The sequence below is a fragment of the Apteryx mantelli genome, chromosome 18 (assembly GCF_036417845.1).
Source record: "Apteryx mantelli isolate bAptMan1 chromosome 18, bAptMan1.hap1, whole genome shotgun sequence".
In the NCBI taxonomy this organism is placed as follows: domain Eukaryota; kingdom Metazoa; phylum Chordata; class Aves; order Apterygiformes; family Apterygidae; genus Apteryx; species Apteryx mantelli.
In genome coordinates, this window is record NC_089995.1 from 4,750,319 (window position 1) to 4,889,338 (window position 139,020).

General features: G+C 56.2%; 3 protein-coding genes across 10 annotated transcripts; 1 reads left to right on the forward strand and 2 right to left on the reverse strand.

Moving 5' to 3' along the window:
* Positions 1 to 14,101: 14,101 nt before the first annotated feature.
* Positions 14,102 to 30,019, forward strand: GSS (glutathione synthetase). Of its 2 annotated transcripts, XM_067307718.1 has the most exons (13): positions 14,102 to 14,144; positions 16,421 to 16,557; positions 17,987 to 18,132; positions 19,928 to 20,003; positions 20,605 to 20,744; positions 20,891 to 21,007; positions 21,529 to 21,609; positions 22,912 to 22,989; positions 24,795 to 24,861; positions 25,525 to 25,719; positions 25,977 to 26,058; positions 26,694 to 26,883; positions 27,650 to 30,019. In XM_067307718.1, the coding sequence occupies exons 2-13, from the start codon at positions 16,429 to 16,431 to the stop codon at positions 27,771 to 27,773; spliced, it is 1,425 nt and encodes a 474-aa protein (XP_067163819.1). In that variant the 5' UTR covers positions 14,102 to 14,144; positions 16,421 to 16,428; the 3' UTR covers positions 27,774 to 30,019. The 2 variants fall into 2 exon arrangements, with proteins under 2 accessions (XP_067163819.1, XP_067163818.1); XM_067307717.1 differs by lacking the exon at positions 14,102 to 14,144 and having other exon boundaries at positions 16,384 to 16,557; positions 25,525 to 25,767.
* A 2,641-nt stretch (positions 30,020 to 32,660) lies between these two features.
* Positions 32,661 to 71,519, reverse strand: ACSS2 (acyl-CoA synthetase short chain family member 2). 4 transcript variants are annotated; one of them, XM_067307453.1, is made up of 19 exons: positions 71,369 to 71,519; positions 70,859 to 71,054; positions 51,632 to 51,723; positions 50,704 to 50,807; positions 50,280 to 50,352; positions 49,393 to 49,468; positions 46,522 to 46,636; positions 44,841 to 44,879; positions 41,900 to 42,037; positions 41,467 to 41,637; positions 40,407 to 40,540; positions 39,719 to 39,851; positions 39,186 to 39,242; positions 38,786 to 38,866; positions 37,980 to 38,088; positions 37,768 to 37,836; positions 35,848 to 36,024; positions 34,692 to 34,766; positions 32,661 to 34,506 (listed from the first exon to the last, which is right to left on the reverse strand). In XM_067307453.1, the coding sequence occupies exons 1-19, from the start codon at positions 71,490 to 71,492 to the stop codon at positions 34,379 to 34,381; spliced, it is 2,091 nt and encodes a 696-aa protein (XP_067163554.1). In that variant the 5' UTR covers positions 71,493 to 71,519; the 3' UTR covers positions 32,661 to 34,378. The 4 variants fall into 4 exon arrangements, with proteins under 4 accessions (XP_067163554.1, XP_067163555.1, XP_067163557.1 ...); XM_067307454.1 differs by lacking the exon at positions 44,841 to 44,879; XM_067307456.1 differs by lacking the exon at positions 38,786 to 38,866.
* An 18,456-nt stretch (positions 71,520 to 89,975) lies between these two features.
* On the reverse strand, positions 89,976 to 131,022 carry MTCL2 (microtubule crosslinking factor 2). Of its 4 annotated transcripts, none has more exons than XM_067307433.1 (15): positions 130,306 to 131,022; positions 115,991 to 116,215; positions 112,217 to 112,375; positions 107,703 to 107,765; positions 101,445 to 102,680; positions 100,096 to 100,221; positions 98,427 to 98,552; positions 97,710 to 97,940; positions 96,862 to 96,969; positions 96,309 to 96,476; positions 93,823 to 94,074; positions 93,570 to 93,641; positions 92,972 to 93,042; positions 91,104 to 92,547; positions 89,976 to 90,747 (listed from the first exon to the last, which is right to left on the reverse strand). In XM_067307433.1, the coding sequence occupies exons 1-15, from the start codon at positions 131,020 to 131,022 to the stop codon at positions 90,598 to 90,600; spliced, it is 5,148 nt and encodes a 1,715-aa protein (XP_067163534.1). In that variant the 3' UTR covers positions 89,976 to 90,597. The 4 variants fall into 4 exon arrangements, with proteins under 4 accessions (XP_067163534.1, XP_067163535.1, XP_067163536.1 ...); XM_067307434.1 differs by having other exon boundaries at positions 93,570 to 93,635; positions 130,306 to 130,512; XM_067307435.1 differs by lacking the exon at positions 96,309 to 96,476 and having other exon boundaries at positions 130,306 to 130,512.
* Between the last annotated feature and the right edge of the window lie 7,998 nt (positions 131,023 to 139,020).

Below are 139,020 nucleotides of genomic sequence, written 5' to 3' on the forward strand. Positions count from 1 at the left end.
GAAGGATAACTTCTTCAGCAGCTGGGCCTCTGCAGGACACTGCTTCCCCGCAGGGCCCGCAACTGGGCAAAGCACCAGCACGGTGGGCCAGGAGAGCCGTGGTCATATTCCCAAAGCATGCGGAGACGGAAGCTGCCAAGGGCACAGACAACCATGTGCAGGATGCCTCAGCCCAGAGACTCTGCTAGGTCTTTGCAATTAGCACTTTTCAGGGGCAATAGGGGGTAACAACCATTGGAAATCAAGACCCAGAGCTGCCTTGGAGGCTGTGAGGGAGGCATAGAGCTCAGATCAGAACCGGCGCCAGGCCTTGGCTCTGCCAGTCTGTATTCTGGATCTGCCATTCTTGGAGAGGCCTAATGCTTTCTGGTTTTGCAACTGTTCCCATGTGCTTTGAGATCTGGGAACAAGAAGGAAGGTGGTGTTCTCCCTCCTGCCTGGGCTTCACCTCTCTGGCTCCATAAAGCCATTTAGGGAGTGTTTCCTTCCCGTTTTGACCCAGCTTCTCTGCCCTGGAGCCTTGCAGATACATTATCACCATGAACCCGCACAACCCAGCTGCTCACAGAGCAATGGTCCACCAAACAATCCCATCACAGCCCTCTGTTCTCTCCATTCCTCACACGCCTTCTCCTTGCTCCATGGAAACCTAGATTAGGGACGTGTTGAGAAGATAAGCTGATGAGGAGTGGCCACACTGGGCTGGGACCTGCTGCTTGGTTGAGCATTTGTTTCCTTGGCAAAGGCCATGGCTCTGCTCTCTTAGCCCATCTACTCAGCTTTCTGCTCGTTGTTGGCTTGGACACAGCCCAGCTTGCCCTCCCCATGATGCTTGGTCACCTAGGATGCACACTTGATCAAGCTCAGTTTATCAAGTGACAAGTGACAATTGTTCAAGATGGAGTGGCAGCAAACACAAGGAGCTTCTCATGGGACCCGATAGGCTTGGACCCTGCTCGAGACTGGCTGCACCTGTGAGGAAGCAATATTCCTGCATATCCCCAGATTATGACAGGAGACCTTCCCACTTCACTACAGTCCATCACATAGTCAAAGGAAAGAGGTAGCTCACTCCCGGCTGCCCAGCAGGCCCTGCCCTGGTGAGGATGGGAGGAGATGGTGACGACCACCCAGGACTTCTCCATTCTTGGCCATGGCAGCAGAATCTTAACATCTTCTGGTGGAGGGCACCTGGTCTTGGACCCGCACAGAAAGGCCATGGCAGGTTCCAGCCCAGGCCTGGTTTGGGGACAAGAACTCACAGCACCTTGGCTAAGAGATAGAAAAATCCAGTTGCTATTCTGTTATGCCCAGAGAGGACCTTCCAGCCTTGACTCAGTATCCAACAGCACTTTGAGAGGCTGGTGCTACCTTGTCTTTGGGGAAGACTGCTCCACCCTGGGAGCTACGGGCTTTGTTTTCTCCATACTGCATTGAATATCTGATCCCAGGTTTCCACTCTCTAGTCTGGATACACACTGGTGGGATGATGTCTTGCAGATAACATGTTTCTCTTACAAGATGCCCCCTGTCCCTCGACAAGCCCCTGGACAACGGCTTTTGGACTCAAGGGTTGCCTTGGGCATCCCAGTGCAACTGCTGAGCTGGACACAAGCATGAAGCCAATGCTGCTGTCTGTTTGATGGCCAGCTCCCTAAAAGCTCCCCTCAGGAAGCAAGTCCTGGTGTTGGAGGAACTCTGGCCCTGTGGTACCCAACTGCTGGGTCCATGAAAGGCCCATGAGGCACAGGGAAGAGCCATGCCCCAGCTGGGGGGTTGTGCCTGCAGGAAGCTGATCCCCCCCCACAGTCTGAGCCAGGGGAATCAGCACCCAGGGCTCAGCATCCATGGCCACGGACAGGGGAGAAAGCCTGGGAGACAGGTGTCCCTATCCCTGTCCCTGCCTCTGCCCTTCGCCAGGGAGCCTTGGGGCCTGCTCTGTGCACAGCTCCGGGAAGCGAAGGCGCAGCCAAACTAAGGTTTAGTACGATAGCTTTGTTTTCCATCAGCCCTGTTCCCTTTGTCTCTCTCTCGCAGCCGGGCTTCGTTCTATTTATACTTCACTACATGGCCACTTAATGTCGCAGAAAGGCCTGGTGGAAAAGCTAAGGAAGTGAAATTACTTTGGGGAAGAAATGACACTACCCGTTTATAAATAACCCGGGTTTCATTGATCTTTTAGATGCTCTCTTGGCAGAGAGTCCAATGTCATTGCTCCAGTAATGCAGACAATACTTGGGCATTGTTTTATTCTCAGTTACAGGGAAAAGGACAGCACCAGCTGCCTTTCTATCTTTAGCCCATTAGAGCACTCTTCAATTGTTCTGCACTTCAAACAATAGGCACACATGTGGGGGGGTTAAGATTGCTGGCTTTACCGGAGCATTTCACATTGAAATGCAGCCTTTGAGACAATAGATTTCTTTCACGCCCTTACTGAAGCTGGTATTTATACAACAGAGAAGCCGGAGTGCGAGAGCTCTGTCTTGTTTTTCTTTTGCAGGTTGGGCCAGTGAAAGGTTCAGCTCCCTAGGAAGTCCTCTGAACTCTCTCCCATGAAAACAGCCCTATTGTTCGGTCTTTATTTGGCTGGTGTCAAACATCACATCATCCATCCCCTCTGCTGGCATGGTCAAGTTAGTGGATTTGGTACTACTCTAGTTCAAAACGATTTTCTGTATTAACGCACAAAATATCCAGCATTGGCCAAAACCTCAGACTTTGCTAAGCTTTTTCTCTGCAGCTGGAAGAGCAAAGCAGCATTTGGAGATTTTTTTGGTCTGCATTATCGGGTACCGGGGAAATGGAGTGCACTCGTGTGGGGCTGATGAGTGATTCACTGAAGGAGCAGACGGGCAGCCAGGCACCCAGCTCTGCAACAGGCCCCGTCAGCTGCAGTGTATCAAATGCCTGCGCATAACTCGGCAACGTCGCAGGCAAACGATCTGCTCGCTTTCTGGTGCACTCTGTCAGTGCGCTCGGTGCCGGGGTGCTTGTGCTCTGCACGTACGGAGAGGGCACTGGCAGGACCCCCGGGGCCTAGGCTGTGCCACAGATTTCCCGGGTGTGGGAATGTAGCTGTGCGGGGGGACATATCTGCGACAACCTTCACGTTCACACACCAGGCTCTGACGTAAAACAAAAGCAGGGTCGTGGCAGAACTATTTATTCCTCCCTGCTATTGCTGATGTTGTATTGAGTTTCAATTGTCTGAGCGCTGGGCAGCCTTTGAAAGGGGATGCGACACCCTAAAGCCACGAAGCCCATCTTTGAAGGCTCTTTAACAGTCAGAGGTTTACAAGTATAATGTGCTTTTCTTGAAACTTTGCAGGACTCTATTTTTAGCAAATAAAGATAATGTCCCAGTTGCTGTTGTTCATCTTTTGTTGCACGTAACATGCCAAATACTTACCATGTCTGCCATATTTTTTTATCATTTAACCTTCTCTGAGCTGCATTGCAGCTCTCTTAGGCCGTGGAAGAGATTATGGGCTATATTCATGTACAAATCCTTCCTAGGCTACTGGATTACCGTGAAAAGATCTCGTTCTCCAGGCTGAATTTGGAAAAAGAGAAAGAAAAGGCAAGCTAGAGCTCTCTATAAAAAGAGCTTTCCTAGTCCGAGCAGCATGCATGAATTCTGGGAGTTCTTGAGGAGACAGCAGCACCTTTTTCAACTTTCTTGCAATAAAACTGGAGCATTTTTTGCAAAGTTTTGCATAGAAACTCAAGCTTTTTATGCCATTTCTAAGACTCTCAGAACAAATAGAGAGTAGAGAGGACTCAGGACACGGCCAGGACCTAGGATTGAGAGGGGAATGCTTCTCTTTGAGTCGAACTCTATCATTCCACATTGCCACTAAAACTCTTTGACTTTGTTCCTTAATTCTACCACTTGACCAACACCTGGGAGAACAGACTTTGCCCAGTGTTGAGGGACTGAGCAACCTCCTGGCACAGAGCGGTATTCCAGCAAGACAGGATTGGATCACCAGTCTGCTTCTAAATTCACCGTCTGGGTTATTATTCATCAAAGGTTTAGATCCACGATTACTCATTAAAGGGATGGCAGAGTATCCACAGAGGAAAAAGAAATAGAATAGGACTCCCCAGGCCATAAAAGACACAAGACGGGTGTGTTGGAGGTCTATAATCACAGAGCACTGTTTCAGAGCTAGGCAGCATGAGATAACGCAGAAGCAGGTAATGATAGTACTAGGATCTTTTTAGCAAGACAGAGCAAGGGGTGGGCTGGCAGAAGCGATCCTACCGCTCAGCGCAGCACCTCGCCTTGCTGGAGATCTGGCTGGCCAGGGCTGAGACACCTCCATACACCGGGGAAATTGTCACAGGCACTGCCAGTGTCATCAGGAAACAATGCTCTGCCCTGGCGATGGTGCAAATCACTCGTTCCTGGCAGATGACAGCAGTGATGTGAGGCACGTTTGGCTCCCATGTGTCACTTCCAGAGCTGCTCAGAGGGGTATGACAGCCAAAGTACATGGGACAAGGGGTTGTCACCCCTGCCTTCACCCAGGGTATCATGCTTAAATTCTGCACTGGCATGTCTGTGTCCCATGGCATCTCGCACTGACCCATAGCCAGGGGTGAGGCTGCTCTTCATTTTTCCCATTTTTTCCACTGCTCCAACCACCACTCTGAGCAGGACTCTGACAGAAACCACACAGGGACATTTGTGGTGAGGTGGACAGTCAGAGAGACAAAGCACTGCCTGTCATGGGCACGTGTGGCTCCCAAGAGAAGTGTGCAGGGCATGCTGTACCCCTGAGAAATGCAGCTGAGAAGGGGAGAAAGGTTTCTTTCAAACTCCCTCCCAAAGGAGCCCCCACATCAGGTCCTTTGGATAAACACTCACTAGTGGGAGAGTAAAAGCAGAAATGAGAAACTTGCAATGATCTGGACAACTCCTGAAGCTGGTAGTAGGATAAAAAGCCTTTCATCTCACGGCCTGGCCTGGTCACTGGTGATGATCTGTCTGTGGAGGGCGACCAAGTGTAACAATAAGCATCGCCCAGTGCTTACTGAAGAAATACCCTCATCACGGGCTAGCACATCCCAGCATCCTCCAGTTAGTGCATCCCAAGGCTGGCTGCCCCTCTCTGGGGGTTTCACCTGTAGGTATATGGGTGCACACCATAGTGTGCAGACTTGCGTGAGTGCATGAGCAGCACATTCACCAGTGCAGCGTGCGTGTGGCTGGTACCCTCACCGGCAGTCATGCTCTAGACATATATATATACACATACAGAGTCTCAATCCACCCACTGCCTCTCTGCAAGATAGATGGGTCAGGGACTGTCTTTGCAGCGGTGGAGCACACCCAGGCAAGCTCCTTTGAGCCAACAGGTGAGGCTGGCATGCAGCAATGCTCAGGGAGAAGAGGACATCCTGGACTCCACTTGTGCAGACGAACTCCAGAGGTGAGGGCTTCCTTTGGGGCTTAGCATGTAGCACGTCCCATCCCAGACTTGTTGCTGACTGCTTTTGCTGCTAGATAACAACAGTTAGCTTCTGTCATCAGAGAGAAGGTAGAGAAGAGGGCAGATGGAGAAACCAAGGCAAAGGATGAAGTCTCTTGCCCAAAGTCATCAGCAGGTCAGTGGCCAAGTGAGGAAAGTATCCCCTCTTCCATCCCAGGCAGAAGCATAGTCAAGCCCAGCACAGCAGCTGGTGGGCTTTCAGCGTGCATCAGGGTTGAGGCATTCATGACAAGTCAAGCTAGCATTAGAGCTGCACATGTAGAGGAAGCCTGTGTACGAGAGGCCTGGGCCCATCACACCAAAGACACCTGATGTCCACTTAGGACACAGCCTGGGTGCTCTCCATGCCTGCCATCTGCAGTGTCCTTCCCCTCCCCATGCAGCAGTGAGCCCACTGAGCATCCCAGCGCAGCCGCTTGTTGGGGAGCACCACTCCTCCCATTTTACCACAGGGAAAAATAGGACAGAGAGGTAAGCGCTCACTCGAGGCCAGTGAGGGAGGCCGGGTCAGACCTGGGTTGGCCTCGCCCACGTAGACAGGTATTAGGGCTTGCAAAACTTAGAGGTCTTTCTAAACCCTTGGTACATCGTGGGTCATCAGTGCAAGAGGGTGATGGGGGCCGGCCTGAGCCACAGAAACTATGAGCCTGGGGAGCTTTGTTTCTGCGGAGGATGGGAACACGGGAGCTGCTGGGGTGAGAGGGCAGAGCAGGGCAGCGGGTTCTGCCAGCCACAGTGCCTGGATGAGGCCCTGCTAGTGACACGGACATGAGCTCTGTCCTTACGCTGCAGCCGCTCGACTCCAGAGAAAAAGCTCATGTGGACCAGTACAGGCGAGGCTGTAAGAGCAGATGTGCGGCACTGAGATCAGGCTCCAGGTCACCAAACTATTCCTCCACGTGTCATACTATCCTCCTAAAATAGCCAGGTCAGGACACCATCGACAATAGCAGGATCTGGTCCATCACTCAGAGCCAACACTCTCGATGCCCTCAGTCTCTTCCCTCCCAGCAGGCTCCTGCACCACCATCTAGAAGGACAGAGAGTGGGACGGTGGCCACGTGCCCTGTGCCCATCACACAGTATGAGGTAGGCCCACAGGGTCAGCACCACACAACTCCTGGGCCGTGCTGCCCATGGGAGCGAGGAGCCAGGGGCAAGACTGGGCAGAGGGCCTCTCCCTTCGCTGCTGCACATGCTCAAGTCAGCAATTGCACCCTGAACCGGGAACGTATTTCTAATGCACATACAAACCAGTGTCACCTCTGGCCAGCAGCACTGCTGGGTGCTGCCCCGCCAGTGTGCTGGACCTGCTGCTCCCCCCAAGAGCAGAAATGTTGCACCGTCAGCTCCTTCCCTAGGACCGTGGGAAGGCAAAAGGAACCCGTGAGCCCTGCCCCAGGGCCAGGGATGCTCCACATGATGCAGGGATCAGCAGAAAGGGAGGGAGCAGAGCTGGTGCACTGCCCCAGAGCCAAGGTCACACACGGCTGCCAAGCATGCACTGGGCAGTGGAGCCCAACCTCTCCATATACACGCAAGGGCTGTTCTCAAACTAAATCCCTGCCCAAGGCTGCGAGACAACACCATACCACAGCACGCTGAGCGCAAGCCCGACACAACCCCTCTTGTCCGGATCTGCGGTTCAGCTAACAGCACTGTCCCTCATTCAGCCCCACCGTGGCGGCTCCGCGGCCCCGAACTTTGCTGCGCACCATACAGAGACATCTTTTATTCATCAGGCACGCAAACTTTGACATAGATTCTCACCAGGGATTCGAAGCCAGTGCATCTTGTCCTTAGTCGACAGCTTCCCCCAGTGCTGTCCTGAGCTCTGTCTTCACACAGATCCTGTGCTTTCATCTGTTTTTTTTTTCTAGCAGTAGTGATTTTGTGAAATATCCTAAGGAAAAGAAAGAAAACTTGGAAGATGTGAAACACTCCACTTGCCCCCCTCACACATCACCTATGCTCTGGCTTATCCCCAAGGGCAGGTAGTCCCTCAGGATTACAGCCAGCTCTAGATCTGAGAGCAATACCTGGGTCTCCGCTGCCCAGTCCCTCCCTCTCCTCTCAGACCGCTGGGCTTGTCTGGCTTGAGAGGAGAAGGCTAAGGGGCACCCAAATGGCAGCCTGTAACTATTTGAAGGGCAGTTACATACAGAGATGATGGAGCCAAACACTTCTGGGCAGTGCCAAACAATATAACAAGGGGCAACGTCCACTAACTGCAGTTTGGGATGTTCAGGTTGGACCTTAGGAAAAACTTCATCTCCAGGAGGGTGGTGCCATCCTGGGACAGGTCACCAGAGAGCTGGGGAGATCTCCACTCTCAGAGATTTTCAAGACTTGGCTAGACAAAAGCAAGGCCACCCTGATCTACTGCTGGGGACAGTCCCACTCTAAGTGGGAGGATGGGTCAGAGACCAACCTATTTCCCACCAGCTCCTCTCTGATTCCGTGACATGAGGAAACATCCAAGCTTGTCTCTGGTTGTAGAACATACAGAAAAAATGAGTATCTGTTGGCAGCATACTAGAGTTGATGAAATAATAATTTACAATTTCCTGATTTTGTGTCTGCAAGATCTGAGCATCATATATGGATTTACACATTCAATTCCAAAACCTACATTAGTGAAAAACTAAGTTCAAATAAAAATGCAAATTTGAGGCTGTGTTCAGCCTTTATTCTTCCAGCTACACACAAGTGTCACACAACTCTCTATTTGCCAGCAATCAGCGATTTGAAACATTATTTGTAGCACAGGTCGCAAACCGTGTTCATTCCCACTGCTTTTGTCAGAGCCTTGCATATCCACACAGCTTCACATAGTTGTATCATAAATGCTCTGTAAAAATGTCTAAATAATTATATTGCTCCAGTAAGTACACAGAGGAATGCCTTGCGATACAATAAATCTTTCTTCTAGTTACACTGTTGTGTCAATGTTATATTATTGGTAAACTTGTTAGAATAATTTGATTTCATTATGCTTACTGTAAGGGCTGAACAAGTTAGGACTGACAGCTCTTTTGTATATTTAAAGAAAAAAAGTAGGAAGGGCCTGGTTTGGTTTGGATTTATTTCCATATAAACAAATTTTAGCTCTTCCTAATACAGACATACTCCTGCAAAAATACGCCTCCAGATTTTTCACACTGCCATTTCAAGCAGAAATGATGCTGGGGATTTGCAGATGATACTCTGGGACTGATTTGCCTGATTTGTGACAAGCACAAATTTTGGAGCTGGTACAAACGTGGAGGATGTCTGGGATATTTCTTTTTGAAAGGGTTCCTCTCCTCCCCTTGTAACTAGCACCTTCTTCCAGACGGTGGAGCAGGATTTCTTGGGAGCACTTGCACCAGCTTCTACTCCCCAGGCAAGGATTGACCATAGATCCTCTGTCTGTGCTCCTGTAACTCTCTGGTGTTTCCAGTTTTGGCTTCAAACACTTGTAACAGTCACTTTCTGAGCCAGGAGTTTGTCTGGCAGCAGTCAGACAGGAGGAGGAGAGAAGGGGGTGACTGACAGCATTCTCTGACCGAGTCACCTCACCATTTGTGGGAAGGGGGCACACGTACACGCCAGGGACATAACTCAGCTGCATCGCATCAGCATCCATGTTGGTCCTGACATTTTTTCTTCCATCCATTCCCACTTGCACACCTTCCCACAGCAGCTCACCTTCTGTGTTGTTAGCTGGAACGCCCTTCTCAAAGTAAGACTGTGTGGTTGCAAGCTGCATCTTCTTGTCCTCCTGCTTGCGGACGCTTTCCGAAGATGAATGAACTGGGAGCATAGCTTGGTAACATTGCCAATATGTTTCATTTATGTCACCTGGTGCTTCTTCACAGGAGATCACACATGAGGATCCAGATGTACCAGGTTCACTTGCAGTGAAAGAGCTGCTTTTGCTTTTCCTGGTAACTGCCTGGGAAACACCTCCACTGAGGAAGAGTCTGTGAGGAGGGACATGGCCGCATCTGCACAACAGGAGCTGAATCGGGACTGAATCTTCAGGATGCACCTGGGCAGCATCAGGCCTCAGTTCCTCTGAAGAGGCATTATTATTGTCCTCAAACATGCTTCCCTTCTCCAGTGGCTGAGCTAGGTCATCACTGTCCCCAGTGCACAGTGAGCCCACGGCACTCTTGCTGCCTGAAGGCGGCAATGCTCCAGCCGCAGAGCTCTGACTCTGCCCCTTCCTGCAGGGAAAGGGGGTGGCTGGGCTCCCCCTCTCACCAGGGGGCAGGGGGTTGCTTGGGCTCTCTTCCTTTGGAGGAGAGGGGGCCTTGGAAGGCTCTCCCTCCTGGAGGACAGGCAGAGGATTTGCAAGATGTCCCTTTTGTGGGAAACAGAGAGGGGCGGTTGAGAGGCCTTCCTGTGCTCTCTCTGTGCTGTCTGCAGAGGAAGACCTCTCCCCGTTTATGAGTGACCTCTCAAACTTCTGTTTCCCTACAGACCACCCAAAGCAGAAGCTGAGGATGCGCTGCATCTTCCCATCCGTCCTCCTCCGGGCTGGTGAGAGGCAGCGGGTTTCCTCCAAATTGCAGTTATCACTGGGTCGGGACCGTCAAGAGAGGCTGCACGTTACCACACCATTTCTGGGCAGCTACCTCCTAGGATGTCAGGGCTTCACAGCATCACGTCTCCTCTTTAGATGCAGCCTGACATTCAGGTTACATAGTGGAATGCAATGGCATGTAAGAGCTTCTGTTTAGGGTATTTAATGTATCAGTTTCTGCTTCTTCCCTAGTTTTGTAGTTACAATCAAAGGCTGTAAAGGTATAATACCCAAGTCCCTTCTGAAGGAAAGCTTGAAGAATTGCAAGGTTTCTCTTTAAAATGTTGATCTTGCTGTGTTTCTTTGGGACCAAGATACACAACGGGGTGTTTGAGGGGTCCGACTCCGTCTTGTGTATCTTCAGGTGACACAAGGAGCTGGTTCTCACCCAGAGGTTCAGCTCTAACTGCCACCGGCTCTCTTGCTATGCGGCAGAATAAGCTGATGGCAGTTGCCCCTCCAGAGGCTGGGGCACTCCAGGGGCGCCCTTGGCAGGAATCCTGAGTGCCCAGAAAAAGCAAGAGTCAATGAGTTAACAAACAAACCACCATGCTCAGCTGACTGCAATCTGCTAGCTCTCTCAGATGCTGCTTTCAAAGGACATGAATTTACCTGTTCATCAGCTGAGGTCTTGTGACTGGAAATGCTTTCAGTTTTATGAACCACAGGAGCTTTCATCTAGTTCAGTTTTCTTATTACGACTTATTACGACAATGTTGCTTGACATTCACAGAGAATATTCTCACTGGGGTATGCCCCTCCACACGTAAAAGCAGCTTGCACAGCCTTATGGTTTGCAGCAGGAGGGTAAGCAATAGGCAAATGATTTCTCCATTCCCTGCTCACTAGGTGGGGTTTCTTGATTGTGACGAAGGACAGTGTCTGTGTGGGTTGCTCAGAACTAAAGAGTTGGGGGCTTCCACTTCCAGAAGAGGAAACCCTTCTGACTGGCCTGGAAACTCACAGACAACTGGAAAGTCTTCAGACGTTTGCTGAATCCAGGAGACAAAAATGGTTTTGGAGACTTCACTTTTGGGTGCCACCTGGTATTTTGTGGATGATCTGCTTGCAGCAGGAGATTGTCTTTAAAGCTTGTATTTTTGTCACTTAGACTGTTCCCTGAGAGCAATAAAACACTAGTTGAGTCATTTGGTCCTGGGCCTTTCTCCTCCTGTCCTCCCTGCAGATGACACTGATCCTCTGTATCAGTGCAGGAATAAAGATCACTCACTGTCACAGTCAGGGATCCCTAGAGAGGAAAATTCTGGTTACTTTCAATAAATGATATTTCTATCCAGCCCCAAAATTATAAGATCTATTCCAATAAATCAGTAAAATTATTGTCCCCAGTATTAAGACAAGACATGATACTGGCAAGTATTGGAGATAGGTCCATTACAGAAAACTTCTCTAACAAACCACTATTCATTCTTCAGATCAAAACACTCCCAGAGCTTAGGCAGGATTTGAAGTCCAGTGTCCATTTTACCTTTGCAACCACAGTGATTGTGCAAAGCACTTGCTTTCCAGCAGGAACAATTAACAACAGAGTCACTTCCAGTGTCACACCATGTTGTGCTCCCACTGGACACAGCACCTAAAATGTCTACATGGTCTAAGTTTTTTTTAAAAAAGGGTATCTTTGAAAAAGCTGCCTTCAGTCCTATAAGGGTGAAACTTCTACAGAAATCACATTCGCTATTCACAGCGCATTACATGGTTTCTAAAGCTAATGGGAAAGTTGGACACCTTGACTGTCTCTACCAAGACCTTTCCAGAGCCAACACATTGCTATTGGTATTGCATCTATTCTTCAGTAGTTCTTCATAGTTGAACCATGCTCTACCAATGCAACAAAAAATGTTTCTCCTAAAGGAATCACAATCTTTCACCAAGCCCAGGGTGAGTGTGTATGTAGGGGGTGTTCCCTGCCACTGGCCTCAGCTGGGACGAGAGGGTTGGAGTGATGGTCGCCACACTGCAGCCTCCTCTCCCTGATCTGCCACGCACCAAGACCAGCCCTGACAAAAGCAAAATCATACCCACAGCACTGGGCACAGCCACGTCGCAAGGGCAGAAACCGTCACAAGCTTCAACAGAGAGAACTGCAGTCCCTGCACGGACATCTCAAGACTGAGAGACCCATAATGTGACTATGTGGTGGGTTTCCATAAGGGTGGGAAATGGGAAAGAACTGGTAAACTTGTTCTCCCATCTGTTAATGCACCATTGTTTTATAGTCAAGACAAGGAAAAAATGGTGTTGAGGCAAGAACAGCAGACTTATCCACACATGCCAGCACTGAGTACTTCTGAGTACATCTAAGGGCCGGGCCGTTCCCTTTGCCCCAAACTCAGGCAATTAAAATATGTAATTTATGTCTTATGATTTCTGAAATGGGCTCCTAATTTTTCTCTTTAACCTTTAGAACTAAGCAGATTGGAATTCACTGGAATTTCACTCTTGGAAACAAAAAGGATGTTTTTCATTAGCTTTAGCTGAAAAATGGTTTCACAAAAGCTTCCCTAAACAAGGGAAAATTGCTAAGAGGGACTTGGCTGTTCTGCCAGCCCCCCTTTCCTCCCAGCTGGCTTTGTCGCCATCCACGGGCCACCTCAGTGGATGGCCACCTCAGTGGCACAGGTGAGACCCGGTCGCAATTGCGGATGTCTCTGCGAAGACGCGTTGAAGTTTTCTCACGTGGCTAATACAGGACGCAGTGGCAGTGTCTGCTTCGGCACAGCGAGGGCTGTCCCTCCAGGGTGTGCGTGCGCACACGGGTGTGCAACCACCTGACAGACCCCCCCACACCACCGTGTCCCCTCCTGCGGCAGAGGAGACGCTAACCCGGGCGGCCCCTGCTGCCAGCGCTGTGGGGACGCCCCCAATGCCAAACGCCACACTATCCTATGGTGAACAGCCCCCCATGTCACCTGCCCGCGGGGACACTGCAGTGCCAGCTCCTCCCGGGGAGGCCCCCAGATTAGCTTGTCCCATGGAGAGCCCCACATCACCTCACCCCACGGGGAAGGCTCCAGTGCAGGACACTCCATGGGGTGCCCAATGTCATCTCACTCCATGTGTTGCTCCCACATCACCTCGCCCCATGGAGTGCCCTGCATGCCACCGCACCACATGGGGTCCCCCCTCACATCACCTCGCCCCATGGGGTGCCCCCATGTCACCTCACCCCATGAGGTACCACCACATCACTCACCCCATCGGGTATCCCCACATCACCTCACCTCATGAGGTGCCCCCACATCACCTCACCCCATGGAGTGTCCCCCCACGTCACCCCACCTCATGGAGTGTCCCCCCACGTCACCTCACCTCATGGGGTGCCCCCATGTCACTTCACCCCATGAGGTACCACCACATCACCTCACCTCATGAGGTGCCCCCACATCACCTCACCTCCTGGGGTGTCCTCCCACATCACTCACCTCATGAGGTGCCCCCCCCACATCACTTGCCCCATGGGGTGTCCCCCCACATCACCTCACCTCATGGGGTGCCCCCATGTCACCTCACCCCATGAGGTACCACCACACCACTCACCCCATGGGGTGTCCCCACATCACCTCACCTCATGGTGTCCCCCCACACCACTCACCCCATGGGGTGCCCCCACGTCACCTCCCCCTGGGCCCAGACCCCTCCCCCCGCCGAGGCCCCTCTCACCAACCAGCTCCGCCCCTTCCGGCTCTCCCCGCCCCCACTCCCGCCACCGTCCGGGGTCCCCCACCTGACGTCACAGCATGACGTCATGCCGCTCTGTGACGCACTCCCGCCCCGGGATACCTGACCGTCCGTCCCCGCCCTCGGGCGCGCGGCCTGCTCCACCCCGCAGAGCGCCCCGCCCCCTGCTGCGGCCGCGCATGCGCAACCGGACACTGAGCCTCCGCTCTCCCCCTCAGCTACGGTGGCGCGGTGCGGTATCGCCCTGCCCCGCGCTGATAGGCCCGCGGAGCTGCCAGTCGGCCTTCGAGGCGGGGCGGAAGTAGCGGCCTGGCCAATCGCCTGGGTGGTGCGGCCGCGCCGAGCGGGCCGGGGTGCGGAGGCGGCGGCAGGTAGGGGCCGGGGTGTGGGGCGTGCGGGGCGCCGGGGGCAGGGAGCTGCGCAGCCGGGGCTGTGGGGTGCGGGCAGGGCTGTGGGGTGCTGGGGATCGTGAGGTGCAGGGCGCAGGGTGCTGTGGGGTGCAGGCAGGGCGGTGGGGTGCTGGACACAGGGTGCTGTGGGGTGCAGGGTGCAGGCAGGGCGGTGGGGTGCTGGGGATCGTGAGGTGCAGGGTGCTGTGGGGTGCAGGGTGCTGTGGGTCGCAGGCAGGGCGGTGGGGTGCAGGGCGCAGGCAGGACGGTGGGGTGCAGGGCACAGGCAGGGCGGTGGGGTGCTGGGCGCAGGGTGCTGTGGGGTGCAGGCAGGGCAGTGGGGTGCTGGACACAGGGTGCTGTGGGGTGCAGGCAGGGCAGTGGGGTGCTGGACGCAGGGCGCTGTGGGGTGCTGGACACAGGGTGCTGTGGGGCACAGGCAGGGCAGTGGGGTGCTGGACGCAGGGCGCTGTGGGGTGCTGGACACAGGGTGCTGTGGGGTGCAGGCAGGGCTGTGGGGTGCTGGACGCAGGGCGCTGTGGGGTGCGGGTGGTGTGTGCTGGGCAGTTCCCCTTAGGGTTGGGGCTGGCAGGGAAATGTGTGGCTCAGCCCCAGGCAGGAGCTGGCAGCTCCAGCCCCCGGGGCAGCACTGCTCCCCCTCCGCGGCCCCCCGGCGCTCGACTCCAGGGTCGAGGTCCAGACAGGGGCTGGGCCGCGCTGGGAGCCAGGCCAGCGTCCCGGCCAGGCGGACGCGCAGCGCTGGGGCGTGAGAAACCGAGCTCCTGGGCTCATGGGCAGCGACAGGTTGAGGCAGCTTCAGGCAGACACAGAACTGTGCTTGTTCTGGTCCTTCTCCCCGCTGCGTGGTGGAGAGGGTGCAGGGTCCGTGCAGGGTGTGTAGAGCTGCCCCGGCTGTAGACACTCATTTCTGCACTGCCAAAGGCAGACCGGACCGCCTGTTCCCCATCTGAGAAGAAGCAGTACTTGGATTAATAGGCCACAAACTTTCCTTACGTAGATAAAAGGGGTCGCTTTTCCCTAAGCCGTTTTGTAACAGCAATGATGCAGTGGTAGAGTTTAGCTGTGAGCAAAAGCGCTGGAGAGGGCGGCGGTGCTGGTTTCGCTGTAGAGACAGACATGCCAGCTCTGAGCCACTGCCGCCCCGTTTTGACCTAAGATCGTTTCTTCTGTGCCGTGCGCTCCTCCCTAGGTAGCGTGCTTCCTGCTGCTAGGTCCAGCGTGAGCCATGACTCCTCTCCGCGGCAGTTGCGTCCCGGATGAAGCTGTGTCAGCAGCTCTCCTGGTCGTGCAGTGCCGTAAAACTTTTGAGCAGAGTTTTCTAAGACTCGTCATAAACCACGTTCTCCAGCCTTTGGGACCTGCAGTACTAATTGCTGAGCTGTGCACCCATGTGCGTGGACTCGCTGCTGTGGGAGTCCTCAGCCCGGCCTGGAGGAATGAATCCCGGGCTGGGCTGCGTGCAGCACCGATGATAATCAGGTGCCTTCATCCAGCACTCACATGGGTCCAAGTATTGCTGTAGTATGTGCATAAAACAACCGTGTTGCCTTTCTAAGCTGAGCAGGCTTGGGGCCATGAACACCGCTGTTTGCTCTGGGAATGGCCCTCTGCTGACTGCTATGACAAATTGCTAATTATGCCTTAATTAGTGTCATGTACTACTACCCAGATCAGGAGCGAGATGGCCTTGTAGCCCTGTAGCCTGGAGGTGCTGGTGCGCTGTGGCCTGTGCCGGCGTTGGCGTGGGCTGCAGGAGCAGGGTGTGTTGGTGTGGAGCACGGCTCTGCAGCTGTGCAGTTAGTACAGAGCTCTCCAGGTGCCTCTGCACCATGTAGCTGCACTCCATGCATCAGTCTCTCTTTCTGGACATTATTTCCATGTTTGCTAGGGTAATTCTAGAGAAAACCCTCCTCCCTGATGTGGAGGGACCTGTGCTTGACCCAAATTTGACTGGCATTTTGCCTCAGCATGGAAAACCAGGGAGAGCCGTGTTTGGAAAAAGGTGGCGACAGTTCTCCAGCGACGACGTTGCCTGAGCTCTCTGCAGCCTCCTCGCATGCGTACCTGAGCTCCTGCAGACTGACACCTCCCTAAATTACCTACCTGAGTCTCCCCTGGCCCACGACCACCCCTCCTGCCTGCCGCTGTCTCCCGCGAAGTGGGAAAGGCTGGGCTGCGCGTCAGGAAAGGCTGCGAGACTTGGGGCCGGGCAGGTGATTTCTGTTCTGTCTCCTCAGTACTGGCAATGGCTGCCCTGTGGGAAGATGTCCTGTACAACGAGCCGGTCATCCGGGAGGCAGCATTGCTCGCCGTGGATGCCGCGCTCCTCGAAGGCGTGCTGATGCGGACTGAGGAAGAGCCCAATGCTTCCGACGTAAGTGCCAGAACAAAGTGCGTTTGATCCCGGTCAGAGAGTCAGAGTGAGTCAGCAAAGCGCGAGAGCAGCGCAGGAAGGAACTGGCTGTGATCGCTGGGGTTTGCTGGATCTGCATAAATCGGGCAGTGCTTTGCAGTGAGCACAGGGCGGCGCGGTCGGAGCACAGCTGGCCTGCGGGCTGTAGGTGTCCCCCACGCCCTGTAATGCTGATGAGTGTCTCTCCCCGAGAGACACCCTGTGATAGTTCTCTTTTTTCCAGTGGGAAGGATGGGTCTGGGGTGGCTGGGGAGGTTGCCAGGAGCTTTGCGTGTGTTTGGGGGAGTTTGTCTGTCCCCTCCTCGAAGCTATCTGACCATGACCCTCTCGCTGACCATGGGGTCCTTGAACCACGGGAGCATCCCTTAGAGAGACATCTTTTGTTTTTGACATGGCCCTGGCTACAAGTCAGCCTTTGCTCCATGAGTAGCAGGAGGACATGGGGATGGTGGTGGCAAGGACAGCCAGACGTGTAGGATTCCCTCTGGCGTATCTCCGGTAGTTTGCTGGGGGCGGTGGTGTTTGTGAGGGACTCGGCCTGTTGGAGGAAGATGCTGTGAGGTGTCACTGTGGAAGAAGTACCCCTGCACAAGGGGATGAAATGTTTTGGTGGTGGCTCCCAAAGGAGCCCAGGGGCAGGCAGCCAGCTGCCCTCAGAGCTGGCTGAGGTACGCAGAGGAAGGTCTCCACCACGGGATTATTTGTGACGACCCCAGGCTCTGCTCGGTTGCTGAAGGGACTCGAGAGAAACTCAAGAGATGTGAGGCAGAGGAGGGGGCCTGGGAGGAGAGGCCAGACACACTGCCAGTGTCTCTCGGCTCATGTAAAAATTGCGATGAAAGAGGAGAACTTCTGTCCAGTGTAATATTTTGGTTTTAACAGTGGCCTTGTGCCTGAGCTGTGGGGTGAGCCAGGAGCTGTAGGGCCAGGGGCCCAGAGTAAACGGGGCCTGTGACTAAATGAGCAGAGCTCAAAGGAAGATGCACTGATGGCCAAAACCCAGAACTGGCAAATTCACCTTTCCTCTGAAACAGAGGAGTTCGGGAGGTGGCATTCTCCCATCAAGGTGGAAGTAGAGTTTCCTTTAAATGGAAGGACTCAGCCCAGCTTTTCCTCTGGAGCAGCTGCTCCTGCCTCCACAATCCCCCATGAACAGCTTGTAAAGCAAAGCCGTCCAAAGTTAGCAGTCAGCAGGTTTCAGGATGTGTGTCCTGTCTGTGGTGCGTTGAAAGTGCTGGGGAGGTGGATAGCTTGAGCCTTCAAACAAGTAGAGGAAGCACCTAGTTTTAAATTCTGTCTCCTTTAGACTGCGTAGGCTGGAGCGGGTTTCCAGCATTGTAGCGTTTTGGGGAGAGACCTAACTTCTCTCTTGCTGAATCCTTACTTCCAGGTGGTGAATTATGCTCCCTTCACATTGCTCCCATCAGCGGTACCAAGTGCCCTGTTTGAACAAGCATATGCTGTTCAGCAAGATTTTAACCTGCTCGTGGATGCCATTAGCCAAAACAAAGAATTCCTGGAGCGTACTCTTGCCAGGTATGTGTGAGGTTTTTTTGTTTGTTTTTTCTTTTTTTGATGGTGCCTTTTAAAGAAATATTTTAAATGTAAAGCATTTATTGCTCTTCAGCTCATGCCTTCCCCTGCTATTTCTCATACTGTTTTCAGGCATTCCCTGTTTCCATCCGTACGTGTCCTTCACGCTGAGTGTGTTAGAGCGTAGGCATGCCTATCCTCTGCGAGAATCATCTCTCCTTTGCTGTATCACTTGTCCTAAGATCAATTTTCATCAACTCTTTGTGCTTTGGGGTCTCCTTGGGCCTCACAGAAGATGCAAGGTCTGGCCAAGAACTGACTCTCTGCAATGATCTTCAATTTAGCCAGTCTTCTAGGCCTGTGGCTTCTCCCTTGTGAGCTTGCTGGCCCGTAGGCCTTGAATTCAAGTTGCTGGAGGCTTCTTTGAGCCCTGGGTTTAGCAGTCTGTTTTGGTCTTGTTTTACATCTGCCGTGTGGCTGTGGCTGTCCGATAATCAGCAGTTCTGCTGCCTGCCACAGTTGCTAAGAGAAGGTGTTTGTTCCTTCCCCCACCCTTACCTCTGATCGAGTCGCCCCAATCCCCTGCCTTCGCAGCAGTGCTGGGGAGGTGAGCCGCGAGCTCTGGGTGCTGATGGGTCAGCCAGGCTCTGGCTCATGGGCTCTGCTGGATTTATCTGTGGCTATTGCCCTGTGCTGGAGTGACCATCCCTGGAGCAGGGGGGCAGACAGGAGTCTGAGCCCTTCAGGGGCTGAGGAGGGGCAGCCATGGGGCATGTGGCCATGGTGATGTGCTGAACTGCTGTGGCTGAACGCACAGAGACAGAGCCAAGACCTTGGATGGGACTGAGCTAATACAAGAGTTAAACACCTGCAGGAGCAGGCAGGATGATCCCCTTCAGGGCTTCTTCCCCTGGAGGGGATGGCCATGGTTGTGGTCCCTGTAATCTGTAGGGTTGATGCTTCCACAAAGCCCGTTTTTCTTCATGCTGCTTGTTCTCTGCTGCCTGGCTGCACAGATGCTGGCTCTCTGGCACCTTGCTGCAGGGACAGAGAAAATGAGACTGCTTACCAGCATATTCCATGTTTTGCTAAAACAAACATGCCCTTGGAGCCGCTTTAACCCTTGTGCCTGCTCCATGGCTTCCTGCAAACAGAGCTGTGGCTGGGGGCATGTTTATACCTGTGGTTAAGGAATGCAGAGCTTGAGGTTCTGCTCCCTGCCCAGTGCGCACTCCTACGCTACGCCCCAGGGTTGTGCTTTGGAGGTGCTGCTCATAATTAGCTCAGGAATTTGGCACTCTGGGGAAAAGCCAGACTCTTCTAGCAGGCCCACAGAGTGCTTGGCACCACAATGCGCAGGATTTGGAGCCCAATAGGACAGAGGAATTCGTTGAAACTCCTGAAGTTTCTTCTGTGAACTTTGTAGTGGCACAGAGAGATTCCTGATTTCTTTTCTCTGTCTTCAGAGTTTTTCTGTGTTTCTTTCCCTTTGCTTGCCTCATCTCTCTGACCTGCAAATTAGTCATCTCTGCACAGAGGTGCTTTTAGTAGCGTAGCTGTGCTGAGCAAACTGGGTTTGGATTATACACTGTGGCCCTTGAAGGAGAGGGCTTTCATGGTGTGATGCTTAATAGTGCTGCAGGACTTGATCTGGCCACAGACCTGCAATTTCTGCTGGAAAATATCCCTGGTAGGTTTTTGGGTTGTTTTTTTTCTTTTCCCCCCTGAGAGAAGAATCAATTCTCTTGTCTCTCTGTGACAGCATACGGTGGCCGATTTGATCTTTCTTTCTCTCTAGCACCATCAAGGTAGATGACTTCACAGCTCAACTCTTCAGAATCTACACGCAAGTTTTGGAGGAAGGATTGGCTCAGGTACCTTGGCAGAAGACCCCAGCCATCAGCAGCCTTGCCACTTTGCTTTGCAGTGCGATTGCCTGGTATCTGTGTCTGCAAGCTTTGTTGTTGCTCTTGGCTTTGAATTGTCCTATAGTCAGGCAGGTTGCTCCCTAGATTACGATGTCTCAGTCAGTTCCAACCTGTGAACTCAGTATCTTGTCCCATTTGGCAGTCATTCCTTTTGTATAGTGCTGCTGGAAACAGCCAGGCCTCGACCGGGAAGATTTAATACATGCTTGTCTTCTGGGAGTCTTGGGAGGATGCAGGGATGCCTTCTGCGTACTCTGTCAGGACACGCTCTGGGGAGCCTGTCCTTGCAGAAGCTTAAGTGTTGGTAGCTCCTCTGGAGTACTGAGGAGGGTTGAGGGGCCTGAACAAGGGCCAAAGGACTCACAGGCAGGTCTTGCATAGGTATTTATCAAAGTGGGAGTGACTGGATCTGCCCCCAGGAGGATTTTGAAGTGAGGTCATCAAACGGATTTGCAGTAAAAGGCAACAAGAGAACTTTTCTGTTATTCCAGGCATGCAGGGAAATGGAAACTTGCTCCCACTTCACCTCACTTCCCCTCTGTTTCAGTCTGTGTTTTTAGGCATAAACCGCTCTGATTACATGTTTGACCGTGGTGTGGATGGGACCCCAGCTCTGAAGCAGATTGAAATAAACACCATTGCTGCCAGCTTCGGAGGCCTCACTTCCCGAACTCTAGCCGTTCACCGGTAAGGAAGCCAGCTCCGCAACCAAGGCATTGCACCAGCTGTATGGCGAGACCTGTTACCATCTGTCCTTGCATGCTCTCCAGACTCCTGCTCTACAAGTCTGGGCAGTGGCTGTCATTAGACTTAGAGCTTCTTTTGTGCCCCAGGCAGGTGTTAAAGGCGCTGGGAAAATCTGAGGAGGCATCACGTCTGCTGCCCAACAGTCCATCGAAAGGGCTTGCCTTGGGTATTGCGAAAGCCTGGGAGCTGTATGGTTCACAGAGGTAAGGAGAAAGAAGCTGCCGGAGGCTGTGTTATCTCGTCTCCCTTGGGAATGCACACTTTTTTTTTCTTTTTTTTTTCTTAAACTGCACTTTCTGAAAGCTGCCTGTTTGATAGACAAGCTGCTCTTGAAAAGGTTGTGGCCATGCTGTGAAGAGCAATGCTGTCGCCTTAGCATGCAGGGCTGCTATTTTGGGCCTCTGTGTGCACAGGGTGTCCCATCACTCCTGGATGGGCCACAGAGTAGTGCAGAGTGTCTCTGAAGGAGTTGTGTGGTTCGGGAACGCTGTGCGGTGCTAAGTTTTCCTCTTGTCCTTTTCCCTTTGTGCTTATGCCCAGCACTGGCTTATTAATGATGCAGGATCAATGCTGCTCTCCATTTGCATGCTCACCCTTAGAAATGCTGGAGAAACCTAGCAGGAGCACTGCAGGAAGACTGAACCTCAAAGAGGTCAAAAGCTTGTGATTTTGGGTGCATGTGTGGTGTTTCTGGGTTTAATTATGTTCTTGGTATCTCTTCCAGTGCTGTGGTGATGTTCCTGGTGGAGGAAGTCCAAAGGAATATTTTTGATCAGCGATGTGTAGAAAATGAACTTTGGAACAGGTAATGGTTGAATTTCTTGGGATAAGAAAAGAAGGAGATGGTACAATTTTTTTTTTTTTGGGGGGGGGGAAGAGAAGCAGAGTGAACTGCTGGAGGGTCATGGTGTTTCCCTCAAAGCAGCTTCTCAGGCCCCCTCCTTCTCTAGGCTTTCCTTTCAAGCAGGCAAGGCTGTGAGAGTGTAAGAGCAAGTCATGGAAAGGTGAGGATGTGCAGAATCCATTTGCTTTTTATTTTGTCAGCTGCTGTGAAGAATAAAGTAAAAAAAAATAAACATATTTTTCTCTACTGGAAGAGGACTTGCCATGATATGTAATGGGACAACCTTTATCTTGGACTTATTGCTGAGATCTGTAACGCAGCTCTCTTCAGCGTTCCTTCAGTGGCCTTCTGCCTAGCCTCAGCACCCATCTTAATCTTCCCACACACCTCCCAGTGCTGCACACCAGCTCTTTGCTGGAAATACCAGCAGTGATCAAAGCCTCTGGTCTCCAGGGCCAATTTCTTCTGGACTTTGTGCCTGTGTATTCCTGGGAGCTGCACCAATGGTGGCTTTGCTGTGGGACACGTCTCTCCAACAGGACAGTCAGGAACAGAGCTGGTTTAATGAGGGTCCTGCTTGTTCTTCTGCTCAGGACTGGGCACAGGATGTTTCATAAAAGCTTAATTAAGGAAGCTTCAAGGACCTTTGTGAAAGATCTGTGCAAAGTAAGCAACGTGGCTGTGGATTAAAGGGCGTTGGAGAGGGGAGTGTTTTGATGTCATCTAGCTCTGAGCCCCTCCAGTCTGTGCTGGCGCAGTAGGAGACCTTAAAAGCTCACAGCTTTGTAGGAAACATACTGGCTGCTGATTGTCTCTCTACTTCAGCAAGACCACACTGCCTCTTTGTGGAGAAAAGACTGTAAAGCATGAAGTAGGGAAACGCATATAGGAAGTAAAACTTTTATCTGCAGCTTTTGGCTTTGAAGCCAACAGTGAATAAATCTGTCACATAGAGATAAAAGCAGCAGAATACTGAGTTCTCTTAAAAACACTTTAGAAGGTGAGAGGCAAGTATGGAAAAATCCAGTGTGTTTAAGCACATATTCTGCTTCCCACAGTGTTCGGGCTGGAGACAGAGGATGAGTGCTGAAAACAGGGACTAGTGTGACCTGAGGAATGCCTCCTGTTCCATAGTACAAAGCATGAAATTACTTGTGAAAGAGCCTACGCGTCCTCCTTGCTGGGTCCGGTGGTTCCACTTTTGACTTCTAGCTCAAGTAACTCTATGCACAGCCTGGTGACTCTCCTGCTCCTCTCTTACAGGAATATTCGGGTCATCAGGAAGCGGTTCAGAGACGTGTTTGAAAAGGGGTCTCTAGATGATGCCAGGAGGCTGTATATGTGAGTATGAGCCAAGGTGCGCATTCCTGGCTGTCTGTTGGGTACACAGAGTTGGCTACATGACAATTTTATGACCTCTAAATGGGAATTTTCAGTGGTATGTTTTTGAGTGTTAATAGTGGCTTTCTGAGAATGCAGTTCTCTTCTGTACTCCAGGGCTGCTGCTTCCTCTGGAGCAGAAATGATTTTGCTTTCCATGTTGGTGGGATTTTGCATATACATTTTAGTCCCTTACACATGGAGACATAATTTCCCTCCTTCAAGTCACAGCCTTCAGAGCTCTTCAGGATCTTTGCTGCCTTCACATACATCTGCTATGAAAAGTACTGGCTATTTCAGAGGTTTTCCCAGAGACGTTTCCTTTTTACTATTCACGTGATGCTCTGCTAGTGGGAGTTGGACTGAGTTATTAGTGCTAGAAGAGAAAGTATTACATGTCCTTACAGTATTTGTTAGTTTTGAATGCATTCAGCTTCTCATCTGTTCCCTGCAAAGACTGGGATGTGGGCTTATAGACTGCTTTCACAGCAAGGCAGTCAATTCCAAGTGTGATGTTTATCCTGTCTTCCAGGGTAATGTACTTGGAGCTACACAAGCCTAAAGGAAGAGGTGGTTTCATGCTAATGCTATTTCTGTTTCTGTTATTTCTGTTTAGGTTAATGTGGTTTTACGTTTGGTGCTTTTGCCACATTTAATTAATTAACACATTTGTCATTGCCAGACAGTTAAGGGGAGAGAGTCTCCACCATACTTCCTCCAGAGCTTGCTCTATCTTTACTGATGAATGCCTTTAAATTACAGTTCCTGCCTACTACCCAGCTTCTGTGTTGTTATTCCCTGACTACATGCACAGTTTGTATGGCCAAAGCTTGGGTGTGTGGTGCTGCAAGTGTGCTAACAGCAGTGCACAGGATGTTTTGGTGCCTGGGGCAGGATGTTGAGTTGGTGTCCTGCCCTTGAGCTGCCACTGGATGAGGACCTCTCCTAGGCCTGGCTCCCACTGGCAAAAGCTATTTAAAAAAATTAGATTCTCACCTCCCTCCTGGGCTGAGTGTGTGAATTATTGAGACAACAGTTAGTCACACGGAGGCCTGATGTCAGCTCCCTGTGTCTTGGGGTAGGGCAAGCCAGCTGGAACTCCATGCAGAGGAGCAAAGGGGTTTGCAGTCATCGGCTTTCTCTCGCAGAGAAGAAAGCTTGCTCTGGGAGGTCAGCCAGGCTGATCCCCCTCCTGAAGAGGAGCAGAACAGTATGCTCGGGAGGCCAAGGAGAAGGGGCAAATGTGAAGAACAAGGGGACGTGGAGAGAAAAACAAAGATGAGCTTAAAAGAGAGTTTTGGCTCCACTGAAACCCTGTCATGCTGGCTTTGCAGTGGGACAGTCTGGGGGCAGTGCATGAGTAGGAAAACACAGATGGGACCCACTGTAACTGAACTAGATGGTTGTTTGCTGATACTTTTTGATGTAAGCAGTAACTGTGGTTGCTGTGGGAGTTGCATACAAATGTTGGACCTCAAAATATTGGAGTGGGCCTTTCCTGGAGGAACATGTTGAGGTGTCTGTTTCAAGCACCTTGTTAGAAGTGTGGACACCCCGATACGGAGGCTTAGACCTGCTCTTTTGGTGTGGGAGAAGCTCTGGCTGCTGCAGCCCAGCCAGCTGCTTGGCCTGGTCCCATAACACTTTGTCTGTCTGACACCATCATGTCCCAGAGCTGTCTGCGTGGCTGCTGGGGTGTTGGAGGTCTTAGGTAGAGGTGTGGAGGGCTGGCCTGATTTGGTGATTGTTTTTGGCTTCTGTTCCAGAGATGGCCAGGAGGTAGCAGTGGTGTACTACAGAGAGGGCTACGTGCCAAAAAACTACGATCTGCAGGTTAGTACTGACCGCTGTGGTCTGAGGAGCTGCAGTGCCCAGCAGGTCTGAAACTTCCCATGATCCCGGGTGGGATCAGTCCTGTCCTGGGTAGGATTAGTCCTGTCCAGCATGACTGATCGCATTGGGAAACTGTGACTCTGCAGTACGTACGAGTGCCCCTGGCACTCTCGTAATGCTCCTGCACAGGCAATAAGAAAAATGAATGGCTTTCTTCTCCAAGAACCATTTATGTGGTCACCTCTTATCTGCAGCACTGGACTGCTTCTGTACAATATGGTCTAATGTAGATATTAGCACCTGCTTAAAGAGTTAAGACCTGAACTATGGATAATTTTCTGCCCTTGATTATGTGTTAGGACTACTAGGCTGGAGGCAATAATGATGCAGACCAAATCTTGCTGTTGTCTGGAAGTGCCAGCACTGGGCAAGCTGGAGAGGGGATACAACTGAAGGCATTGAACTAACCTGGCTGTGCTGTTTCCAGAGGCAGCAGGAGATCCACATGTGCATTTGTCTGCTTGTCTCCAGTGTGCCATGCTTCCAGCCCCCAGCTCTGCCAGGCAGGGAGGGAGGAGGTGAACTGCATGTCAGTAACTGAATAGAAGAGAGTGAAAAAAATCTTTTTTTGCTGATGAGATGATTGTTCTCTCTTTCTCTTAGAACTGGGAGGCACGATTGTTGCTGGAGAGGTCAAGGGCAGTGAAGTGCCCTGACATTGCTACCCAACTTGCTGGGACCAAGAAGGTCCAACAGGAGCTGAGCCGGCCAGGGACGCTGGAGAGATTACTGCCTGGCCATGTGGAGTCCATTGCTCGGATAAGGGCAACATTTGCTGGACTTTATTCCCTGGACTTGGTGAGTGCGAGCAGGGTGAGCATGTCTGGAGCAGGAATGAATGTGCAGGTACGTGCTTGGCCTGTGTAATGTTTCTCTTCAGTTAAGAAAACTGCAAAGTGGCAGTTAAAACTGATCTTGGAAGTGCATTATAAAATCTGACCTTCTTAGAGGGCTTCGTGGCCTTGGTAGGGACCCTGATGGTCCTGCTCAGAGAGGGCTGTGGAGGAGCCCCTGCTTTTCCTTGATGCTTTGCTGTTGCCATCCTCTCCTGCCAGGGAGAAGAGGGTGACAAGATGGCTGCTACAGCTATTGCTGACCCTGACTGGTTTGTGCTGAAGCCGCAGCGAGAGGGTGGAGGTATGAGCTGGAGTGGGTCCTGCGGGGTTTTCAGTGTCGTTCTCGCCATATCCAGGATAGGCGGTAGCTCTGTGATGGCTCATGGTCCTGTGCTGAGGGGTAAAAGGACAGCTTGTAGCTACCCCTTTCTTATGTTCTTGTAATAGGTGCAACACAGAACTTCACTGGCATGTTTAAAAGCTATTTTGGTCCTGCCTATACTTTAGAAACAGCTTTCTTCATCACCTCTTCCCATCACCTCATGCAGCCTTACTGGCTTTGGTAAGGTGTTGTGGGGGAGCTGAGGGTGAGCTACCCAGGATCTCACGTGGAGGACCGTGAGGCCCGTTATGGGCCTGACCAGCAAGAGCAAGGCATTCTGTGCTGGCCAGGAGCAGGCATCTTGTCTGCCCCTTCCCAAGGTCCTGTCCCAACTGCCCTGCTGACCGCAGATGCGGTGGGAGCTAGTCATGACAGTAATGTAGGGCAACTCCTGAAGAAACTTCCCAAGCCCCTAGAGCTGGGGACATGGGGAACCCAGACAGCACATGACAAAGGCTGCACCTGTATGGGCTGCCTGGGCCAACTGTATAGCTGGGGCAAATGGCTTCTGCCACTGTGCTGGGATATGCGTGACCTGCTGGTTTTGTTGTCAGGGAACAATCTCTATGGTGAAGAGCTCAGACAAGTTCTGGAGAAGATCAAAGACAGCCCTGAGAGAACCTCTTACATTCTGATGGATAAGATCAAACCACAGCCATCAAAGAATTACCTGCTGCGGGCTCACAGTCCTCTGACAGTCTCAGAGTGCATCTCTGAGCTTGGGATTTTTGGCGTCTATGTCAGGTAAGAAACACGTGAGGTGAATACCTGTTGTAGCCAGCACTTGCTTTGGGAACATTTTCCCCTCTGCACTGTGAGCACAGCAGCAGGGCAGATGTCTCTGTGTAGGTGAATGTAGAGGGGACAGATGTGGCCATTCAGTCACTGTCAGCTGCTTTCTGAGCACTAGGTTCAGATGCTGAACTGCTGCTCTGTACCTGCTGCCAAAGAAGTTGTTTAAAAACAGCAGAGCTAGTGCTGGCAGCCTGGTGTAATTTCAGACCACCTGAAATACGAGCATCTCACTGCTGATTTTTTGGGGTGGTACCTCTCAGGATCTGGATGTAGCAGCAACACTTTGCTGAAGCCCTGGAGGTCTCAGAAATATCTGAGGGCATAACATGGTTGTGCTCAACCCTAAATAACTGCTGTTTTTGTTTAAAACCATCTTAGATCCATGGAGATATTTCCATAATTTATAAATTGAAGTCCTTCTCCTACAATTTTAGAAACAAATGTACTCTGGCAGTATTCACAACCTGACACTGCTTGTATGCAGAGAAATCTGACAGAAGTGGCCCAGCTGAGCGTACAGCTGTGTCATTGCTATGCAGAAAACAAGCACAACTTCGTTATTAGCAGAGGCCTCTGCACTAGACCAGAGGGGCTTTACATGCCAGTTAACTGCCCTGGATTGTGGCTTTGGGGAATGTCAGTCTCATTCTCCAAGACAGTAGAAGTGCCAGAAGCTTTCTGCTCTGCAGGTGCTCAGTTGCCCTTTTCTTTGCAGACAGGGCAAGGAGATGGTGATGAACAAGTCTGCCGGCCATCTCCTGCGGACCAAGGCAGTCGAGCATGCAGATGGTGGTGTAGCAGCTGGTGTGGCGGTGCTGGACACTCCCTACTTGGTGTGAGGAGGTGATGCCCCATCCTGCCTGCCTTGCTCTACTGCCCAAAGAGCTCATCTGCCACAAGGATGTTTTCCTTAGGGTGCAATTACCAAGGCCTGCGGTGTTTGGGATCATGAGGAGGGACTGTATGAAAGTAATGGTTCCAAAAGTCCTGCGTGCTAGCCCCAGCTTCTCATTTGCAATTCCTCCTGCAGGAAGAAGGGATTCCCTTCCTCTGCCTGCTCAGTGGGTCCAGCCCTGCCCCAGGTGCATGTCCCAGTCCTGACCTCCCAGTATTGCATTAATTTGGATGTTTTCTTGGGGTCTAGCCTGCAGGCAGTAGTAGGTATTGCAAAACTGAAGGGTAAGGTGCCACACCAGGCCCTTGTGCTGTTCCCAATACTAAGCTCCTTGATGCTGCATTCGTTTTCAGAGACAAAGAGGAAACCCAAAGCCTGGGGAAAGGAAGGAGAAGGGGGATGTGAAAGTATCAGCCTTCATCTGCAGGCTTCGTGACACAGTGCCCCTTCTGCTTCCCCTCTGCCTCAGTGCTTTCCAAATTGTAGATGGGAGCCCAGCTCTGTGTGTCCATGGCCCTTCCAGCCCTTGCTTAGGGGCTGTTGCTCTGATTCCTACCTTTCCCTATGCTGGAGGATCCTCAGCTCCTGTGCAAGAGGCAGCTGCCATGGTGTAATTTGTCCAAGGGCACCTGGCCCACTCTTGCTTTGCCCAGTTCCTTTAGGAGGTTTTGTTGGACTGGATGTTCATCCCAAATAGTGCTTCTACACTACACAAGGAAGGCAGCAGTGCAGAATCCATCCTGAGCTTCATGCCCTCTCCATGGGAGGGCTAGATCTGCTCCAGTTGCCTCTTGCAGCCTGTCCTGCCTGTGCTGAACTGTCTCGCTGTTCAGGACCATATCCAACCGCTTACAATAAGAATGAGAGGTCTAGCTGCTGGTAACGTAACATGCTCTGAACAGAAGCTACATAGCTGCCCACTTCCTCTGTCCTGCCTCGTGGTGAAGGAGAGCAGAAGCATCCTCCTGTCCCAGAAGTGGCACCCTGTGAGGGTCCTTGGGTTGCAAAACTGAGCACTCCAGGGTAGTGCTGGCATTTCCTACCAGGTGCTGCCACCGCCAGAGGCAGGAGGGGCTGCAGTGACAAGGCTGGCTATTCCATGTTGGGTCTCATCTCCAAAGGCAGAAGGTCTCATCTCCTTGTGGTGGCTGCTGTGGTGTTCCTCATCCCTTGGGCTCAGCTGAGGCAGTGACTGACCCCCACCGTTTGGCACAAGATTCCTTCAACCATGGTGGCAGAGCCCAAAGCAAGGGTGAACAGGAGCCTTCTATCACAGCCAGTGTGTCGATTTTTCCTGAAGCCATGAGGGCTTATGCCAATGCATCCTGCTGAGTCGTGCACTGAACATCTGCCTGATCCACCACTACCGTATGAAGCAAGAGCCATGTCAGGAAGCAGGGTGGCAGCTGAGAGGCCTGACCTCTTTATTCATCCTCCCAGGACTTGTGGTGTGGTGAGATGGGTGGGAAGCAAGGGTGCGCAGAGGTGAGACTGAGGGGAGCAAACCCAGCCCAAACTGCCAAGCACTTGGCGTTGCTGCCTGCTGTGTTCTTCAGACACAGGATTTTGTATGTTAGTTCCTAGACGGAGCCGTGGCAGCCTATTACTGCCTCCGTGGCTGTGCCACTGCTGTCACACTGGGACCAGTGTAAGTAAGTGGATGGTGAGAGATGTCTCCCTCGGGGTTTCATGAATCGGTGGGAACAGTGCGGGGGGGAATTGGGCTCTGCTCCGTGACCTGGAGGAGACCGTGCTCCAGTTCCTGTGGGCTTTTGCCTGTTCCACTGGTGTGACCCTCCTCCACCCAGCCCTTTGCTCAGCCAAGCAATTCATAGTGAAGCATAAGAGATGAGCCTTTCTGGAAGAGGCCTGGTAAAGCACCCAGGTAGCCTTAGCTCTGCTTTTTAGTGACACCTGAGAGAAGAATCTTTAAGGCAATATTTCTTAAGAATGAATTTGCTGATTGAATCTATGCCTACACCCTGCCACGTGTGTTGCTGCTCTGGTGCTGTGCAGCAGCCCCCTAGGGCAACTTTCAGGCTGGGTGCTTTAATCACGAATCTTTAAACTTGGAAATCTTTCAGTTTTTTAAGTGCAACTGGTTCTACGATTGCTGGGTTGTTGTGTAGTTGGGGAGGGGGGCTAATTACCCCTATGCAGAGAGTGATTAAAACAGGTACTAAATCTGAATGCTGTTCTTGTGTCAGTTTTGTCTGGGAATATATGTGCAAGAAAGATTTGTTCATGTTTCCTTGCTCTGTGCCAAGAGCATCTCTTACAGTGATGGACCTTTGGAATCTTTCTTTGGCTTTACAGATATCGGTTGTCACCCTACCAGGTATTGCAACACTGTCAAAGTTTGTGGCTGTGGGACTGGTGGGGTTGGGAGGGACTGGTGGGGTTGGGAGGGACTGGTGGGGCTGGGTCAGAGCTGTCATCATTCCTTTTCCTGTTCATTTCTACTTCCTTGTTCATCTCCTTCGTAGCTGCACCAAAACGTGGGGCTGTTGTTTTTCTATATACGTAACTGGAAACAACCCTGCAGGCTTTGCAGGCCCAGGTTCAGGAGGCATGAGTGCTGACAGTCTCTCTCTCTCTCTCTCTCTCTCTCTCTCTCTCTCTCTCTCTCTCTCTGGACCCATGAACATATTGGTTTTCTTCATGTAGGACTTCAGGAAGGAAAGCCAAACCCAGCAATGCTTCACCAAGACAGCAGACCTGAGCTGTGCTCAGACCCCTGGTTACTGTGCTCTCCTGTGTTGAGACAGGCCTTCTCTTCTCTCCCTGGTAGATGGTCACCACTCCAAAGGAACGAGCTCAGCTCTCATGCTGGCGTGATGTGCCATATGCTGGCAGGTAGCGTGCTGCCCAGGAACATGGAATTGAATCTCTTCTGAATGGAGTTAACCACTGAATGTCCAGGTGGAAAGGATGAGATGCCATTTTCTGTGGCTTGTTTTGATATTTACCTGCTCTTGGAGACAGGTAAATGTCTCAGGACAGAACAGTCAGTGCTGTGGTCAGCCACAAAAGCAGTGCTGAGGTTGCCCTGGTGTGTGATGCCTTCCTGTGGCAGAGGGACACAGACCCCTGAGCCAGCCACTGCCAGGCTCTGTACACGGGGCCATGTGTTGCTGACTTGTGCCTAACCCTGCTGCAGGGGTGTGCTTCATGGCTGAAAGGCTTTTTCTGCCTGTGCTGATGCAGCCAGGCTCTGTCTTAATCAATTCAAGCTGTTGTTTGCCCTCATCTCTCCTGGGTTGTGTTCAGATAACATGCCTGTTCTTGGAGCAGTTGAGTTTTTTCAGGCATGAGGAGATGGTTGAAACCTCTCCTGTGGACAGACTTTGCGCGGAAAAGTGGTCAGTGCCTGGCATGATTTCTCCCACCCTGCCCTTTATAAACATGCTGTCTGATACCATGTCCCAGGCAGTTGGTTCTGCTCGACTTTTTGTCACTGAAAAGCCAGGTTTTTATCTGAAAAGGTCTCATGGAGACTAGGAGATCTCTAGACCTCTTCAGCATCTCATCTGTCCTCTCTTGTTCTCCTGCTGCAACCTCCTGGAACGGCCTGGCAGGATTTGCGGTAACCTTAGAAGCAGAGTGCTGTCCCAGCATGACCTTTGGGCAGTGTCGTAAGCCTGTGCATGGACCTTTCACTTACCTCTGCACAACTTGCCCATGGTGCACCAGGAGAAGATTAAAGACAAACTGGCAGTTTGTTTTGGATCATGTAAGTCTCTGCAGATCCGTGCTAGGGATGCATTTGTGCACTTGGAGTACATGGCTCAGCAGCTCTAGCACCACACACAGCTCATGCAGAGCTAGTGGTGTGAGGATTGCCAAGGAAGATGACCAGTAAGGGTTTTGGGTAAGATGGACTCTAGGAGAGAACATCCTAGACCTGTATCTGTGGCTGTGCATTTTGCTGGAGCACTAAGCAGTAAGACCACAAGGTTAGATCCACTTGTGGAGAGCATTATAGGAGGGGCCTGAGCTGCTGGAGAGAGCTGCCTGTGATGTCTGAGCTGAAGGTGACACTGAAGTCAAGACCCAAGGGTGGAGGAGCAGTGGATGCATGGAGACTGGTATCCAGGACTCCATCTGGGTGAGGACTAGGCCTGGCTCCAGCACCGTTGCTGGCTTTGGGACCAAGATGAGCATGGTGGAGAGGCAGGTATTAACAACCCAGAGCTTCCTCAGTTGCTCTGTGTGTGCTTGTTGTTCTCCCTGGCATTGCTCCCTCATCTGTCCTGCACAGGTAGGGGTTCACGGGACCAGGGTTATGTTTGTTGTGGCACAGGCTAGACCATCTCACTCTTTCCGTGAGTCTTTGTGGAATGATACTAGCTGGAAACTGGAGAGAAACTGAGGCACAGGCTCTGACACTGGAGCCTGGCTGTTCTGCCCTCTCCCCAGTGCAGGAAAGGCAGCACAGTTTGAGTCAGGTCCTTTAGGAAAGGGAAAAAAAAAATCACCTCCCACTTGTAAATCTATCATTCCCAGTCTGTGAAAAAGCATTGCACTTGCAGTAACCTACCTCTCTCCATTCCCAAAAGTAAGAAGGATCCTGCTGCTGCTGCTGCTTGACCACAAACCTGCTGGTTTGCACTGGACAAAGCAGCCTGGCACGGCAGAGCTGACTCTGCTGCACCCGCCGGAGCGCTGTCATCACGCAGTGACAGACCTCTGCCCCGAGGAGCTCATGGTTTCCACAACCAACCCAGGATAGGGCAAGGCAGGTCCCATGGCAACTGCTGAGCTCCCCAGTCTCCCTCTGGACTCGAACACCAGACAAGTACCTACAACTAATGCACACATGCCCCACCTGTTTCCATTTTGTTTCCTTGATTTTTATTCCCTTTTTGCATAGAATTCTAGCTGTCTCCAGCCAAAATTACATAGCAGACTGAGTAAAATAGGAGGAGAGCAGGTGCAGGATTTTTTCTAACAAGGTGGAGCGGTGGTACAGGGCTGCGGGTGGAGCGTATGACACAGGCACATACTGAGGTTATATATCACAGAAGAGTACCGTGCAAATGAGAGTAGCAGGTAAGAAATGAGACTTGGACAACAGCCCATCAGAGCATCTCTAACACTTGCCATGAGCAATCTGCCTTTGAGACAGCTGCTTCTTCCTTTCCAGACCATCTCAAAGTCAGCTTATTTTACAGGTAAAGCCTGGATGCTGGGGTTCATGAAACAGCTGTTGCAGCAAGTTTTAAAGCCCATTTCTCCTTTGGTTGAAGTATAAACTCAAGCAGCTCCTCTGTACTTCCAATACCTACATTACAAAGGAGGTATCTTTCCCAGCTCAACCCAGGGCTGGAGTTAAATTCAATCAATCTGTGTAAGAAGTGTTGGCTTTGGCAGTACCCTTTGGCTAGAGTTAAGATTTTCTTTTTTTCCCCATCATCAAAAAGCCCTGTCAGATTTAACCAAATTAAAATTTTAAGTATCTTTCACTGTTTTATTTCTGATGAGAAAACGTCTTGGAATAACAGCCCTGCTTGCCTTGGTTTCTTTGTTGTAGCAATGGTCTTGCTGCCCTCTACCAAACACTTGGTTTGCCTGTAAGGGGGAAGGTGCCCCTCCATAGTGGTATTTTTTTTTTCTTTTTTCCCCTCCCCCCTTTCCTTTGGTATCAGTTACACCCACTCCTACCCCCAGCCCTTGAAAGAGGCAGCCAGCTGCCCTGCCTCTGCTAAGCTTAACTAGTGGCATCAGAGAGCAGATGGAGACAGCGCTCTACAGGGCACACCAGACCAAGACCATTTCCTCTCAGACTCGGGTTCCCTGTTGCATCCACAGCCAGCAAAGGACCTGCGATAGCTGGCATCACACGGCTAGAAAATAACAAACCTCGGTACCAAAGAGTTGTATAAAACCTGGCTAAAGAACAGAGCTTCCCTGAGCCTTGCACCATTCCTTTTCAGGCTGGGGGCCTCTAACAAACAACTTTCAGACAGTGGATGCAAGACTAAAACTCACTTACACAGCTATGATGGGAGTGTTAAGTCTTCTCCCAGCTTACAGCACTGAGTAGAAGAGGAAGCTTAGCTGGCGTGTGGACAACAGCAGATGCACCTACCTTGCCCGCCTGCACTGAGTAATTCCAGTACTTCTGTGGTGCCAGCTTTGGCAGTAAAGTACCACTTTCCCTCCAACCCCCCAGTTCCTTCCCGCTGCAAGACACCAGGGCCCCTCAATTACATAAAATTAATTAACCCCCCTCCCAGCCCCCTCCAAAATCATGAATGAGGTGATGAAAAGGGAAGAGCATGAGTCCCTCTGTCGCACGTGAACGAGGCTGGAACCTCAGGTGCATGATACCGATCTGCACTAAGACGAGTGCACTCCTCCGAGGCATGGACGTACTAGTGAGATGAGGCCTCTCCAGAGCCAGCCTTCCCCTCCTTTATAGCATTTGTACATTCAATTCATCAGGTGAAGGTTTCTTTTCCAGGGCGGACAGCAGTTACTTGAGGGATCCGCTCATCAGGACACTGCTGCTGCTACAGTTCTGTTCAGCAGGGACAGGTCATGCTGCTACAGTTTAGTGTCACATCTGTTGTTGAAAAGATGGTTTATGATGCCCGGGTTTGCCAGGGTGGAGATGTCCCCCAGATCTTGGTCATTTTTGGCAATCTGCTTTAATATCCTTCTGGTAATCTTTCCTGTAAAGACAGCCATGAAAGGAAAGCAGGACTCAGGATCCTTTCAGCATCCCTGGCAGAGCAATGGGGAGTGCCCAGACCTGCTGCCTCCCACCAACCCTGGGTTTTGTCCCCCTGGACTTCAGTGGTCCCAGACAAGCACTTTAGGGATTTCCATCCTCCAGCACTGTAACTACACCCCTTACCTGAGCGAGTTTTGGGCAGGCCAGGGGCATACTGGATGTAATCAGGTGTTGCTATCGGTCCGATTTTTTCTCTGACTAAAAAATTAAAAAAGAAGAAAAAAGATTTTTTTATTGTGCCTACCAGGAGATGCCAGGCACATCCTTTTCAGGCTGGATGACTAAGTTAAGACACACAGACCAGCTCGTGGGGAAGCCTGGCACCCAGGTGGTGCAGTGCTCGGTGCTGCTGCACCAGAGCCTCGGAGCTGTGGAAAGGGGGAGCAGGACCTGCAGTGCCAATGGGGCTATAGCACATCTTCCCAAAAGCAAAAGCTCCCACAGTTTCATTCTCATCATTGTCAAGACACCCTTATAATGGCTTTTACCAATCATTATTGCTATTTTGATAGAGCAAGAACCAATTCCCCATTTGGTTCCTGCAGAGAAGAAACTGCCATGGATGCATTTCCTGTATTAAATGCTGCATTCCTCTGCGGCAATAAAAGAGCTCCCGTGAGACCAGGGCACAAACAACCAAAACATTACCGCAGGCAATGAAGCATTTGGGGAAAACGCACTGGATCCCCAACTATTTCTACCCTGTTCTAATGTCGGACCTGCTTTGGACCAAAGCTGTGTGTTTGTCACTCCCAAGCCAGGAGCGCACCGGCTGGAGAGGGACTGCCTGAAGGCTGCAGTAAGGCTACCTCCTGCTGAAACTCTCTCTGTAAACTCTGTCTGTAGGTCCTTGCTCAGGCAGTGCCTTCTGGATTTAGGAGATGGGCCTGCAAACGTTCCCTTCTCCTACTCAAAGCAACCGAACAAACTCTGCTGCAACTCCACCCGGGAGAGCCGTGGAGCAAAGCCCATGCAGGAGAGCACTGTTGCAAACAAATGCCTGCTGGCTACCCGAGTTCTTTGCTCAGCTGCCAGCTTCCAAGAGCTAGAGGTGGCATCACATGAGCAGCCAAAGGCCGGGAGATCTAATTTTAGTCTTCACCAGCCATGCTCTCCAATCAGAGGGGGCACCTTGTCGCACTTGTCCACACTGGATTCCCCAGACTACACACACCCTCGTTTAAGCACCCAAGCCCTTAACCCCTCCTTCGCCTGCCCAGCACTGCCACACACGCCCCCTCCCTGCCATGCAGACTCCCAGATGTTTGACTCTTGCTACCTTGTTTTTTCAGCTCATCTGTCAGGTTCTTGGTGAACTCGTGGCCATCTCTCAGAGTCACAAAGCAGTAGAGGCACTCGCCTTTCAGGGGGTGCGGGTGGCTGACCACCGCTGCCTCAGAGATGGCTGCATGCTCCAGCAAGGCTGACTCCACCTCTGCAGTGCTCAGCAAGTGGCCTGGAAGCAGAGAGGCAATGCTTTACAGAGCCGTACAGGGCTGGGGCTCTAAAGCCTCCCAGCAGCTGGGAGAAAGAAGCCTGCAAGTAGACAAAGCCCTAAACTGTAGATTTGAGACCACCAATTCCACATGCTTGAGAAAAGAAAACAGCTTGAGAAAGAAACCCACTTCAGCAGTGCAGTGGTTGGGCTGTCCTGCAACCCAGCCAAATATTGCTCACATCAGTGCAGGATTAGCTAAGGGCAGCAGACAAAGGCTACATGCCCCTGGCTATTATCCCTCTTACCTTTAGGGTTCTTAAACAGATTTGTGAATTGTTCACAGCCATGAGATTAAACAAAGCAAAGGCTGAGAAGGAGCTGGACTTGGTGAGAGGAGACCTGCCCACAAGGTCACCTGGAACATGCAGAGAAGGAAGAGCCTGAATCTGCAGATCCCAAGAACTGGCACTACTGTGCACTGCTGGAGGTCATCATTTTGGGGAGATGGAAAGAAGCTCCTCATCACAGGGCAGGGGCACAACTCACTTTTGTACATCTCTGCGCCAGCTGTACCTGTATGAAGATGATTAGGGGACTGGAGCATCTCTCCTATGAAGAAAGGCTGAGAAAGCTGGGCCTGTTCAGCCTGGAGAAGAGAAGACTGAGAGGGGATCTTATCAATGTGTACAAACATCTTAAGGGAGGGTGTAAAGAGGATGGGGTCAGACTATTTTCAGTGGTGCCCAGCCCAGGACAAGAGGCAACAGGCACAAACTGAAACACAGGAAGTTCCATCTGAATATGAGGAAAAACTTCTTCACTGTGAGGGTGACAGAGCACTGGAACAGGTTGCCCAGAGAGGTTGTGGAGTCTCCTTCTCTGGAGATATTCAAAACCCGCCTAGATGAAATCCTGCACAACGTGCTCTAGGTGACTCTGCTTGAGCAGGGGGGTTGGACTAGATGATCTCCAGAGGTCCCTTCCAACCTCAACCACTCTGTGATTCTGTGGTTCTGCACTCTGCCATTCTACCTTGGGACTGCTGGCACAGAAAACCAAGGGAAGGGGGTCAACTCCCAAAATGATCAGTTGGTGAAGAACAAGCACTGCCTTTGGGGAAGTCAGATGAAAGGATCTAGTTTGATCCAGGAGCAAGCACAGCAGACATCTCAAAACCAGCAATAAGCACCTGTAGGCTCCAGCCTCCAGTAAAGAAGGAATGGAGCTATTTAATGCAGTATATGGAAGGCATGGTGGGGTGAAATGAAGGTGAATCTCAAAAGACTCAGGCAAGAGAGGTGGGAGAATCTCCATCTCTGGAGACTTTCAGAACTCACCTGGACAAAGCCCTGAGCAGCCTGATCTGGCCTTGAGGTTAGCCTGCCTGGAGCAGCAGGTTGGATTAGAGACTCCAGAGGTCCTGCCCATCCTAAATCTTTTTATGGTTCTAAGATCTCCTGTGACGCTAAATGCTTCAGCATGGAAGCACCTTGAATGCTTAAAAACTTCCTCTACGAGGCTAGAGAAGGCTTCTTCCCTCCAGCATGTTTCCTCTGGAGGGATTATCCCAGAAAGTCACAAAACCACAGTCTCTACTGACTTGGAAACAAACAAGATCCTGCAATTAGATCCAGTTCGAGGACAGGTTGCTGGGCAGAGTCATGGACACAGAACTGTGTCCCATAAAGCAATGTTGTGGTTTTAACTGGTATCAAAAAAAGTATATTGGCTCCCACTGAAGACAAAAGTTGTTTTTCTTACCAGAAACATTCAACATGTCATCAATTCGTCCTGTGATCCAGTAATAACCATCTTTATCTCTCCTGCAACCTAAAAATAGCCAGAAATGACAGCATGAGGAAGCAGTGCCAGCCCTCAGAGCAAATGATAAGGGATTCTGAGACTAGGACATAGCAAGATTTAAATTGCTGTCCCCAGGCCTCTGCAGCCACACACTCCCCCGACAGCCTTACCGTCACCCGTCACGAAGTACCCAGGGAACTTCTTGAAGTAGGTGGTTTCAAATTGCTGGTGGTTTCCATACACTGTGCGCATTATTCCTGGCCAGGGCTGCTTAAATACCTGACGGTGAAAAATGCAGACATGAGTCAGTGGGAGCAAAAGCCACCCAGCAGTGTTAATTCTGCTGTTAGTCAGTGTTTCGAATCACCTCTATTTACCCAAACAACCCTGGCCAGCAGGTGCAGTTCCTACACTGCTCCACAACGTGTCTAGCCTAGCACAATTTATCCTTTTGCAACTGATAGGCACATAGAAGCAACTACCTCACACTGAAGAGCTCTTCCCAGGATCAGGATATCAAACACCTGCTATTCTACCTACTCCACTACAGGATTTTACAGACTGTATTTTTTGTGTGATGGGAGGGGAAATAATCCAGTAGGGGCAGCAGTACATAGTAAGAAAAATGCTACAGAGATGATTGTGGGTGATGACACTCAGACGCTTGCTGGCCCTGCTCTCACTGCAGTGCTGCTCTCCTGGGGAAGTCTCACCACGCTTGGCATAGGGGAAGGAGTTTCTCTGAAGAGCTGTTGCCTTCCTTCTGTGTTGCTCATCTGTGCAATTGCATCAGTGATTGCTTACACAGCTTGTTTATGGCATAAAACCCAGAGTTATGGCAGTAAAGGTTGTTCCTACCACCGAAAAGGTCCCTTGTCTGGAACCAGTGGAGGAGCATGTACTCTACAAGGAATGTGCCAGAGCTCACAGGGAACAGACAAGGGGAGGGTTGGAAGGACAGTCAGACCCTCTTTACCAGGTAGCCTTGTGCTTCTCCTTCCAGCTCTTCCCCCGACTCATTCAAGACGGCAGGGACCACGCCGAAGAAGGGGAACGTCTGCCATGGGGACCAGAGAGCAAGGAGAGATGGGTGAGCCCACACACTAAAGCCCTGTGAACTAGACAGAGTAGGGGGCAGAACAAGGGCAGGTTTGGAGATGACATTGCACACAGGGCCTGTTAGTGCAGCTGCATGGGGCAGGCCTGGGATTTTGTGTGGTGGCCACCTCCCCCTGTGGAAGTCCTTCCCATGGCCCACCCCGGCCAGCCTGAAACCACCTGGGCACATACGCCCAGGCTGGGGCATGCACAGTGCCAGCCGTTGCCGCTCAGCCTCGCCGCAGCCCTCCCTGCCGGGGGAACACACAACTACTCACGGCAGAGCCCGGCTTCATGGGGGTGGCGGCAGGGAGAGGCGTCAGCATGTGGCCACCCTGCAGGGAGAGGCAAAGCGAATGTGGTTAGGCGAAGTCGGCCTGTCCCACAGCTGTCTGTTGGCTCCGGTCATCTCGCGTCACAGTCAGATGCTGCCTGCTTAGGACAGGCAGAGACAGGGCCTCAAGGAGGATACAGGGAGGCTGTGTTTGGGCAGGAGGTCCTGGAGCTGCTGGAGAAGAGAAAGAGGGGGAGAGGGAAGCTGCAAGCAGGGATCAGAGCAGACTGTGGCAGCAACCATCTGAGAGGAAGGTCTCCCCATGGAGTGTGTTTGAGGTCCAGGAAAGAGAGAGGAGAAGGGGAACCAACTGATTCACTCATGGGGCACACAGGAGGTTGGGAGGCTCCTGGACAAGCAAAACAGCTAGTCCCCATAGCACCAAAGCAGCATTATAGCAAACCTGCAAAGATAATCCTGCTACCTGCCAGGAGCACGAGGGAAAGAGGTCCCACAGCCACCCAGGCAAGGACTCACCGTCTCTGTCTGCCAGAACGTATCCACAATGGGACACCTCTCTTCTCCCACCACGTGGTAGTACCACAGCCAGGCTTCAGGGTTGATGGGCTCCCCGACAGTCCCCATCACCTTCAGAGACTTCCGGCTGTGCCTGCAGAGCAGAGGCAGGGGCTCGCGGAGGCACGGCAAGCCACAGGGAGAAGCTGCTCACGAGCCTGCCTGCGCTGCAGAGCCTGCAGGCATCTCTAGGCTACCCAAACACACTTGGGGTTTCCAGAAACAGTTTAGTCCCTCTGAATGCTCTCCCATGCGGGCAGAGGAGAGACCTCCCTGGTTTTGGTATGTCCCACCCCAAGCTCACAGCAGGCCAAAGACACATTCAGCTCTGCTCTTTCTCTTCCCTGGGTTGAGGAACAACACACACACAGGCTCTCAGCTCAGGAGCAGGGCAGAGCAGAGCCTTCAATCTCAGAGCTTTGCTGCAGCTTATGGTAAAAGAGAAGGACCTGCTCAGAAGAGCCATAATGAAGCTAATGCATGGGGTGCCTGCTCGTCCCTGGGTTGAATGCAGAAGATCCTGGTTTGTTCAGAAAATGCAATGGGGAAGCTGCTGTTCAGAGAATAAGTTGTGAGCCCTGGTCCCCTATCAGGAGCCTGGGGCTGTGCCAGAGCCGGGGCCCCCACGCCATTGGGGGGCAGCACTCACTTTTTGACAGGCTCCTCCCCATGCTTCATCAGCAGGCGGATGGCTGTGGGCGCCGTGTAGAACTTGGTCACCTTGTACTTGTCAACAATGCTCCACATTCGCCCAATGTCTGGGTAGGTGGGGACACCTTCAAACTGAGTGGGAAACAGGGCAATGACACAGCTGTTCATTAGCATTACCTCCTTGCAACCATCTGCAGCACGTTCGCAAGCAACAGGCGCTGAGAGCAATGGGGAACAGCAGTTGGATCCCAATGTGTCCTCAGTTGTCATTCAAGGGGCACTGTGCAGTGTGAAACCAGTCTGGTCCATGGCCCCCATCTTACCTCCTCCTTGGTATGGATTTATTCCCCCCTCCCAAACCCCAGATGTCCTAGCGATTGTCCCCACAAACATCCTAGCAATAAGGGCACGTGGGTGACTTGCAGCGAAAGCTGTCCCACCAGCCCGATGATACTCCCCACAAGGCACGGGGTGATGGGTCCAACCATGGAGTTACAGAACCACAACCAAAGGCATCAAGAACCTTAAAAAGATTCTTCCAACATGAAAGTGATTTTCCTGCTTCACTTCCCCATGGGAGTCTTAGGAAAAGGCCTCTGGCTCCCTCTTTTGCCATACCCTGTCAAGGGAGATGCAGGCACAGGAATTAAATACAGGTTGTCAGACCAGCTTGAGCAGTATGAACATCACTCCCTGCTCATGATCCAGCTTTCATATTAGCCTGCAGCAGCCCTGACTCCCTTGGTACACGAGGCTTGTATTTCTAAGGGAAAGAAACAGGGGAGCATTTGAAAAACTAACCATCCAAAAACCACGCACACAACCTAGTCCTTCCCTCTACAGCACTGAGCAGTCACCCAAGCCCTCCTTGGGGAGTGTCACCCTTCCTCGCAGAGAACAACATGCTGCAACATAGCACAGAAAGTACGAGGGGGGTTTGCACAGAAGGGAAATGTGTGTCCTGCCATGTTCAGCACAGAGCAATTCAGGGATGCAGCTCGGCATCATGATCAACAGCTTCTTGGAGGAGAGGCACCCAACTGCCACCCAACACTTACTAATACACTAGTTGCCCCGTTTGCCAGGGGTCCGTAAGTGAGGTAGGAATGGCCTGTTATCCATCCAATGTCAGCTGTGCACCAGTAGATATCCTCGGGATGGTAATCAAACACATATTTAAATGAGGTGGCAGCAAAGAGCATGTATCCACCCACCGTATGCAGCACGCCCTGCAAGAAGAAGGCACGGGATGATCAGGGCAAGCTCCCAGCCAAAGCCCTCCCTGTCCCAGCCCAAGCCCAGCCTCACTGGTCCATTTAGCACAAGCAGCAACTGAGCAGGAATGACCTGCACATCCCTCTCCCAAAGCCTCCATAGCTCCTCTTCCTACTGAGGCCTCCCAAAGCAACCCCCACTCGTTCCCACCTCTGAGGTATTACTGCAGTTCAGAGCCTGTCTGCACGGGGCGGCGAGTTGGGCAGGGGAGCGTACCTTGGGTTTCCCAGTTGAGCCACTGGTGTAGAGGATGAAGAGTTCATCCTCCGCGTCGCACCACTCAGGTTCGCACTCCGTGTTGGCACTGCTCATCAGCTCATGCCACCACATGTCTGTGGCTGGATCCCAGGGGGTCTGAGAAAAGTGGAAGATTAGAAATGGGACTTCCAAAAGAAGAGAGAGGGGACAAGGGGCTGCAGCCCTGACTTCTCTGCCCCTCACGGCCCATCCAGACAGGTACTCACAGCATGGCTTCTGCCTAGAGCCTTTTGCCAGCTGTTCACCACAAACCATGCATCAGAGCTGCAGCTCCCATTCAAGAAGCTCCTTTCACAGCCCACAGCCACCAGGAAAACCTTTAAACAAGGTCTGACTACAAGACCTGAAGCACATTTTCTCAACCACTGGCAAGGCCCATAAATCCCTCCCACCAGCAGCCATGAGAGGGGCTGCACCGGCTGCTCTGCGCTGTCGTGGCAAACGGGCTCCCCCTCCCGCTTTCTCGGAGCTGCCCCCAGCAGCAATCAAACACCAAAGCAGCAGCCATCCCTTAGCATGGCCACGTATTTACTGGCCCCAGACAACTTGCAGGGACCCCCACGGCAGATGGCAGAGCTATAACAGGGCTACCAATGCTTTCAACTGGTCATCAGAGGTCACCCTGAAAGTCACCTTGACTGGCTACATCTCCAGGATGGCACAGCTCAGTGCAAGGCCTAATTTTCCCTGACCTTCTCTCCTTTCCTCAGAGGAACTTGGGAACAGCTGATCGGGCAACACTCCTCAGCCAGAGAGCAGACCTCTGCTTTTCACATCTCTGCGAGGCCAGGCACGCTGACCCAAAGCCTTGCAGCACAGGAGGCCAACTTGCCGCTGGGACACATCATCTCCTTGCAGAGCTCGGGCCCATCATGCAAGCACAGCCTGCACGCAGAGTCCCCAAGCTGCAACTCAGGCTCCAGCAGTCACTCAGACAAGACTGTCTCGTTAGCAAACAGGACTGGAATTAGAATTTGGTCCAGGAGGTAGAGATGCGAATGGCCAGATGCCACCCCAAAGAAGTAGGAAGGAAACCTGGGCACCAGAACACCTGGCCGTGGCTGAGCTCATGGCACTTGCCAAGTCAGTGGGTCTCCAGGCTCAAGCCTGTCCTCTGTGTGTGAGCTCCCCAGCAATGAGTTGGATCCCAACAGCTCCTAGCTCCAGGCTGTACAAAGCAGCTGAAGGGAAGCAAATGCCATTACTGGAATTCTTGTACCCCAAAATTCCCTCAGCTGGGATGTCTTGAGGCATGGAGAACAGCCAAGGGTTTGCACAGTGATTCTCTGTGTCCCTCAAGATGTTAAAGTGCCACTGGGATCCCACAGTCCAGCAACAGCCAGAAGCTCAGCACACATGATGCAGGGAACACCAACTGCTCTGCCCCTTTGCTGACAGCATGGCGCACCTGAGTCTGTTTTGAAAGCTCACATAAATCCCCCAGCTCTCCCAGGTAACTCCTGGAGCCCAATTTCCACACGTCTGGTGCATCACCAAGCTCCCAGCAAGATACAATGCCACATGAGACCAAGCTAGGCTCCCACTGACCCATCAAACAGTCACTTTCCTGCATCCCTCATTCAAAGATTCCTTAATTTTAGCACCAAACTTCCTCCAACCTATGGTACAAGTCAGAGTCCCAGTATGGCACACAGCAGGCCTGCCTTCAGCTCACCTGCTAGCCAGGGGCTGCCAAAGAGCACGTTGCCTTTTCCCAACCCAGCTAAACAAAGAGGTTAAAAAGGACACACAACAAAGACAAAGGTGGTGGGGGCTGCCTGCAGTCTTTGAGAGGTGCCCCACACACTTGAGTTGGGCACCCTCATCTAGGTAGACTTCTAAGTAACAAACACAGAGTTTGGTGCAACCATGCAAGGAGCTAGCATGCTCCTGCCCAACACCAGACACGCTGCTCCAGAGACTCAGGAAGGCCCTCTGCTCTTTCCTGCCAAGCCCCCAGCCCCTGGGCAGCTGGTGTCAGAGGACTGGAGAAAGATTAAACCTCAAAAACCAGCTGTTGCTAACAGAAGCCTGCCCAAGTGACTATGGGCAAGCCCTGACTCTCTGGGTGCTCTGGTAGAGCACGTGTGCTGGCTGGCCATTGCTTTATTCAGGCGGGTTCCTGAGGTCATAGCTCCAGGGAAGGTGTTAGCAGAGTCCACCCGCTGGGTCAGGCACTGAAGCTCCAGGCTTCCTGCCCGCAACACACAACAGCAGCTGGAAAGTTGCACGCAACTCCTGCCAATCTCATTACAAAGGGAAGCACGTCATGAGAACTGCTTTTAAAAGGAAACAGATGAAATGTCATCGTAACCCTGGAAGCAGGGCACTGAATCCCAGTGGTTCTGCATTTCACCTTGTCAGCAAGTTCACATGCATTCAGATGTCTTTACAGAAGTGGATTGCCTCCAGCAGCAAAGTTGGTGCCACTGCATCAACACCAAAAACGCACAGAGCTCTGGCTGGACAGGCAAAGGGTGTCACTGACTCCAGGTCATACTCCACAGCTTCTTGTTGTCATAGAAAACGAGGGGGTTTGGACCAATCCTTCCAAAGAGGAAGCAGAAGACAGGCTATCAGCCCTAGCAGGCCCCAGCACATGTCCCCATGTTCTCCACAATCTGCTTCTCCTTCAAGAGGCCTCCAGCCCTTACAGCAACCACAGGAGCCTCAACCACATTCACTCACTGCTCTCACTCTGCTGGGCAAAAGGGACACAGACCCCCAGTGAGTGCAGCCAAGCAGCAAGTGATATCTATCGCTAACATGCAACTGCTGGTAACCCGATTAGGAAGACACGTGTGGCCGTGCAGAGTCAGAGCAGTTAGAAAGGTGGAGCGCTAGAGGGAAGCAGGGGGAGAGGCACTGAGAGGAGGAAGGCAGTGCTGCATGTAAATACCTTAGGATGGAGTCTCTGTGAGCTCTCAGTCTTTTTTTCCTGTTAAAAATCCACAAAGAGGGTGTGAAAGTCGAGAAGTGAAGGATCCACATCAGGCTTTGAGGGCAAGGAGTTGTACAGGGTGCTGGAAGATTGGCCTGGCAGAGCAAAAAGCCCTCTGATCCAGGGCCCCGAGCAGGAAATGCCCTCTGAGCGAAAGCCTTACCATTTCCATTGCATTCCCTGGATATGTGCCGCCTCCGCGGCAGGTCTCCGTAGGCCACCCCCCTGCACGCACACAACCAGTCGGGAACACAAGCACAGAGCAGGCAGACAGCCCGCTGGCCTCCGATGGCGCTCCACAAGCCACAGGCACAGAGAAAAGGCACTCACGAGGGAAAGCGATCTTTAATAAAGTGTCTGAACAAGAACAGCAGCAAGAACCGGAGGGTAACGCGCAGGCCCCCTCCAGCCTCCTCCTTCTCCTGGGACATTCTGCACAACAACCTCACATCACCAACAGCAACCAGCACAGGGGACAGGCTTCTCTGCAGCCTCCCGACCAAGAACATAGCATAAAAATGCTGGCCTGGTCCAGTTTTCCCACCCCTTAGCAGCTACCCTATCCTAGCAAGAGGAGGAGCAGAGGAGGCCAACGCAATATGCCCAGGTGGGCAAGGAAGAGACAACACCTCCCTAAAACTAATACAGCTGCTCAAGCAGAACTAACTCAAAGACACATAATCTGTTGTACTTGTTGTTCCAGGGATATGCACAGGCCATCCCTTTTGAAAGCACAGCCCAAAGCTCAGTCGAATGCACTTTCCAAATAAAACTCATTTCTGGGTAAGCACCAGCCTGAGCTTGCCATATCCCAGCACCTGGAACAGCTCAATGCACTGCTACGAGGTACCAAACATCTCTCTGCTCAGGCCTCTCTCTGCAAAGACTCAGGGCAACTGTCCAAGTTCAATCAACGGAGAGCACCTGTGCCCTCACCGGCTCTCACTAGCCATCACGGCACCCAATTCCACTGGTAAAGGAAGCACACACTTTCTGCTGGAGACCGTAAACAGTCTGAAAACAGTCATTTTCTATCAGATGGGGGCACTGGCTTGTCCAGAGGCAGACGGACAGTCCTGAGAGATAAAAACAAAAAACTGTGCCTTGCTAATGTCAGCTACACAGTAGCTGCACGATTTCAATCTTATGATTAGCTATTATCATGTTGTGGGGCTGTGTTGCATCCAGGCCACAAGTAGAAATCTCCTGTTTTTCCCTCCCACTTCCACTGTCACAGCTGCAGTGCAGGAAGACATGGCTCCTTGCAAAATAGGGAAGATAGATATGGGAAAAAGAAGGAAAAGTCCTTCACTGGGCAGATGAAAACATGCACCTTGTCCTAGCTCTAGGGGCTTTGAGCCTTTGGAAAACATACCCTGCTGTGCTTTCAGGGGTCCGGTGGGCTGGAAGCTAGTGACGGTGTTAAAGGAAGCAGCAGGGAGAGGGTCTTGGAAAGAGACAGGAACCCTTTCTCACACTACTTGCAATGCAACAACAGGGAGGAGGGGAGGAAACAGGAACAGGAGTCAGAAAACAGGAGCATCCAGGGAAGCACTGCAGTGGTTCCACATCAGTTGATTTGCTGGGCTCAGACCCATACAAAAAGCACACCATCCTCCCATCATCCCCAAGAACATACCTGTATGTCCTGGCAGAGCCTTTTGAGAGGGGGAGACTTGCTGCATGTCCCGTCCGCCACTAATTCTTCCCTCCCCAGGTGTTTGACCACGATGCACTTTTTCAAAGGGGAGCCCCTGTAAAGGGGGACGGAGTTATCGGATGAAGCTGCTCAGACAACAGCGGGCTAAGCCTGCCCTTCACATGTTCTACAAAATACACTGGAGGCAGAGAAGAGGCACCTGAGCTGCATTTGTTGAGCTAGAGCTAATGCTGCCTGCGTGCCTGTGCCACTAACTCACTAAAAAGAGCTGCTCTGGCTGCAGCTCATGGAGGGAAGAGGCTGGATTCCCCCATAGCCACACAGCTCAGCATCTCAGCTGCACATCAGATGGGGTCTGACCACAGCTGCGCAGGAGGCCTCCAGTACCACCCCAACAGTCCGCAGGTACTTCAGTCATCTTCCCCCCACCGTCTTCCGTTTGCCTCCCCCCTACCTTGCTCAATCCCCCAGCTTCTGCCAACTTTTCTCCAGCGATTCTCCCGCCAGCAGGGGAAGAAGCCATTCCCACGTACCCAAAGCCCCCAGACAGGGGGAGGAGACATCAGGCCCATCAGCTCCTATCAGTGTGTCCTGCCATGGTGCAGATCCCTAGCACCAAGAGGGTGCTGCGGACGTCGCATGCACTCCTGCCACCAGATACAGCAGCTCACAGGAGGAGGCACCTTTGTGTATTTTTCCAGTGCATCCACCAACAGGCACTTGCTGGAGTTCCCTAACAGTCCCGCTCCCTTTTCAAACAGCTCAGGCTTTGCCTACAACAAAAAGTGTCTTATATGACCAGCATCCCTCACTCTGGCAGTACTTTGTCTCACAGGCGACATGAACTTGCCAAACAGATCTTCAGGTCAGGCTGTGCTCATGACTGGAAGGGGCTCCCTGCTCACGTCAGCCCCACATCTGCGTGGAGCCCTTCAGGCTCCACACTCCTGCAGACTTGGCCGTGCAGACTTCAGGCCGACCACAAATTGCCAAGGGACACAAGCCCCAGCAACACTGCAGCACAGGCACAGAGCGTGGAGAAGAGGAGAGGTCTGTCCACAGCCTGCGAGGGATTTATGAGATAAAATCCCTAAGGGGAGAGCCCCACAGGAGTCTCTTATAATCCTCTGTTTGGAAGATGCCTTACAAACCCCAAGTTTGCCTGTCTGTGAGTACGAACGAGGCCTCCCATAGCACCCATGAGATGTCAGGTGGCTGCTCCCATCTCGAGGTGTGACAAGCCATCCACCTTCAGAAAGAGGAAAGTCTTCCAAAAGGCTTCCAAAGCCAAACTATACATGGAAAAGAATGGCTTTTTGTCCCATTAATGGGGGATTAACAGAGCATATGCATGACAAACAAAATGATCACATCTCCTTTCAACCCAGTCAGGGTACCACCACATTGTCTCCATCAGTCAATTACATCAGCTTTAATTCCCAAATCCAGGATAGCCTCTGTCCTGCCACATAACTACTTCTACAAACACAGAAGCTTGAGTTTAAAGTTCTTTGGAAGAATCTGAATTCCTAATGTGCAGAGTACGTGCCCTAAATTTGCATGTGACCTAACTTATAAAATCAGATTCACTCTCACGTAAGCTACACATTTTTCTCCCATCATTTGTGGGGTTCATGTTTGAGCAGAAAATTAGATAATAGCTGATGTCTGTCAAAAACTTCATGCAAATCTGAAACACAAAGCTAAATATGTCCCTCCCAAAGTCTTCTTTGTACCAATGCTGATAAGAACCCCATGTGAGCGTTTACTCGCTATCCTGGCCTGTAATATAATGAGCATTCATTAAGGAGACTTCTAACTCCAGGGAACATCTTAAAGCCTCAGGCATTACTTAGAAATTTGAATGCAAACGTCTGGGTTACATTTCTGAATGTCAGCAACACTTGTCTATGAATCTGCTGCTTTTATCCTACCTTACCAAACCAGGAACACTTTGCCTGCTGCTCAGAAGGTTACAAAAAAATCCTGACCGGGATCTGTATGGTTTCCTCCCAAAGATTACCCCCTATTATGATCTGTATCTCTCTTATTCGTGCAGAAGCTAGAGCACCTGGAGGACACGGTTCGGGAGTGGAAGCATAAGGATCCAGACGTGGTTCTCTGGGTGCCCGTGACTGTGTGTGTAAGCCTGGTGAAGTCACTTCGCCGTGATTGTTTCCCTTTCTGTAAGATGTGATGGTAAAATCTGCCTGTCTCCTTATGGTTTACCAGTATCTCAGTGAAGATGCTTAAAAGAGTAAAACAGCTTAACCATATACCTGTGCCCAGCTAGGCACTGACCTCCTGGTGCACATGCTGGTGCATTTCAACTGAAGTGCCTGATCCTGTCACACAGCTACTTCCCAAACTTGAAATATTTCTGGTTTATATCTCTGTTTCTCATTACTGTCAAATAAGCGACTTGTGGGCAAGATTTTAAGTCCCATCTCAACATGCACCACGGCACTGTGTCAGATTCCTTGCAGCTCGCACAGAGGTGTGTTATCCCTCCCACTGCAACAGCTGCTGCTGCTGCTGCAGGCACTGGGAGAGCTGCCATGGGCCATTGCAGAGGGGCTGCTACAAGGGTGGTGGATAAGACAGTCTGTCTCCAGCAAATCCCATCATCCAGCATGTGGGCCTTCAGGTCAGAATGGACAAGAAAAAAGTTTAAAGAAAATATTTTTCAGATGAGGGAATCCATGCGTACATTACTTTGGAAAGGCTTATGAGCACACAGCAGTTCATGTCTGACCTGCAGCAAAGTCTATCACCCTGTAACAATTTCCATTTCCATTTGTGCAGGAGTCAATTCCAGCAGAAATGCCCTTCAGGAGAATCTGAACTTACTTGTCTTTACATTTCTGGAGGGCTTCATCTGCAATCTGCTTCAAGCTAATCAGCTTCTCCCCTCGATAAAAGGCATCTGCAAAACCCCAAGGAAAACATTAGAAGGGCTCCCCAGCCGAGGCATCCCGGGACAGCTGGAAACAGCAAAGCAGTTTCAGGAGGGCTGAGCAGAACTCATGGACCGGAGTGAGGGAAAGTAGGCAGGCAGCCACTGGGAAAGGTTTCCTAATAAGCCCTTTGGGCCCAGTGAAGCAAATGCCAAGAGAAATGGTGAAATTCCTTCTGTGGGAGAGGTCAAATTTAACCCAAGAAGTCTCTTGGGAATATTCTGTGGGGAATAATCTGACAAGGCCAGAACACAGACTGCAAAGTCTAATGGGTCCTTTCCATAGCACGGACCTATTAATAGTTACATCACCGTCACAGAAAACGGTTGGGGAAAAGGCAGTGGACTTGCACACAAATATTACCACTTTCTCAATCCTTTGCTTTACAAGGCTGAGAGTTACAATACGAACATTTCCTTGGAATTGGTGAGGGAGGGAATTTTCATATTCAGACTGCCCAATAAATGATGCATCTTGGAAACATCTGGCTTATTTTGAAGACAAACATGGATGAGACAGTTTCAGAAACATGTTATTAGCAGCTGGTGACAACATGCTTTACAGAACAAAGTGGGAGGGCTGCTTAAATACTTCAGTGCACATTCAAAGCGGAAAATAGTACTCAAGCACAGCTACAAACAGTTTATCTGCCTTACAGCAGCTCAGCTGAAGCACAGCCCTTCCTCCTCCAGATCCAAGTTCATTCAGCTTTTAAAATAAACACCTTTCAGACAGCCAAGAGTAACAGCCCAGGGTTGGGAGCCCAGAAGCACGTTTTACCTGCTGTAATGAGGAGCGAACAACCACAGTCAAGAATCCGCTCACAGAGAGAGTCTGCCGAGAAACCTGCAAACTGATGAACATTGCACAACGAAGTTAGGAAGTGACGGAACAGAAAACAGGAGCAGCTATGCAGTTCATCCAAGACAACCGATAGCACCAGGCATTGCTGGAAAGAGCTAAAGGAGCTGGAGACTTCCTAGAGACCTATCAGTGGGAGAGAGCAAAACCCCTGAAACATCATTCTACAGTCAAAGGCAGAAGAGGGCTAGGAAGCAGCACCTTAATTTAGCTTCCACCCATCTCATAGGCAGCACCCATCTTTCCAGCTCTCCCAGTTCCTCCCCCTGGCTCTTGCGATAACAGAGCTGCTATTCCCCGCAATAGCGCAGCATCGAGATCAACGCGCAACGCTTGTTCCTACCACAACGGAATGAAGAGCCCCGATCCTGGCACAGGCAAGCATGGCTACAACCAGCTCCAGGATCATTGGCATGTAGATGGAAATGCGGTCTCCTTTTTTCACACCTGTGGAGGGAAAATGAAAATGACATTTTTCCATGCTAATAACCTGTCAAAACAGCTGTGGATGCAAGTGTTATCTGCCCATCAGATGGCTAGTACCCAAGGCTCTATAACCATAATGAAAGAACAGGATATAGGAAGAAGCTAATGATTTTATTTCAACAATTACATGTACACAACAAAGCTTCATCTGGAGTTAGAGCTGAACAAGCCTCGAGTGTAACATCTCGGCAATCCAGGCAATAGCATGTGTCTGTAGGCATGAACTTCCACTGCCATTTCCCAGCAATGACCACTTGGCCAAGGCAGACGGACTGGGAGAGCTCTGGCACCCGGCAACGTGAGGAGCATCATGCCAACAATGAAAGAGCAAGAAAATGAACAGAGTTCCAGGTTGTCCAGACACACTGGGTACACACTTTGCCTTTCAAACTCTACAGCTTGAAAAGATAACTCGTAAGATAACTGCAATGAACACTCCATGTTCCGATCAGACAGGGCCCCTGAAGGAGGTAGAAATGCAACCAGTGCAACCTGGAAAACCCCAGAGCAGGAAGTCCTGAGCACAGGTTCCTCCCCTGTGCAGCTTACACATCCAGCATTGATTAGCTTTCACAGACGGAGCTAGATATGAAACTGCAAAAGTGCTTTACAGAGGAAATCTGCATCTACCCCACTTTACAACTATGGAAGCATAACAGAGAAGTGAAACATTTTGCCCAGAATTACTCAGGAAACTAGCCGTCGTGCAAAAAGCGGACCCAATCTCCAGAACCCGGTCCAATTCATCCCAACTATATAATACTCCTGTGATTCCAGTTGCGTACCTTGGCTGCGGAGAACATTGGCAAACTGACAGACTTTGTGCAGCAATTCATTGTATGTGATTTTTGCAGAATCCCCAGGCTCGTTCCCTTCCCTGGAAAAGCAAGGTAATATCTGTTAGCATAAGAGTATTACAAGGTAAGAGTGACTCTGCAAATTCAGAGGTCCTTACTGTTGGACAACATTTGTGTCCTCACCTGCCCTTCTGAGCAAAGAGTAACCAGAACCCAGAGACCCTATCTCAGACTAAGCTTCCCCAATAGCAGGAAATTTTAGTCCGAAATGCCCATCCCAATGTAGAATACTACATCTGAAAACAATCGAATTCATGCAGTGGATGTATGTAGTGTTTTCAGGGAGGGAAAAGAGAGGCGAGAAGGGGCTAACAGAACCAGAGCTAAGGGTGCGCACACTCAAGAGCAAGCCTGGATTTATGGTATGAGCACCCTTGCTCACACACATTTACGCCTGCAGACATGTCTGCATGAAACATTGGCCAATGTTGTCATGCAGCAACACCCAGCCCTTAAATACCTATCGCCTGAGGGACTGGAATGGGATGCCAAGGGCTGTCTTATTTTCCAAGGTCATATATAAATATACCCATGTACATTTGTAAGTGTCACGTCTGCTTTGTGCCACGCTCTCTGTGGTCCTCCACAAACCAGCTCTGGGCTTCAGCAACTGAGGTGCCAGTTCAGTGGGACCTTGACGTTGGCATTAGACACACACTGATGGGAAGAAGAGCCAAGAGCTGCACACAGAGATGGAAGAGAAATGGCACATCCCCAGGGAAACAGTGCGCTACTGAGGTAAAAACCAGCCAGATTTAACATGATACAACGCTTCAGCCATTGCAGAAACTCAGACATGGTGGGACTCGCAACGAATCAGAAGATTAACAAAGAGAATTTACAACGATTTCACACTAGGCAGAGCAGCAGTCTCCCACGCCTGGGATACACATTCCCAGCCCTCTCCCCAAGGCAGCCAGCACACAAACATTAGTGATCGATTAAAGAATCGGGGACTATCATCCTCAGCTGATAGTTCCTCTAGAAAAGCGTCCCCATGAGCACGTGCAGCCAAATGAAAAACTACACTACTTCTGGGAAGAAGCCAGTAGTACATCTATGCAGTCTCCCACCTTAGGACTGCAGCAAGACTCTGCCTAACTTGGGAACAGAAACCTCGCATCTCATAGTCCAGAGCATACGAAAATATTGACTGAACTCTATCTAAAACTAACCACTGCTCCTCCTCCCCCCCGAGCACAGACAGAAGGAGAGCTCTTCTGAAACAGAAATGCGTAAATGAACACCCTCACTTCTCATGCAGTTCCCCAGGAATAGCCATTTTGTGTCCCAATGACAGGACCAATGTGCTCGGACAGCAGATGCACTCCTCCAGGAAAGAGCAAGAGCTGGGGGAGGCCCACTGATACATGCTGTCCACTCCCTGCCCTGTGCGACAGGGGCCGCAGGACTGGTGGTCACACTTGGATCATCCTATTCAAAAGCCACTGCTGGATCTGCCCTTTACAAATCTGGCTCATTCCTTTTGACACCTATTCACACTTCTGGCTTCCACAGTGCTCTGTGGCAGTCAGACACCTGACCCCGGTATCTGCACTGACGCGTGCTGGGCAGCCCATCTTCTGACCAACAGCTCCTGAAAGGGGATTCCCTGCTTGATCCTTTAGGCAGGTTTGGCCCCTTGCAAGTCCGAAGAGGAGAGCAAAAAAAAGAATGCAAAGAGAAGGAAATGGGCAGGAATGAGAGCCAGCGCTGAGGGCAGGAGGTTCAGCTCCGGCCTCTCGACAGCTTCCTCTCTTTTCTCCTCACTGCTAAGAGCATCACTTCGAGCCCCCACTTTGGGGGGGTCTGATGCGCTTTGGGAGGACAGCGCAGGCATCCCGCAGGGCCGACTCGCCGCCCGTCGACCCAGCGGTGCAACGCCTGCTGGAGGAAGGAGAGGACGGCTCCGCTTCGTGCGTTAAAGTCGGGAATCCCGCGACAGGAGCCGCTGGCAACGCGGTTATCCAGGGCGGCTTGGCTCCCTGCCTTGAACGTCAATTGGCCGCGTTTCCAATCGGTGCCTCCGCACCACGTTGCGGCAGAGCCTGCCCCTGCCCCGCTCCGCACACCGCTCTCCCAGGGCGCCGACCCACTTCAGGCCGGGGCGGTTGCTGCTGCGGCAAGACGAGCCGGTGGCGGGATGGCGACAGAGCCAACGGGGAGGGCGCCGGGGCGCAGCCTCCGCTCGCGGGGCCCAGGCCCGGCGCCCAACGGCGGCTGGGAAACCCCGGGCAGCCGCGGGGCGAGCGGCTCCGGCAGCCCGCCGCGCGGAGAACCGCTCTGCCTGCCGGGCCTCGCCGCGCCGCGGTCCCGCACGCGGCACCCGCGAGGGGCACAGACCTGCCCGGCGCTGAGTCGCCGCTCCGCTCCCTGCTCTCCCGGGAGCGGGAAGCTGCTCTCGGTGCACCGGGTCCTCCTCGTCCTCCAAGAGGGAAAGGCAAGGCAGGGCACGCGCCCAGGCTCGTCCCTAAAGCCGGTGAGCACAGGGCACTGCCAAAAAAACGAAGAGCAGGAGAGCAAAGTCAAAGGGAAGTTAAAGCTTTTGCAAGGGTTTTCAGAGAGCTTCAAAAGTCCTTTCGCAGCTCTGTTTGCGTGACTGTGAAAGCGCTCCCCGAGCATCGACAGAGGGCACCTCGGGCTTCAGAGCAAAGAGTTCAGGTTTTAACATTATCTTTCCCTTAATGGAAAACGAGTCATGTCCACGTTTCTAAAGCAAAAGATGCCTAGTTACGCTGCAAGGACCTCCGAGCAGTCTCTCAAGAGCAAGTGCTTGTTTTAAGTCTCCCTACGTCTGAAAATAGTTTGGAGCCCCCACAGCTACACTCAGCAGATCACAATAGCACTCAGAGATTACTCTGCCCTCTTCTCTGGCACACAAAAAAATAAAAAATAAAAAAATATGTATTTTAGACAGGGCACTTGGAGGAATGCCCACAAGCACTCTTCAAAGAAAACAACTCTGCTTCAAAAATGAGCTTGCAAATCCCTGCAAGCAAAGTTCTGTGAGCGGCATCTACCCTTCAGTGCGCAGCAGATAAAAGCGAGAGCCATCGGGGCTGAGCGTCTCACAGGAACTAAGTGACTTGTCCAAACTCAATAGAAAAAAAAAAAAAATCAGAGAAATAACATGAAAACATTACCAAAGTACTCACCTTAATACCTACAAAGTGCCCCATGGAATCCAAATGCACTCAAGTATATCTTTTTTAGGAGTTGCTGATGAAAACAGATGGCAGCCATATTGCTGTGACTGCTAGTGTGTGATCTCTGATCTAACAGCAAGCCTTCTTTTCAAAGTAAAAACCAGTTTTCAACTCCTCAAGCTTCCCAGATACAGAGTGGATGAAATATGTGGTGAAACACAGTTTGAGCCTGATGTTTTTCTCTTCTCCCTCAGACTGAATCCTGCATTTAACAATTGATAATCCAAATTTTACAATATTCCCTGGCAATGATAGAGATGTATTTGAGTTTTTTAGCACTCGAGAAGCCCAAGTTTTACATGCTCTACATTGCATGCATGCCTAACTCGAGAAATGCATTTTGCAACCATATGGTCTCAGATGACCACTCATCAACTACATAAATGCAAGTCCTCTAAACTAAACACACAGATGCACACTGGGGACCTTCCAACCCAGAGAGAACAGGCAGACTTTCTTCCGGGATCCAACACTTTGCCAAAAAAGACAAGTATCATGCAAAGATGATACCTTCTTCGCAGCCTTCAGCCATTCGTTACTAGGACCAGATAGCCAAAGATCCTCAGGAAGCACCACCACAGGGGGGTACAGGGTGGGAGTGCCACGCTCTGTACAAAATAAAAGCCCACACAATTTAATAAAGGAGGCACAGGCTCTGCAGAGTACTTAATAAACTGCTCCCTTCTGCCAACAGTCAAAACAACGACCTCCCCAGTTCTGAAGAGCCGCCACGATGAACACAAAACTTGGCGCACAGACCTCCTCTGGCTCTACCAGTGTCTCAGCAAGATAGAGCTATGTGGAAAGGTCAACCTGAGCAGGGGAGGAAGAAAACTGCAGATGGGAAACCTGAACAGTTACCACAGCTGTGGCGAAAACACTCCTTAGAGAAGGTTCATAGACCTACTGCCTGCTCAGCAGAGAGTTTTGGCCTTGGAGATGTAGAGCTGCAGCCATGTTTCACTTGATGCATGCACAGCAAAGGCTAAATCAAGGTTAAACCTCCCTGCAAGAGTGACCAAGCAGGCTAGGAAAAGTTTTAGTGTCACAGGTACACTATGCAGCAGGGAAAAACGGGTTGTAGCAGCAGCCGTGCATTTCTCGAGAGCTGCATTAACTTTCACATTGACCCTGTGAAGCAGCGGACACTGAAAAGCCAGATGATGGAAGAGGCAGGAGGAAGAAGGATGAGGAGAAGCAGCATGGGAAAAAGCAAAACTGTGGCCAGATGTGCTCTTGGGTATTTGCACCAGAGCGGGTTAAAAAGTTACCATGCTTTCCTCAAACACTGTAACCGGCTCCAGGACTTCCTTCCCAAGCACTGCTTTGCTTTATGTAACCAGGTCAGCCTGGGTTTTTTGGTGTTGCCCATCCAAGCAAGTTCAGTTCATTTTAACTGCTACTTCTCAACTACAGGATAAGAAGAAATAGGTAGAGGCAGTTACTTCTTAAACTGCTACAGCTCAGTGGCCAAGGAGATGAACATTTCACAGAGCACCCAAAATGAACAGGTCAAGCTGACCCAAAAACGAAGGAGCAATGCTGCTCAGTTTGTGTCTTGCAACAGATTTCCAAAGAGTGATTATAACCTGTCTGAGCAGCAGATGAATGCAGCCTCCCTGTGCAATGCTCCCAGCACTGGTTAGAAGCGTGGGAAGCGCAGGTTGCATGAATGGTAATTACGGTTTTCTGGGTAATTGTCAGTGATAGCTGTGATTTACAAGGGTTATAATACCACTAAGAGAAGCTTCAGATTCTCAGGCAATCAATGCACATTAAGCGGAAAAATCATGCAAACGAAAGTGAACAAGCTACAGCACAAAGCTAAAGACTATCTGACCCCTGTGAATGCTCCCGCTGAGGAAGAAAGGGGCTGAAGATCGCTCAGCTTCCTCCTCTAAGCTCCTGTGACCATGCTGCTCTCAAATAAAAGCACTGACACAAATTTAACAAGCTTCTCCATGCCAGCATTCCCCTAGCAGGGCTGCCTCCCAGCTTTCCGAGATTGACAGCTGTCAGTTACCAAGGACAACTGGGGTTTGGGGCCAGGCAGAGTCCAGCACGGAGGCAGCAGCAGCATGGAGAAGTCCCAGGGAGATTGCTAGAGCTCCTCTTTTCTCTCCTTCCAGCCGGCTGGAGGAGGAGAGAGCAATAAAAGGTGGCTGAGCCTCGCTCCGAAGCCCCCGGCGCTGAACTCAAAGCAAACGCTCCAGGGATGCTCCCGGCAGCTGCAGCAGCCAGTCCCTTCGGGGATGTGGTGGGCAAGTTCTTGGAGTACAGCAAACAACCTCAAAGCTGTCAGGTTTCACTCTCCAATGAGCGGAGAGGCCACACCAGACCACCGAGCAGTAGTGTTTAATGCAGGGAAAAGGCTCTGCAATTGAGCCAGTGGGAAGAGCCCATAAGAAAACTGGGGCTCCCAGTTTGAAACAGGAAAGGGAAGAGTTAAAGGGTCCTTTCCCAGGTGATGATCAAGGTAAGCAACATAACAGAGAGAACTTGCACAGTGGAGAGGTGCGAAAAGCCTCCAGCTCAGCTGTAGCCACCGGGACCGTGGGAAAACCTGACTCCTCAATGTCGCTGGTGCCATCCAAAATAAAACGCAGGCAGAGCCCGAAGCCCCTTCTAAGCCTGGGCCCATGCCAGTGCCCGAGAGGTGCAGGATGGAGACCGCAGCTCCTGCTCCTCCAGCAGCTTGTCCCCAGAGCACGGACACGTGCAGGCCGAGCACCCTCCGCGCTGGGCGCCAGGGCGCTCCTTGCTCCTGCGCAAGGTCGCGGCGGGTGGCGGGCCAGCCCAGGGGCTTTCTGCTCCGGCCGGCGTCCAGAACGAGAGCGACTGAAACGCCAGGCAGAGCTCAGCTGGGCCAAGCTCCTTCCATCTGCAGAGCAGGTTCACGCGCCTGCCATGTGGGTAATAAAAGCCTCAGGCCTCTCGGGCACCTGCATGAGCACCCGCCAGCTGCGTGCTCAGCTAACACAGCTCACGGCTGCTCTCAAAGCTCTCCAGCGCCATTTGGCCTCCGCTATTCTCAGAAGAGCCAGGAAACCTGCAGCCTGAAGACGGGTTTGGGCAGAGACAGCTTGTGGGTTTGGTAACTACAGCTGCTGAGATTAAAAAAAGGACGACTTCTCCCTCCACACCTGGCCTTGCTTATGCCATCTGACACCAAAAAGGCATTTGAGTAGGAAGAGCCCTTTAAAATCTGTCCTTGAAGAAACAGATTTAGGTTGAAATGTGAAATCTGGTGGGACCAGCTGTACAAAATAATCAGAAAAAGACACCATTTTACTGGAAAAAAAAGTATATATTTGCTGGCACATGGATTGTTCAATATGCAAATGTTCATAAACAGACTGCCCAAAGTGGAAGCGTTTTCCAGCAGGAGTTTTGCACAGATGACTCCAGGAAAAAGCTAGTAGGGCTAAAATGGGTGAAAAAACTTCATGAGAACATTTCATAATAGCAGGAGAGATTGCCCCACCCTGCCCTTGCTTACTACCATCCAAGTTCCTGATCTCCTGCCTCCACAGCACTGGGCAGCAAATACCCCAAGGAGTTCTGGGAAGGGTGAAAAGATTTTCAGATAAAAGGCTTGCCAGAAACATCACCCTCTGCATTCCCGGCTGCCACACTCAAACCCTATTTCATCATGACACAGACCAAGTAAGAAGAGAAAGCTGCATAACAGAGCTTAGTCTTGGAGGGGCTGGCAAAAAAGGTTTCCCAGTACATTCAGAAATATTTGGGAGTACTTTGAGAGAAAACTGCTGATGTAAAATAAGCAACAGAAAGCCTGGGGAAAAGAAAAATCACTTTAAGAACATCGTCTTTCAAATCAATATTTTTAACTTGGAGACCTGCTTCTCTGTGGCTACTTAAATCAGCCTATGACCTCCCTCTCCAATACCCCCATATGCACAGGTCGGACCTAACTAAGCTCTCAGGTCTGTCTCTGTTTGAGCCAGACCATGTACCTGGGGTGAACAAGTTCCCATTGCTGCAAAGAAACCCAGACCAGGCCAGCAAACGGTGCCCTGAGCGTTGTGCCCACGTACGAGTGAAGCGGGCTGCCTGCTGTCAGACTGCCGAACCTTTCGATCCGTGCACCAACGCAGAGACCGGCCCCAGGGAAGAGGAAAACATCGTGGATAAGATTTTGCAAGGCTGTTGGAGCTGATGGTGGAAGTCTCGTCTCCCAGTTCCTCCTTCGGTGAATCTCAAAGCACTTTAAGAAGGAGGCCAGCATCCCTGTTTTTCACTCAACGGATGAAAAAGCCAAACTGCAGAGGTAGGAAGTTACTTGTCCACAGTCAGAGCTGGGAACAGAGCCACATCGTCCTACCCCTGTGCTCTGGGCAGTATGACGTGCCGCATCCAGCCCCGGTGTCCATTCTCTCCAGCCCAATGGACTCCATCTAGGGCATTACCGTGCCTGTACCTCACAACACAGCTAAAAATAGAGCGTATTTCTAAAGGGACGCTGGGCCACCACCTGCTCTCTGAGCAAGGAATCAGCCCTCTGATCACCTTTAAAAATATCAGTCCCAATTCTGGAAGTGGACCTGTACAGATCCACTTCTCAAGTTCAAGCAAAACCATGCAGGGTGTAAAGGGCTGACCTAGTGCAGAAGTTTTAAGAAACCCCCATGAGCAGTGGAAAGACTTCTAACCTCTCCAGAGGCTGCTGATGCAGGAAGCAAGAGCTTGCCAGTACAGAAGTGCAGCCTGTCATTCATTCTAATTAAGTACATTCTCAGCTACTATTTGCAGCCTTTCAGAATTTGAACAAGTATCAGAAGCTTCTAAAGAATTTTTTTTTTTTTTGCCATCCAACCACTGCTCATTGTGCTGTTCTCCGAGCCATGCCTACAGAGCAGAAGCCAGCTAGAGGTGGACACCGCTCAAAAATCACTGCTATATTTAGTGACCCTCTAGAATTCCCTCCGATCTTTCCGCTCATTTGGCAGGCTATGCCCAAAAATTTGCTCCAGGCCCCTTTCACTAGACTGTAGGATGCTCAGATGTCACTAAAGGAATCAACACTTCACAACTTACACTGTTGTTGGTTAAACAGCCAACATAAGCAAGCGAGTGAAGTGGATGAGATGGGGTTTGTGGTACTTATGTTCACACCTGGGAGCGTAAATACTCAGTAGTTGTATTTTTGGAGAACACAGGACTGACAGCGGTCTCTAAGCCCTGCTTCAAGGAAAGTCTTCTCATTGCTTTTTCACATTTCCCTGACAAAATAAAGTAGACAGTTTACAAGCAATACAGACCACGTGCAAATCACCCTGGTGCTCGTGTCAATAGTCATTAAGTGCTGGCATGTATATGTTCATCAGCCAGGCGAATTCTGCTAGTCCGTCACCTGCGGCTTTACGTTTTTCTCACTTGTTTGATATTCAGTAACAATAAAATAGAGGGAATATACACTAATTCTAATTATGTTCTTATTTCCTAAAGTATTTTACAATACAGAAAAACAGCCAATAAAGAAAAATGATGGCCTTTTACCTATTTTATCTAAAGCAAAAGCTGTTTAAGTTTTTTTTAAACACAGTGTCTAGGGATCATGTAGTGTTTCAACACAGCTCATATGCAAGACGCGTTCCACTGTGTTTCTCCAATATTTGGGTTATCTCAGCCATCACATCTAATCCTGCAAGTTAAATCCACAGGACACTGCACCAGAGTGTGACAGTTTGACATAGGAGAAAACGTCTTAGATGTTTACCATAAGTAATATTGTCAGAGAAGCACAGACTACTTTTGCCAGCCCAGGGGGAGGAGAACTTATCTGAAGTATGACACAGCTGACTCCTTGTTTAAACACTTTGCAAACAGACCACAAAACACAAAATCCTGGATGAAGCTTTTGTAAGTAAAATAGTCAACAAGCTGCCTGCAGCTGGTAAACGCCCCATTTTGGAGAATACTGCATCTCTGGATGGAGCACGCTGCCAACTATTCGAGACTTTCTACAAACACCGAATGCCAGGCAAGGTGATTTCAATGGAGGCTCAAAGAATATCCATCAAGCCCATAACAGGAGACCAAGCCTTTAATCAGATTTTTGGTAGACCTTTCAGCTTCATGCCTTGGAAACCTCCAGAGGCGATGGCCAGATATCATCTGCTGAACTGTCATCTCATTCCATATTAGAAATATCTTAGAAGAAAGTCAATGGCAACAAGAATGCAGAGCATGCTTAACTATCGGGTAGGCCAGATGTGAAAAAGAAACCAGGAAGACCAGTAATTCCCCTGGAGGCATTCCCCTAAAGAAGGAAGTTGACACCTGCCAAAATGATCAGCTTTGAATGTCTACAACAAAAAGTCAGTTTACAGAGGACTGCCAAGACTCGTGATTTTGTACCACACCCCATTCTGACATTCACCCCATCGAAACTGCAGAATACCAGCTATCTTTTCAACAAACAACATGCAGAAATGCAAATAGAGAACTGAAACCCTGCGCCAGACATGGACAACGGCTCTAACACAGCCCCAGAGTCTGAGAACAGCCCGAAAAAGTCTGGCTTATTACGCTGGTGAGATTCAAGAAGTTTTGGCAAATCAGTGCTATAGCCCATGGCTTGGGGCACAGAAAGCCCAACAGGAACAAAAACGCAACCACCCATGGGGGAAGCGTCATGCTAGTAACAAGCATCCGCTAGGGACCTCTTTTTGCAAAGCCCGACCACCTTGTCCCCTGTAAACACCACTAATCAGAGCAAGTCTCATGCCCTTGCAGGCCTGATTCCTGTCTGCTCCTTTCACGCCAGGTTGCTTGGGAAGTACATACAAACCATTCACACAGCTAAAATAAAATAATCGGGTTTTCTAGTCAGAAGAGAAAACTAAAGGTTTGGATCCCCCATGGAGAAGGGCATGTCCTTAATCTGCACAAAAGTTCACCATCCTCTTTATCCATGAACTACATTTATCGACCTGCAGTTTCACCTCTCCTGCCAATATCCTCCATACGCAACCGCTGTGTAATCACAAAGTCCCTGCCAGCAGTAAGCAAACTATTCTTAAAATATATCAAGGTGCCTGTAATCTATGCCAATGTTACAAAATATAGTTACAAGAGCAAGTTTCACAGGCTATGAGAAAATCCAGGCGCTCCCATATGTGCTCACACACACACACGTCTCTCCTCTCCCAGGCAGTTTTGTGCAACTACGCACACAGAAGCATGCAGAAAGAAGGCTCTGTAAAGGGTATAAGCCAACCTTTTAAGACAGTGGTGCAAGAAGCGATTCATGAAAACGTCTCAGATCCCCTGCGCTGAACCAACAGAGCCAGGCCCTCTGTCAGTCCAGTGAGAAGCACGAGGAAGAAATACCAAATAAGAACATGATGAACGAGAAACCACAGGTTTCATTTACACTGAGCTATTACACTTCAGGAATGGGACTTTCACAGCAGCTCAGTCACCAGCCTCTTAGACTAGAACAAAAGAAACACCCTGCTCTGGGTCAGAACCAGGGTCCAGTGGTTTGTCCCCAACAGCAGCAGCAGCAGGAGATGTTTATGGGGGCATGCTAGCCGACCACCTATGGCAGTTCAACACCAGTCTCAACACTGATCCCTGGGGAACCTGCAGCTGATCCTGAAAAGTGACCATTAGAAGAGAGGAAGCAAAGGGCAAGGCTTAAACAGATCCATAAAAAGACCATTTCCACTCCTGAGGAACTTAATTTGCTGAAGGTCTTCCTGGAGAATGTGATCCGCAACGCTGTCACCTACATGGAGCACACCAAGAGGAAGACGGTCATGGCCATGGACGTGGTCTATGCCCTGAAGCACCAGGGACACACCCTCTACAGCTTCAGCAGTTAATTTCTTGATTAACTTCTCATGGGAAACCTCATCTGGGGCTGTTTGAAAACAGTCATATCCGTGGGCTTACTGACACCCTCATGGAGCTCCAGCAGGTCTGTGAGGCAGGACCTCCCCTTCCAGTAGCTCTGCTGACTCTATCCCCACAGGCTGCGCTGGTCCATGCGCACAGTGACCTTATTCCTTACTACAGGACCCACCAGGGATGCAAGTCAGATTCACCGGTCTGTAGTTCCCAGGACCTCTCTACAGCCCTCTCTGCAGATGGAGTCAGGTTGGCAACCTCCCAGTCCTCGGCACAGTGGCCCTTTCCAATAGCACACTTCACGCCCTGGCCAGCAGCTCAGCAATTTCACATTCAAGTTCCTGCAGTGAGTGCCATCTAATCTTGGACTCTTCTATTGCCATCCAACTTATTTATTTGGTCAAATACTTCCTGGCTATTCCCTTGTATATATATAGACAGATACTGTTTCCCTGCCAGCAACCGCTACCAAGGGCTTCAGAGCAAAACACTAGGAACAAACAGCTCTGACACAATCCGAATGAAAACTGCTTCCCTGCCTCTGCACCGCTGCCAGTATGCGTGCTCAAGCCGGAGGGCTTCTTTGTGCCACCGCTCTCCTTTCAGCTCAGCCTGCGAGCAATCGCCCAAGTGCTGCCGAGGGCTCGCTCCCTTTGCAGGCTTCGACTCAGGACTCGTTAGAAGGGATCGTGAGAAGGGGGGAAAGCCCCATTCTGCCTGTGGGGAGCAGGTTTACAGGTTGTCTGAGCTCCGAAAAAGCTACTTTCAGCGCAGATCTTCAGTACTGCTGAATGTCCTCCCACAGAGGCATGAGTCCTGGGAAATTTCACAACAGACAAAACCATAGGCGGCTACAGGCAACGTGTAGTCCAGCCACCACCACCCTTTAATACTTGCCCTCCTCGTGTGCTGCAGAGAGGGGCCGAACAGCAGCAGGAGCTGTGCAGGCAGGACACCCGCCCTGCGCAGAGGGAAGCCCCGGCCCCATGGGCTGCTGCAGCCTGAGAATGACTGCCACGAATTGCTGCCTCCAGCAGCCTCCTCCAGCCACTCGAGACAACGCAGTGGGACCAGTAGTGGCAACAGCTATGAGGGTCCAAGCTTCTCAGCTCCCCGCTCGTCCTCCTGCCCCTACAGCTACCTGGAGCGCACCCCAAGACTGAAAAGGCTCTGCAGGACGAGAACGGGGCCTGGAGTCCCAGAAACATCATGCCATCCTCCCCAGCATCTCCCTAGGAATCGCATGCGTACCTGACAGGGATGAGTCAAGCTCTGCTTTCGAGTCAGTCTTCAGGAGAGAAAAACAATTTCAATTGACTACGTGTCTGCCAGCTCTCTGTATGGCTCCTAATGTGACAGGAGGCTTAAAACACTGACTCAGAGCATCCAGCAAAGCAGCCCCAGCACACCTGCACAGGACGGTACCAGCCTGAAGAAGGTATTTTGCTGCTCTCACCTGTTTAGTTCATCCCTTGGGCAAAGCCCCTCACCTGTTGGCACTGTTGTGGAGATTTCACTAGAAATAAAGAGAATGGAGGAGGCAGCGCACTGAGCAAAAGCCTGTTAAGAGAAATGCACTCAGGACAGAACAACCTCAAGATATGACAAGAGAAAACTGGTGGATGCCAGATCTCAGCAAACACACACTCACATACACACACAGTCTGTGCAAACAAGCTCCAGGCCATGACCACTGTGTTTTCTGAGCCATCCCTTCAGGCCAGGCCAAGCATCTCCAACCCCCCAGCAGGTACCACCACACTGCCCTGGGGCAGCCCCTTACCCATATTCCATCTGCAACTGCTCCCATGGTACGACAATCAGTGTGATTAAATGAGACTGATTAATTCTCAGTCCAGCACGGCCTTGCTCTAAACAGTCCCCACCTGAAGATGGAGACTCCATTCACTGATGAAGAAAAGCCAGGGAGCTACACCTGAGAACAAAATACAAGTCCCTTCAGTCCTACTTGCGCTTATATATAAGCACCCAATGCACTAACCATACCGGCATCCACCTCCTGAAAGCAAAGCTTTGGGAAGAGGTTTTGTGCAAGCTCTGCAGTGCCTTTTGGGCTAGGAGCAGATACTTTTAGACAGGTTAGAGCTCCTGGAACCGGAGCAAACCTTCCAGAGCTACGTAACAAACCTGCTGACCAAGTGCAGGTGGATGCTGGTGAGCCAAACCAATGCCACTTCCTTTAGGAGGGGCAGCACTGCCTTAGCAGATAGTGCCAGATACAGCATTATCTCCTCACACCTCTCTCTAAATGAATTTGGTTGGCCTTCCCATGGCTAATCCTCAAGCTCTTCACCAGTTCCTGCTTCTTCCAGTTCTCAGCAGTTACTGACAGCACACATGCTGCCTTCTATGTCTTCACATATATGTCCTTTCACTGAGGTCTGGGGCCAAAAATAAAGACATACTACTGCTTTTGCTGAATTTCTTAGCATTTCTCTGATGTCACCAGCTGATGCCCCTAGGCTGTATCCAGTAACTAGTTAGAGTTCTTCCAGACTTTCTTTCAAGACTCTTCAGTCAATTTAGGGAAACTGTTCAAGACATTCTCACTTCCTGCCTTGCTTCTTTTCAGACGGGCAGAAAGAATTTCACCAAAGAAATTAGCCAAGCACGTCCCTCTTCAAGACCCGGACATGTCTGAGCTACTACAGCTATCTTCTTTCTTCCGCATTTTAATACTAGGTTTTCATTAATGCTCCCACCATTCCCACTATTGCAGTAGTCATGCAGCTCAAAATCAGAAAGCATCTCTGCAAAGCAGAAACGTTCTCTTTTAAAGGTAGGAGACTGTTCCAAAGCATGCAGTAAACTGGACAGATGCTGCTACTACCAAAAATTTTGTAACAGCCACACAAAGTCCCAAGGAGGGCATAAAACCCACCAGAAGACAGCTACCCTTCTTACCATGACTCAAGCTACAACTATCACAGCTCTTAAAGGAGTTTAGAAGATCTGCAGCTTAGTGAAACACAAGTGTATCCTATATATTTTATTACTTACTTCAGGTGCACCTAAATTGCCCCATTCGCAGCTGCAGAGCAGTGAACTGTCCAACAGTGCAATAAGTAAATGCCTGCCAATAATGAAGACCACAGCTCTGTCACTCCGCTCTCAGCACATGCCAAGCCAAGCGATGGGGAGGCTATGTGGATCAGTGGGGACATACTCCAGAAGACCCCTCAGATTTACAGGGACAAGTAGGTCACCCCTTTTCCAAATGAGAATCCCCATCAGCAGAAGGGAACTGCGCTGAGCCTGGCTAGTGCTGCAAGCACTGATGAAACGCATGGTAACTTTTCCATGAGTAATGCTTCTTCTTGCTATAAAGCTTACTGGAATTACCCTCTTTTAAGTAAGCCCTTCAGAGTAGTTAATTGAGGAACAACAGCATCGGCTATGGCTCTTTAGTAGCACCTACCCAGTAGCTTTGGCTGCTCTCACCAGCTCGCAAACACATGCATGGAAATGTGTACCAGGGAGCGCCTATGTAAATGGAACCCTCCCTCTGGTGAAATTTCTTCCTTCTAAACAAGTTGTGTGATTTAGGGATGTGTTTTCACTAGTAGAAAAAGTGTTGAAAGAGGCCGCATCACTGGAAGTATGACAAGTCACTCAGGAAACCACTAAAGAAATGAACAGTCAGTTTGGCGTGGGACACTCCAGAGCCCTGAAGCCCGTGGGAGTAGCTGAGTGCATCGTGTAGAAGCTGGCTATGATTAAGCACTTCTGAAAATCTTGATGTTAACAGGCACCACTGTCAGTGCTGTCCACGGGACAGTAATGGAAGACTAATATGTGTAAAGGTATCTAAAGATAAAAGCACACCGTCGATCTAGATTCTGGAGGTCAAACACTTTGACTGCTCTCAGCAGTTTAAGGCAAGAGTATTTCTGCAAACAGAAAAGGTCCAGACCCTGACAGCAGAAATGCAACTGTAACACAGCCAGCACCTGGCTCCATTTCAGCTCTGAGATGACACATCCCAGAATAAAGCATTCCAGATTGAGCTGTGGCTGCCACTCTGATAAGAACAGCAACCAGTTCAGCACCTACCGGCAGCCCGCAGGGGCCCCAGGAGAGAGCATGTGTGATATTTTCTACTTTTTTGTTGCAGGCATGTGCTCAGACTGAATGGGTATTTGGACTCTGAGGAATGCTGAGGTACAACGGCAAATCTGTATCCTCTCTAGAAGGCTGCTGTCAACTTTTATTTCCAGCTTCCTGCTAAAAAAACCTCTAGTGGCAGTCAGGGAGTAGTGCTTTGCTTTTCAATTGATTGGGTTTTTTTAAAACAATGCTCTCTCTTTCTTTCTTACAGAACGATTTATCAGAAGATAGCCCCTAAATCCTTTATTAGATTAAAAAAGTTTTTTTTCCATTTTATCTTTGCATGTCATGTTTATTCCAGATCCAGAATTGGAACGATTGGCAGTTATTTTTCCATTTAAACAAAGCTGCAGTAAGTTCTGGCAGCCTTTACTATCTTTGCTTCTCCTTTCTAAATATGTTACTTCACATGCAAATGCAAGAAAGCAGAAAACTGATACGCTCTTCCGAAGCCGGCAGCACTCAGTTAAGCCCCTGCAGCTGGGCCTATGGTGAGGCGAAACCATAGCGTGCCAAATTCTGCCTCCAGGTCCCCCGGGGCAGCTACCAGTACGACAAAACGGGCTGAGTGGTTTGAGAAATGAAGTTCACCAATTAGCGCTTCTGCTGTAGACAGATCAGGAAATGGAATAAGTTCTGTTGAAGTACCTTTAAACCCAAGGGTCTAATTACGGAGAATACGGGAGAGTTTTGTAATAACTGTTTTGTTTCCTGAATTCCCACCTGGTTATATTTTTACCCCAGAAGCAGGCCAGGCAGACACTTATCCTAGATTATCAACAGGCATTTCAGCACACGACGAAGAGTTTGCCTATGCAACAGAGCTGAGCTTACAGCATGGTGAAAGCATACTGTTTGCTAACTTTGGTTAATGCTGGCAACAACCACAGGAAAAGAAGTCTTCAGGACTGGTTCAAGTCTCATGAAAGTGCCCTCAGTGTCTCAGCCGCTGTGCCCAGTGTGTTACGCCTGCAAGGTCCACGATGGCTACGGCAGGTATCTACCACAGCATTAACTTCAGTCTTCCCACACAATTATGAAAGAGATTTCACTTTTGAGACAAGCACTTTATCAGAAACATTTCCTGGCTCTTCCGTTACATTTTAGGCCACATCAGCAACACCAAACACAGAAAGAGGAATCAAAAGCAGCAGGGACAGAAATACTTGTAACGTTCACGAGCGGCAGGAGCTATCGTAGTGAAACAGGCAACGGAGAAGCTGCAAGCGCTTCCTACTGATCCCGAGGGGCAGTTTGGAACTACACAGTCCTAACAGCACCCAGAGGATGATACCGTGACGGCAAATGTCACCTATGTACGAGTTACGCAGTGTGAAGCGATCCCGCAGACTGCCCCTTGTGCGGAAAGAGCAATCCCACAGGGGCAGGCCGCAGAGCTTGCCAGCACATCTGATCGCAGCCTTGCTCAGAGCCTGAAAGGGCCCATAGGCTGAGGCACGTCCCCGCGTTCAGACCCTTTGAGCACGGCTGGTTTTTGCAATACAAGGTGACTATCAGCGTTACAGGAATTTTCAGAGCAGCTTGGCAAGAACAGATCCTGATGAACCACTAGCTCCCTCCCGTCTAGGCAAAACTTGAGGCAACCATAGACAACGCAGTAACATCAGCTCTAATTTTTGTCAGGACACACTTCTTAGATAGGCTCTGCAATGCCTGGAAACATTATTCACTTTTCCCCAAATCCTCCTCTCTGAAAGCAAAGGCCATGAATCATGTCTCTTCAGAGCTCTCGTACAATTCATCAGTCACTGATACCTCCGTATAATCTCAGCTCCTTTCTCATCTAACTCTCCCTATGTATAGGCATTCCTAAAAGGAAGAAATTTGCCAAGGTATTTAAAAATAATAAGTTTTTCCTAGGAATTCTCTTTGGCTTTTGGAGGCTCTCATTCCTTTTTGGCCTTTCACAAGTATGACAAGTCTCTAGGGTTTTAGAAAGCAGGGCTTGCTCAATAAAGTGTTTTGCACAAGCCTGCAAGGACAAGGAGAAGACACTCTTTTGTTACTGGAGAAAGGTATGTGCCTGGAAAGGCATGTGCATGTTCCCAAAAGAGTACTTTTACAAGTAACGACCCCTAGCCCTGTTACCTCAAGACCCCCTGGGCCACATGTTTGCACTGCCCATCATATTCAGTGTGCTCTTCATTCACAACTAAGCTTCAGACACCCCAATGCCCGCTTCAGAATCAATCACTCACGATGAAGCACGCTAGGAGAATTTACCCCAAAACCGTGTCTGGAGAAACTGCCTGCTAAGGGGAAAGGGAGCTTAATTTTTAGCACTGCAAACACCGAGACTGATGTGCACCTTTTTAATACCCGCTTCAAGTATTGCTTAGCATCACAATACTCCCACAAAGCCTGCCAAAATAACTAATGAGAAAAACCTTTACTAAGGCCAGATTAAAGCTGTAGGCTGCTGCCTATCCGTCACACACAGGTGTTGATGTGGAAGAAGAAGGATGAGGCAATGACGAGCACCCTCCCTCTGGAAATCCCAGCACAGCTGCCAGCCCCGGCTGCCCAGGAGCCTGCCAAATGGCTTCTGTTTGTCATCAACACACCTTTACCTGAATGAGTTTACAAAGGAGTTTTCATTCAGAAGCTGAAGTCATTTTACATCCGAGTGAGTTGGAGAATGTAGCTGGCTGGTAGACAGGTAAACACTTTCCACCATTTCACCTGCATAAGCTACAGTCTAAGTCAATATGATTATTTGTTAGGTGGCAATTCTTCTACAGCAGTAGTAGGTGCACAACTGAAAACTCAAGTATGAGCCCCCAATTACACAACTGTAGAGAGAACTAAACTGCCATAAACTTGTTCCTCTGTGCAGGGTGGTAGCCACAAGTCACCTTGATGCCAGCGGCATGGGGGGACTCTTTGACTGCACCAGCTTATTTAGAGCAGCACAGTTGTTCATCATTAAAAAGTCCAAGCTTTTTTTTTTATTGCAATGACAGTTAAGATTTATACAGCTGCCCCTCCGAAGGCAATCACAATAACCTAAGCTAGCACTGCATCTTAGCAAGCTGCATGTGTTTCGCTTTGCTCCTGCACTGCCACATGCAGTTATGGGAACACAGATGCAAGATAAACGCATGACAGTTGAGTGAAGCGGCAGAACGAGAGCAGGCAAGGCAGCGTCCTCAACCCAGGGAGCGGAAGCGAGGTGCCAGCTGAGCCAGGTCTGCAGTACAGCATTAGTTCTGGATTTCAGCAACTGCCAGTGAAGCCCATTTCACATCAATATGAAAGTTTCAGCTTCATTTGACTTTTCAGACTAGTAACTACTCTGAAAACAACCAGGCAAACAAACAAACTCAAGATAGGGCTGGAAGTTAACTGTTCTTCCTGAAGGTAATGTCAGAGAAACCAGCCATTTAGAGAGTTTCACAAAGCTATACAAGCCCAAAAGCGAGAAATCAATACATAATTTCAGGTTTTAGAAGAACCTTTCTGCCAGAGAAGTGGAAACTTGCCAGACCAGCAGAACGTGGAAACGGGAGGTCTGGGTTTAATTCACTTTTTGATTTTGGATGTTATTTGTTCCTGATCCCATTTCCCTACCCGCAGAGCGGCACCTACCTATTTCACAAGGATACTGTGGCACCTGCCTAAATAACGTCTGTAAAGCAGCATGACTGCTCTTAGCTTTGGTGGGTACAGTGGCAAAGGCAGAGCTAGAAGTTGGGAGATCCTTGCTACCATGCTGTGCCACCTCAGTGCATCCCAAGATTGGTGAAGAAGCTCAATTACACAGCTCCTTCGTGGAAAGCAAACACCTGCTGTATCTAGGAAAAGATTAAAGCCTCCTGGGTTTTATTGTGTTTTAATTCACCTCAGCAGAAATCAGTATCATTTATGCACTTGGGCATTACATTTACACACTGTCTACATAATAATAAAAACAGGAGTTTACCAGTAAAAAGCAATTTTGTCCCCAAGCTTCTTCTCATCGACATTTCTATCCAACAGGTTGTAGCAGATGTTGGTCGTCGCCCCTTTCATCCATTCGATAAAGATCTTTCCTTTCGTCACGTCGAAGTTGTACTTCAGAAACGGTCCGGAGTGCTGGGTCTTCCAGTAAAACTCTTTGGCAATGTCACCCCAAAATTCTGCAAAACAGCAACGTTCAGATCCAGGATAAAGGAATAAATTAATAATAATAACAATAACCCCCCCCCCGTTACTTACGTAAGTCGCTGGGGGCACCCAGAGGCAGCCGGGGCCGGCGGCGAGGGGCCGCTCCCGGGCAGCGGCAGCCCGCGGGCGTCGCCGCTCGGGCACCGCCGCGCCGCGGCCTCGCTTCCCGCCGCCCGCCGCCGCCTCCCGCCCGCGCCGCCGGCGGCGCCTCCCGCCTCCCGCCCGCCCCGCAGGCCCCAGCAGGGCGGCGGCGGCGGCCCGTCCCGCCGCGGGTGCCGGCACCCACCGTGCGGCGCCTCCACGGAGCGCTGGTAGAGGCGCTCGTAGTGCGGCAGCGAGGGGACGTGCGCCGCCGGCAGCAGCTCGGGCCGCGGCCGGTACAGGCGGGCCTGCTCCCCGGGCAGCACCATGGCGCGGCGCCGACGGCTCTGCGCGGGCGGGCGCCCGCCGAGGCCGCTTCGAAGCCCCGCCGAGCCGGGGGCGGGGACGGCGGCGGCGGCGGCCCGCCCTCGCGGGGGGGCCCGGCGCCCGCCCAGCGCCCGGCACCGCCCGGTTCGGCCCGGCCCGGCCCGGCTCGGCCCCGCACGGCCCGGCCCGGCCCGGCTCGCCGCGGCGGCGCCCGCCCGTGCCGGCAGCGCGGCCGGGAGGCCCGGGGCTCCGCGGAGGCGGCGCGGCGGGGCTGCCCTGGGCGTCCTGTCAGCGGTGTCACCCCACGGAGGAGCCGCCCTGTCAGCCGTGTCACCGTTCAGCCATGTCCCCCCAGCAGCCACGTCTCCCCCGTCAGCGGTGGCCCCCCCTTCAGCCACGTCCCCCCTAGTAGTGGTGTCCCCCCAGGCAGTGGTGACCTCCCCACAGTGTCCCCCATCAGCCTTGTCCCCCCATCAGCAGTGACCCCCATCAGCCATGCCCCCTGCCAGCAGGGCCCCCCATGAGCCAGCCATGTCCCCCGTGGGGCCAGCGTCCCCAACTCACCGCACACCGGGGAGCAGCCTGAGGTGCCCCATGACGGCCGCCTTCACCAAGCCCCGGACAGGCCCGGCGGCTGTGGCAAGGCCCTTGTGACCACCCCGCACTGGCCCTCCTCGGCACCATGCGGAAAGGCACCACTGTATTTCGCATGCCGCGCCGCGTCTCACAGAAAAAATTTAATCCCCCCCATAAGCGGGTTATCCATTGAGTCCCCCCGAGGCAGATGGAGGTGGATTTACTACAGGGGGAGCAAAAAGGTGTTAGGCTCTTTGCCACTGGATCCCCTGAGCTCCAGACTTCATCAACAGGGTCCGTGCAGGGTCTGTGGGGTGCTGGGTGCCTGCGGGCTTGTGTCCCACAGCTGTTAACAGGCTAGAAGCCCCTGAGCACGTGGGATTTCTGCAAAAGAGTAGAAAATGCAGGTGCACCACAAGTAACAAGCGTGGCAGACTTCAGGACTCCAACTCAAAACATGAAAATGTGTCGCTCCTTCACCAGAAGTGCCTGCATTGCATTAGATCCTAAATAATAAGGTAAACATCTGACACCAATTTGTAATTATTCATGGTGTGAAGCACAGATGGATGAGTCCAAGCCTCACGCTTTGGTTCAAGAGACTGCTTTTCCAACACCAAGCAGCCATGTGAAAACAGCACACCACTTCAGTTCTCTGTGCACCTTTCCCTCTCCTAACTGTTACAAATCCTGTGCAGTTTGTGAGAAACTAAATAATTTTTTCACCAAGAGGACAGTCAAACACTGGAACAGGGGACCAAAATGGCTGCAGGATCTATGTCCTTGGAGATATTTAAAACCTGACTGGACAAGACGTTGAGTAACCTGCTCTCACTGGACCTGCCTGGAGCCGGAGGCAGGACCGGGGGCCTCCAGAGGGACTGGCAGGATTTTGGGGTGCTCTGATCTTAGAGGAAGCAGCTGCCTACGTAGGTGCCTACCATAATGGACTCATTCTCAACTTAATCCTAATGTTTCCATGCAATAAGGAACACCACACTGAGCAGGGCTGCCCTGACTGTATTGCCGAGGCACTTTCTGGGGAATATCATCCTCTTGAGAGATCTTCAGTTCTGTCCAAGGAGCCGCTCACCCTGTTCCCGTGGGCAATCTGTGCTGTATTTTGGGCTCAGGCGAAGGAACACTCAAAAGATAAAGCCCGTAACCTTGAACTTGCCCAGTATTGTATGGGCCAGGGAGCAAGGCCTGGTGTCAGTGACCAGGTACAGTATTCTGTGATCATTGGTATTTTCCATGGTTTAATGCACTCCCTGGGAGATGGTATAAAGCATTATGGACAAATTCTGCCCTGTGCAATTTTCCCACCAGCAAAGAGGCCAGAAACAAGTGGCTGGTTGTTGGTGTGTATTTCTCTCTGAAGAAGCTGCCTTGTTTCAAAGGGCACATTTGTGCTATCAGATACTGCAGCTCCCTGGTTTGGCCATAGTCTGCTGGCTATTCACCCTGCTCAGGGGCTAAATGTGTTCTGTAGCACTGTTTGGGAGGAAAGAAGTGGTTTTCTCCGAGATGAAATCCAGGAGTAGCTCAGATGATCCCTCACTCCATGGGCTGTATCCTACTGGCAGCTTTACTCAGACATGCCCGCTACAGCTCTCCAGTACTACCTCAGCAGGCTTTGTTCCCCCAAATAGGTCAGATGCCCTCATACTACACTCTAGGGCATGTAACAACATTTCCTTAGCTTTACGCTATAAAATCACTGTCCTGGAAAGCTGCAACGTGGCCTCACATTTTTCACTTCATTGTTAATAGCTAAAAACTCACAAGAAGGAATAGATCTTGGAGTGCAAGGACTACATCTCTACTAGTAAACCAAGTAGATGAAGGTGAAGTCTTCAACAGAAGCTCATATTCATCCAGGCTGCTTAATTGCTAGCATGGTCCCTGTTACAGTTTTGGCTTGGGCCAACCAGCATTTCACAGTTAGGGGGTAGCATAGGCCAGGGGCTGTGCCAGGAAGGAAGTGTGCATGAGGCTGCTTGTGTCGAGGGGGAAAATTGCATATCTGTAATGATGTGAGCTGTGTCAATTGCCATCTAAGCCAAAAAAACAGGCTCTGCCCTGTTTTATTTACCAGTATTGCCAGAGCGCAACACCACCCTGTGCACGGAGGAGCTAGAGGGGGTATGGCCAACCTGCACCAGAAGGGGCTTGTGAGCCAGCCTGCCCCACTTGGCCTGGGAGCCAGGGCTGGCTCCGTGGGCAGATGCAGTATGGACCCAGTGTAGCTCTGGAAGGTGTTTCCCTCCACCAGCCAGCATTATTGCTACCTCCAGGCTTCCTGCCACAAGAACATGGCTTTGAAGAAAAAGTGAATTTGGCCCTCCAGCCCGGACTCCTTGGCCCAGGCATTTCTGAAGCTCCCAAGGAGCTGTGAGAGCTGTGGTCTTCCAGCACGCCCGTGGAGCTGCAGGCCAGGACAGCACCAAGAGTTCTGGGGTACATGTGGCATATCCTTCAAATACCCCAACTGGAAAGTGCACTGATCCTCATCATCTGTCTCCCGCAAAGAAGGACAAATCCAGCACTTCTAAAGTCCTTCAGAAAATACCTCACACTGAACATTTTCCATTACAACTTGCCAGCCCTTAGTTTCAGCAGCTTCAGTCTAGAGGATTTTGCATTTGCAAGCAGGGCTCGTTAGTTCCCTAACAAACCTCCTGTCCCTCATTCCTGGGACAGGAACTTCACCGCTCTCCCCGCCATGGGAAGAGTGCCCCTTGCGCCGAGGTGCAGAGCTGGGAGGCACCCTCGGGTTGCCTTCTCATTGGCCTTTTGCTTTCAGCAGTTTGTCCAGCTTAAATTTTTCTCCAGGCTCAGTGACAGCATGATTTCTCTCAAGCAACTGTTGCCTGCTGTGGGCAGGACATCCTGAGCCATGAGGCTGGGGCAGCACCATGTCCCAGCAGCCTGTCAGCTGTCCTCTGTCCAGCATTGCCCAGTATGGGCTGCTGCAGCTGGGGGATTTTGTTATTGTGCTTCAGCTGTCCACAGCTGTGGCCCAGGAAGCCACCTGATGGGGAGCAATTGCTTCATCTTGCAGAGGGCACCTACGAGGAGGAAGGCTCAGCATAGGCTCAAAAACATTTAGCCTGCCTTCTGCCCATGCTGAACAGCTCTCACCTCTCACAGGAGTTTGATAGCTGTCCAGGCACCCCATGGACAGGGCTGGGGACCACACAGAAGGTCCCTGCCACACTGCATTACCATGCTTTGCTCCTCCAGCTCCTCCTGTCCCACAGCAGCTTGCCTCCAGCCAGGGGGTCCCGCACTGGAAGGGAGTGCGTGGTTCGGCCGGGTGCTGCAGGACATGCTCAGAGCTCAGCTCCCAGCTCTCTTCCTGACTCACCACGCAGCCTCGGAAAAACAACTTCATTTCTGGCCCTTCATTTCCTCTTCCTGTAAAGGAATGAAAACACATGAAGGAGACACATTACTGCACCTTAAGGTCCTTTGTAGAAACGCAGGGGGAAAAAAGGATACTGGCCAGGTTAAGTGGTGCCTTGCTCACATCATCTCCTTGGGATACTCTGGAAACAGCCTCACAGGGCAGCGATGCTGAGCGAAGCGGCCCTTGTTACGGGACTCTCCACTGCACACTCCCTTACACGCAAAGCCTCAGTCTTAGGCTGTTGGGGGTGGGGAAAAGAGGAACTGGAAAATCAGGACCAGCCGTGCAGCTCAGGCCCTTGGGGCCCCGTCACTCTGCGCGAAGGTGTGAGCGTGACACAGCCCTGCAAGGGGTGCAGGTGGCGGGAGGCGTGCACCTCATCCTGCCAGCGGGGAGGCAGCCTCGCATGCAAAACTTGTGTTAATCTGGGAAAGAGGGGTGCTCCAGTAGAGCAGCTGACTTACTCATCCGGATGATGCCGATGGGAATTGCAGGACATTTCCTTCTGTTTGGCCTTTTTGCTGAAAACTGGGTGGGAATCCCATCCCTGTGCAGGCAAATAACTGAGCAGAGCAGATATGTGGTAGCTTGAGGCAAGCAGACCTCTCCTCCCTCTGCATGCCCTTGCTCCCCACCTCATGCTCCCGTGCTCACCTCCTCCACATCCCTGCCCTTCACCCACTCTTTTGATCAACGTTGTCCCTTGCTCTAAAATATGCCCTGCTGCTAAGACTGTGTTAGCAAGGAGCGGTCAAGACCTCGCTGCCCAGCCAAGTGCGTACTGCCAAACCACCTCGAGGGCCCCCGCACGCTCCACCTCTGCCAGCGCGAGGACCCTGCCGAGGCACAGCCCAGGCGTGCCGTGGCACAGCCCTCCCGCAGGACCACGTGTCTGGCTGCGTGCAGGGAGAGGTGCCCCGCTGGCCTGCGACGAGGCTCTGCTGAGTGCGGCTCTGCAGAGAGGGGGCTTTTGGTGAGCTGCCTGGGGTGCTGCTGGGGCTGAGTCCAAGCAGTGGAAGGGGCCCTTCTGCAAAGTGTGAGGACAAGATCCGAGTGCTCTGATGACTCCAGGGAGTCTGGAGCTGGGGGACAGAGAAGGCAGATGGTGCATGTGAACAGATGAGGGAAACAGCAGGACCAGGTGTTTGCAGCTGGGGCCTGGGCTGGGTATATTCACTCTTTCACCTTTGCCATCTGGCTGAATGTCTTTTTTTTCCTGGGTGAGCAGGATGCAGCATAGCAGGGAAAAAACAGGAGGAAGCTACCCGGGAAGGTACGGTGGTGTCTGATCTGCGGATCACCAGGGTTGGTGAGACGGCTGAGGCCCACGTGCTTGTGCCTCTGGGAGGAGGGCAGCAAGCCACCTCTCTCGTTGCCCATCCTCTTATCCCAGAGCGGCTCCTGGCCAGGCCAGCCTGGACCTGGGCCCTGTGGACTGTACAGGGCCAACCTGGCAGGTTCAGCAGCTCATTGATATATGGCTGTTGAGGATGGTAATCAGAGGAGATATCTTTTTAGAGTGGACCCAGCCCCCAGTGAAGACATCACAGGACAAACAAGCTTATGGCTTACACGGACATGCCAGAGGCAGTGGGAGGCTTTTTCAGAATATCCTGTAGCGAGATGGAAAACTTTTCTTGTGTTATAGGCAATGTAAAGGGCAGGGAATTGAGGTGCAGAAGAAAGGCGCAAAGGAACTGGAAGGAATCCCAAGTGACACCAGCAAGTGCTCCTGAGACCTGCAGAGCGGGCGCAAGAGGGAGCTGCTTGGGCATCCGACAGCAAGGATCAGCTTACGGTCTGGGCGGCACTGCCAAAGGGATGTGCTCAAGGTTAGATGCGCTAAAACGGGCTCGCGGTGCTCGTGCCCCTGGCAGACACCCTTGTTGGCCTCTGCCACGCCAGCACCTATGCAAGGGGTGGCACCGACGGCTTCCAGCAAGCAGAGCGCAGGTCTCAGGGGCCGCACGTGAATCCAGCGTGGTTGACGGTGCAGGCTCTTATTTGCTTTGCAGAGGCAAAAGGGAATGTGGACAACCCAAGCGGCTCCCCGCTGCTGCGTGCTCGCAGCAGGCATCGATCGCCATCCAGCTCCCGGCCAAGCCCAGAGCTCGCCTGGCCTGGGGCGCCCTGGAGACTCCTACCCTGGTTTTCAGCCCAGGGCCAGTCCAGGCAGCCCCTCACTCATGCCACGTGGACCAGCATGCCACGGCTATGGGGTTAAACACCCAAGCACACACACCTCGCCGCAGATCACACTCCTCCCCCGTGCTGGCTGCGGAGGAAATTGTAATCAGTGCTGCGATAACGGCCTTTTGGTCCTGCTGGGGCTTATCAGCACCTTTGTTTGTGAATGTAACTGTTCAGCCCAAATACCAGATCCGGGCTTCAGCGCACACGGCTCTGCAACCCTTCGGCTTAAACAGCTGCCCCCACCTCCGCTCAGCCGGATGCTCCGGCCCCAGCACTGGTATTGGGCAGTTAAAACAGGCCAGGTTGTCCTGAATGCATGGATCAAGCCAGAGCCATCTCATTCCCACCTGCGCAACTGTTGGGAGAGAGACAGCTGAATTTCAGTCCTTTTGAAGCTTCAAAGAGAAGCTAATGAATATCAGAGCCTGCTAATTTAGCCCTCTGCAGAGTATGCTCTATATATGCATAATCATTTTACATTTAGAGGAGCTAATAATGCAATCATTGTTATAAATCAAACCCAAGAGACGCATTACTGCTGTTTGCCAGAGATTTCTGAGCGATCTAGACACAAGAAAATGGCTGTCTGCCTCCTGGACGGGGCCAATTAACCGTATAAAGATGCACTCTCCTCTCGCAGCAGCTCATTTGTTTACTTGGGCTCTGCCAGCTGCTGCTGCTCCCATTCTGGAGGAAGGAGCAGGGGTGGTTAAGACCTTCGGCAGGGGCCTGGGCTGCAAAGGGAAACAAGGCTCGGGAGAGATGGATGAGCGATGGTGCCTTGATCAGCGGCTTCTTAGGGAGCTTAGGGTTTAATAACAGATTTCATCATGCAGCTTCATGGGTGTCTCAAAGCTTCAGCAGGTATCCTGGCCCATCCATAAACACAGTCGTCTCTTTTTATCCCTGATTTTGTTGAGCAGTAACAGATAACTGGGGTGGAGAAACCCCCGGTGAGTTAGGGGCTGCAGCCCCCGTGGAGCAGCCGAGCTCTGCGGGCTCCTGCTGCCTGCGTCTCCGGCATCACAGACCAGCCGCAGCCAACGCAGCCAACGTGGGGAGACGGGAACGGCGTGCCCTCTGCTGATGAGCTGCCAGCCGTGCAGGCCTGCGGTGCCAGCAATGCAGGGGCCGTGGTGGCAGCAAGACAAGGTTCGTGGCACCAGAGGTACAGTGTCTGAGACACCAGCGATGCAGGGTTTGCAGTGGCAGCAATGCAAGGTCTAAGCTGCCAGCGATGCAGAGCCTGCAGGTGCAGCAATGCAGGGGTTGTGCTTCCAGTGATGCAAGCATGCAGTGCAGGCAGTGCAGGGTCCACAGCGCCAGCACTGCAGGGTGTGCAGTGACAGCGATGCAAGGTTCATGGTCCAGCAATGCAGGGGTGGCAGTGGTGCAGCGTCCATGGTGCCAGTGATGCAGGGTCCACAGTGCCAGCACTGCAGGATCTGCGTTGGCGGTGATGTAGGGTCCAAGGTGCCAGCAGTGCAGGATTTGTGGCGCCAGTGATGCAGGGTCCACAGTACAGCAATGCAGGGGCTGAGCTGCCAGCAATGCAAGGTCCATGGTACCAGTGATGCAGGGTCCAGGCATGAATTCACTGCAGCCAGGCCTCATGGTGCAGCGCGTGGGCTGGCAGTCGTGGGTCTCATCCCAGCAATGGGGTCTGGCTGCAAAGGTCCCCACACCCTCCCCTAGCACTGGCTGCTTCCACTCCCTTCCCCAGAGCTGTGGGGTGTCTTCTGGCCCCTGGAGCAGCCAGGAGCTGAGCTCCCCTGAGATGATCCTCTGGCACCCAAAGAGCAATAAGGCCGTTAGCTACACGCAGAGAGGTGGCCTGGAGTATTGCCCAGCCCTGCACCCTGCTACCTTGCTCAGGCATGAAACATGCTCATGGGTGAGGGTGAGGACTCATATGTGGGGGACAGGCGCATGTCCCCATGCTCAGACAGCTGGAGGGGAGGGTGACAGAATTGCACCAGCTCTCAGTGGGACCACAAGGGCCCTTGTCAGTGCCCAGCAAGCAGGTCTGCCTCTTGCTTTGCCTCCTTCTGGCTTGGCCACATCCTGCCACTCAACGTGTGGACTGGAAGCAGGATGGGCCCGTTCTGAGGGAGTGGGATTTGGGGTGATACAGAGATGTGCCTGTAGCCAGGCAGACCTGGGAGCAAAGAAACACTGCTGGAGTGGGGCTGGTGGGGAGCTGAGGTCCTGTGCTGACACCAGGGGGTAGTGTGGCCTGGTGCCTCCCCAGTACTGAACCCACACCCCTACCCCATCTCCAGACTGGCATCCTACATACAAACTGTGGTTTTGCTTCTGGCCTTGAGATCAGCCCAAGCTATCTGCCCTGCTCAGGCCTCAGGGCTGCAATTTGTCCTGGGGCCAGGCTGTTCCCTGAATCCGGCCCTCGTGGGCTGAGCTCAGCGAAATCACTGGAGCTTTGCAGGAAATGTGGGACTGGAAGCATGATGCCATTGGTTGCAGGAGAGAGGCCATGGGCAGAGCAGCCAGAGCAGGGCTCCCATCTGCAGAGGGTGCTGGACAGAGACCAGGCACAGAGGGCCTCTCTGCTGTCCCCAGGCAGACATGGGACCTCCCAACAAAGGACTGGGGACCTCCTTTGCCCATGGCATCCTCTGCAGCCCTTCCCCACGGCGCTGTGGTCTCTCCGCACCCACAGGAGAGCCCTGAGCCACCCACCACCCTCCCCTGAGCCAGCCTGGCTGGGCAGAGGGATGGCGTTGTCCATCCCTGCAGCTACGCTGGTCCATCCCCCCAGGCCCAGCTCTCCTTCCTGAGCTGTCCTGCTCTGTCATGCCCTTGTCATCCCCCGTCCTGGTGCCCATCCTTGGGGAGCACCTGGGGATGCACCCTGGGTCCTGCCCGCCCCGCCACCTCCCGGGTTCTGTGGCTCAGCTGATGACTCCAGTCCCCACGGCTGGGTTAATTCATTTGCACCATAGCTGGCAGAGAATCACCCCTTCTGGGCAGGGCAGTAAAGACCAGCAAGTGATGCCAGCTTGTGCCCCAGGATAGCCGTAGCGTGTGCTGGCCTGGCCACACACAGGCTTGCAGAGGCCTCCCATGGGCAGAGGAGCCATCTCTAGCTCCAACCGAGCATCCATGGATGGATGGACGAGGGGGGCTGTGAAAGCCCCGAGCCCTTTAGCTCAAAGGTGCCAACTGCATGGGGCAGCGAAAGTCCATTCGACCTTGCAGCATCATGGGATGGGGTGAAAGGCAGCAGGTGATGCTGCTGGGATGTGCATCTGGAGACAGGCAGCAGCCTCCTGCGCCCCAGCCATGTCCTCAGCACCCGGGACCCCCGAACTGGGGTCCAGGCACTGCTCACCCATGGCCTCAGCTGTCCTCCAGCCCACAGCGGGGCACAACCTCCAGGGCTTCGAGCAGGCTGCGCCTGATGGCACAATGACAACCCACGCTGCCACGCGCTGGGGGGCTCGGGCTCTCAGCAGATGCTACAATATGGGGACAGTTTCCTTTGCTGTCTGGGTCATTATGAAATCACGGGAGCTGCATCTTCACAGCAGCTGGTGTCCCCGGAAGGCTGTGGCAGGCAGGGGCTTGGCAGCACTGGGACAGGAAAGCAATCACTGGAGATGCTCCACTGCTCCAACACACTGGTAAAAAAAGAGGACTTAGAGACAATCTTGGATTGTTTTTTTTCATAGAGAATTTTTTAGTGTTTATTTTTAACAGACTTAGTTTAAATTTCTGTTTTCTACAATAATTCAATGTAAAAATCCCAGTACAATATACAACAGTTTGAACATTTGGAATAAGAAATCCAGCTTGGCGAGACACCTAAGTTCAGCTAGTTTCTAACACAGGTAGCAAATTCCCTCCACCCCTCCCCCCAAATCACCAGCCAGGAAGGCATTTGGATGGAAACACTTTACAAATGTCACCCCCCCACCACCCCATCAAGACACTGGCCAGCCTGTCCCTGCTGGTATTGCAGTGGGACAGTGCCTTAAACACACCACCATGGAACGGGGCAGAAGACCCTCTGTGGGATGACTGGGAGTCTCCAACACTGAGGGGCAACGTCTGCCCTCAAGAAAGGCCAGCTGGCCCTTGTGTGTGAATGATGTGGGATGCTCTGAATGGGCCCTGCATGCAGGTCCCTCAGGACACAAGGTTCCCGAGGGATGGAGAGGAGGCCCATCCTCCCCTTGGCAGCAGCACCTGTAGCCCCATGCCCTGGTATAGCCACAAGGGTGTTGGAAGGGGATGGCCGTGTCCCTGCATGGCCCCAGCCCAAGGGAAACAAAATGAAGATGATGCAAAGGTCCTTGCTCTAGAGTCTGAGAAGTTATCATCTCAGGGATACCTCATGGCTCAGGCCTGTGACCTGGCAGTCTTTCAGGAAACCCCTTTGGCTTGGCCCATGCTGCTGAAGCAGCATGGGAGGATCCTGCTCAAGCAGCATGGGGTGGTCCTGCTCAAGCAGCATGGGATGGTCCTGCTGAAGAAGCATGGGATGGTCCTGCTTGAGCAGCGTGGGATGGTCCTGCTTGAGCAGAATGGGGTGATCCTGCTTGAGCAGCATGGGATGGTCCTGCTTGAGCGGAATGGGATGGTCCTGCTCAAGCAGCATGGGATGGTCCTGCTCAAGCAGCATGGGGTGATCCTGCTTGAGCAGCATGGGATGGTCCTGCTTGAGCTGCATGAGCAGCTGCAAATGGCAGGGATGGCCTTTCATGTCTGGCCTTTCTTGCCCCTCTCCAAAATCCTCCACTTCTTGGAGAAGTCTTCCACAGAGCTTGCACAGATCTACATGTCAGAAAGGACCACAGGAGGCTCTGGTCCAGCTCCTTGCTCCAAAAGAGCTGTTGCTAATGCTAAATCAGGGCACTGTTGGCTTTGTCTGGCTGAATTTTGGAACCTTCCAAGGGCAGAGATCCTCCTACTTCTCTGGTGACCAGTTCCAGCTGTACCATCTCCAGGGTAAGTGTTTCCTGGTTTCCAACATGAATCTCCCAATCTGCAAGCTGTGGCCCTTGCTTCTGCTAAAAAAGAGCCCTGAGCAGTGGGGATGGGATGGGAGCCTGGTTCTCCATCTAACCTAGCCCTCACAGTCCCATCTCCAACAGACTGGGACTTTTCTGCTTGCAAGAGGCTGCTGTTGTTGTTGGGCTGAAAGTGGCTTTACTGGGTTGGTAAGAGATGGGATACAAAGCAGGGGGAGAAGGAGATAATAACAGCAGGAGTCAGACACGCTGGGAGTAAGAGTACGGGGAGGATGGAGGACAGGAAGGATGTCAGGAGGGCAGGCTGGGAGATGGGAGGTGAGGAATAGAGTTGGGAGGTGAAGGAGAATGAAAGAAAGGTGAGAGAGGGAGATGTGAGGTGAGGTAGGATAGCTGGAGATCAGGAAGATGGGAGATGAAAAGGGGTGAGGGGGAAATCTGTGAAGTAGGTGGGATACTTGGAGGATAAGGAGGGATGGGGAGATGGGAAGAGGTGGAGGATTTTGAGGAGGAATAGGGAGATGGTGGGAGGTAGAGAACACTGAGGAGGACTGGGTAGGTTGTGGGAGGCTGAAGATGAAGAGGGAAAGGGAAATGGCCAAAGGTGATGGGGTATGAGGAGGGATGGGGAATGGTGGGAGGTGGAAAAGGTGGAGGAATGTTGGGGAAATGATGGCAAGTGAAGGGAAATGACAGGAGGGATGGGGAGATGATGGAAGGTGACAGAAGACAAGGAGGAGTAGGGAGACTGAGATGGAGGAAGAAAAGAAGGGATGAGGAGATGGTGAGAGATGGAGGAGGACAAGGAGGGACGGGAGATGGTGGAAAGTGCAGGAGGATGAGGAGGAAAAGAGAGACAGTGCAAGGCTGGAGGTGAATGAGGAGGAATGGGCAGATGGTAGGAAGTGGATGACGATGAGGAACAGGCCAATAGCGGGAGGTGTTGGGGCACGGGGAAGGATGGGGAACGGTGGGAGGTGGAGGAGGATGAGGAAGTTTGGTGAAATGATGGTGGATGGAAGAGGATGATAGAAGAGTTGAGCAGATGATGGCAGGTGAAGGAGGACAAGAAGATATGCAGAAATGGAGAAAGAAGAGGAGGGATGAGGAGATGGTAGATGGAAAAAGATGAAGATGGGTGGGAGATGGGAAGTGAAGGAGGACATGGAGGGATGGTAAATGGTGGAAGGGGGGTGAAGGTGAGGAAAGATTAGAAGATGTTGGCAGCTGGAGGGACAGAGCAATGATGGGAGGTGAGGATGGATTTTGAGATGGAGGGAAGTGGAGAAGGATGAAGGGGATGAGATAGGAGATAGAAGATGATGAAAAAAATGGGGAGAAAATGAGAAGTAGCAGAGGTTACAGAGGGTTGGGGTGTTGATGGGAGTTGATGAAGGATGAGAAAAGATAGGAAGAGGGTAAGATGTAGAGGAAGATGAGGAGGGATGAGGGGATGGTGGGAGCTGATAGAAGATGAGAAGGGATAGTGAGATGTTGACAGCTGGAGGAATAGGAGAAGGAAAAGAAAGTTGAAGGTGAAGCAGGATGAGGATGGAAGGGATGGGACGGGGGATGGAGGAGGAACAGAAGAGATGAGGGGATGGTGAGAGATGGACAAGGATAAGGAGGGATGGGACACTGCAGGAACACAGGAGGAAGGGATGGATGTGGTGGGCGATGGAGGAGCACATGAGGGAGAGATGGGATGTGGAGGGTGATGGAGGAGCACAGGAGGGAGGGATGTGGGGGCAATGGAGGAGCACAGGAGGGAGAGGTGGGATGTGGTGGGTGATGGAGGAGCACAGAAGGGAGGGAGGGATGTGGTGGGTGATGGAGGAGCACAGGAGGGAGAGATGTGGGGGCAATGGAGGAGCACAGGAAGGAGGGAGGGATGTGGTGGGTGATGGAGGAGCACAGGAGGGAGGGATGTGGGGGCAATGGAGGAGCACAGGAGGGAGGGAGGGATGTGGTGGGTGATGGAGGAGCACAGGAGGGAGGGAGGGATGTAGTGTGCAGTGCAGGAGCAGGACAGAGAGGGATGGGACATGATGAGTGATGGAGCAAAGGAAGGAGGGATGAGACGGGTGATGGAGGAGAAGAGGATGGAGCAATGGAAAGGTGGGTGATTGAGGAACACAGGATGGAGGGATGTGACATGGTGGGTGATGAAGGAGCACAGAAAGGAGGGATGGGATGTGGTGAGCATTGGAGAAGGAGAGGATGGAGGAATGGGACCTTGTGGGTGATGGAGGAGCAGAGGAAGGAGAGATAGGACGTGGTGAGTGATGGAGGAGCACAAGAAGAAGGGAGGGGATGTGGTGGACAAAGGAGGAAGAGAAGACAGTGGTATGGGAGGGGGTGGGCCATGGACAAGCAGAGGAAGGAGGGACAGAAGGTGGTGGGTGATAGAGGAGTACAGGAAAGAGGGATGGGATTTGGTGGGTGATGGAAGAGGAGAGGATGTAAGGATGGGAGGTTGCTGGCAATGGAGGAATACAAGAAGGAGGGATGGGATGTAGTGGGTGACTGAGGAGGAGAAGATGGAGGGATAGGAGGTCATGGGCCATGGAGGAGCAGAGAAAGGAGGAATGGGAGGTGGTGGGTGATGGAGGAAGACAGAAAGGAGGGATGGGAAGTAGTGGGCAATGGAGGAGTGCAGGAGGGAAGGATGGGAGGTGGTGGGTGAAGGAGGAGGAGACAGAGGGATGGGAGGTGGTGAGCAATGGAGGAGCAGAGGAAGGAGGGATGGGACATGGTGGTGATGGAGGAGCAGGTCAGAGAGGGAATGGGACGTGGCAAGAAAGGGAGGAGCAAAGGAAGGAGGGACGGGAGGTGGTGGGTGATGGAGAAGAGGGAGGGATAGAGACATGGTGGGTGATGGAGGAGCAGGGCAGGGAGGGCTGGGATGTGGCGGGCTAGGGAGGAGCACGGGGGGATGGGACATGATGGGTGATGAAAGACCACCGGAGGGAGGGATCACACAGAATCACACACACAATGGTTGAGGTGGGAAGGGACCTCTGGAGATCATCTAGTCCAAGCACCCCACTCAAGCAAGGATGGGTCATGGTGGGTGATGGAGGAACATAGGAAGGATGGAAGGTGGTAGGCAATAGGGAGGTGGTGGGCCATAGAGGAGCAGAAGAAGGAGAGATGGGCTGTGGGGGGTGATGGAGGAGCACAGGAAGAGGGATGGGTCATGGTGGGTGATGGAGGAGGACAGCAGGGAGGGATAGGATGTGGTGGGTGATGGAGGAGCAGAAGGAGGGATGGGATGTGGTGGGTGATGGAGAAGCAGAGGAAGGAGGGATGGGAGGTGGTGGGCGATGGAGAAGCAGAGGAAGGAGGGATGGGAGGTGGTGGGCGATGGAGGAGCAGAGGAAGGAGGGATGGGAGGTGGTGGGTGATGGTGGAAAACAGGAATGAGGACAGGGAGGTAGTGGGTGGTGAACACAGGAAGGAAGGACGGAATGTGGGCATTGGAGGAGCAGAGAAAGGAGGGATGGGACATGGTGGGTGATGGAGGAGTAGGTCAGGGAAGGATGTGACATGGCAAGGGAGCCTTGCTTGTAAGGGAGGAGCACAGAAAGGAGGGATGGGAGGTGGTGGGCAATAGAGGAGCAGAGAAAGGAGGGATGGGAGGCAGTGGGCGACGGAGGACCTGGCAGAGGAACGGTTTAACATGCTGAGCCTGGAGGCAGCTCGGATCTGCCACCGGTGCGGGGCAAAAGGGCAGGACAGCAGGGGCAGTGATGGGGACGGAGATGTGGGTGAGAGATGGGCACGTGCAGCTTTGGAGTGAGCAGCCAGGTGGGATGGGACAGGGGCGGCACCTGGGAGGAGCAAGGAGCACCAAGGGCACCAAGGAGCAATGACAGGAGTGCCATGCAGGGTGGCAGGGCCTGGGGCCTGGGGAGATGACCGGAGGACCTGCGGGCGAGGACAGGGAGCCTGGCCGGTGGCGTGGTGCAGCCTGGTGGCGTGGGGAGGAACACAGGGGGCAGCACACGGGGAAGGGGGACGGGGACAGCCAGGCTGGCGAGGGAAGGACGGGGTGACACGCACAGGCTGGGCGGCTGGAGGACAGGGGAAAGCCGGGGCCAGAGGGACAGGGCCACGCCGCGGCACCCCGGCGGGAGGCAGCCCCGGAGCCGGCGGGACGCGCGGGCTGAGCGAGGCGCCGCGCTCCCAGGTGCCCGGCCCCAGGGCAGGCATCGCCGCGGGGTCGAGCCGGGGGATTGCGGGCCCTTATTAATCACACGACAAGCAGGCACGGTGCGCCGGCGCCGCGCGGGACGGGGCCCCGTCCTCAGGGGCAGGAGCACCCTTCATGCGACCTCGGGGCAGCGCCGGCCGAGAGGAACCAGGAGGAGAGGGGCAACGGCAAGCAGGTCTTTGGCGGAGGGCAGCGCTCGGCCGAGCTCGGCGCCCAGCAGCCGAATGAGCCGCTCTCTCATTTCAAGCAAATTTTCTACCGGGGTTCGGCCAAAGCAGCTCGCGCCTCACGGCACCTCTGCCCTTGCGAACCCCAAGCGCGGCGGTGCCGGGGCTGCTGGTGGCACCCAGCTCAGCGCCCGGCCCCCGGCACCCGCGGCGTGCTGCGCGCCGGACACGGGCTGCCGGGCCCCAGAGCGCCGCCGCTGCCCGGCCGAACGCCCAGCACCGCTATTTACAGAGTAAGACAGAACTGACCGGTATTACAAATAATTAAAAGGCAGTTGTAAAAATGAGGAACCACATTCCAAAAGTAGAGAGTCTTTAAAAAAAACCCAAAAAACAAACAAACCCGAGTTATCAATGAAAATGCTAAAAACCACCCCGAAAGGAACTATGTACAGCAGGAGAGATGGCCCGCGTTACCGCCGCGCCTCCTCGGGCACGGGGACCCCGACCTCCCCAACGCGCACGAGGACGCGGGTCCCCGAGGGCCCCGTCCGCCGGCGGGGCTGCTGGTGAGGGTGGGCAGCGCCCTGCCCGCGTCGCGTCCCGCGCCTCTGGGTGACACGGGGCCCCGGCGCTCGCCGCGTCGGCCGGGCGCCCGCAGGAGGAAAAGGCAGTTTGTGCTGAGCCTGCTGGGCCCTGGCCGATGCCGGTGTATCCTGAGCCCCGGGCAGCGACCGGCCGTCGCTGCGATGCTGACGGAGGCTGCTGCGACGTGGCAGCGGTGCTCGCGTGCAGCCGGACGGGAGGGGGCAGCAGCTTCAGCAGCAAGAGCGCTCTTCAAGCGAAGCTGCAAGATGCAATGACAGCAACGCGCCGACCCTGGAGCAATGCGCAGAGCCACCCGAGCAATGCGCAGAGCCCCCAAAGCGATGTACAAAGCCCCCGAGCAATGCACAAAGCCCTGGAGCAATGCGCAGAGCCCCCCAAGCAATGCACAGAGCCTCCAAAGCGATGTACAAAGCCCCTGAGCAACGCAGAGAGCCCCCAAAGCAATGTGCAGAGCCCCCAGAGCAATGCGCAGAGTCCCCCCGTGAGATCCAGCCACCTGCAGGCAGCTCCACCTGGGCAAATCCCTCCCTGGCCCCTCTCGCAGCCGGGGGAAGACCGGCCGGCATTCAGCTCGTCCCCAAGGCAGACTCTAAAATAGGTCAGGCCGACGGCACTCTGAAACTGCCTTCCTCTCCCTCGGCTGCGAGGGGGGCGCAGGTGACTAACGCTGCTCCGGGAGCCCTTTGGGGGACAACCCCTGGGGCCTGGCCGCGGGTGGACGTCCCGCCGCGCGCCCCATGGGCTTGGCCTTCCCCAGGCCCGATGCTCCGGGCAGGCGCCTTTCACCCCTCCAAAACGGAGCAGGGGAAGCAGCTGGGTGAGCTGCAGGCAGGTAACCGGGCTTCACTAGCACCTTTCCCAGCTGGGTGTTATTTTTAGACGGCGAGACGTGCGGCTGCACCGGAGCGCCGCACCGCCGCGGGGGCTGCGTCCTCTTCCCTCCCTGGCGCTCCCTGCGTAAGGCTTGTTTCTCGTGGCTACCCCACGCTGCGTGGCGGAGACTGCGGTTGAAGCTGCCGCCTCCCAGCCCGCAACCTCCTAATCCAATTGGTGTTTCTCCAAATTAGCTCCTTTGCGTTACTTTTAAAATGCACTTGGCTTTACATTGCAGGCTGTCCGGAGATGGGCACGGCCAAAAACGGGGGAGTAGAGGGGAGGAATATGTATCTGCAGCACTTGGATGAGCAAGTAACTAAAAGCGGCTCCAGGAAGGGAGGTGGGTGCCCTGCTGCTCCCGTGTGCCGGGGCTGCAGGAAGCGCTCGTGCTGCCGGCTGGATGTGCCTGCAGCTTGCTTGGCACCGGGCAGAGGGGCTGCGTGGGGGCACCGGGCACCGCTGCTCCCAAGAGGCTGAAGAGAGCAGGCGTGCGGTGTCGGTGCCCCAGCAGGGCCGGCCGGGTGCTGCCTGCCGCCCGGCACATGCCTGGGGCGCAGCTTGGGGCCGGCACGTTACAGCACCCGGAAAGGGCAGCCAGGCTCTGCTCCTGCAAGCGCTCCGAAGCGCCCCCAGCGCGGGACGGTGGCCGAGCACACCCGGCGCACACCCGGCGCACACCCGGCGCACACCCGGCCAGCTCTCCTCCGCACTGTGCACAAACGCCTCCGCTAGCCACCGCGGGCACCCCGGGAGCAGGGCGACAGCCCGCGGCCGCGGAGGGGAGCAGCCCAGAGGGCAGAAACGCTGCCGGGTGCACGTCGGCTACAGCGCACAGGCAGGGCGAGCGCGTGCCAGCCCCGCGCCGGCACGGCGGGGGCGTGAGCGGGCCAACACACATGCACACGCACACACACGCAAACGCACGCACGCAGATCTCCCTCCTGAGCTCTGGAGGAGATGTGCACACACACACACACACACACACACACACACGTGCACGCGTGCTCTCCCCGCGCCGTGCACCCGGCGGCTGTCACTCCTGCCCCAGCCGGGCCCTGGCCCCGTCTCGCCCCAGTGCTGCTGGCTCTCTAGGGCTGGAGCCGGAGGAGCCGGGCGCCGCCCCAGCACGGAAGGACGACTGCAGCCCCCCAGCCGGCCGGGCCGCGGCCGGAGCAGGACGCTGGCCGGGGAGGAGACGGGATGGAGCCCGGCCTCCCGGCGGTCTCGGGCATCCTCCCCGCTGCTCCTTCCGGCCCGAGGAAGCACGTGCGGCAAGCGGCAGCGGGCTGATGCAACCGCGCGGCAATCGCGGCTGGGCAGGGAACGCCGGGGGCTGCGGCCGGGGGCGGGCGGCGCTGCCTGCAGCCGGCGGAGTGCGGAGCCAGCGCCCGCCGCCCACACAGCCGCGCTGCCCGGCCCGGGAGATGACACGGACAACGGCATCACATGGACATCCATCGACTTTATCCAGCAGGCCCTGCAGGGCCTTTCCCACCGGCCCTGCCGCTACCTACGTTAACAGTGTCACTGCGGCGCCTCTTGCACGGCCGCCCCCGTTGGCTCCCCCTCCGTGGGGCCCTCGCGCTAGGGAGTCCTTGGCGTGGCGGGCTCTCAGCCGGCTTTCCCGAGGCCGCTCCGGGGCGGCTCTTGCCCGGGACCCTGCAGCCCAGCGCCCCGGAACGGCTCGTGCTCACCGGGGCAGAGGCTCCAGGGCGCAGCGACTCGGGGCCGGCTCTCTCCCGCTGCCCGTGCACTCCCCGGCGGGAGCGGCGAGCCTCACCGCGCGGCTCCTCGGCGCCGACGGCTCCCCCCGGCACGACGGCCCTCCGCGCCCGGGAGCCTCCGTCGCCCGGCTCGAGCGCGACATCTGCTTCTTAAGCATCCCCGCGGGCGAGGGAACAGTTAGGAGACAGATGTGGGCGCCTCTCTCCGAGAGGGGCCGCTGGGACGCACGCTCGGCTCTCGGGGCACGGCCAGTGCCGGGCGGCAGCGGGAGTCGGGAAGGGCGCTCTCTGGGCAGGACAGCGGAAAGCAGGCACACTGCGTAGCCCGGTCCCTCTGCCCTCACTCACTGGAGGGCCCCAGCTTCTCCTCGGCCCTGCCGGGCTCGGAGGGGTGCAGTTTGCACTTGGAGGGGGAGTGGCGGACAGCGGAGCGGGACGGCCGGGCGAAGCACGAGGTGAGGGACTGGGAGCTGCAGTCACACGCTGTGTCCTGCAAAGAGAAAAGGGGGGGGGGATTAGAGGGGCTGCGCAGCCAGGAGCTGCCGCCGGGGCAGGGGGGTACCGGGAGCCTCCCATCGGCACTGCGGGAGAGCCCGGAGCGTGCGTGGGGGCAGCGCGCCCTGATCCTGCTCTGGGAACCCCTGGCTGCTCAGAGGGACCCGAGGTCCCTCCTGACAGAGCAGAGCCTGTGCTGCGGTCATGGCCAGGCTGCCCCGGCAAGGCACCAAAGCAGCCCACATCTCGCCCCGGGCAGGAGGTAACATCTTCTGGGTCTCAGGCAGCATCCCGATGCCTGCCCTGCCCTAGGACATGATGCTACAGTCAGGACAAAGCAAGAGCCGTTACCTCGCTGGCTACAGCCGAGATGAGGTCCGGGTCCCGTGGGGTTGTGTCCTTACTCCCTTGTCCTGGGGACGATGGCTTCGGGTCCTCACAGCTGCTTTGCTTGAGGACTTTCTTGTTCAAGATGCGGGAGATGTTTTCGGCCTGGTGGTAGGTGGCAGGGGTGGGGTGCTCTGTTTTCTTGCTGCCCTCCTCACCGATGGCCTCCTTCTTCTCCGTGGTGGCCGTGGGGCTCTGCGCCCTCCCGCAGACGTTCCTGAAGAACTCCTGCACAATGCCGTACTTGGGGGCTTCGGGCTTGGCCCTGCTTTCCGGGCAGCCCGGTTTCCAGATGGACTCCGTGCTTCCAGAGTGCTCCACCACGCTGAACAAGCTGGACAAGCCGTCATTGATGTTGCTGAGGACGGGGCTATCCCTAGTCGTTGTGGACCGGGCCCAGGCAGACCCATTTTGCTTGCTCTGGTGGAGGTTCCAGAGGCTCCTGTCCTTGGTGGCGTCCAGCTTGGAGGAAGACCTTCTCTGGAGTTTTGGGGAGCCATACTTTGGGGAGCAGCACGGCCGCTCGATCCTGGAGTGGACCTTATCCAGAGAGGATGAGATCTGCTTGCTGCGCACAGACATGAGGGAGGAGCTGCGCGGGGACCAGCTCTTGCTGTGCATGCTGCTCCGGGGCAGGTCCGTCTGCAGGCCGACGCTCACCGTCTGAATGGTCTGGGTCCCCACGTTCGCCAGCCCCACCGTCTGGCTGGAAGTGCTTTTCACCTTCCTCTCCAGCGAGCTGGAGCGGATGGCCTGCCGCACGCAGTTGGTGATCTCCTTCATGTCATCGCTCATGTTGCCAGAGATCTCCAGGTCATGTAGGGAGGATGGGAACCGGGGAACTGGGGGCACCGTGCTCTCCACGGCGCCACCATCCAGCAGCTCTCGGTGCTGCTTGGAGAAGTTGCACAACCACTGGCTGTATGTGTTTTCAGCACTGTCTGACTCCTCTGGCTCTTTCGGCTTGGCCATCGTAAACAAGAAACCAGGTTCAATCATAATTTTCCCCTCCTTGTTGTGGACCAGAGGCGTCTCCAGCCTTCGGACCACGGGGGGGCTGTAGTAGATACGGATCCCCGTCTTGTCAGGTGCCGTGTAGCTCCTCTGCATTTGCTTCTGGGATGGGTCGTGGCCAGAGAGGTTGCTTGCCCGGGAGTAGTCCCAAGAGGAGATGCCCAGCTTCTCTTTGGCCAGGCTGTCGGGGGCAGGTTGTTCGATATTCACATATGTACAGTTTGGGGGAGGAACGCCGGTGCTGTCCCGGATGCTGCTGGGCAGCAGCTGTGCAGCCGGAGACGTCTTTTTGCCTCGGGAATGGTCGACTAGCCCCGGCGCAGTCTTTCCAGGGAGATAGGGAGAACAGTCGAGCAAGCTTTCAAATTCTGACATGGAGGAAACGGACTTTGTCCTGAGGGGAGAAGAGAGGACAGGGATCACAAGATGCCTGGCAAGGCTACCAGGCTGCTGGCCAGGGGACTGGGTGGTGGGGTGGCGCGCCGCCGGAGGCACCCAGCAGCCGATGACTATCCTGATGGGATCCCTCCTGGGCACCCTCAGGGGGCAACAGGGGCTCTCCATCGCAGGGAGCGCCACAGTCAGGGCCCTTCAGCAGGGCAGTCCTCCCTCTCGCCACCCTGTCACCCATCCCCGCCCGGGCCCTGCACCCAGACAGGCTTGCAGGCCTCTCTGCAAGGCAAAGGCGAAATGTGGGTGCTTCTGCCTGGGCTTGCAGAGCTGCCGAGCCTGGGGGCTTCCTGGCTCAGCCCCTCGCAGCCTGCTCCAGGCACTGGGGAACAACCGGGCGCCTTCTGCAACAGGCACAGCTCTCTCACCTTTTTAAGTTGGTTCCCTTGGCTTCTGCTTCAGAGATTGTCTCTTTGTCTGTGATTTTTTCATTGAGAGCCTAGGAGGACACAGAAGAAAGCTCTGGCATCAGCACTCACAGGACCAAAATACGCAGATGTGCCAAAACAGGGGCTGCTCCCTGCTCCTCTCCAAGCAGTAGCACCGTCCCCTGTGTGCCATGGCTCTTCATCCCATTCCCATGGCTACAGGGGGCTCCCTGTGCCCACAACCATTGCAAATCACCTTTTTCATGCCCAGGGACCCCACTGAAGCCCCCAGTGGGTGGGAAGGCAGGACGAGCTACCTTCTCTGCTGTCGTCTTCTCCCTAATTCTTGGCATGTCCCTTGCAACCACAGCCAGGAGACTGTTTGCTGCTCAAGGCAGTGATTATTTGGGCATGTGCCAGCTCCACCTGCCTTTCAGCATGCAGCCGAGCACAACAAAGCTCTGTACACCAGCGTAACACAAGGCACCTGAGCTGGCTGCGCTGCGCCCCGGTGCAGACGGGGTGGGCTGCACCCCGAGAAGCAGCCGTGGGGCCAGGCAGCCTGCCCTCGCCCACCCCTCAGCCCTCTCTTGCCCACCTCTTTCCAGTTGCTGCCGTGCTTCTCCATTTCAGAGTGCTTCAAAGCCCACGGGCTGGCTCCTTTCTGCAACTGGAGAACATGCCGGTCGCTTGACACATGCAAGGCACAGCTACATGCCTCGCTGGGCAAGCAAAGCAGTTGCCACTTGCCCCTTGTGCGTGCCCCAAGGCCATTTACATGCTCTCAGGGCATGCACAGGGGTTAAGCAGCAGAGGCCAGGGCACGTGTGCATGTGCAGGGGATCCTGTACCTGGTTGATTTTGTTCTGCAGGTCCTTAGCTTGCTGCTCTGCCTGCTGCTGCTCTTCCTTGAACCGGGCCAGCAGCTCCACCTTCTCCTGGTTCCAGTTCTTCTCGCTGATCTGGAGCTGCTTGGTGAGGTCCATGACAGCGCTGTAGGACTCAGCCAGGAGATGCTGGTGCTCCTCTCGCTCCCTCTTCAACGCCACCTTCCAGTCCGGCAGCGCTCGCTCTGTGATCCCTTTGCCTGCCTTTGACTCCAGCTGTGGGGACACGAGGATGAGCAGGTAAGTCCCCAGGACTGCCTCCATGCAGGGATTTCAAGGATTGTGCAACAGGCTTGCTGCTCCCCGGCGAGGATTGGGGAAGGCTGGGAACAACACATCCCCCGCTCTGACAAGCACCAAAGTGGAACACTAGCTACCGGCACAGCACACATCCCCTCACACCTTGTGTTTCACCTCGTCCTGGGCAGGCTGTCAGCTATCAGGGACGCAGGGTTCAAGCGCTGTGCAGGACACTCATGACAAATGGGCAAACTATGCTTTGGCTATGGACACCCCAGTGCTGGTCCCTCAAAATGACCCAAGTTCCCTGAAAGCAGTGGCTCATGCATGGGAGAGGACAGGAGCTTTTTAAGAAGGAGGTACCACGGGGAGACAGGGCCTGGGCAAGCAAGGGACATCCTAGACCCCTGGCCAGCCCAGCAGCAACACAGGTGCAGAGAAGTTACCCCTGAGCTCCCCATAGCAGGGAGAGATTGTTCCCATCAAGGGGCCATGCTGATGTCTGCGGCTGCCCCCAACAGCCATCGTGGGTACCAACAAGCCGGGGTGCGTGGGAGGCCCCAGACCAGCCCAAAAACCAACTCCAGCCCCCCAAAGCCAGGAGCTTGTGATGGCTGGAGAGGCAGATGGCCATAGCTGCAAGGCAACAAGCCAGTGCAGAGCAATGCCCTGCCATGCTCATGTCCTTCCACCTCTCTCAGAGCAACTATGGAAAGGGGTGGAGTGTTCAAGTGGCCGTGGGGGTGCTGCTGCCTCCGGCAGCGATGGGAAGCAGGGCTGGAGACCACATCTTGCACTGCTGGCTTTGGGCTGCATTACAGAGAGCTGTGGTGGAGCAATGAGCTCTTGTAGCATCTCCGAGGAGGAGGTCCCGTCACACAGGACAGCTCGCCCACGGGCACATCTGAGCCCAGCCTGCCTTGTCCGGCCACCGTGCACGGGCCAGACGGCCCAGCAGATGGGTGCCCGGCTGGACATCGGCTGAACGGCCCTCCTGCCCCACGGCCTGCCAGCAATCCCGCCAGCCAGACCCTGCCCTGCTCCGGGCCCTCGGAGAGGGGCAGCGACCTTCTGCTTGTCTCTCTGAGGGAGAGCAGAGCCGTCCACAAGGACGCTGCTCCGCCACCAGCCAGGAAGGCACCAGGTGCAAGCAGGGACGCTAATGCCACGGGTCCCTGCCGGCCTGGCGCAGAGATCACACTTGCAGCCGCTCTGCTCTCCTTCGGGGAGGAGCGAGGGGAACCGAGGACACCGCCGAGCTGTTCCCAGATACTTTCCTCTGGAAGCACCGGCGCCCGCTCCGACGAGCAGCGTGGGAAGTCACAGCTGCACACCCACCGGTGGCTGCCGCCAGCACGGCGCGAGGGAGCTGAAAGCGCTCGGAGCCCCCGCGAGCCGCAGCACGCCGAGGGCAGGGCTGAGAGGCGCCGGGACCGCACAGGACCACCTCTGCGGGCAGGAGCCTGGTTCCTCCCAGCGCAAGGGTCACGGGGCTGGAGCTTCGGGCAGGCCCCCGGCAGCCAGGCGAGCGATCACCGCCTCCGGCCCGGGGAAGCAGGGCAGAGCCATCTCTCCGTGTCCGTAGGTCCCCTGTGGCTCATCGCAGCCACACGGCCCGTTTGGACAAGTGCAGACCGCCGACCCATGTTGTGACCCACGGAGAGCCGGGCTCCGAGCGCCTGCCCAGGGGACAAGGAGGTGCCAGCACGGCTAGCCGGCTTTCCCGGGAAGGAAAGGGACCAGCATCGTGCGGGGATGACAACAGGGGGAGCGCAGCTGGCAGGCTCTGGAGATGACACCTCCCGTCACCCGCAGGGCCCCAGCAGCTCCGTCTGGCCCAGGAGCATCGGCAGGAGCCACGACCTGCCCGGCCCGCGGGCTGGGAGCGCGCCAAGCCGAGGTGCCCGTCTCGCCGCTCTGCCTCTCCCGCCCCCGCCCAGCCCTGCAGCGGGATAAAGCGCATCCTCTGCTCCGCCAGGCAGATTTTCGAGGCAGCCCCGTTGCCATAGAAACTCGCCCGGCAGAGCCGGCTGCTAATCCTGATTCCCGCAGCGCCATCCCTTCCTCCCCGGCCCTCCCTGCTGCCAGCCGCCAGCCGCCGTGCCGTTGGGCACACGTCGCAGGCAGCCCCCCGGCGTCGCGTCCCCCCCGGTGCCACCGGGCCCCGTCCCGCGGGGCAGAGCGGTCCCATGGGACCCCGCAGCTCTTACTTGGGCGATGTGGCACTTGAGCTCGGCGCGCTCCATCTCCCAGGCGGCCTTGGCCTTGGTGAACTGCTGCTGCAGCTCGTCGGCGCCCCGGCGCTCCTCGCGCAGCTCCGTGCACAGCTCCTTCAGGATCACCTTCATGTCTGCCAGCGTCTTGATGTACTCGTTGGGCTGCCGCCAGGGAGGGGACGCGGGGGTCAACGGAGCACGCTGGGCCCAAACGCCGGCACGGGCAGGTGGGAAGCAGCACCCGCCGCCCCAGCAGGGCTGGGACCTCGCAGGCCCCGTGCAAGGCTCTGCCTCCTTCTCCGCCTTGCTGCCACGCTGGGCAGAGCAGCCGGCCGTGCAGCCCCCATGCTGGGCGTTGGATCCCCCACCCTACCCGAAAAGGGTGCTCTGCACCCAGCCCACACCCGTGGGCATGAAGACGCCCCGTCCATGCAGCGCCGCGTGCCACGCAGCCGCGGCAGGGGTGCAAAGGATCCCGCCTGCCCCGCTCCATCTCGGGGACACAGCGTCCCTCACCAGGCAGGGCCCATGGGGACCCCGCGCTCACCGTGTTGGGGGTCCAGGCGTCTCCGGCACACGTCTTGTTATCCGCTTGCTGCTGCGGGGCGAGCTCTTCCTCCTCGATCAGCAGGTACAGCTCCTTCATGCTGTTCACCTGCAAGACAGACGGCCCGGCGAGGCTGCTGAGCACGGCCCCAGCTCGGCACCGCGTGGTCCTGCCCCACCGGCGTGCACAGGGGCTCGGCAGCATGTGGGAGGGTAGCAAGAAGGTCCATGCCAGACCTCCACGGCCGGCTCCATGCAGAGCAGGAGCAAGCAGGCTGCAGGGCTGGGAGCCAACTGGGGACATTCAGGGCTAAATCCTTGGGCCAGGGACATGCCGGACGGCAGAGCAGAAGGTGGGCGACTGCCTTCCCCCATCCTGCCGCCCCCGGCTCCTCTGTACCCAGCAGCAGACCTCAGTCTTGTGCCAGGAGCAGAGTCATCTCCTAGCTGTAACCAAGCGCAGCCCATAAAGGGGTTGTTGTTTGCAGGCTTCGGACACAGGCCACTGCTGTGCAGACGTGGCAGGGACTGTGAGGAGGTTTGTTCCCCCAGCTCCACACTCGGAGGCGGCCGAGAGGAGAGCTGGTAGGAGCCCGGGCGCGGGGCAGGCAGGTGCTGGGCACGCTTCCCCGGCGGGCGCGGATGGCACTGGCACACACGCAGAGCAGCTGCCTTGGCACAAGGCACAAACACGGAGGTGGGCAGGTCCCCAGGATGCCCGGCAGCATGCAGGGAAAAAGCAGCGAGATTCTCCCCTCAGCAGGAGCTGAGCGCACCACGCAGCCCCCTGTCCCGCTCTGCCCGACTGCCCCTTCCCGGGCAGCATGGAGCCCGCCCTGCCCGCGGTACCTCCAGGAAGTCGTCGCCCTCGCTGTGCACGATCTTGCCCTGGCGCCAGCGCTTGAGGAACCACTTGAGCTTCATGAAGAGCAGGAGAAAGTTCTGCTTGAACTGCTGGGACTCCTGCACCAAGAGGTTCTTCTCCTGGCTCCAGAACTTCTGCTCCAGCCGCCTCTGCAGGTTCAGGCTCTGCAGCTCGAACTCCCGCCTCAGGAGAGCCTTCTGGTGGTCTTCCTTCAGCTGTGGGAGAGATGCGACTGAACGGCCAGGGCCTCAGCCCATCACCCCCAACTGCTGCTGGGAGACATGACCTTGCGGAGGCCGCTGTGGGCAGGGATGGTTTGTTACCTCCCAAGGGTTTTGGCTGGCAAGGGCTGAGTCTGGAGCAGGGCCCCATATTTTATGTCCCCAACCCAGGTCACAAGGAGCTGCAACCTCCTGGCAGTGTGTTCTGATCCAAGGAAGGCAGGGCCCTGAGGCCCATCAAGGCAACACTGTGGAGGGAAGGTTGCACGTCTCCATGCAAGGAGAGGCGCCCTTGGTCCCCGCATCCTTTGGGGATGGGATAAGCCAAGTGTCAACCTGGGTGATGCCTGGATCCCCAAGGAAGTCACAGGCTTGGAGCCAGAGCAGAGCCCAGACACAGGAGGTGCTGGTGGTGGACTGGCCATGCCTGCTGGGACCTGTCTCTGGGGGCCATGGGGGCTAGGGCTGCTGCCCACTCACCTGGCAGATCTTCTGGGAGAAGTTATCCACCTCGTCCTTCCTCAGCTGCCTCTCCTGAGAGAGCTGCTCCTGCATGCCCTGCAGGCTCTCGTTGGCTTCCGCCAGCACCAGCTGCAGCTCCTTCACCTGTAACAGCAAGAGGGGCATGGTGGGTCTGCGCTCACCCTCCCACCCCATGCACGGCCACAGGGCAGGGTCAGGAGGCCACAGCAGGTCAGCAGTGGACACATGCAGGGAGAGTTTATTCCATTTCCCCAAATGCTTCAGCTGTCATGCCTGCAACACAGAGCAGGCAGCGTCATGCGCCTGCCTGCTTTCCAGCCAGGCCCTCAGTGGGGTCACACTAAGGCTGGAACGAGATTGCTTCCAGAAGCAGATTTTGAGCTTCAAGCGCTCAGGGAAAGATCCAGACTCGTTCCTGCAGTCTGCAGCCCAGTGCTGGGCCTGGGGGGAGCTTCTGTGCCCAGGAGCCCGAGCCCACTCACCAGTGCATGGGACCTGCCAGCAACGGGTGCATCTCCCCTCTGCTTTGTGAAGAACCCATCCCACCCACATGGGAATGACCCATCACCTGGGAGCCTGGGCTCCTGCTCGCTAGATAAAATAGTGGGGTTAAACTGCAAAGCCCCCAGCCTGAGAGAGACCGGGCTGGAGCACTAGGGGATGAGGGCTAAAGCTTTCCCTGAGGAGCCTGTTTGGTCCAAGATCCAGGGCCCGGACTGCTTGAGGCAGAGCAGGAGGGCCAGGACACCTCAGCTACAGGCACATGGTTATCTTCTGCCAAACAAGCCTGCAGCAAATTATTTTTCCAACCAAAGCTGAGGAGACTTCATCAAAAACTGATCTGCCAACTGCCTGCTTGTCTCTGCTGTGAAACCCAGGGTGAGGTGAAATGGGAGAGAGCCAGTCTCTCTGCCAGGTATAGCGCCGACCACCTAATGCGTGGTGCCAGCAGCAGGCAACTTAATGGGCAGAGGGATCCTTGCTGACCCTTAATCCAAAGACGTCTCCCAAAAACTGTGCTCACAGCCACACTGGGGTCTGAAGGCTTGTCCCCAGCTCTCCTGCACCCTGACCCCCTCAGCAGTTGAAAAATCATTTAACAAATACTTGGAGCAGATGCTGGTGGAGACACACCTGGATGGCTGTGTGCAGTTTTGCATCTTCCCCTTTCAAGAGGGATGTGGAGAAACTAGAGGCGGCTCAGTGAAGGGTGACTGAGATGGTCAGGGCCCTGGGGCACAGTGTCTATAAGAGGTGGATGGAGCTGGGCTGGCTTAATTTGCAAAAGAGAAGGCTACGGGGTGACATCTAGCAGCCTGCAACTCCTTGAAAGGCAACCAAACTCTTCTCAGTAGTGCCACATGGTAAACCAAGCAGCAATAGCCACAAACTGTAGTTTGGGAGGTTCAGGTTGGTCGCCCCAGTGGCATTTTCAGCCTCTGCTGGGAGCAAAGACCTCACAGGGGCGTTGGGGAAGCCCTGTCCCCGCAGCACTGGCCAGTCCAGTCCAAGGAGGACTCACTCCTCTCCACGGCACTGACCTGGACCCCCAACCCTGCTGCCCCATACCCTGCTGGCCCCACATGGATAGAGGTTCTCCTGCACTGCCCTGCGCCCAGCTAGGACACGGTCATCACCAGCCACCCCAGGGGAGGCTGCTACGTACCTCGGAGGCATAGGAGTCGTTCTCATCGGGTCGGCAGGTTTTGTAGCTCCGGGGATGTGTGGCACTGGGGTCCGTGTCCTTGGTGTGGGTGATGCGGTAAGGGTCGGCGTCCCTAAAATCAGGCTGCTGCATGCGTGGGCGAGTTAATGAGAACAAACCAAAAGAGCGGGAAGAAAAGAAAGCCAGAAAACAAAACAATGGGTCTCCGAAACAGTAAAGAACTACAAGACAACAAAAAGGATGATGAGGAGAAGGAGCTTCATCACCATGGCGGGAGACAATGCGGAAACCAAAAGGAAACACAGGATGAGGAGACACGTGGCCTGGGTTGTTTGGGGAGGGGAAAAAAGAGAGAGAGAGGGAAAAAATGTGCAAACACCAGTTACGGTGCCATGCAGTGACTGGGGGAGACCGGGACCTGGGGCTGGCGGGACTGCGGTCTGGCAGCATGCAGAAAAATAGAACTCTGAACAAGCGAGTGTGCTCCAGAAAGGGGCCTGCCCCCCTGCCACGGCACAAGCACCCCCTGCGCCCTGCACTGGCACCTCCCAGCCCAGGGACTGGGTCTTGCTTTCTTCCCTGGCACCAGGTCCCAAACGGGATGCACCTCCAGGCAGGAGTTGGCCACCTCGGGTGAGGAGGCTGGGAAGCAGGGCACTAGCTGCTCTCTGCTGCTCCAAAAATGCTCATCATCAGACCCAAATTTGCCTTTGCATCTTTGCTCTACAAATTATCTTGTCTGGGAACTCTCTCCTCAGCGTACATCACAGAGGGCTGCAGTTTCCTTCCCCTGCGGCTGTTATCTTGGCCTTGCAATCTGGGATGCCTTCCAGGTCCCGCATGCTGCTCTCCTCTCACCCAGCTGGTCTTGTGAACCAGCGGTCGATCCAGGATAAGGGAAGAGCTTCAGAGCCCACCTGGGGATGTTTGGCTCTGCAAGGAGCCCGGCTCCTGCCTGCACACAGATGGGGGAGAGCAGCCGAACAGCTGGCCCCTGCCGAGGTAGGACTGCATTTGTGAGCCCCTCTCTGCGGCACGGCAGGCTCGGCGCAGTCAACGCGGGCTCTGTGTCTGGAAGTGCTAATGCCCCAATCCAGCCTTCCCCACCGCCCAGCTCAGGCCCTCCACCTTCTGTCCTACGCACACTCTGTTGGAGCAGAGTCCTATCTTGTCCGTGGTTCCACTGGCATGCAGCGAGTTGACTGTTAGTTTGGGTTTTGCTCTAGAGAGGCACAAGGGAGGTTACGTTACAGGTCAGGTTTTGTTTTGTTAAAGCAGGGGAAACAGCGTGGCAAATAAAGCAATAACTGCTGCAAGGGAACTGCAGTGACATGGGAAAAAATCCGTACCTGGAAGTCGGAGCTGTGCTCTTTCTGCAGTGCCTCTTTGGTGGAGTCCTGGCTGCTGGGGCCAGAGAAGGGGAAAGAGTCTGTCTGCTCTTTAAGGCAGTCGGCAAGGTGATCCACCTTCCTCATGAAGCAGCCCAGGTCTTGCTGCAGGACACCGAGCCTCATAATGAGAACGTTCATCAGCTTGGAATCGCTGGGGCTCTCGCTGCTGTTATCCATCGTCTCGCTCAGCATCCCACCCACACACTCATTGTCCAGACACAACTTGAGGCTGGACGTGAAGCCGTTGGTGTCCGAAATCAAGACATCAATCGCTTTGCTGACGAGTGCTGCCTGGTCCCGGATGCCCAGAAGGGTCTCAAAGTCCTTGGACTTGAGCAGTTTGGTGGGGCTGCTGTCCGGAGCCTTCCCGCTGCTGGCTGCCCTTTCCTGGGCATCGTTCTCCCCGCCAACAGGCCCATCCCTCCAGAGCTCGGTGGGGATGCACTGTGCAGAGTCTCCAGCCTCAGCGTCGGTCTCCAGCATGGGCCTGGTGGTCTGGCAGGAGGCCAGGTCACAGCGCTGGAGGTTGGAGAGCAGCACGCGGTTCTCGTACTGGAGCTTCTTCACCTTGCCACTCAGCTCGCTGATCTGCACCTTGGCCGTGGCCAGCTCCTCCTGGGACGGCTCGCTGATCACTGAGCAGCTGTCCTCCGACAATGTGATGTCCAGGTCGTGGTCTGACTTGTACTTGTTCAGCTCGTTCATGAGGAGCTTGTTCTGGTCCTCCAGCTCCATCAGCGACCGCCTCAGCAGATCGGCCTCCTCCTCCACAAACTGCAAGTGCCGTCTCAGCTCCACGAGGCTCTCCCCAGAGTCCCCACAGCTCGAGGAGGATGACAGGAACCGGATGTCCTGTCCGATCAGTTCTTTGTCCCCCTGGCCCTTCATGTCATCCATCTCTGCCCGCAACCCGCGGTTTTCAACCTCCAGCTCCACTATCCTCCGGCTCAGGATATTGGCTTCCTCCTCCACAAGCTTCAGATGGACTTTGAGTTCGGCCTCCCGGGAGTGGGGAGAGTCGGCCAGCTCCTCTATGGACAGGGAGCTGTCGAGGTCCCCATACAAGGACCTATATTTGACCAGCTCCTCCTTCATGCTGTCGTTCTCTTTGGCCAGCTTAGTCAGCTTCTTGCACATCAGGGCTGACTCCTCCTTTGCGAAATGCAGCTGACACTTCAGGTCTGCACTGTCCTCCTGGGAACGAAGAGGGCACAGGCATTAGAAAACACGGTCTGACAGGCTGCACCCGCTCAGACCTAGGAGGTTGGGTGCTCTTCTGCTCAGCGCCAGAGCTACGAGCTCCTGAAACAGCCCCAGTGCCACTTCAGTCCCAGCCAGCTGAGTGAGCCCAGGAGGCAGGAGCACAGGAGCAGGCTCTTCCCAGGCACTCATGGCCCCTCGACCCATGGGACCCCTCTTTGGGAGACGCAGCCCTTGCACCCCGGTGGCCCTTGACAGCTCAGCACACTGGCCAAGCCAGGGGGAACCACAGCCTCTAACCACGGGGCAGAATTTGCCCCTTCAAATTTGAGCTTCGCCCTAGAGGCTTCTGGAGAAGAAGCCGCGTGGAAGAGCCCAGAGGCCCAAAGCTACAGCAGCCGCCCCAGAAAGCACGGCAAGGGGCCGCCGCTGAGCTGGGGACGCGGGGACGGAGCCCAGCGCTGGCACGAGGCTCACGGCGCGCGCTGACCACCCTCCCTCGCCTCCTGCGCCGCCGAGCGAGCGTCACTGCGGCAAGGCGCGCGCGCGCGGGGAGGAGGCAGCGGCGGGAGGCAGAGCTGTCAGGCTCCGCGGGGGAAAACAAAAGCCGCAGACGGGTTTCCTCCCCAAAGCTGGCGAGTGCCGAAACGACTCGCCTCACTGCGGACGCTACAAACCCCTCCTAGGGGCTCGCTGCTCCCGCTCAAGCCCCAGCCAGGCAATTATCCCGCGACAGAGCAGCACATCCTATCCGCTCTCTCCTGGGGGCTCCCCGCACGCATCCCGCCCGCTCCGCGTCTGCCGCGTTCGGATGCTAACGGCCACAGGCGCGAGCTGCAGGATCGCGCTCGCCTACAGCCGGAACGGCTGGAGCGTGTTTTAAAAGCGGGGCTGGGGTTTCTGCTGGCGAACCCCCAAAGTCCCACCCCCGGCCCAGCCCCTTGCTCTTCCAGCAGCTGCCCTTTCTGCCGCAGCCTCCGCACGTCAGAGGATGGGAAACGGAGCCAAACCCCCCCCCAGAAGGCTCGGCAGCCCCTTCCCAAACCCCTGTGCTGCTCAAGTCTGTTTTCCAGGGTTTCCTTCAGCCCGATTTTAAATTTAGCAACAAGGATTTCAGCTATTTGCCCAGGGAGACCGTTTCTCAGCTTCGGCAAGGTTTCTGGAGGCAGAAGGATTTCCTGACGTCCAGCTCGCGGCTTCCCGTGCCGCGGGGTCATTCGAGTGCTCTGAGCGCTGGCACGCTGACCGCTGCGGAGAGGAGCCGGCGGGGTTGTGTCACCCCTGGGCGAGATGCGCTCCTGCTTCGGCTCCTGCCTCGGAGGGGCCGGAGCCCCGCGCGGGAGCTGGAGCCGGTCCAAGCACGGGAGGGAGCAGAGGCATCCCTGCGCTCGGCCGTTAGGCGCAGCAGCTGCCTTTCCCAAGCAGAACTGTTAGGAAGCCGTGCAATTTGGCAGTTTCTCCCTTGGCCCCTCGGGCGCTCCGGGGCGCTTTCTTCCCAGGCACACGCGCTCGCACAAAGAGCCTCTTGGTTACAAATCTCCCTGAGCTCATTTCGCTTCCTGTTTTCTCGGCTGGGAGAAACAAGCTTCCCCGGGACCGCTCCGTGCCAGCGAGGGCTCCCCCGGGGGGTTGCGGGAGCTCCTCTGATCCCTCCAGGTGCCAGGCCATCCACACTCACATCGGCACCCCCCAGCCATGCCCACGGTCGCATCGCCCAAAACCCAGCAGCAGCTATTTACTCTGCAACCTTCCAGGGCTGCTTAATGAGCCCACGGGCGACCGGGGCTGTAATGGGTGCAGGGGGTGAGGTGCCTCTCATGGGACCATGGGAGCACTGGAGGCGGTTTTGGTCTTAGTCCAGGGTGTCACCAGCTGCACACGTGCTCCTCTAGTGCTGGTTACGTCAAGAGCTGGAGGGAGAAAATCCAGCCTGCTGCCCTTTTCCTGCACGCAGCTCCTGGGAGAGAGCAAGGAGCCGCTGCGCAGGGACTGAGCACCCAATGCTCCTTCCCTGGGGCTGGCGCCAGAGCAAACGGAGCTCCTGGAGGCGCCAGCGTAGCAGTGCATCACGCTCGGATCTGCAGGAACAAGGCTGGCACCTGCTTGTGCACAGAGACCCGAGCAAGGGGTGCGTTTTCCACTGCATATCCAATGGGTTGGGGGTGCTGAGCCTTTTTCCAAAGCATGTAGCCACGATTCCTGGAGCAGAAGACGGTGGGAGCAGCAGGTCCCGAAAGCCAGCCTCCTCTCCGGTGCCGGCTTGCAAACAGGGCTCCCTCGGGGTACGCGCAGCGCTTGCACAAAGACGTGACCTTGCTAAGGCGCATTAAAGCTATATTCTGCCTCAGAAGCGTGCCCTTCATAATTGGCTACGGAGATTAACGGCGGCAACGGCTAGCTCCGCGCTCGCCGCTGTCCGCCTGGGGCAGACATGACATCAGTTCCTGTTTTTCCAGGAAAAAGGCAGCTGGCTGGATTTTCTCGCTGGCCCTCGACGCAGCCAGCGCGCAGCGAGAGGGGCAGGCACGGGGCTGCTGAGCACCTGGGCTAGGACCAAAACCACCTTGAGCGCTCCTGCGGCCCGGGGGAGAGAGAACAGACCTCGACTTCGAGTCTGCCCCCCCGCCATGCGTTTCATTCGAGCGCAGACGCTCTCCCAGGCCGGCTGGGCAGGAAGCGAGCCCAGGAAGCCACCCACGAGTCACGAGGGGCCGCGCTCTGCGAGAGGCGCCCGGCCGAGCCGGCGCAGCCCCACGCCCCAGCCGCGGGGGCCGGGGAGCAGACAGAAGGCCACGGCTTGGGGCATTTATGCCATATTTGTGTCTCCAGAGCCCCAGCCACCACTGGGCTCTGGGGGTTATTTGTACTCGGCCCAGAGGTGGGAGTTCAGCATTGCAAGAGCGCGCAGAGAACAGCGAGCAGACGCCAGCTGAAAATGGCAGTTCCTCCAGTGAAACGAGAGCTCGCAGCAGCCCCAGGAAGCTTGAGGTTTTCTTTCCGGTGCTGCCCGCAGCTCTGAGCCAGGGCCAGCTCCTTCCTGCCCTCCTCGGAGGGACAGACCCACCGCAGACCGGGGGCCACATCCAGCCCCACGTTCCCAGGCTGGGCCGCGGCGCCGCAGCGGGGCTGTCTGCGAAGGCGACGGCGGGAGAAGCAGAGGGTTGTGCTGCTGCGGCCGAGGGCAGGGTTTGGTTTCCTGTCCCCTTTGGCTTCTCAGCAGGAGAGGCGGAGGTAGGGTTGTATTTCGGCCTCGGGAAGGGGCTGCCGTAGGAGCGCTGCACGGTCTCCAGGACAGGCACGACCTGGGCCGGCGGCAGGCGTAGGTGCACAGCGATGGTCTGCCATTGGGGAACGGGTCCCTGGGAACAGCAGCTAGCCTGAAAGAGCCTCCCCGCGACAAAGACGAGAGGGGGATCCCAAATGAAAGGCTACCGGAGAAAGTCTTCGAGTGCCTGGAGATCTTTGTCCCAGGGCTGCACAGGGACAGATGTGGCAACCACGACAAGTCAGAAACCCGCGGGGTGCTGAGTGGTCCCTGCACCGAGATGCTCTCAGCAGGGCATGGCAGGAACCGGTTTAGGTGTTTTTTCCCCCCCTGCTCAGGCTTTGGGGAGCGGAGGACCATGCCACTTGCAGGAGAGCTGGATCCCTGCTTTGTTTTGCAGGGAAGCTGCTCCTCCAGTGCTGGCCAGCATACGCAGGTGTCCCTCTGCCCTGCCTAGGGCTACCAGCCTCAGTCCTCCAGTGGGGTCACTCAGCCCCACCGACTTCCAAGGGATTGTGCCGGCCGCTGTGAACAGACGTTGTCACGTGACTGCGACATCAGCTGCGCCTCGCTGCAGCTTCCTGAGGCCAATGCAGCACCGCTCCAGCATTTCCTCCCCTGACCCCCCAGGTGACGGAGGTCCTGGCATTGCCAGGAGTAGCCCATGGCCACCAGGCTTGGCTCATCCAGCCCAGAGCTCCACACTGAGGGCGTACAAGAGGCCAATCTCCAGACGGGGCAGGACGGAAAGCTCCGACTTATTGATCCTTTCCCACCTCAGAAGTAGGCCTTTCAGATCTTTTGCCTTTGAAAGTGGATTTTTCAAGCAATAAGGCACTTCCATATCTATTACCAAAACAGCAGCTCTGCCCCTGCGAGTCCTAGTAATAGACCTAGGAAGTCACAGCCACTCATCTCAACAGCCAGTGACAGATGAAATCCTCCCCCCTAGTTGACAAATACTCCATCTCCTGCATTTGTCCAGCAGCCTGTAGCATGGCAGGGACAGAAAAAAAATTGGGAAATGCACAGTATCAAACTGTTCCCCACAGACATCTCAGCTGTCCCTCAAACCCTCTGGACCCACCACACCGTGCAAGGTGACACCTGCGCCCCTCAGGCACGGGCACCCAGGCCAGACAGACGGGAAATATCCCCTCGTGCAGCACCACCACTCGCCCCAGGCCGCGGCTGCAGGACAGCTGGAGCCATGCAATCTCCTGCCTGTCCCACACTCCCCCCTCTGCGCCATGGCAGGAGCCGAGCCGGGACGCCCCAGCCCGCAGGAGCTCTGCCACCCATCAGGTGGTACTCCGCTCCCCAACGGGGCGCTCGGGCAATCCCTCGAGCATCACTGCCAGCACAGGTAGGAGGGACGGAGGCTGCAAGAGCCCCAAACTAGACGAGCAGCAGCTCCACATTGTGAAAGCCAAGTCCTTCAACTCAATGCTGCAGTACTGGGTCGTGACAAAAGCAAAGGGTTAAAGCCGCTGGCCCAGCCGCTGATGCCCCATTGACAAGCGAGACAAGAGGGTGGTTGAGGACGATGGAGATGCCCCAGCGCATCAATTCCTCCCCTGTGCAGAGGCCTGTGAAAGGCAGAAAAGCCCTGCAAGCGAGGGGATGTCACCACCATGCCCAAGACTTACTTCTGTGCCAGGCACAGCCACCAGCAACCCCCCGGCTGGTGCTGCCGCCTCTGGCGCAGGCAGGCCAACACCGCGCGTCCCGGATGCGCGCAGCACAAATACCTGCACCGACGGCTTCTTCTCAGTCTTCCCGACAGAACGAGACCCCCTTTTCTTCAAGGAATTCTGCAGAGAGAAGAGAGCGCCGTTACCCACAGCGAATCTCCAGGACAGCAGGACCAGCTCGCCGCGCGCAGGACCCCGCTCTGCAACATCCCTCGGGGCCAGCCCAGAAAAGCGATGCCGACCTCTCCAGGAGCTTGTGAAACCCAGGAAAATGCCAGAGCCGTGGCCCCGGTGGGCTGCAGCCCCTTGCTTTGGAGGACCTGGACTGCCAAGCTTTATGCCGTGCAGTTTAGCCAGAAATTTTCGTTACAGGCATCGAGCACCACACGACTAGTGAGAGAGCAGGAAATGAGACACGGAGAGACTGAGTCACAGGTCGCCCTGTCAGAGCTGGATAAAGCAGGAAATCCAGTTCCCCGGCCAAGAGACAGCTCTTGGGGCATCCCAGTTTGGGAGCGGCAGATGAGGATGTTCCTCATCACCTCCTCCCTCCACCTGGGCAGCAGAGAAGGTCCCAGGAGAGCCCCGTGCAGACAAAGCACCTGGCAGCAGGGCTGGGTAAGGCAACCCAAGAGCTTCATTCTACCTCTTGAACCATATGTGCTCAGCCGAGCGCCGGGGCCAGGGATTTTGGCTGGGGGATGTGTCATTCCTCCAGCCCGCGGCCTTTGAAGCACCCAGAAAACAAATTAAATCTCATTCACGAGGCTGCGGCTTTATCACATCGGCTCCCGGCAGGGATGAATCACTGCCGCAGAGCTCGCACCAAGCCCAAGCGCTCGCAGGCGGCTGCCGGGAGCCCCGGCGCTCCCCAAGGCCTGGCCCTGCCCCAGGGAGCTCTGCCTCGTAAATCCCAAGCAATGCCGCTGCGAAAGAATTTGACGCTCCGGGATCCCTGCGCTGGGCTGCAAATCCCCGGAGCGCAGGGCACCGGCGAGCCCGGAGACCAGCTGTGCTCCCAGGCAATCGTCACTCGTGCCTCCGTCAGACGGAGCCGCAAGGGAGAAGGGGAAAAAAGCAGGTGCCCGGGGCCAAGGTGGGGGGAAAGCAGGGTCGGCTACCTGGGAAGGAAAGGTAGGGGAAACCATGCGAGCGCTGAGGTGTCCCCAGCCACATTCCCACTCCCTCCCACCCTGGGGCTCCCGGGGTCGTGGGCAGCCTCCGGGCACGGAGCAGGAGCAAGGCCGGGCGACGCAGTGGGACCGTACCCCAGGAGAGGGGGCAGCCAGGGTCTGCGCCCGCCGGCGGCGGGCCGGTGCAGGGCCCCTCGGACGCCAGCCTACGCACGCGGCCGCCCTGGGCCTCTTTCCAGCCTGGCGCTGAGGCCCGGCAGCCAAAGAAAGCAGCTGTGAAATGCAAGCCGCTGCCTGTGCCAAGGGACCGAGATCCAGGCTTTCCTATTAAGGCCAAGACCATCGCTGCATCTGCTGCTGCAATCGCTCTCCCGAGGGCAGGCCGTGCCACGTCGGCATCCCTCGTCCCAAGCGCGCTGGGGACCGGCGTGCCCTCGCCCCACAGCCGGGGGAGCTGGCAGAGGGCACTGCCTGGCCCCGAGCCCCCCAAGAGCCGGGCCCCGGGCCGGGCACCGCCTGTCATCGCTGCGGCCGTGCCTCAGGCCCCCGACTCCCACGGCGGGCAGCTCCATGCGCCCGGCTGGTGCCACTTCCCGCCCTGGCAGGGCACCTGGACCGGTCCCGCTGCCTCCTGCGCCAGCCCCAGGCTCTTGGGAGATGCCGCTGGGAAGGACCCCTCTGCCGTAGTGGGGTAGAGCCAGAGGCGCAAACGCCTAGCATCCAGCGATTACCGGCTCATCCCCACAATTATCCAATTATGGGAGAAGCCGCTTGCCAGGGAGAAATAATCTGCCCTCCGGGGCAAGCCCAGCCCTGCCCCAGCCTCAGGTTCCTGTTTGCTTCGCTACTAACAAGCTCTGCTGCTGCTCTGCTCCCTCCAGCCAGGAGAGAGGAGGTGCCGAGGGCCGTTAACTCACTTGTTTGTCTAATTAGTCCTCCGGAATAAGCGAGTAACCCGATGCCCTTGCTAGCCTGGGGCTCTGCCACCGCAGGGCTCTGCTGGGGAGGACCCGCTTTACCCACGCGGGCTCCTCGGAGCCTCCGCTGGCACCTGGCTCGCGGAGCACCGCAACTTGGGCGCCTTCCAAGAGCAGAGGCATAAATAAGTCAGCAGCAGAGTGTGAAATCCCAGCCGGATACCTGCTGGCTTTCACAGACGGACCGTGCCACACCTAGTGCTCCTGCGCACCAGATCCATGCTGCTTGGCAAGCCCGGCTCCTGCGTGCCCACACGGCCCTGTGCGAGCCCTGACCAGCCTGCCGGAAAGCCAAGACACTCACTACAATAACACCCGAGAGAGTCCGGCTTTGCCCCTGCATGTTCATCTGCAGGGACTGCCAGGTTCGTCTCCAGGGACATCCCACCAGCATGGATGTGCAACCCCCAGGAGACTCGAACGGAGGGCTGCTGGCCCCAAGTGCTCTCCTCCGTTGGGCTCCTGAACAAGAAGGGGCTGAAGCTGGACCAGCCCTAGAGAGAGCCAGCTCATCGCCCCTCAGGGCACCAGACTTTGCTCTGAGCAGGTCCCACGCCAGTTTGCTGCGTCCCCTTTGGCCTCGCGTACCTGCAGAGAGGAGACGTCTCGCGTCCCGTGCTCTGAGAGTCAGCAGAGCCAGCGTTAACGGCCCAGCAGCTTCGCATACGAGTCTGCTCTGCTTTGCTGCTGGAAGCCGCGGCCAGGCACTGCCAGGCATCAGCGACTGCTTGGCTGGATGCGTCTCCCTTGCTACCGCACAGAAACCAGCACGCGTAGACGCTGCCCCGCGCACCCCGGCACCTCATGTCAAGAGGCACAGGGACGGCAGGCCAGAGCGATCTTTGGCCGGGGCAAGACGCCAGCGCCTCTCAGGCATCCCCACGCACAGACCGTGCGGCCGCTTCTCCACCTCTGTTTTTCGGGGCGCGACGCTCCCGCAGCCTGGCTCCCCTTGCTGTCATTCGTTATTCGGTCTGTGCTCTCCAGGCGTGCAGAAACCCCTTTCACGCCCGCGCGCGGAGGCTGCCGGGGATGGACAGCACTCGCTGCCCGTCTGCAGCGCTCTGGGGCTGGGCGGGCTGCAGAGGGGACGGAGCGAACCCAGCCCGGCCGCCCAGCTCGCCAAGAGCTGGGTTCGACGCGAACTGCAGCCGGGGCACGAGCAGCCCCGGCCATCCCAAGCCACGTCCCAGCTCCCTGCTGTGCCCAGCAGCGGGAGCGCGGCCCGGCCGGGCAGTGGGGACTGCAGACGGGCCGGCTCGGGGCCTCCCTGCCTCCTTTTCCCACGTAGGGCTCGGCTGACCGGGGCCGGCAGGGAGCGAGGCTCAGCCGCGGCGTCTCCTCCAGCGCGCCGCCCCGACGGCTCAGCCAGCGACGCTTCCGGAGGCTCCCCGGGGACACGGCGTCCCGGGCAGTAGGGAAGTGGGTTACGAGTGCCGTGATGGATTGCAAGCCTTCGCTGTCACCAGGATGCCTTTCCGTCACCGAGGACGGAGCAGGAACCAGTGAGGCAGCTCCACTCCCCTGTGCCAAGCGGACACGGCCAGTTACCCCGACCGGCCCCAGCCCGGCAAACCGCCCGTGCCAGCGGGCAGAGGCCACGCGAGCAGCCGGGGGGGTCTGCTGCCACGCGGGGAGTGGCATCGCTCCTGGCCGTGAGCCGGCCCCAAACCGTGCATGGCACGGCGTGCTCCAGGGCTGCACGCATGGGTATGCCCGGGGCACGCGGGCACAGAAGGGACCGTGCATCCCGCCCGGCTCACCGGCGCCCCAGCAGCACCGCCAGGATGCAACTGCTCCGCAGCCCCTCCGCGCTCGCCCCGTTCGAATTAGCAACGCGCGTGCAGGAGGGGGCCGCCTCCACGCGTCTCCCGATGGAAGAGCCAGAGCAGCGTGGGACTGCAGCGCGGGAGCGGCCTGGCCTGCCCATCGCCTCCCACGGGCAGGCAGGATACAGCCAGCACCGGGTACTATGCCAGGGCAACGGCACGGTCCCCACTGCACGCGATTCACACGCATCGTGCACAGCTCCGGCTAGAGGGAACCAGGCACGGCCAGGGCTGTCAGGCTCAGGAAGAGCCATTTGTACCGAGGACGCGTCAAGAGAGGCAGCGCCGAGCCCCGCTGCGGTCACAGACACGACGTCCCTGCTCTTCGTGCCTCGTTTACGGCGGAGAGGGAGGCAGAGCAGCGAGGCGCTGCTCGGGTTTCAGAAGCATCCCTGCCGGGCATCTTGGGTTTCAGCAAAGCGCGCAGGGCCAGGGGTTCCCGCGGCGGGGGGCCACGAAGTTGGCTACGGGCAGAGCCTCACCGGCTCTCCCCGCGCGGCGCTAACAGCTGGGCATCGGTTTGCACCGCTCGGCATGCGCCTTGGCGACGCCTCGCGCTCCCTCCCTTGGCCTCCCCCGTGCCACCGTCCTCCACCCGGGGACATGTCCCTGCTCCCCCATGTGCCCCTCACCTCTCGGAGCTTGTCCATCTCGTTCTGCACCACCTGCTTGGCCAGCTCTGTCTCGATGAGCCTCTGGCGCAGGTCTTCATTCTCCTCCTCCAGCCTGATCCTCTTCTTCTCCACCGCCTCCAGCTCGTTGTGGAGCCGCACAGAGACGTCCTTGGCCACCTGGGGACACAACACAGCTGTTATCAGGCTGGGCACAGCGCGCTCGGGGCTGGGACTGCAGCTGCTCGGAGCGCCTGGGCAGGACCTTGCATGTACCTGCAGCCCCTGGATGGTGCCCAGGGAGATCCTCAAGCCATTTCTGAGACTCTGATGAGTCCTCCAGGAATAGAGATGGGTTCTTTTTCCTGCTAAAGCACCAAAGCCCTCCATGCAATCACCTATCCTTGCTGCCACGGGGCCGCAGGCTGAGATCTGAATAAGTGGATAGCCAGGCAGAACAGGGAGCTGGGAACGGCAGGGAGAGCAGATGGCCAGCACCTCCAAAGTGAGCGCCACCAGAGAGAGCCAGGGACAAGGGGCACACGCGGGAGCCCTTCGCTGGCCTGCGGCACACGTTGCAGCGGGAGCCGGAAGGTCGCTGGGCACCGTCCCTCCAGCACCCACAAGCTGCATCACGGACAAGTGCCGCGTGCCCGTGGCGGGCCTGCGGCAAAACCGCAGCAAGCGGGAGACCTCCTGCATTTTCGGTGCGTGCCCTCTCCACCGTGCACAGTGACCGCTGTTGCCCTGCGCTCCCCTCCGAGGCGCCTGCTCCTCCACCGACAACAGACTGGCAAAGCCCTGCTTTCCCCCACAGTGTCACCATGCCACGGGATGCTCTTTGCCGTTTGCCGCTTCCCGGGCCCAGCACGCCGACCACACCGCAAGGCTGCCGAGGCCAGCACCCGCCACGGGCTGGAAAAGCCGACACCCAGCACCGAAGCAGGCAGCGTCTGGCCACGGTGCAGAGAGGGAGCGCCGTGCGTGCCGAGCCAGGAGAGCCACGGCACGACAGCCGGGGAAGAGGGCTTCCCGACGCAGGCCCCGGGGAGAAAGGGGAGCTGCTGCATCGGGTTACGGAAAATCCTCCCAGCTGCCCCGGAGCGGAGGGTGCCCCCCGCCTAACCCCCGCAGCTATTCGAGCAGGGCCGGGGAGCGATCGCCTCGCGGCCGGCAGAGCCTGAGGGTGCCGGGCACGGCCCCCGAGCCGCGCCGGTGCCTGGAAGCGGGCAGCCGCAGGCAGCGAGCGCGAGCTCTGCCCATTTCCCACTTGACCGAACAAAGCGCTCATTCCCACGCACGGGAACCGAGCCAAGAGGCTAACGCTGGCCTCCGGGGAGGGGGAGCGCACGCCGACAGACGTGCCCGCGCCGCTCGGCTCTGGCGTGGAAACCGGGCGCTAGAGCCCCGCGTCCTGTATCCCTGCCCCGAGCGCCCAGGAGGCCGGCCGGGGGCTCCGAAAGCCCTGCCACGTGCGTGCTCGGGGCCAGGCCGGTCCGGGCGGCACGACACCGGCTCGCAGCCCCGCTCCAGCCCGAGCGGCCCAGCTGAAGGAGCCTCTCCGGCTCCGCTTGCGGCACATTTCTGCTCCAGGACGGGCTGTTTTCTGCTGCTAGGGCACTTGGCAACTCCAGCACTGCTTTGTGCAAGGGCCTCGCTGGCTCCGGATCAAACTCCGTCCTGCCTCCGACAGCAAGGATGGAAAAGCACGGAGCAGTCCCCTCTCCACAAGCAGGGCTGCGCCTGCTCTCGGGGCAGCCAGGCGAAGGAAGCGGCCGAGCCGCTGCCTGCGCGAGGCCTCGTGGAGCCGGCGGCTGGGGCCAGCAGCCCTCCCTCCCTGCTCCTCGGCACGGGGCCGGGAGCCCGGCCTCGCTACCCAGGGATCTCGCGCTGCTCCAGCCCCCGGCTTCGTGCACGGAGCAGCCGGGAGGGAGCAGCCGCCCAGGCACTGCCCCATCGCCTCCCCTCTCCTCGGCACGGGGAGCTGCTCTGCTCCCCGAAAACACTGCCTGGGGAGGGCGGCACCTGAGCAGGCACGGGGAGGGGAGAGCAGCGGGATGCAGAGGGGCCGGCAAGGGGGACCTGTCCGTGCCGGCCGCCGGCAGGGCTGCGCGCGCCCCGCTGCTGCCGAGAGCGGGCGAGCGAGGGGCCCTGCGACCCCGCGTCCGTCCGCGCTGGCTCCAGCTGCCGGGAGATTTGCACGCGCGGACTCTCGGCGCGAGTGAGCGCGCAGGGGCACACCGCGCGGCTCCGACACAGGCTTAGGACGCACCCGTCACCTGAGCTCTGCTCTCTGCAGCCCCCCCGGCCCCCAAAACCGGCCAGAAGCCTCCGCTGTTCCCCGCGGGGAGCTGCCCAGGGCACCTCTCCTGCAGCAGGACCCACGGTTCCCGGTTCGACACGTGTCCGCGTGCAAGGATCACCGTGCAAACGGCACGGAGCGCCTCCCCGTCGCGCTCTCGCCTCTCGAGAAGACCCGCGAGCTGCTCCGCGAGCCGCTCTCCGGCCCTAGAGCCGTGCCCGGGCGCCGCCGCAGCCCTCGCTCGCAGCGGCCATTTCAACAAGAGCGCTCGGCGAGCACTCAGCCGGCGCGCGGAGCCGCCCGCAGCTCCTCGAGGAGCAGCCGGCTGCCGAGGGTGCGGCAACGCGGCCCCGGAGCGGCTCCCTTGCCCCAGCCCCGGGCGCAGCGAGGCCAGGCCGAAGCCGGGGCGCTGCCGGGGGCCCCGGTGCCGCGGGGTTCGCCGCCCGCGGAGGGGAGAAGCGCTCCTCGCCCGCGGCTCCCGCTCCCGGCGTCAGGGGAAGGGCAGGGCGAGCAGCTGGCACCGCCCGGAGCGTCCCTGCACGCTCGTCCCCCCCGGCAGCCGCTCCGCGCCCCGCAGCCGCCCCGGCTCCCCCCCCCCGTCTCGCTCGCCGTCCCCCTCCTGCTCCCTGCCCCCAGTGCTGGTGCTGCGCCAGCCCGCGGCCCCGGCGAATTCCTATCCTTTGAGGCAAGGGAGCGCCGCTCCGGGTCCCGCGGCCGGGCTGGGGATCAGGCCGCTGCGGGACCCCCGGCCCCGGGCGACGCGCACCCTCCCCGGCCCCCCGCCAAGGGCGGCGTAGGGCCGCGGCGCCCAGCGGCACGGGCGAACCCCCGCGGCCCACTTCCCCGGGCGGCCGGGAGCAGCCGCGCGGCGCTCCGGCGGGAGGCTGCGGGAGAGGGGCCGCGGCCCCGATCGCGGCCCCCCGGCCACGCAGGAGGGGCTGGCTGGGGACGCGGCGCGGCCCTGGCAACCCCCCTCCCGCCCACCCCGTGCCACCGGCGCGGGGAGCGATTGGGCAGTTCAAACCTGCCCAGGCAGCGAGCGCGGCCCCGCGCCGAGCCCCCTCCCTCGCTCCGCGGCCGCTCCGGCGCAGCCAGCCCTCCTCCTCCTCCTCCTCCTCCTCCTCGACTGCCCGTGAGCTGAGAACGCTGCTCCTCCCTTCTTGCACCACCGCGGCTAGAGGGGAACGGTGATGCCCCATCAAGGGATGGTTGCCCTCAAGGTGTGAAGAGCTTTCTGCACTGTCTGCCCCCTCCCAGGCCACCCAGCACCACCAGACCCCCAGCAATGGGGGTGACACCGTGGGACCCAGCTCCCAGGGCACAGCCACCCTCACCCCTCCTGGCCCTTGCACCCACCAACACGCCCGTGCCCGGTTCTCCTGCACGCTGAATCGCGGGGTGCTCAGGTCCTCTCTCCAAAGATGTCCCCTGCCATCAGGGTGCAGGAGCCCCGAGGGAAAGTAAAAACGGGAGCCTCGGCTGCCCGGCCTCACCTTGACGTCCTGCTCGAGGCTGTGGATGAGCTCGCCGTCCACCTGCCCCGTCTGCGCCACGCGCAGGCTGCGGCGCTCCGCCTTGCGCAGCCGGTACTGGAGGATGCGGCAGGTCTTGCTGGCCTGGTCCAGCTGCTGCCGGAGCTCCTGCAGCTGGTAGACGTCCTCCTCCATGTAGACGTCCCTCATCTCCAGCATCTCCGCGCGCAGCTCCTCGATCTCATCCTGAGGGGAGACGTGCATCAGAGAGGCCTGCCCCACGCGGGTGCCCCACAGCCACCCCCCGGCCACCACCTCTCCCTGCTGGGACCTGCCCCGTGCACCCGGCCTTGCCAGGGGCCCACGGCACGCACCGGGACAGGACAGACTGATGCAATCCCTGCAGACACGCGCTACCGGCTTCCTCTTTTCCTTTCCCCAAGGCACCCGGTGCTGAGGCTCCCTCCTCCACCCCGCAGACGCTCAGACCCTTGCTGCCTCCTGGGCCGGTGGTGGCAGCCCTGGAGCTCGGGGTGCTGCCTGGCCACGGCGCTCCCGGCTCTGCCACAGGACCCCAAAGTGAGCAGCCCCTTCCCCATCCTCGCGGTGGGGACAGAAACCCGATGCGATGGCCCGAACGGCTGCAGCCCGCTGCCTTTGGTGCCCCAGAGCCCAAGCGCAGGGAGCAAAGGCCGCGAGAGGGCAGGGCGGAAGGGGCCGGGAGGTGCTGCCCCACGGCCGGCCGCAAAGCGTCGGGGCTCCGCGTGGCAGCGCCGACCCCGCGGGTCGCCTCCCAGCCCAGGAACACTGCGCCCGCAAGTCCCCGGAGGGCGACGTGCCACTGCACCGAGGGACGCGCCCCGGTCTCAGCAAAGGACTCTTTCTCCTTAGACCACAGCTGCCTCCCAGCACCGATGAATGGTCCCTCTTGTGAGGGGCCCGGGGAGACGTCCGGAGCCGGGCTGCGGTGCCTGGCGTGCCATCCCGCGAGTCGAGCGGCGCCCGCGCCACCGCGAGCCCCGGGGCGGGCCAGGGGGCGGCGCGGGGACCCAGGGCCGGGGGCAGAAGCTAGGTCTGACGTTACAGCGGAGGCCCTCGCTCTGCTCCAGAAGGTCCGTGGCGCGGCAGGGCCATACGACGGGCACCGCACCGCAGAAACCACCAGCCCACGCTCCGCCGGGGTGAGGCGCTGCCTCCTGGCTCAGGGCAGCATTTAACCCCAACGCGCTGTGAGCCTTTAGGAGAAAATCCTTCTCCGTGAGATTCAGCTCCCTCGGAGCTCCCTTTTGCTACGTGTTGAGAAAGCTCCCAGGCCCCCAGGAACGCCGGGGAGATATCCCGCTGGAAACGGAGCAGGACTATTTCTAGGCTTCAAAAGACACCAAACAAAAAAGCAAATCAAACCCTCCCTTTTCCATAGGAGGGATCCTGCTTCTCCAGCACAGAGCACAGCTGCAATTATAGCATGTAACGCGGCTCGCCCAAGGCCGCGCAGGCTGGACTGCAACCCGCGTCTCCCTGCTCCTTCGGCTCCACCGCCACCAGCGCCCTGCGCTAGCCACCAAACCCCTCCGAGCAGCTTCGTGTTTTGCAGACGGAGAACCCCCGCCAGGCTCCTCGCCTGCGCTCCGGGAGCGGCGCGGGCACCGTCCGACCGAGGCGGGGGGACGGCACCTCGCTCCCGAACGCGGGGCTCAGCTCTCCTCCCGCCAGCCCTGCTGGCAGGGCGACACGCCCCACGCCGAGACGGGCTGCGCAGGCTCTCGCGCCGCGTCGCGCCTCCCTGCGGACGCCAACACTGCGAATTAGTGCCGGGAGATTACAGGACGCGGTGCCACGCGGCCCGCGTGCGTGCGGCGGGAGAGAAAAGGGCAGCAGGCTCATGCCCCAGGCAAAAGCCAGCCCTGCGCTGCCACCGTGGCACCGAGCGCCTCCGGGCCAGAAATGAGCTCCTACCGGCTACACGGATGTTAAACCATCCCCGCGCCTGAAGGACAGCACCACTTCAGTGCTCAGCCCCGCAGCTGGTGGCAGGCACGACAGCCCGGGCACCAGCCAAGGGGAGGATCTGGAGGGCTTCGGTGGGCTGCTGCGATGCCACGAGAGCCACAGCCAGCTGAAGAGCACGGCATGCCTTCACGGGTGCCACGGCACCTCGTGCCTCTTCCAGGCACCAGTCCTAACCACTGATCCTATCTGGACATGAAACTGGGCCACCAGTACCAAACCCACTGCCAAAAGGTGGTCTCCAACTCGCACGGAGGTGGGCACCATCCTGCAGCACAGAGGAGCAGTAAGGGCCCGGTTTCCCACACCTGTCCGTCCATGAGCACGCCATCACCCGCGGAGCACGAGGTCGGGCTCAGCACTTTGACCGCAGTCACGCAAGCGATAAGGTCTTCTGCTCCACTTGCACTTGAGACCGGAGCAATGGGGCTGCTATCTGGGAGAGGAGGCAAGGGCGGTGGCCTCGAGTCCATCCCACGCTGACCCCAGGAGACCGCCGCATGCGCTGGGGGAGGCGGACGGCTGCTAGTAACTCGGTGCTGTTGCCGGAGAGGCCGACGGCAGTCTGCACCAACAGCGAGAGCTGCAAACCCCCGGCCCGCGGTCGCCCCCCTGCCCAGCACCCCCTCGGCTCCGCGCCTGCCCTGGCTCCAGCGCCGGTGGCCACCACCTTTGCCAGCCCCAGAGCCGCAGTGGGACCCCGGGCAGGTCATGCCTGTGCCGCGGGACCCCGTCTCCAAGCTGTGGCATGCAAACACCTCTGACTCAACAGCTAAAAACTGCCCCTGCTCTGCGGCAGGAGGCAAAACCCCAGGAGCAGGAGCCCTCAGCATGTCCCAAGGCTCCATCCGACACGGGCATTGCCGGGCACCGGGCACCGCCATCCCCGCGTCCTCGCCCGCTCTCCAAACCTTGCCGTGCCAAAGCCCGGCCAAAGCCGCCATTGCCCTCTCCTGCCCCAAAGGGGAGCTTGCGGTGCCCTCCGAGGTGGCGGGCTCCATGCCTCTCCCCGAGGTGATCCCTGGGGAGGGACGCAGCCGCGCGGGGGGCTCTCCGGGGCCGTAGGCACCGCGCGCCCACGGGACTGGCTCGCGGCTAAGGGCACGGCCCCGAGGCGCGACGCTGACCCGCTCCCGCAGCACCGGCTGAGCCGAAGCCGCGAGGCAGGCGGCCCCGGGGAGATGGCATGAGTGCCCGTAAATATTTGAAGTGAAATGAAGAGGAAGGTGGGGGCAGGGAGAGGATTCTCTGCAGGCAGCAGCAGCTACAGCGAGAAAAAATGTAGGTCGTCTTGGAAAAGCTGCGTCAGAGGAGGGAGCCAGGCAGGCGAGGGAGGGAGCCCGGAGAGGAGACGGGAGGCGAGGAGAGAAGAGGAAACATGGGGACAAGAGCAAGAGCCCGTGCCAGGCCCATCAGGAAAGAGGTGAAGGACCGGCCAGTCCCAGGGCCACCGAGCATCCCAAGAGCCCCAACGTGGTGCAGCAACCCCAGGCCAGCACATCCCAGCAAGGGCAGGCTGCCACCAACAGCCCCGGGTGGGCAAGAGGTGCCACAGACAGGTCACTGCGCGGTGGGACACCTCAGAAACTCGGCCACCCCTTTGGTAGATGGGGCCAGGTCCTGAGACAGGATGGAGGAGAGGGTGCACGGGGAGAAGGGTGCTGGCCCATTCCCCATCTGGGGAGCCTCATGCCCTCCCATGCAGAGCCACGGCGCTGGTGAGACCCAGCACCCTCCAGGAGCCAAGGCAGGAGGGAGAAGACATATGCAGCAGCTCCCTGCAGCCTGGGGGGCAGCGAGTGACAACCTGGGGGCCAGAGCCCCTGGCCCCCACCTCTTTGGGACCTGCCCCAGCCTGCTCTGGGCCCCCCATCGCTCTCTGCCGCCCACGGGAGTCCCCTGGGCAGGAGCAGAGGCACAAACCCCTCCTGTCCTCCTTCCCCACCAGCAAGCTGTGAGCAGCCAAGGGACGCCTGGCACGGAGCAGCACCCATTAGGCTGCCTCCGGATTTAGGCAGCGAGCAGAAGGGAACACGAACAATAGCCTTGCAGGCTGCGGCGCTGCCAGCACGTCAAGTCCAATGATAAAAACGAGGCCTCATCTCCCAGGGCACCAGAGGTTTCAGCTCATTTTGTCACTAGGAAGCAATTGCAGAGCTGGGTCCACCTTTCACCTCTTCCTTGGCCTCATTAAATTACACGGTGACAAACCTCTCATTTGCCTCGGCAAAGCCTCCCAGCACCGGCCAGGACGCAGGGACTCAGCGCGGCTGTCGCTGCGGGGCCAGGAGGAGCAAGCTCCCCGCTCAGCACCAGCGGCAACCCAAAGCCTGATCCAGGTTTTCAGTCCACAACCGGCACAAGACCCACCTGCAACAGCCAGCATCCCCAGATGATATTCAAGGACTGTCCCCTCTAGTCTCTGGAGACCCCTGTGGAGCTGATGGCACCGACCAAGGCTCTTTCCAAGTCCCCACTAGCGCAACCTCAACTCTGGTCTTCCAAGCAAATGCTCCAGCCACCACACTTCCACTGTGGCTGTTATCCTCCACACCAAACGCGGTCAGACCTGGCACATGCCTGAAAATGGATCAAGCATCTGTTTTCCTGCCAAAAAGTCCATGCCACTAAAAATCTCCAATCACTGCTAAGTGCAATTCCTGCTTCACAGGCGGGCAGAGGTAAGGACAGGGTCTCCAGGCTGCTGCCTCGCGCCGGGGCAAAGCCCCTCTGCTCCTAGCAGTGCCAGTGATGGTGACCTACTGCCTGAAACACCAGCCCAGCCCAAGGGAAGGCAGCGGGGGCGAGTACATGTTGCTCCACGCTGGCACGTGCGCCCTCCGACACCCCAAAACGGACCTCTCCAGGGCAGGGCTGGTCGAGCACCAACTCTCCGCCACTGCCAAACCAGGATGCAGCTGCAGGTCCTGCAGCATCTGGTGGCCTGTGCACAGGCAGAGAGAGACAAGCGGTGCCCGTGGGCCTCCCATTCCCTAGGAAACAGGGACGTAATCTCAGGCGCGTGCTCGGCCAGCAGGAGATACGGCATCCCGAATCGGGCCCGAATCCGGGCAGCAGCAAACCGCCCTCCCTCGCCGCAGCCGCCTCGTCCGGGCTCAGCGCCCTGCCAGGCTCCGGGGCGCCCGGCAGCGCGCTCCCCCGCCCAAAGCCCCATCTGCGAGGGTCGCCCCGAGAGGCGAAGGCAGACCCCGAGGCACAGCAGCTGCGGGGATAAGTCACAGTCGCTCACTGTTATCTTTAAGTGCTACATGACACATCAGGAACGTCAATTAGACAATCCGGGATTATCTTCCGGCCAGACCTCAGGAGCTCGTCCGCACGGAGGCGGCGACGTCGCCCTGCCCGCGCGGACGCCTCGGTGCCAAGGGTGCCTCTCCTCCCGCCCGCGGCCCTGGGGCGGCTTTGTGCCGCGTTCGGCAGGGGCTGGCACTCGCCGGGGCAGGATTCGGCCGCAAGCCGCACACGAGGCTAAACACACTCGTCCCGCCAGACAAACGCTGGCGCTGAAGGCTAGAAACAGAGTCCTGGTGACTGCATCCCTCTTCCGCTTTGCTTATAGCCCGGGGCTCTTGAGTCAGCGAGAACAGGGTTATCCGGAAAGGCAGCCAAAGCGGCGAGCGCCTAAGACGTAGGCAGCAAGGCATCCTGGGGATGCTCGGCCACGCACGGGGACTTTTAGCAGCGATGATGCCTTTCTCAGGAGAGCCACGTTGTTTAGAGCGTGCGGGAGCTGCTGCTGCACCGAGCTAACTCTGCAGCTGGGCCGGTCAAGGACTAGCGTGAGATGGTCCCCGCAAAGGCTGCGGGACAGCGATGCTCACCATGAACTCCCTGAGCATGAGGCTCTTGCCTTGAGGCAGACCCAGACTGGCATGAAAGACAACTTCAGGACGCTGCCGTAGGTCCTGCTCGTCCTCAGACCCACCAGCAGCATCAGTGGCACAGAGGCCACCAACACCTTTTGCTGCCTACAGCACTGGGTGATGGTGCAAACGAACCACGCTAAGGTGCTGGGGACGGGCTCTGCCACGCACCTAGGGCTTTTTAACTAATCCACTCTCCAGCCACCTCAGCCAGCCTCACCACACATGGTCCAGCCCCTGGGTCTTAGGCACTAATCACTGCAAGCACGTTCAGTAACTTCCCGTAGGCCGGCTCAGCCACAGAAATCCATGGGGACTAAACGCAGCACATGTCAGGAGACGGACCAGCAAAGGCTTTAATCCACCACTGGTCCAAGGTCCCCTGCCAGCCCTGCCCAGGATGGGTGCCCCCACGCTTGGTGCTCGCCGCTGTTGCACCCGGTGTAGGCTCGCCGGCACAGCCGAGCGGGGCACGGGCATGCACCGAGGGGACCACGGCGGTACCATGGCCAAGGAGCTTCCCCGCTCGGTCCTGCGCGCATCCAACATGGTGGTCTCATCAACCTGGAGAGACCAGTAAAACCCCAGTAAGCCAAACCACCTTGGGGAGCTGCTTGGGCAGGTTTCGGGGGAACTATTGCTCAGGATCTTTCATGGAAGAAAGCGCATTGCACGCCACAGGTGAACAGGCGTTTTGCAACGGCATGGTGGAAAGCAACAAACTCCAGTGCAGATAAGTGGGCCTGGGCTTCCAAAGGACAGATCCTGCACGGCAAACTTGAAACTGCATGCACCACGGGAAGAAGGGAGCATAAATTCAGAGTGGGATTCAGTGGGAAGCAGTTGCAGGAAACCTTCCACCATCAAATTAATACAAACGGTGGCCTGAATGCAAACGCAGAGGCACAAGGGGCTGCTTGGATCTCATTCAAGCGCTGACAGTATCGGCTCCCGGTTGCGACTCGTCTTCCTCAGGCAGCAGTTCACCGAGGTTAAGCGAGAGGAAACAGCCGCCTTCGCTCAGCGGGAGCGACAGCTCCATTGAAATGTGGGCTCAAGCGACGCAGGGAGCGGGAGCAAGCTGTGCTGCTCCGAGCCCCCGGGTCCGGCGTCCCGCGGACTTGGCGCTTTCGCGTTTCCCCTGCACCCGAACTGGATGCATGCCTTGCAAATAAGATCTGCTGCAAGGAAGCTCCGTGGCGCAGCCCGGACTCTCCGCGTTAAGAGCTCCGTTTGTTTGCGTCTCGGGTGGCAGCAACCGTTATTTTGGGGGGCGCCCGCGTCCGGCGCGAGCAGCTGCCCGGAGAAAGCCCAGCTGCGCAGCCCCGAGCTGCTCCTTTCGCAGGGTGCCCAGCTCGGTCAGAGGGTTTTTTGCAAGGCCGGGAGCAGGGAGGGAAGGGAAAGCGGTGCCTCCCTTCGTTCCGATGGCGGGAATTCGCCCGGGCCCGTCATGCCAATAAATCCATCGAGCGGCGTGCAGCCCCGGCCCCACAAGCCTGCAACTGCAAACCATGGCTTGAGACACAGTACCCGGACGGGGCCGTTCCCTCGGATGCAAGCTGTTCGTCTAAGCCATAATAAATGGATTAGGATCGGAGGCCAGAAAGATGGCAGCTAGTTGGAAGAGGGCTTAGAAGGGCAAAGCTGATGCCCTGCACGGGGCTGGGAGGCCGGATTGCAGCAGGCGGAACAGCTCAGCGGCACCATCGGACGCTGCCGGAGATACGGGCTGTAACGAACTGCCAGGAAAGCCACCCGGACAAAAGGTGTCAGATAAGAGGCAACAGTGAGAGAGGATAAGAGGGGAAGCTGTCAGCTGGGAAAAGGCAGGAAAGCCTTCCCTGCGAGAGCAGGTCGGAGGGCGGCGACGGGCGACCCTCCAAGGGCCCCCGCCAGCCGAGCCTGCGGCTGAGCCCCCGCGCCACGACCGCACCTCCGCCGGAGTCACGGTGCATCTTTTCAAGAAGCAGAAGAAAACAATTCAGGCAAATAAAAGCGAGAGCAGAGGCAGGAGCGGGGAGGAGCCCTTCGGAAACATCTCAAATTCAGGGTGTCGCGAAGAGGAAGCATCAAAAACGATGACAAATCAAGTGCGAACTGAGGAGGGCAGAAGGGGACCTGGGAGATCAAATAAGCAAGGCCACGAACACAAATCACAAGAAGCAGCTGAGAGACCGGAGACCCGAGCCAGCAGGACCTCCACGCGCTCCGGGAGCCGGGCAGGAGGAGAGAGAACGACACCGAGGAGGAGAGGAACGACTTCTTTCCAGCATCATTCCTTGCGGGGGCTACGACGCTGCCCAGGCAAGGTGACGCGGAGGGTTAGGGGAAGAGCCCCCTCGCACGGGAAGGGAGCTCAAGACCCGACCCCACTTCGCTGGGGAGGGAAACGCTGCCCCGGAGCAGCAGGGGCTGCCCAGCCTCTGCCCTCCGGGACCTGAAGAGCTGGAGGACCCGGGTGCGTCTGCTACCACCGCGTTTCACTCCGCCGCTGCTCCGCCGCCCGCGGGGCCACCAGGCCCCCCAGGTCCCAGCACAGCCGCCGCGCAAACCCCAGCAGCACGTCACCGATCAGCCTCCTCGCGGGACCGGGTGCGGCGCCAGCATCCCGGCACCGACGTACCGCTCGCCACCTCCGCGCCCGAACGCTAACGTGTTTGTCCATTTATGCATCGCCGTACCCCTGCTCACCCAATCTTCTGCCTCCTGCACACACAAAAAGGAGCAAAAATTGTGTGTTTTTACAGTAGTTACCAGGGAAATCAGCTGCCTTGGAAAAGATGCGGGGAACCTGCAGCCCAAAGGGACTTGTTTGAACGCCTGAGGGCCCACGGCTTGCAGGAGCAAACACACCCCACTCATCTGTGCGGGAACCAATCAACACCTGATGGGGGAAGGCGAGAGACATCATCAGCCTTCAGCAAACCTCGGAGAAGCTGCCTCCCCCCAGGAGATTACTGAGGAAACTAAGAAACTGCAAGGCAGGGTACAAACAGTCTGGTTCCCGTTCAGGGGGGAAAAAAAAAAAAAAAGCCATTTTCAGAGCGGAAAGAGGCAAGAGCTGCCATCACGTTCACGCACGCCTTTGCAGGACCGCGGCCTCCAACAGAGGCATCAATCAGGCTGTAAAGGGCAAGACCTGGACGGGGCAGAGCTTTCCGGTGACAGCCCCGCACGGCCGCAGACGCGGGCCACGGCGGGCAGCAGCGGGAAGAGGGAAACAGCGCGGGTCTCCGCACCCGAGGGAAGGCACGTGCCAGCTCAGGCGCTTGCACGAACGCAGCAAACCAAGGGCAGGCCGGGGGGATTCGCTCCGTGCAACGCTCGGACGTCGGCGGCGGCGGGATCCACCGTCTTTCAGAGGCAGAAAGCAGCGACGGACTCGAAACAGGATCAGGCAAATAATGCTGACATCACCGGCTGCCACGCTGCCGAGAGCAAAAATACTGCAGGGGTTTGGCAACGCCAGGCTTTGGGGCACAGCCAAGCAGCAACCGCCTGCCCACGGCGCGCAGTGCCACCGCCCCGCAGAGCGGCGCCCGGCGCGGGCCACCCCCTGCGGCAGGGACCGTCCCCGCGCCACAGCCCTCCAACCCAGGGGCACGATACAGCCGAGGAAAATAAATACGTAAATCATTTTTAAAAAAACGGGGCTGGAAGCTGCATGCATTTTTAGCATCACCCCCTTTTGGGATGCTCAGGGGCGCACCGTCGAGCAGACCCGAGCCCGTCGGGCAGCGCTGCGTGCCTGCGATCCCCCGGGGAGGACGGGGATTACTGTCCAGGAGCAACAAGGAAGCCTCCCGCCGAGACTGCGGAACAAAAGCAGCAGCTTTCAATTAACACTGAGCCCCCACCTGACAGACGAGGGAATTATGCTATGATTTGCTAGGTGAAAAAGGAAAAAGGAGGAAAAAAAAAGAAAAAAAAGAACCCACACACCAGACTGGGTTTCCACGGGGAAATCGCCGGGGCCCCCGGGCTGCGCTGCGCCTCCCCTGCACGAGATCCCAGCAAACGCAGCTCTCCTGGCGCCCGGGGCGGACCAGGTGCACGGGGCTCGGTGGCAGCCGCTCCCGGCACCCCTCCCGCAGGGACGCCCCCGTGCAAAGGGGCAAAGGCCTGGCATGGGTATCGGGAAGGGGCCACCCGCGTGTCGGACGTGCAGGTTTCTTTATATGCATTAACCGCAGCTCTAGTGCAGCTCCGAGGGTCAGTCAACGCTGACCGTCCCTCCCTCCACGTCGGGGCAGGGAGCCGCGCAGAGCCTCCAGCGCTGCGCCCTGCGTGGGCACCCCTGCCTCTTGCCAGCACGTCACCTCCCGACCAGCAGCGAGCAAAGCACGCCAGGGAGAGAAAAACCAACATTTTTCAGCTTTACAGCTGCCCCCATAAATTAAGAGGCCAACAGCTGGGGGCTCGCTGCAGCGCAACACAAACTGTGCGACATCCCGAAAGGAAAGGGGCTGCGAAGTCGAGCCAGGGCGCCTCTGCTCGGATGATGCACGGCATCGCCCCGTGCCGTGGGCCGGACCCACGTGCAACGGGATGGCCGGCGGCACCAGCAGGAAGAGCACACTGGGCCGGGGCGCATCTGTAGGATGCTCTCAAAAAGATCCCACCAGGCCCCAGCAGCTGCAGGGGAAACAAGCCACCCATCCACCTCGAGTATTCCTCCATGGAGCTGGGAAATGCAAGCAAATCCCAAGGGAAGTGGGGTGGCGCGGGGCAGAGGGCAGGCTGGACGGCAGGGTGGTGGCTGGACTCATCCCCGTTTGCTAGGAGGCTCTGGAATAGGCCTCGTGCTTCGGAGAGGAGACGGCTGGAAGGCTTCCCCTCCCCTCGCTCCAAACTCTCTCCCGTGCCCGCTCTTTGTCTGCCGGTCCCTCTGCAGCTGCTGCCGTATCACATCTCACATTTTCCGACCCGCTGAGCAGGGACGGGAGCTCCTCTCCTCTCCGCTGCGCGGCGAGACGGGGAGAGGACGCCAAAGCCACCTCCTCCCCTTCCAGGGCTGCCTACCTGCACACAAGCAACTGCCCCATCTTCCAGGAAAGGCTTTAAATAAACCGTCTGCAGCGGGTGACGGCAGGGGCACCCAAGAGAGCTCCCGCGTGCATCGACGGAGGAGCGAGAGGCACAACCCAACCAGATCGGAAAGAGGAAGAGCGAGCAGCCGCAGGGTTTCCAGCGCGTCTCTCCTTCCCCGAACCACGCAGGCTGCCCTGGGTTTGAGGGCTGGCACTGCACCGATGGGGATGCCCAAGCACGCGGCTTGTGCACGACCTCCCCTCCTCCCCGGCGCAGGACTGAGCTGGAGGAAAACTGACCCTCGGAAGACATAAATAAATCAATCAAACCCTGCTGATTTCATCTGTGCCTCTAGCAGCTTGAGGCTGCGAATCTCAGAAGTCTCGTTTTGACTCATCACGCAACAGAAAAGCGAAACGCAGGCCCCACAGCCATGGGGAGGTCGAAGAGGCGCAGCCCCGAGGTCCCTCTCTGCACCGCCAACGTCTCACCAAAAGCCTTTGTCAAAAATTCCCCCTCTTTAAGCCTTAGAAGGTCTGTGCTGCAAAGAGAAGCGGGTGAGGTGTGCTTAAATATGTACATATCATCACAGCCAAGGAGAGAGGCAACACCAGCTGGCACAACTACAGAGCGCCGTGATTTGCTCGAAACAGCTATGTTTTGAAGACCAAAAATCCCCCGTGCATCACAAAAGCGTAGTAGCACTACGCGCTAGCCTGAAAGGGGGTGAAGCCACAGTCACGGCAGAAGCCACCTCCCCCAAAATCTCCCCCCAGCAAACACATGCCAGGTTTTACCCTGCTCTGACTGGTAAAAATTTGATCTGCAGCTATTTTTATGAGCCTTAGAAAATCAGTCACCTCTGACAAGTCTGATTCATTAATATCCAAAGGGTGGTGAGCTTCTGGGGCCAGAGTCACCTCTGGCCTGGAGCTCTGGCACTGGGGTCCCCAGGTGAGGTGCTTCGACCTGGGCTGCCCTGGACAGGTTATCTTAAGGTCCAGGTTGCCTTAAGGCCCCAAACCCATGAATTTATGGAAGAGCCCGAGCACAAGCAGCAGCTCCCCATTCCCCGCTGCAGCCCAGCATGATTTTCTCTTCCTCCTTGGAGGAGCTGAGCAAAAATCGTACTGCAGCTCCCTCGTTTTTTTGGAGGACAAAGGGTGCGTGTGTCCGTCTCCGGCAGGGGCTTCTGACCAGCTGGAGTGCAGCGCACCGCTCCCAGCGGTCTCCTCCTCGAGTTTCAGGAGGAGCGAGCTAAAACACCGGAACATGTTTATTAGCAGGGCGCGCACACCGAGAAGGTGAGACCAGAAGCACCGACGCGCTTCCCGGCCGCTCGAGCTCACGCCTTACTTCGGGGAAATATTACGTTCTACGCCCACTGGAAAATCCACTACAGAAACACGAGATTCGCGCTCTCCACGATGCTCGAAATGCGCACTGTAAGACACGCGGTAGCAGGCAGGGATCCGTCCCCGGCAGACCCAGGAGCACGTTAGCTATGATTTCAGAACGCAAGTTTTTGCATTTAACTACAGGTTCCCCACCAGCCAGGACTGCAAAAAAAAAAACCCCCACCAAACGTGGCCCTACAATACTCGGCACGACATGGCTTTCCGGAGTCAACAAACAAAGGAGAAAACGGACCTTTACAGAAATGCGTATCTGCCAAACAACACAGCGGCAAAGGGCAGAGGGTACCAGAACATCACCACCGTAATTTTGGGCACATGCATCCAGCTGTGCGTTCCTTTCACGACTACTCCTGGCCAGGGGATTCAAGTTGTCACTACTTATGGGGGTAAAATATCCAAGCCCCACTATGCCTGCAGTTTGCTATGAAGATGATCATGGGAAAATCTACCAAGTAATCATGCAATCCGCAGAAACAGAAGCATTTTCAGCTGCATTCTTGGAAACTGCAGGGGCCTCATCTGTATTTTTCCAGCTCTCAGTAAATCAAAGCCCTTAAGCTCTTGCTGCTAATTCTGGCAGGAGTTCGGACACCAGCTGTGAACTAGGGCTTTACTAATGGACAAAGGGCCTGATTGAGCATCTTTGAGCCCGTTACCCAATACCTAATGTTCACCTCATAGCTCAAATCCCAAAGCATTTACAAACTTTGGCAACAGCGTTTGAGAGCCAGCCAGTTTTCCGACCTGCGGTATCAAAAGAGTAGCCACCAAGGCATGACATCTGCTCTTGAATCCCCGCCCAGGTGTTTCTGCAGCCCAGACTGCTGCACAAACATCTCCTCCAGAGCTACACACCACCGAACAGCAGGGGATGCAAAATGCCCGCAACCCCTGGGGACCCAGCATCTCGCCCAGCCCTCCCCATAAGGGGCAGCACAGCTGCTCACTCGCCCTGCTGTCTTCCACGCCGAGCCACTCCGGGTCGATGCGACCCTCTGCAGAAAGGCTCTGCAGCCCTGTCCCCAAGCACATCATCTGCCCTGCCTTCAAAATATGCGCGTGAACTAGACAGCCAAGCTGCGTGCCTGGAAAAAGGCCCCAGGGAGCAGGGAGGCACCATGCTGACAGCATACACAAGAACCGATGGGAAAGCAAATGAGCTGGAAAATCTCTTCCCCAGGGCCAGGGCAGCATCAGCAGGCAGAGAGGGCAGCAGGGCGAGGAGCTCTGCTGGGAGCATCCCACCCTGTGCCAGGACAAACCATGCCCAACCGTGCTGGATCAAGCTGAGCCATGGTGTGCTTGGCCATGCCAAGCCGGGCTCAGCCGTGCCATGCTGAGCTCAGCCATGCCAAGCTGTGCCAGACCAGGCTGCTTCTAGCCGTACCAAGCTGGGCTGGGCTGAGCCACACCGGGCTGGGCCATGCCAAGCTGGCCTGAGCCAAGATGGGCTGTGCTGAGCCACGCTGTGCCAATCCAAGTCATGCCATGCTGGCCTGAACTGGGCCATGCTGGACCGAGCTGAGCCGAGCCCAGCCCAGCCATGTCAGGCCCAGATGGGCCATGTTGGGCTGAGCTGAGCTGGCCCATGCTTTGCCAAGCTGGGCTAAGCTGTGCCATGCCAGGGCATGCCAGGTGATACCATGCCAGGTTAAGCCAAGCCATGCCAGGCCATGCCTGGTGATGCCAGGCCAAACCAGGCCATGCAAAGCCATGCCCAGTGATGCCCGGGCAGGCCCAGCAATGCCAGGCCAGGCCAAACCAAGCCATGTGAAGCCATGCCTGGTGACGCCCTGCCAGGTTAAGCCAAGCTGTACCAGGACATGCATGGCAATGCCCGGCCATGTTAAGCCACGCTGTGACAGGCCAGGCCAGGCCAGGCCAAACCAAGCCATGCCTGGTGATGCCAGGCCAGGCTGAGCCGAGCCACACCACGCTGCGCCAAACCGAGCAGAACTCGGCCACGCGGCGCTGCGCCGTGCCGCGCCGTGCCCACCTTGAGATAGTCGTTCTCGGAGCGCAGGTCCTCGAGCTCGCGGAGCAGCCCGTCGTGGCCGGCGTCCAGCAGCTCCTCGGTGAGGTCGGAGAAGGCCAGCGAGGTGCTGAGCTGCAGGCGGCTGCTGGCCATGGAGGCGGCCGAGGGCTCCTCGGGCAGCGGCGAGGCCTCGCCGGCCGAGGGCGGCGGCGGGGCGCTGCCCGGCGACTCGCTGTCGCTGCCGCTGAGCGCCAGCTCCAGCGAGAGCAGCTTGGCCTCCTCGGAGGCGCTGCAGTCCGACACCTCCGAGCTGCTGTCCGTGAGGCTCGCCGCCGCCGCCGCCGCCGCCGCCGGCCCCGGCCCCTGCCGCGGCGCCCCGGCCGCCGGCTCCGCCCCGCGGCACCGCCCCTTCGCCCGCGCCGCGCCGCGGCCCCCGGGGCCCCGGCCGCCGCCGCCGCCGCGGGCCGCCGCCGCCGCCGCTGCGCGCGGGCGCTTGTCGGGGCGGCCCTCCTTGGTGGCGCCGGGCCGCCGCCCGTGCGCGCCGCCCGCCAGCCGCGGCGCGGCCGAGCCGGGGTGCGCGCCGCCGCCGCCGCGCCGGCTGCGGGCCAGCGACCAGCCGGGCACCTCCTTGGGGCGGGCGGGCGACGGCGCCCGCTGCAGCTGCTTCTTCTTCTTCTCCGGCGGCGGCGGCGGCGGCGGCGGCGCGGGCGGGCCCTGCTCGGCCGCCGCGGCCTCCATGCCGCCCGGGCGGCTCCGCTGCGCTGCTCTCGGCTCTCGGCTCCGCTCGGCGCTCGGCTCCGCTCGCTCCGGCCCCGGCTGCGGCTGCGGCAGCGGCAGCGGCTGCGGCTCCGCCCGCCCCGTCGCCGGGCGGGGCCGCGCGGGCGGCGAACAAAAGGCGGCGGCGGCGGCGGCGGCGGCAGGGGGGAGCCGTGCTCGCGGCAACAGCGACCCCTGCGCCCGCCGCTCGCACCGCGCCGCGCCGCCCGGCCCGGGAGGGGGGGGGGGGTCTGCCGGGGCATCCCTGCAGGGCAAGGTCCCCGCGGCCCCCCATGGTCTTTTGGGGCATCCTCGGAGATGCGGGTCCCTGGAGCATCCCTATGGTCCCCGGCAGCACCCCTCTGGGGGGGCGGGGGTCCCCCGGGACATCCTCACACGGGAGGGTCCCCAGGGCACCCCCGGGGGTGCGGGTCTCCTGGGACGTCCCTGGGGGTGGGGGTCCCTGGGGCATCCTCGGCAGTGCAGATCCCTGGGGCCATCCCATGGCTGGGGGTCCCTGGGGCCCCCTCGTGGCTGGGGGTCCCTGGGGGTCCCTGTTGTGCTGTCGCACAGTGCCGCTCCGGGAGGGAAGCTGTAGCCGCCCAGCGTGTGCGCGTGTGGATCCGCTCCCGCCCACCCGCACACATTCCTCGTACGTTAAAAAACACAACCCCAAACCCGCCGGAAACCTCCAAAGGCCGGTTTTGAAAAATGCTCCCGCGTGCCTGCAGAGCGTGCCAGCGGAGCTGCAGGGAGCGGCGACCCCGCGGCACGAGCCCCGCTTCGGCTTGGTGCCAGCCCGTGCAGCCGCCGGCCCGCGCGCATCCACGCCGGAGGGAAGCGCAAACCCGGCGAGGACGCGGAGCTCGCCGCGCACGGTGGGTGGCTTCCCTCCGCGATGAGCACATGTGCGATTTATTATGGCATCGCCGGATACCGCCCCCCTGCCCCCCCCTCCAGCCAGCGGTGCTGGCCCGGGCGGCACTTCCCAAGCAGCGGGGCACGGGGCACCCTCCACGACGCGGGGCGGCCGCTCTGTCCTGAGCCAGCTGTGCGCCGGCCTGAGCCCCAAACAAATCATCATTTTACAACGCACCCAGCAGGCTTTTTTTCGAGAGAAGAGTTCAAATCCTGCTGCAGCGCTCTCGGAGAGGCAGAGCCCGCCGCGGGCTTATGGCGAAGCAACCTCCTCCGATAATTTGCCGTCCGCTCCATGGCACCCGGTTGCAATCACAGACCATTACGGATCAGCCCCCATCTTGCTCGTCCTTCTTCCGTGGATTTTCAAGGCTTCGACCGCCAAGCCGGGGAGCTGCCAGCCTGGCCAGACCCATGTCGCTCTGGCCCCCTCCATGCCATGTTGGAGCCATCCCGGCGGCTTCAGGACGGTGTCCCCGTGTCTGCGGCAGGTTTCTCCGCACCGGGCATGACAGCACCGCCCCAACGGTGGTGAAACACCCGTTTGTGGCACTTTGCAGGACGGCGACCTTGGGTGAGGCGCCCCCAGGGTGTTCCCATCCCGCCAAGGAGGAATTGCAGCCCTCAATGAGCTGTTTCCAGCATTTATTTTCAAAGGAAAATAGGGACGGGGCAGAGGCAGTACAGGATGCGGCCAGGAGCCTGGCACACCTCCAGCTGTGATCAGCACCAGATGTGTCAACGGTGGACTCGGCCGCTGTGCAACAACCAACCATGCAACCACATGACAGCAGGCACAACGTCCTCCTCGCTGGGCGCTGCCGCCAGCGCCAGGGCCCCTGGGGTCCCGCGAAGGCACCCGCCGACCCCGGAGCAGCGGGATGGGGCTCTAGGTCCCGAGAGACCCCTCCGACTGCACTGCGGCACTGCCCACTGCAGCCTCACCGCAGAGAGATGCCCCCGGGCGCCCACAGCCCGCTGCGGCCGGAGAATGTGGGGCGCCGGCAAGTCCCTCCGTCCTCGTGGTTTCCAGCCTCCCGCATGCGGGGGCAGAGGCAGGAGGAACGGGAGCTGCCGGCTGAGCCCAGTGCCCCGTTTTCTGGATGGCTGCAGGGAAACCACCTTCCCATCCGGGGGTGAGTCCCAAGCTGGGTGGATCGGGATGGTTTTGCACATCACCCAATCCTACGTGCGCGGTGCAGGAAAGCACGGCGGGGTAACAGGGGCGACCGGGCTGGGCTCAAGGACGAGCAGCCAGTGCCACCGAGCGTGGGGACTGCCTCAAAAACCAGGAGGGCAGCGGGGAATCGGACGGGGAGCAAGGAAGGCAGCGGTGATGGCGGGAAAGGGAGAAGAACGTGAGCAAAGGGCCAGCGGGCGGCTCCATCGCGGGCTGCCGCGGTGAGAGATTCACGCCGTCATTAAGGGAGCCGTGATTCAGTCCCGCCGCGCGACTGAGCGTGCCCCTGCCAGGAGGTCGGGCCCTGCCCGCTGTGCTCATTAACGACGATCGTTATTTTCCCTCCGCGCAGCGGTTAACAGCGTAACCCGCGGTGTGCTGCCCTTGCCGAGCGGAGCCGCGGTGGGGCAGGAGGGAGGCAGCGTGTCCCGGGAGCTTGCCTCCCGGCCGGGGCTGCAGGAGACACCTTGCCCTCCAGGACAGCCCTGAGGATGCCGTAAGGATGGGGCAGGCGTCCCCTTTCCAGAACCATCCCGGGGGCCGCGGGGCCCTCGCCGGCTGCCCGCACAGGCCCTGCGGCTGCCCTGCTCGTCTGGTCTAGCGGCTGGTCTTGAACTAGCTGCCCCCAGGAGAATTATTCAATAAATTTGAATTAAATGCGGGCAGGCGGCTTTCTGAAGCCTCTGAAAGAAAAGCAATGAGCTTAACCAGCCCCCAGGGCCCGGGGGAGTCTGGACGGCAGCCAGCCGGTGCCCGGGCCCGGCACATCCCTGAGCACGGGGAAAGCTCTGCTCATCAGCGTCTCCGCCACGGTGGTGGCGAACGCGGCTCCGCAGGGCCGGAGCCCTCGTCGGCCGCCCAGCAGGGTCCTCCCGCCAGCCCGAGCTGCTGGCGGTGTGTCGGGCGCTGCCCCGAACGCCGTGGGGCCCGGCCGGCCCAGGGAGCGGTGCTGGACACATGCACCCGGCACGGGCTCCCACCAGGCTCCTCCCCAGCATCCAGCACCACGTCTCTCCTGCCGGCTGAAGCTAGGCGCCAAATGGGGGTACACCTCTTGGCAGGGACAGGAGGGATGGGAGCAGCTCCCGTTGTGTCCGACCGTGCCTCCGGGGGGATATAGCTCATAATACGTGTCCTTAGTGCAAACGGCCGAGCCTAGGCAAGCACCGGGAAGAAGCAGGTCTTGGCCCCTGAACGTCCTTCTGGATCAGGCCCAGACCTGGAGCAGCTCTTTCTGCTGCTAGCTCTCGCTGGTGGCTGCTGGCTCTGCTCCAGACCTTTGGTGAGGCTGTCAGGCTCATTTGGGGTTAAGATGCTAAAAAGCTTGCAGCAGGGAGCCCTGTGCAAGCGACAGGAGCATGGGAGCGGCAGCAGGCAGAGCCCTCGCTCCCCGAGCATGCGGGGAGGTCCTGACCGAGCCTCCATGCGCTGGCCCAAAGCCAAGAAAACCCCAAGTCTCAGATGATCCCATAAATTCTCAAGGGAAAAAAATATTTATAAATGGTTTTAATGCCTAGCCAATGTTTGGCATCCCCTTTTCCGGGCAATGTTTGAACCTGATGTCAAGCGCTTACACGTGCACCATTTTAATGACAACTGCGGGGTGATGGCAGAGATGCACAGAGCTGGGAAGAGCCCGTTCCCTGGGTACGGGGGGGCGGATGGCCTCCGGCGCCGAGCCCAGCCGCCGGGCTTTCCCCCGGAGCTCACAGCGTTGCAGAGGTGGTTACTACCCTATCTGACGCCTTCTCCTCTTGCAGAAAACTCCTCGCAGAGGATGCAGACAGGTCCCAGCAGTGCCACGGGGCGAGGGGAGGCCCCCCGAGGCCCCGCCGGGCGCAGGCAGCCCCGGGCAGGGCACCCGTGGCCAGGCGTGCTGCAGCGACGGGGCCCGCGCTCGTGCCTGGCGCAGGGGAACCGCTTTGCTTCCCAGCCACCACGCATCTGCATCTGCATCCGCCTGCCGAGACGCTTGACACCGCGTCCTGTCGAGGTGCAACCATGGCAACGAGGCTCCTTTGGTTTTTCCACCATCCCAGGCAGAGAGGATACCGATTCCTCCCAATTTTGCTGCCATCTGAGAGGCGGCAGCGTAAGCAGGTGCCCAGGCAGGAGACAGGGGTTGACCTGCCCCGGGGAAGGTGGGCAGGCTGGGGCTAGAGCAGTCCTTCGTGCCAGGCAAGGTCTCCGGTGCCTGCGAGCAGCTCAGCCCAGGCAGCCCAGAGCCTCCGCAGAGCCCCGAGCTGGACCCCAGCACCACATCCCTCCCTCTGGCACCGGCCGCCCAGGAGGCGTTTGCTGTTTGCTCAGTGCTTTCAGCCCCTGAAAACACAAGAGGAGGAAGGAGAAGACAGGAAAAGCTGAGCATCCGAATCTCGCTGGGGTCAGCAGCAGTCTGTCAGCAAGCAGACTGCGGTGCCAGCACAGCGCTGCACGCAGGAGCAGACGGGTGTCCCGTCCCTCCCTTCCAGCAGACGGGTTCTGCAGACGGAGTGGGAGCGCTGTGGCCGATGGGGGCCCTGGGTCTGGGAATGTTCCCGGGGATTTACAGGGTCGGCACGGCCCCGCAGGACGCTGACAGTGCCCTGGCATCAGCACGGCACCTCATTTCTGCAGCACATTGGAGCATTTCCCAAGCCTGCAATATGTCATTTAATTCAGCCCTGCATGTTTTAACCCCAGACCTGCCCCTAAGCTGCGTACACACCAGAGCCCAATGGGAACGGCACGGCACCACTCGGGATGCTGCCGGCACGGTGCCCCGCTCTGCCCTGCGATGGCTGGGCCTGGCAGCAGCCCTGCGGCCTCACCGGCCCTCGCAGCGGCGGTGGCCTCCGAGCCAATCCCACCGGCCGGCGTCAGCAGCTTGCGCTCACCCATTGCTGCCCGCAGCTGCCAGCTCCTTGCCCTGCCTCTGCGCCCCGCGGCACAGACCAGCCTGGCCTGCCCTCCCCGCGCTGGGCAGCTCTGCTGCTGCTCCCCTTTCCTGCACTCCCAGGAGCTGCTTTTGCGGGGGGGGGGGGGGGGGGTGTCATGCAAGGTGCCACCGCACAGCCGCAAAATTTAACTTTCTTAGTTGGCTTCAGTGAACAGATTAATGGTCCCTGTGCCCCTTGCCTGGCTCCCCTCCGCCGGCGCTAGGTCCCAATCGGGCCTCTCCGCTGGCGCTCTCACCCGCGGCTCGCTCACTTCATCCTCCCCAAAAACGCGGGATGCAGCCGGAGCGAGGAATGCCGTGCCTTCTTCCCATCTGCTGCCGAAAGGCGAATAAAACGCCCTTTGCCCACCGGGCACCCGCGCAGCGGGACGCAGCTTAAGGCGGCCCCGACGCAGAGCGCGGCGGCTCCTGCAGCGTCCCCGGGAGCAAAGCTGCCGCCGGGGACGGGACCGGGCCAGCGCGCACCGGCGCGACACCGCTGCGGGAGACCGCTGCCGCCCGCCCCGCTCCTCCCGCCGCCGCTGACCGGTAGAAACGCTTGTCTGTGTTGCCATCTGGCGACCGCTGGAAATAGTGCGGTCGCCTTCGAGTTTCTGTCAAGAAAAACAACTTCCCAGCCATAAAACCAAGTGTAGCATCACTGCACTACTGAAGCGAAATGCATTTATTTTCCTTATGAACCATCCACAATGTACGAGTGGGTTAGAAAGCTTCAGGGAATCTGTATTCAGTCCAGATGCGCAGTTTACAGAAAGCAGAATGTCAGGTAACTTCTAAAATCTCAGTTACAGCAAAAAAACTTGGGATAGAAAGAAGGCTCTGCAAATAACAAAATTTCCTGGTTTTTGTTTTTTTGGAATGAGATTTCTTCCAATTGTTCACATTAAAATTACTTTCATTATACTATGTCACTCTCAGTAAAAGAGAAATAAGAATTAACAGTTTGACCCTGTTTAATTTTTTTTTCCCCAAAAATTTGTTTGTAAAGACTTTCTAAAATCTTGGACTTTCCTCAGATTAAAATGGGGACATGTTCCGAGCTTCAGTGCACATCCCATTTTCATACAATTCCTTAAAGAAAAAGTTACCAAAACTATACTTTTCAGTATATCCTGTTCTTTCCTTTTTGGTTTTCTACCTGTTCAGCAAAAGGAAATGAGACAGGAGAATTTACCCATAGTTATATACAAAAAACACGATTATGTAGGTATTTCATACATAAATACAGAACACAACGTTGTTTCAGTCTTCATGCGGTTCCTTTATGTGCATGTCCTATCCCCATCTCTTGCACCTCGCTTGCTTTTGTGCCTGTCCCCCGGGAGGAGCGAGGTGCAGAGATACGCGGTGGCAGCCCTGTCCCACTTTGGGTGCTAGCAATAACAGATTTTGCCAAAAAAAAAAAGTCTTCCTTTTCCTCCTCTCTTCAGCAGAGTGCTCCAGCAATGTTGCAAATGTAAATCCTCATCGGGGCAGGCACAAAGGGCTGAGCTGAGAGTGCATGTGCAGGCTCTGGTCCATCTCCCTCATGGCCACCAAGGACAACTGAGGACGATTGACAGTGGGGCCAAGCTGCAGGGGGTGAGAAGGGACAGCAAATCCGTGGTTCAACCAAAGGATCAAAAATATATAAGGAAAACTCTATCCAGACACTTCCCCCTTTACTAACTTGGCTGCTAAGAGAATATTACCTCCTGCTATATGACAGTTTTCAGGGTTTGACACTTGCACTGATGAGCTGTCTGAACCTTGGTTTTCAGGAACCTCCCACGCATTCATATGGCATGTTAATCCCAGAGTCCTGTCCAAATTATTTTTTTGACTGCACCTGACAGAGGGGAGGAAAGCAAACCCACAGACTCCTGAGGCCACATCAGCACTCAGGGTTCGAAATCCTGACACAAACACAAGCCTAGATGTGTTTATACTCACCTTTTGGAGAAGACTTTGTAGCCAGAAGTATGGGACAGCCCCTGAACAGCAGGTGGTAATGGGATGCAGACAGCACCAATGACTTTCTTAGAAGAGGTCTCCTGGGGGGCATGAAAGCTTCACCCTGTAGCTGTGCAAACAGACCCCATCAGACCATGGGACACAGGCAGCACATGAGTGCAGAGAAGAAAAAATGTCAGTGCTTGCCTTCCCCATCAGCACATCTTGGCTGACTTTATCCATCAGCTGGGCTAGAGGTAGCTTATCATTTAGGTCTGGCTCACCTGAGCAGCATATTTGATTGACTAATAATGGTTAGGGCCCTCAGGGCACTAATAAGCCTTAATTGCCTCAATCTCCACCCTCCACCCATGGTCCAGGAGCTCCATTTCAGCTCAGATCTGGGTACCCCTTAGCTTCTAACTCATGCCCCTTCTTGGGGCTGCTTCTCTCTTGCTGCTTCTTCAGCAGCAATGCTGCTGTTGCAAATCCATATGTTGGATCCCTGATGCATCTTTACCACTATTCAAGGAGATGGTAGCTTTAAGGTCAGTCCTAGCAGCTCATGGATCTAGTAGCCAACTTGGAAGCAATCACTTTTATGCATGGAGGAAAGGTTCTCAGCTGTTAAGTGCTGTGTGGCTGCCCACCACCCCAAGTGAGCAGGAGCTCATTGTGTGCCTGCACTCATCCATTGGAGGTAGAAAACCCCAGGGGGCAATTCCTTCCTGAGAGAGGAGCTGAATGGAAGGGGCTTTTTGTGGGGATCCCAATTGGAGCTGGACATGTGCTCAGGAGGATCATGTCTTTCCAGTAACCTCAGCTGGGTGCATGAGGGCTGTATGGCTGAGTGTGGATGGTCTAAAGCTGCTATAGCTTCCTTATCTTGGCACACCAGGCACGAAGTTTTAGAGCTGTGTTACTCAAATTCCTCTGAAAGTGAGTATTACTGTGGTCATGCTGTTTGCATTACAGTTTCCCTCCTTCATCTGGTTGGAGGTGGCTGGACCTG

What these genes read in the sequence shown, in the direction of transcription:
- GSS (XM_067307717.1), top strand. Translation starts at nt 16,429, where the DNA reads ATGGCTGCCCTGTGGGAAGATGTCCTGTACAACGAGCCGGTCATCCGG. An exon ending in GATGCCAGGAGGCTGTATAT is followed by an intron (nt 22,990 to 24,794) that starts GTGAGTATGAGC and finishes CTTCTGTTCCAG; the next exon opens with AGATGGCCAGGAGGTAGCAG. An exon ending in ATTTTTGGCGTCTATGTCAG is followed by an intron (nt 26,884 to 27,649) that starts GTAAGAAACACG and finishes TTTTCTTTGCAG; the next exon opens with ACAGGGCAAGGAGATGGTGA.
- ACSS2 (XM_067307453.1), bottom strand. Translation starts at nt 71,492, where the DNA reads ATGGTGCTGCCCGGGGAGCAGGCCCGCCTGTACCGGCCGCGGCCCGAG. An exon ending in AGATGAGCTGAAAAAACAAG is followed by an intron (nt 34,767 to 35,847) that starts GTAGCAAGAGTC and finishes TTAATTTTTTAG; the next exon opens with TCAGAGAAAAAATCGGACCG. An exon ending in CCTGCCCAAAACTCGCTCAG is followed by an intron (nt 34,507 to 34,691) that starts GTAAGGGGTGTA and finishes CTGTCTTTACAG; the next exon opens with GAAAGATTACCAGAAGGATA.
- MTCL2 (XM_067307433.1), bottom strand. Translation starts at nt 131,022, where the DNA reads ATGGAGGCCGCGGCGGCCGAGCAGGGCCCGCCCGCGCCGCCGCCGCCG. An exon ending in CCGAGAACGACTATCTCAAG is followed by an intron (nt 116,216 to 130,305) that starts GTGGGCACGGCG and finishes GTCTCCCCTCAG; the next exon opens with GATGAGATCGAGGAGCTGCG. An exon ending in AGGGCGACGACTTCCTGGAG is followed by an intron (nt 96,970 to 97,709) that starts GTACCGCGGGCA and finishes TCTGTCTTGCAG; the next exon opens with GTGAACAGCATGAAGGAGCT.